We start from the raw sequence: 140,269 nt of genomic DNA, 5'->3' as shown, positions 1-140,269 counted from the left end.
AGAAAGAAAAGAAGGAGGAAAAAGAAAAGAAGAGAGAGAGACAGACAAAAAATGAAACCCCGAAGAAGAAAGAAAAGATGCTGATACAACACACAAACATACAAATGTTCGACGGGCGATCGCCTAAAGGAAGGAAGGGCAGGTGAGAAGGAGCGTTGGGTAAGCCGAGGTCGGCGACAAATGTCGACGGGGTCGGGGCTAACATTTTGGGAAGCTGACAATGACAATTTTCTTTTCTTTTCAATTTTTGTTCGTCTGCTTCTTTCTTTCACGCAGTCGCTATCTCTTTCTCCACTCTCTCCACACGCTGGGGCACTCTCACGCCATGTGTGGCAATGTCCTTTCTCATGTCATTTCATGTCCTTTACATCGCTTCTCGTCCTCATCCTTCTCTCTAACTATTTTGCCATACAAATAATGACATTTCCTGATATTTGTTTCGCCTCTTCTATTCACAACAAATAGCACTTGAACAATGTGGAAGTCGGAGTCGGAATCGGAATCGGAATCGGTATCACATAGAACGGAAGTGTTAACAGTCTTAACAGGGACTGAATTTTCTGTGTAGTTTCAAAACAAATCGATGGGTTAACAGGCATTTGATTTAGATTCCCTTTAGATATAAGAAAAAACAAACATTTAAATTAGACCAAACGAGAGAGAGAGAGAGAGAGAGAGAGAGATAGAGAATCTAAACCGAACCACAAACCCTGAATGGAGTGTAACCTCTGACTCTGGTTGGCTTGGTTTCGGTTTCGGTTTCGGTTTCCCATGGTGAGATCTGCCTCGAAAAATTGTTGCAAAAAAATATCATGAGGTGAAACATTTCAATTTGGTCAATTTGAAACGGTCCACGAGACGAAAACTAAGAGACACATGGTCACCTGGCTCCACAGGAGTTAATTGATGAACTTTTTCAGGCTCGATGAACCTGACGGGGAATTTAGAAAATTTTCTCCGTCTGGGTGGTCCACCTCCTTCAATACTAACATTACCGCCTAGACATTTTGTCTTTTTGCCTTGCAAATTATTTAACAAGACTGTCAGACACGGAAAGAGTGTGAGTGAGAGAGATAGAGAGAGAGATAGAGGACAGAGGCAGGGGCGTGCCTTGCCGTGCACAGCTGGCCGCCTTCGTTTCCCTTACCTCGGCTTGTGTAAATATTTCTTCACACACAACAAAACACAACAAAACACAAAACAACACAACACACAACATAAAAGAAGCAGAAAATGTGCAGGCGGTCATAGTTAACCCCTGCCCCTGCCCCTGCCCCTTACCACTTACTTACCTATTGCACTACAACAAGCAGTGCCTATAGGCATATTGTTTTAACACATTAGCAGCGCAATGCAACAAATAATTTCCATAAGTTGACTCCCAAGACGCATTGAAGACGTTTGGCTAAATGGAGCGACACGGCCCACAACACGGCCCTCTCTACCTAGGCAATAGAGACATATACTCCAACACACCAACACCAACAACTACAACTACAACTACAACTCTCCAAAATGCCCAAGTCACAAAAAGTAAATTTCAATGCCTCTCACACAAAAAAAGAAAGAAAAAAAACCAAAGAGATATGTCACAGGAAGAAAATATTAGTCTTTGTCATTAGGCAAAACAACAGCAACGCCGACGACGAGTACTAGGCGGAGGGCAGTGACAGGGGGAGAGGGGTATGAGCTCAATGGGGCTCGTTGGCCCCCTCTTTGGAGACGCCCCTGATCAGACTGTGGCATATGATCATCCATGATAATGATGACGACAAAAGCGACGACGACGTCGACAACGACAACGATGATAATAATGATGATGATGATGTTTGCCCACCAACAAAGTTAACACTGGAAATGTCCAAGCCGTTGCCTTTTTGCCACATTCACATGATTTAAGCAGCAACACAAAATGTTTCCCATCATAAAATGAAAGAGAAGAAAAAAAAAACTAAAAAGCAACAGCAACAACAACAACAAATGCCTTAACTTGGTCTTCAGCTTCAGTTTTAAAGGCCCATACCCCCGGCTAGTATGCCCTTACCCCCTCTTCGCCCCACTCGCCATACCGCACTCTTCTTAACCACTTACCCAAACCTCCTTCTTTTGACCCCGCCCCCTGCCCACACCAGCAACACCAGCTTCTTGAGGGTCCAAAAGTCCAAAACGAAGAAAAAAAAAGAAGAAGTAACACACAAAAAAAAAAAAAAAACGGAAAAAACCGTCTTTAGACAAAAGCAAACGAAATTAAAAACGGTTCAAATGGTTTGCTTGTGCAAGCAATCCACACTAACCGCCACCACCACCTCCCCCCCCCCCATTCCACACCATTCCTCCCTCAGAGTCTTCTAAAAGTGTGTGTCGGAAATGCCCAAAAACCTAACAAGAGAGGGGAAGTTTTTGTCGATGTGATCAGCTGATCGGCTATAGTTAAATATCTATCATTGATATACGTATATACATACATCTATGTATACATATATATATATGTATGATTGCTGTGGGGGAAATGAGTGTGATTTTTTTTTGTTGTTGTAATAGTTTTTTGAGTGGTTAAGGGCAAAGCCCCAGTCCCATACTCTGTCCCAGTCGCAGTTCCTCTTCTAACCCCACTCCCAACCCCATCGTCCCATCATCCCATCCCCCCCCATCCATCAAATTGAACATTTGTTTTGTATGCTAATCATGTTCCAAGCAATTACTTTTTAATTAACTCACATTGTCTATTGTGCCACAAATGGAAAACTTTCGAATGGGATTCACAGAAGAACGAAAATGAAATCACTAACCAAATAAAATACACAAAAATTATGCATTAAATATATTATTCATAAAATTATATTTCCATATATGTATATACAAATTATTAAATAATTAAAGGGATTTTTGAAAGATGTATCTATTGATTGATTATTATAATTATATGATATGCTCGAAACAGAGAGAGAGAGAGATATCGTAATATTCCATATTAAAGTAGTTTCCTCTATTCATGAAATTCCACACTCAAAAGCTAAATGTCATTTCAATTCATTTATTGATATATAAACAAATGAAATATAAAGAAATACTATAATAAAGATATTAACTAAAATACTTTGTCCATTTTAGTTTACTACATTCTCCTCATTCTCATCCTTAGATATACTTATTTGATATATTAAAATGAGTAATCTTAAAACTTTTCAGCATTCAAATCTAGAGAAATTCCTACATATCAGTAGGTACTAAATAAGTACTATATACTAAGATATAGACTAACAGATTCCCATCTGTTAGTGCAACAATTTATATATATTATGATAATAATTTGCAATTTCTTTTCTTTGATTATTATTATTTGTTATAAGCACATTAGGAATATAATTTTCTTGAACTTTATTGAGTGTTTCATTTAGTTAAGATATCAACTAGTTATAAGAAAAACTAGGCTAATCAAGTGAAATTCTATAAATTATGAAAAATAATCTTTTAATTAGAGCTCGACTTGAGCTTAACTTGTTTATACTGAAAATAGAAGAACCAAAGATTAAAATGCAACTAAAGTAAATACATTTATAAATGCTTAACATTTGATTAAGGAAACTATTTGAAAACCGACAACAAAAAGTTGCTGTAGTAGTATGACTTAACCAAATATTCTTATAAGGTGCGCGCAATAAGTAAGTGGGACAAAGACTTATCACATTATTTTGTCCAAAATATGCAGTTTTTCGTTTTTTCTTTTCCTTTTATATTTTAGTTGTATTGTTCTTCAGCGATGACCAAAAATTTGTGAAAAAGTTTTACAGGGTTATCCAAATACATTAATTTTTAGAAGTTAATGTTGAGTTTTGCGAACGAAATAAGTAAATGGGACAGATTGCTTTGCTTTCATTTGTGATTAGATAAGCACATGAAATTGGTACTTTGAATAACAAATTTTTTTTAAATCTTTTAAATTTAACAAAAAAAACTGATTTTCAGGTTTTATTATATTTGTTGCTATTCGTAACTGTTTTTTTTTTAATGAAAAAACGGCAAGTTTCGCATTCTTATCCGATGGAGAGCGTGGAAGATTTCTGGCACTGTGTGATGTGGAGATCTCAATTAGCAAAATTGCAGAACATGTTGGCGAAAATGAAAACACAGTGAAAAATGACTTAAAGACCGGGAAAATTATGAAAGAAATCCCCGTTCTGATAGCCCAATATCAAATAAAATATCAGCGCATCCCAAAGAGGAAGTAATTTTTCTCTATCGATATCCACTATTTACTTATTTACTTATTTCGCGCACCTTAGTTAAAATATTTTGTTACTCAATCTAAAATCTTTTGTACCTTGGTATTTGCTTACAATTTGGATAATAAATATATTAATGTTTATGTCCACAATGTATATAAATGTATGTACCTACTATAAACATTTACAAACGACCTTGTCTGGTATTGCCCTTTTTGGGAAAGAACGCCAAAAAGACAACAAAAAAAAAACCAAAACCAACAAAAGTACAAAAACAAAAAAAAAAGAGTATCTCGACAAGAACAGCAACAGAATAATGTCTTGGCCACATTCCAAAATGGCAACGAGGCGCCCTTTGCTCAGAGCATTAAGAGTAAAAACAACAACAACAACAACAACAACAACCACATGCTGGATCGCACATATAATTTTTCTGGGAAAAACGCCAGAGTTTCTCGCAATTTTATGATAAATTCATTGAATTTTTCGTTATCTTTGTGCAAAAAGCAAAAAAAAAAACACACAAAACAACAACAAAAACATACAATAAAAAACCAAAATATATAACCGCACACACGACTAACAAGCCTCAACAGCAACAACAACAACAACAACAACTTGTTGCTGGTTATTGACTCAACATAAAATAATAAAAAAAACAAAAACAAAAACCATAAGAAATAATAGCAAAACAAGAAACATTAACAAATTGATGACGAAAATATTGACAACGACGTCATGAATTGTGATAACTCATAAAGCAACGCCAATAATTGGCTTATCAGAATTTGTTATAGTAGAACTCATTGGTACCCTGTAATCAAACGGTGAAGGGTATATTGGCTACAATCAAATGAATGTAAACGAATGAAATAGAAAGTAATTGCCTAGTCAAATGACCAACTTGGGACTTAAATAAGCCCAAAAAGTCAAAAATAATTCAAAGTATTGACTTTTTGGAGATTGGCCATTAATCCATATAGATGATAATTGTTAAGAAATAAAGTGTATAATTTCTAATACAGGGTATTGAGTGAGTCTTTCAAAGTGCCTTTTTGCAACATTTTGGGTGAGCTTATCAGTGACGTCAGAGTCAGAGTCAGAGTCAGAGTCAGCATGGAGCAGTCAGCAGTCAACTGGCAGGAGAGTAGTAGTCAGCCCCCACCAAAACGATAACTGAGCAAATACATAAATAAAAATTCAAGCTATAAATAAATAATAATTAATGTTAGTGAAAGATGCTTAACATTTTCATTGACTCAGTCCTGTCCACCACAAAGTCAGGAGAGTCTGCAGCACTTTTTGGGCTTGGCAACGTCAAAAGACAACAAAATGCAACAAAAGTCCCCCCCAGGGCATTAGTCAATGGTGCAAGGCACAGTGGTTGGGATGATGCTGAAAATGCCATGAAATTGATCTTTAAATTCGGTTTTGAGAATGAAATGAGACTGAATCACTGTGTGCTTGGGCTTCTGATCTTCTGGCTCAGCGTCTAGCTGGGTCTCGTCTCTAGTAGTAGCTCCAGCTTCCTTTGTCTGCTGTTAGGAGGGGCAGCCTTTGGGTGTCAGACTCCGTCATCTTGGCTTTGATTTGTGTTGAGAAAGCAAGTGCTCATGTCCACCATTCACTCCCCATTCCATCCCCATCCATCTCTCTGTCTCTCTCTCAGTCTCTCTCTTCTGTTTCAGTGTTATGAATGACGGCAGACCTACTTAAAGAGGGCGCTGCTGCTGATGATGATGACCGCAGAGCATCATTATGATCCTTCATAATGATGAAACTGTGCTAAGAGATGGATGGCCGCTGAAATTTATCAACAAGACAAAGTGTTTTGGAAGCAGGCGCAAGGATCAGAGCAATGCAAGAAGAGCCAGGTTCCAGGTCCAGTCAAGGGGCACAATTAAAATGTGTGTGTAAGTCCATCTCTCTCTCTCTCTCTCTCTCTCTTTGTGTGTGTGGAGTTTTTGGGCTGCTCCTGCTCCTCCATCTACTACGAGTGTTGAAAAGTAAGGAAGCTTTAACAAATTACCGCCCAGTTGTTGCGCCAGCATAAAAGATGTAAAAATTTGCCAAGCCATCACCAAAGTGAACTTCCCGTTACCACCACCACCCCCTGCCTCCACCCTGTTTTCCAGGCTGAAAAGAATATACACTGAAACAAAAACTACTACTTATAGACGAATAATATTATAAATTAGCATTGTAACTGAGAATTTATATACTGATGATAGCTGATGAAATTTATGAATAGGTTGGAGAAAAGGAAACTTTTCCCCTTCTTTTTATTTTTTTGCAGTGTAGATACCCCCTGCTCCTTGTGGATTTTATGCCTAGCGGCAACTTTGGGCGCACACTGACGACTTCAAGAGACGCAACGGCGGGCATTAAAGGAAGATCTCTCTGGTCTTGCTCTGGTCTGTGCTGGTCTGGTCTGGTCTGGCTTGATCTTGGTCTTGGTCTTGGTCTTGTCTGGCCTGATCGTCCCTACCTTATAAAGCTTTGAGGAGCCATCGGACAAGCAAAAGTTACTCATGTCATGACAGCAAACGAGCAAGCGGCAAACTTATGACTGAGTAATTGCTGGTGATATTTATGCGAGGAAGCGTTCACGTCCCAGAGACTCCCAGAGACTCTCAGATTCAGATTCAGATTCAGACTCCACTCTGACGTTGTGGTTGTGACGCGGCTGCTTCTGCTGCTGCTGCTGCTGGTGCTGCTTATTATCGCTTGCCCCCACAATGCGTTTCCTATGGCATATTGACTGTTCCGAATCCAATGATATATAATCCAAAACGGAAATCACATATTTCTATTGGCAAACAAACAAATTGCTCATATTCTTAGTTCCTTCAGTTCCTTTGCAACTCATAGGAAGTAACGCATAATAAATAGTTGGGTTTTCCCTTATTATTTCAAGAACCTTCATCATAGCTTATTAAGCATTCGTTATTTCTAGCTCAATGTATAAACTAAAACGAATTTAGTCTCTGAATTTTGCAATGAGTGTTTCATAACGTAGAAATTGCTAAATAGAGATTCTCTGAAAAATGACTTTTTATTGCGGTTTATTTTTGCAAAAATTCCAAATGAATATGAAATCTACTTAGAACTGGATGAGTTACAAGGCTTTTTCAGATGTGATCTTGATTCACCAACTCACAAAGTACATAATTATACATTCTACTGTTACCTAAATGGTATTTTTGGATATATTCGAAGAACTGCGATAGGATTGAAGCTGGGATAATTTCGGAACAGCAGAAGTATAGAAGAATTTCATTCGAAAATACTTCTTCTTTAGCCTAAGGAATGTATTCCTAGAAGGCGAAGTATTATTTGCTGATATTAAGTTTTTGTTTGAGATTATTTTTGGAATGTTTGCTTAGAAGTTGTGAGCAAACTAATTCCTGTAATTCCTATATATATTTTTGGTCAAAGTTTCTTGTTAGATGTAGGTGATTGTAAGATTCGTTAAGTTAAACCGATTTCCCACTGGCTGTCAGTTGTTTTCGTTGTTGTTGTTGTGCAGCTTGAAGCGTTGTGGGGCACACACACATACACATCGTCACAGACACACACAATAAGACTCATATACACACAGCAGGCTGAGACTGCCGACTTTAACACCGGCTCCGACTCTGACTCTGACTCCGTCTTCGACTTGGGCTTGGACTCCGAGTCCAACTGAGGCTCCAACTCCTGACTCAGGTGTTTTTCAGTTGTTGCTGCTCGCATAACATCACATACGGCGCAGCAGTGTGTTTGCTGTCTTTTGGAATGTAAATCATTCGCTAAGTACGCTTGATTTAGGCGACCATCGCACTACATTCTTCGAGACGAGAAGAGATGAGAAGCCCCCTGTGTGTGTGTGTGTGTGTGTGTGTGTAAGTGCGTATTTGTGTGTGTGTGTGGACTGCTGACAGATGGCTTTACATGAGCACTTTCGACGACGACGACGACCAAGACGCTGACGAGCTGAGCTGAGCTGAGTTGAGCCAAGTTGAGTTGAGCTGCCGACGAAAGCAATACGCCATACATAACTCATCGCACATAATGAGACTGCAATAATTCACTTGCTCTGCATCGCTCGTGATCCTCGCGGCGGCCGCCGGCCAGTCAGAGCGCATATAAAGACACAAGCCAAGCCAGGCCAGGCCAAGCATAGCAAAGCCAAGCCAAACCGTGGCCCAGAACCCGCCTGGGCACTCCTAAGCTCTTGCTTGCATAGTGGTTCAAGGACTAGCCAAAAATTTGTATACATATGTATAGCCAGTAAAGTAGTTTGACTTGATCTCATGGACAAACTTTGGAATTCTAGTTAATACCAAAGGAAAATCGAATTCAATATGATAAGGAAGAATTTGCAACCACTGTGATGAGTAGGTCGTCTGATAGCTAAACACCAATCCAGCAATACAGCGACCCACCAACTCATCAACCTACCAACTTTTCAGTTTCTTTACTATCCGAGACTCGAAACTCCAACTCGAACTCGATTCACGTTCCGTTCAGGTCCGTCCACATCTGGAAATCTTCATGCACTCCTAGTTTTCTGTAATTAAGTGTAATGAGCGTAATTGCTAATGTGTGTGTGTGTGTGTGTGTGTGTGTGCCAAAAGATCCTCCGAGTTGGAGTTGGGAGACCAAACTAGAGACACAGTCACAGTCAGAGGTGGAAATGGAAATGGAGATGGAGTTGAAGTAGCTCTTTCTGAAGCTAAGACGGAGACAGAGACAAAGACAGAGATAGATACAGATACAGATAGACAGAGAGACAGAGTCAGAGACTCTCAGTCTCAGTCTCAGTCTACTTACTGAAATTAAAATGTATGACAAAGTGCGTGCAATAATTCGTGCAAGTTTAATGAGTCGCCGCAATGTGGCATTTGTCGTCTGTCTAATTGTACTAGATATGGATATTTTAATTGAATGAGAACGATGTCTTATTAGTTGCAGCAATTAGTCTATTTGTGCTGCGTATCTGAAATGGACATGGATCACTAGACGGTTGGTTGTTCGTACAGCCCGCCACACTTGGCCACAAACTTCGCGTCTTCATCATCGTTTTCAACTTGTTAATCAAATATGAGAGACATGGACATGAACTGAACCTGAACAAAATCAATGCCTTTTTTTTTTTCCTTTTTCTTTCATTCTCTTCACTAGGCAAATTGGGGTATATTTACTATAGTTTCCAATAAAAGAGCCCCAAAGGCAAAGGGACGACAAGCATGTTGGAACAATTGAAATTTGTTCATTGGATTGAAATATTTTCACATACGAATGAGAATGATTTTGGATTAAGTAGATTTTTAGCTTATTCTCACTTTGTTGGGAATTTTCTTTTAGTTCATTTGATGGTCGACTTGATGGCTTGTGAATGCATTCACATTCGCAATCCATATTTGGTAGATGTAACCAAACTTGAACATCTTCAGAGAGGTGGAGAGTTTAATGAACTGTGTTGTTGTCCGAGGATTACTATATACAGGGCCCATATCAGTTGACTAGATCTATACCAAATGAATTTACAATTGTTTGACTTCGGCAGATTTGAAAAACAAGAAAGAGCACACACACACACACACTTACACACACACAACAAACGAAATTAAATATTTACGCTTAGCATTCAATTGTGAAATTTTGTGATCCTAGTTGAGAATGAGAAAAAGGAATGGGTGATGAGAATGAAGCTGTAGATGTGAATGAGGTGAATAGGAGGGGGGGCAAAAAAGGGTTATATCAATATTTGACAAGCCACTTGTGTCCATGTCCATGTCCATATCCATGTCCATGTCCCGTGGCCGATCATCTCAAAAGTCGCATCGCGTCGTGTGTGTGCCCATTGAGTGATTGCCTTGCTTATTTGACTGATTGAATGTTTGCACCCTGATTTTCGTATATGATAAGTTCAAGACTAAATATACATACACACATATGTACATATATATAGATGGATATATACCTACATACATACATCTCTATATGTAACCAAGCACGTACTTTTGTCCGCGTACTCGTATATCAGGAGGATATCATTTATTTTTGACACTGAACTGAACACGAATCAGATTCAGGAATCTCTGGCGCCAACTGGCCCATTAATTATATGATTTTTCCTTTTGTTTCACTCACACAAAAACAACATAAAAATGACTACAAAAGACAAAGACAACACACACACACACACACACGCAAAAGAGACAGAGAGAGAGAGAGAGAGAGAGAGTGAGGGGCACAGAGACCCAATTTAGAGGCCTTCTTTTATATACAGAAGTGCATTTCTCACCTGGGTGGTGGGTCAAAATTCATTTTCTCAAATTTTTCAATTTTCCCAATTCTTTTTGTCGATATTTGTTTGTCTTTTTCATTTCATTGCCATTCATTGACAATTAAAAACCTTCGCTTTTGTCTAACAGCTGCCCAGGCTTGACCAATTTCAAAACTGTCCAAAATGTTCATGTGTGTGAGTGTGTCCTTTTGTTGTTCGAGTGTGCGTGTGTGTCCTGAATTAAATGCAATTGTCCTTTTCCAAAGTGGGCGCGACCTTTGATCCTTTATGCTCATGATTCTTTCATAATTTCTGTCACTTTACGTTTCTGGTTTTTCGGTTCGCCGGACAACACAAACAGCACAATTGTGTGATATTTTGCAATTGAAACACCTTTGAACCGTATTACGCGGAAATCTCTTCACACACACACACACTCACACACTCACACACTCAGTCAGTTAGTCAGTCAGTCACGGGGAGTGCAATCGAAGGGACAAAAGGCTCATTGTTAATGTGAGCATAATTTATATGGGCCAAGGCGCCGCTTTGACGACCTCGTTCGACGACTGCAAATACCAAAAAAAAGAACGAAGAAAATAGAAAAATAAAATCAAGGAATCCAACATTCCTCTAGGTACAAATCATATACAATATAGAATAAAACAGGCGCCCGACGGCAAATATCAAAAAAAGACCTAAACTAGAACCCAAAACGGTGGCGAACACAAAAATCAATACTTGTCTATAATATAACCCGAGCAGATGTCGCCAAAGTTAAGCCTCCTAACATGGACTGTTATCTTTTTGCCTTTCCTAACATTCAAAGTTTATCAAAAGCAAGACTTTGACTACTTTCAAGACTAGGGACAAACTCAAATTGCGACGAAACATTGTCTCAAATCAAAAGGGTTCAAGAATTTACCAAATAAGACTTACAATTAGAGGTAAACAAAGTCAAAACTCTCTGATTCCTGAATCTCTGAATTTCTTGACCAATTGATAATATTTGAAATGAGAAATATTCCGAGTCTCAGGACTGACAAATTCTTTTTATTTAAATAACTTCCTGCTGAAGCCGAGTAACCTTAATGTTCTTATTCGATTCTTTAAATGTCTACAATGAGAACTTTTATGGTATACTTGTTTTTTTTTTTACTATTCTCTATGATCAGCTTTTATTTATTTCCCATGGAAATTACCTCCAATGCATTTTCTTTCCTGCCCCTTCTATTTTAAAGGGTGTCAGCATTTATGCAAGTCTTTTTCCTCAACCTCAATTTGCAAAAAAAAAAACCATATATATATATATATATACATATATATCTATTTGTGTCCAGCTGAATTGAACCAATTGCCCAACAAACAGTTGGGCAGCTGCAATTAATTCCGTGAAAGAAGAAACTGCTGAGGCACTTAAGTGTGTGAGTGAAGTGAAGTTGGAAAGATTTCATCAACACCTCTCGACTTATTCCCACATCATCATATAAAAGAATAGAAAAAGCTGATCCAGCATTATGAATCTCGTGAGATTCAAGTATAAACATGAAATCTATTTCGATTCGAATGGAAAATTGCCAAATTCGAATTTGTTACACTCTTGCAGAGGCTTGAAAAGAAGAGCTTATATAGAGTATTCAACATCCAAAGGTTGAAGTTAAAAACGTTAGTTACACTTATCAAAATTAATTCCTATTTATTTTTTACTTTCTTTTGAAATGAGAATTGAATTTAGATGAATCATTTTTGCTTTGATACTTATTTCATTACATTCTAAAGTCTAAGAAGGCTGATCTTATCTATATATTGTGGGTGATCTATCAAATCTCACGATACTTTTCTCAATATATAGAAGGGTATCTAAACAAAATTTAAATAACAAAATTGTTTTCAAAAATTCTAACAGATTGTTGACAAAACTTTATAAACAAATCAAAAAACAAATCAAGTTTTTCCAACAATTCCTTAGACTACTTAGGGGGCGTGTTGAAATCTTTACTTTAGTGTTTCGTGTTGTTGTTGTTGTTGTTGGTATTGTTGATCGCATTTAGGGTCCATAAATGTAACGCCATTATCAGTAAATCTGCAGCGGAAAACATAACTCAAAAATACAAGTTAAATACAAAAAAAAAAACAAAAAACAGAAGAGGAAAAATAATGAAATAAAAACAAAAAAGAAAAAGAAACATAAATGAAATAAGATATTTTAAATTAATTGTCAGAGCCACAAAGACAAAAACAATTTTCTGAAGACCTGCACGTGACCGAAAGCAACTAAAAACAAAAAAAAAAAAAAACTGAAACTGAAACAAAAATTATAAATGTATACAACTAAACAAAATAAAAAATACGAAAAAAGCATTTAGATCATATCTTTGGCCGAGAAGAAGAGTTCCAGGCGCAAAAGTTCATTGAAGAAACCAAAAAGTGAACCACAAAAAGGAAAAAGGTGAAGGGGGAAACGAGTTAACTGACTGGACTGGACTAACTGATACCCTGGAAAACTCAAAAAGGTTTCTAAACTCAATGGAAAGGCTATACATATTATTAGATTAGATGCCTTTTTATTAAATTAAGAAATGGTAAAATGTAAATCTTATAGAAAATAGATCGTACTATATTGTAGCCATTAGATGTGCAAGCGGAGTTGGAACACTTATATATCTACTAACAATTAATGGGTATTTCTGGTAACACACACATGGACACACAGAGAGACGAAGGAGAGAAAAAAATTTCGACATTTCTCATAGAAAGACATAATTTTCAATTTAATAAAGGTCAGGCTAATAAAAACCTATCAAAACTAAAGATAGATGTCGTCTACGTGCACCTGAAGAAATGTAACCCAAAAAAGGGTTGAAAGGGCAAAACTGCAGAGAGAAAGGGAGAGAGAGAAAGAGAGGGGGAGAAAGACAGCACACAAACTGCATGCAAAGCAGAGAAAGAGAATGAATGCACTTCTTGCCTTTATTTGTTGTGTGTGTCGCAGTGAATGGTGAATGGATCAGTTGCATAGTTGCATGTCCACACACAGAGGAGGCTGCTTCTGCTGCTGCTGCTGCTGCAACAATAATAAAAATCCGATAAGCGATCTCTAGTTGGCCCTGTGAGCTTCAACTTTAAAGGAGCTAAAGATATAGAGATGGAGAATCATCTCCCTCGGCATATTAAATTGTTGAATCAGAACACTGAGAGAGTGATATAATGTAAAGAAAGAGAGACAGAGAGAGCGAGAGAGAGCAGAGCAAGAGAGAAACGGAGACAAATCGGAGCACGTACACAGCGTCCGAAATTAATGACAATTGCTGATTGTGTGCGATAAAACGCGACAAACCAAAATGAAAGAGTGAGACACCGAATGAGAGGAAGAGAGAGAGGGAGAGGGGAACAAAAACTCACACAAAGTCTCACAAAGCCGTTGTAGGCTGTATAGAAGGTGCACGTAGATTCCTTCACCTCGATAAGGGGCAACAACAACAACAAAATTGTCGTAAAATGTTGATTCTCCTTCTTTAATTTTTTTTTTTTTTGGTTGCTTATGGAACCCACGATATGACCGCTTAACAATATAAGTTAAAGAATTATTATATGGCTCATAAAATATTTGTACAAGTCTATAAATGCCGCGTAATTTACTTTGCGGGTCTGCAATTAAACTGCATCTCACTCTTTCTCTCTCTCTCTCTATCTCTCTCTCTTAGTCTATCTCGCTTTTCTTCCACCAATTTCAATTCCTATTCTTTATAGCCATCTTTTGTTGATGTTGTTGTTGTTGTTGTACATTGCGTATGAGCTATAACAGAGGGAATGGAATACGAGAGGGGGGCGACTAACTGAATTGTCTCTTGTTGCCCGTGAAATTGATATGGCGCCAGGGGAAAGGCAGGAAGTAAGTGGAAAAAAGAATCCAATGAATCTTTACAAATTTTAACTCTGAAATTCTTTTAACTTAATCTATTTGATTTTGCTTCTATATAAAGTTAGTCCATGTCTCATTAAATTAAATACAAAATGTCTTATGACTTATGGATTTATTTGGAGCATTTGTTCACCTCGAAATTAAATGACTATCAATTTAAATGCTAACTTGAGTTTTTCTTAGAAATGTCATAAAGATATAAAGTTAACAGGAAGCAGCAACTGAAAGTGCACTTGATAGTCGCATAATTTTCAAATGAACGACATCAAGATAAGCAAAGATTCGTTCAGATAAGATTATATTCGATAAGATTTAAATATTTTCCTAGATATAGAAATTACCTCTTACTGTTTCCTTAAGAATGATTTGATGTTTTCGATGAACTATTTGACTTATACGCATCCCATTTGATTCACAATCAAATGAATTCATTGAAAAGACAATTAAATTAAATTCTATAACCAAGTCTAGAGTTATACACTTACCTGTAGAAGTTAGCCATTCATATATTCAGTTAACAGTTTGACTCCTGAAATTCCTTTTTTTTTTCAACCCATATTTCCCAGAAATAAAAGGACACAATTCAAGGTGTAGATGCATGTATATTAGGTGTATTAAGTATACAATTTTCGATTGGATTGTTTGGGCTCTCTTCTAAACTACTATCACAGCATTTGTAATACAGGGCAAAAGATTGTGCATACAAAAAAAAAAAGAGAACTTAAATACTAAATGTTCCATAAATAAATACTATTCATAATACGTCTTGAGGTCTTACAATTACGAAAAAAAAAGGAAAAAAAAACATCAAGAACTGAATGATAAGATGCATACAAAATGATATTTGTGGAAATAAATACTTATGTAATATTGGATTCAGGGTTTCATAGCCTTTGTGTGTGTATGTATATAAAAATCGATAGGGCATTTCGATAATAAATAAATATTGAATAAATAATTAATGGAATGAGCCTCAATTGTCGGAGGCATTAGGTGGATGTGTGTTTTTGTGTGTATTTGTGTATAGGCTCTAGAGGTTTCTATGTCTTGGATATACTTTCTCAATTCGAATTTGTTTTTTTTGTTTTTTGGAATGTCTAAAATAGAATCTAACTAGGATCGAATAATGGTAGACGAAACTTTTTGTGATTTCCACTTTTTTCTTTGTCTGTTCAATAGCTGAAGCAAATCATTTAGATATTCTATATACTCGTATTTAACAAATCTCACATCGAGCGCCAGCTGAGTGGTCTCCAGCATCTGGGGCGGTATACTGGCTCCGTGCTTGGCCACATCAATGGCCAACTTATGCAGTTCCACAATATCGGTCTTGAAATTACCCAGCCGCCTCTCCATTGTCAATTTGGGCATGGTTTTGAGGGGTATTTTCTGTATTATGTTATTTTTTTGCCGCTTTGCTTGGACAGCTAGACGATTTATTTCCATAATGGTTGTATCCACATTACAGAGCATAGAACGGGCACTCGAACGCAAACGTTCCAGATCTGATGAGATGACGCTCTCATAATTGGAGCTTTCCATATCGGCCAAAAGTTGAGCATGCCGAAGATAACTGAAGGCAGCCACATAAAACTCCAGATTACGATGGATATTACGTAGTTGTAACTGCAAAAAGAGAAAGAGAGAGAGAGGGACAACAAACAATCAATTAGTATAAATTGTAACTAAAACTATAAATTCTTAATCTAAAAACAATCATTTTGGTCTGTAAGGTGACTGAACTTGGCCACTTGGGCAAGTTGCCTTCACCTAGAGCTGGTTATCTAAATGAGAGCGAGAGAGCGCAAGCGTGGCTATGCGAGAGCATAGCAAAAATACGAGTGCAATTATGGATGAGGGAGGGAATGGGACAAGACGCGTGCGCCAAGCGAAATTAATCATACGCCTCGTTGTGCCAGAAAGTGAAAATCGAGTGTTGAGACGCGGTGCGTTGCGTTCGCTGCCTAACTGTTATTTTGATATTGTGGTTGTCGTTGTTGTTGCGGCTGTTATTGCCAGTGACGTCGTGATGTCGGCGACGTCGCTGGCTCGCTCGTTTGTTCGTTCGTTCGTTCGTTTGCTCGTTTTGCTCGCTTGCTCGTTTGTTTGTTCGTGTATCTTTGCGTTTCATTCATGCCGGGGAATCCATGCGATACGCTTGACTCTGACTCGTCGATAGCTGATTCATTTCACACGCGTCTCTCCCTCCTACTCCCACAACCACTCGCACTCCCTCTACCTAGACTCTCTATGTATCTATGCCCTTCCATTTCCCTCTCTCTCTCTGTCTACTCTGTCACTCAATTTGCCCACTGTGAGTGTGTGATTATACATATTATCAGATTTTTAAGTATGTGCGAAATATTGTGACGTCAAAAGGCCGCGATTTCTGGCTAATTGCTTGCCATGTGTGTTTTGGTTTTTTTTGGTGTTTGGTGTTCCGAAAGGCTTGTGGCGGGTGTCTGTTTGGGTTCGGGGTATCGGTATCGGTATCATCTACTCTAAAAATAGAGGTCTTCAATCAGTCATTTAGTCAGTCAGTCGGCTAGAGAGTTGCCACTTCGTCATTCAGTTTTGTATTTTGTCTTCGCTTTGCCTCTTCTGCTTCTCCTTCTGCTTCTACTTCCCTTTCGGTTATGGTTGTCAATGTTAACAATTAGTTGTCACCGTTTGACGTATATGAAAATATTTAATAATCATTTCTTTTTTGACTAGATTTCTTGTACAAATATTATTATTCATCTTGGAAAATTTTTACCCCTCACAAAACGAAACCATTTCTAATGACGCCAATGACAGAGATAGACAGAGAGAGAAATTCACACAAGTGAAAGATCAAATGGAGATGAGCAATATCATCATGATGATGCTGATCATGATGATGAAGTTGGTTGCTAAGCAAAGTTTAGTTTAGTTTTAGTTTAAGTTTTTGTTGTTTTTCTGCCTCTTACACGGTGAGTTGGCAATTTACTGCCGTTTTGCTACTAAACAAAGTCTGTCTGGCTTATTATTTATAGATTTAAAACTCTCATAACAAGATCACGCTTTTGTCTATTTTTAAATCGATATATGCAAACATTTATGCCAAATGTGTGCAATATATATATGTATGTATATAGTAGAGAGATTATAATGAAAAGCTTCAACAAAAACGTTAACAAAGCAAACTCATGCGAATCCCACAAAACAAAATAGTAAATAACTAAAAAAAAAAAAGAAAATTCAAAAAGATATTATATATTCCTTATATATATTTATATAAGCATCTGGCAAAAACAAAAAAAAAAAAACCTACTAATTTCTTGTAATATCATTCATTCATAAAAAAATATTTTAATGTGGCACTAAAATTTGATGATTTCAAAAATTATTCAGATATATTCAATATATACTGACAATAACCGGTTTTTCATGCAGTATTTTTTAGATTTTTCCTTTTTCGATCTATGAAAATATATATATATGAGTATATATGCTTGCAATTAACACCTTTGGAGCAAAGAAAAAAGCAGCAAGTGGCACAATAGAAATCAAATATAATATATGTATATATATATATACTGATATGTAGGTATATATACGTAAATGTACGATGAACTGTGCCAATCTATATACATCCTAAACGGCTTTGACTTTGACTCTTATCCTCATATTAGAGCGATAAGTTGAGGAATTTCTAGGAAAAGCAAGAGGAGGAAATGCTAATTCGACTCATGATTTATCCAAGTATCCGGGGAGCCAGCATCATCGAGGCATTACTTTTTGTTATTTCTATTTAATTTGTTGAAAGGAATAAGGTCTTTGGGTCTGGGGCAGCGTGTGGCCAGCTGTTTCAAGAGGCTCTAATAAAACGTGATGGATTTCATTATCAAGGCCGGCGCACGTCTTTAATTAGGCACTTGCGAGATGAGTTTGTTGAGTTGAAAACTCTTTTTGGATAGATCTCATATTCTTTGACAAACGATGAACGAATCTCCATGTATTGGGCCAACCCATGGACTTTTTCAAATACATATATATATATATTGATATGGACTCATATGACTGCCTAAACTTGTGATAATGATTCGTTTTTGCACCTACGCCGAAAATGAACATCAACAACAACAACAAGAACAACAAAAACTACAAAATAAAATAAAGTCAAGTGGATTTGGTTTCACGTGATAACCATAAACTGGCATGTAATTGCCTGATGATTATTAAAAATTTGATTTTTTGACCAAAATGATTGACATGATGAATGACTAGACCAAGTTTTTACTTACTTTCTTATCCTTTTTCGCACGTAGATTGGGCAAAAAGTTTTGATATTGACTTCTAAATAGATCATAAGCTGGACTATTCATTTCCCGATAATCAAAGGCCTTGAGATCATCATTGGCCTTATCGGTGCTTACATTACTAATGTTTCGTCTAAGGTCATCGTCAACCAAGTCATGATATACGAAACGTGTGTGATTTTGCATTAGTTTCAGCAGCTGCGAAAAAAGAGAAATTAAAATTTGAATTTCTATATATGAATTAATTATTGATTATCTGTAACTTACCCATTGTCGCTTCTTGTGCGGTTTAAATGTTTTGATTTTTTCTCTAATTTTCAATTTGTTTAATCTATTAAGACTGCTCCTTGGCGTTCCACATGCTTGACTCCAGTCAAGAAAGGTTGTATTCAAGGCCAAACCGAATTTCTCCTTTAGCGATTTGTCCGAATAGCGTTTCAGTCGCAAAGTATTGTTACTTGTCCCACTTAGAACTGGGTCTATGGTGGGTGCAAGTGTGTCTGTGTTGGTGTTTGTGTTGGTGTTGTGTAGTCTATTGGTTGTGGATGTGGATGTGGATGGAATTGGGGTGGCTGCCACGCCATAGGGTTGGCCATTCTCACGGCTGGCTAACTGTTGCATTTGATGCATGAGAAACAAAGTCAACAGCAAAGAGCCAAAGCTGTAATGTTGTTGCTGATGGACTCTTTCCCTTGTGTTGGCCGTTTTGCAAGCCAGATGCTTCGTCTAGTATAAAAAAGAAAACAGAGAGGGAGAAAGAGAGTTAAATAGAGTGAATTGGGGGATATAAATGAATGGAAAGACCGTAAGTAAATGAGTGTGTTTCATTTGAGTGAGTCTCTGAATGTGAGTGAATGAATGAGTGTGACTACTGGGGGAATCCCGTTAGACACACACACACACACACACATTTAGAGAGAGGAACACACGCACATGCAAAGGCCCACGTATGTGTACGTGTATGTCGACACAATTGCTGCTGGCAATTGTTATTATTGTTGTTATCTGGCTGACATAATTATTTAAAATTAACAAAAAATCCGGAAAAAAAAGTGTTGCTTTTTTTGGTTCGTTTTTTTTTTTTTTGATTTTGGCTGAATCATCAAACGGCTGGTGGGGTAGGCCCAAATCAAAAAAATATATATATATATATAAGGAAAAAAAAAACGCTTACACTACGCTACAAAGTCAACGAACTTCGACCACCGTCTGGGCTATGTGTACATGTTGCCACGCGTTTGTCTTCTTGCAAACTTTTGTGAAATTCGCTACAACTTGATTTGACTCTTCGCTGCGTCTCTCTCTCTCTCTCTCTCTTTCGTCGCCTCATTCTCTTTCCCGGACCTTGTCCAGGCCAAAACACTGCCGCTGCTGCTGCTGCTGACGCATCGTCGCACTGTCGACCCGGCTCCTCTCCACTCTTTACTTATTTTGTTTTTGCTTTTGGCCTTTACCTACACCTGCCACCAAAATAATCAGCCGACCAGCCTACCAGCCTACCCCTTTCCTTTCCTTTCGCTTCTTGAAAACGTGTAAATTAATTTCACATGTTTGTCATTTGTATTGAAATATAACATTTTGATTTATTTTTTATGCCAACTTTTTATGCGAACATTGTAGTTAGTTAGTATATCGATTTGTTTGATAATTTTGTTTTCCCCTTTTTTTTTTTTATAATTTTATTGTTGTTGTGTTTCGGCTGCAATTGCAAGTTGATAACGTGTGTGCTTTCTAGGAATTTGATTGAATGAAATGGGAACAAACTTGATAACTCAACTCAATCCAACTCAACTCAAAAGAGAAGGAAAGTCTCAGAAAATGGTTTTACATAGGGAGTTAATCTTTAGATAAACCCATATTACTATCCTTCAGAGAATTAATGATAATCAATCTGAACTTTAAATAGTTAACGATAATGTTGTTAAAGAACTTTCCAGATTGAAACTTCCATTTAACTTTCTTGTGTTAGTCAATGTGTTAGTTACATATTTGTCTAATAGCTCTAACAAATCGCATTTATTTCATTTCATTTCATCATCATTATGCGTCATGCCAAGACAAAAAAAATGTACAAAAAATTAAGCAAATGAATTACTATAACACTTATTTTTCCCTTCCCTAAACATTGTAACAATAACAACAATAATAACAAATGTCGAAAAAAAAACTAAATATTAAAAATTTAACACTTACCATTTACATATAATTAGCCAATTAGGAAATCCTTTAAAATGTTTATATCACTTTTTGTAAATTGTCTTTTGATTATTTTAATTAGTTTGTTTCGGGAACACACGCACACACATACACAGAGCGAGAGAGAGATAGAGAGACAGAGAGCAAGAGGAAAAGTTCTTTTTGATCGTAATTGTTAAAAATTTATGCAAGTCAGGATTACTCTATATATACATATATATTTTAGTATATAGAGTTGAGATACGCGCGTTAGTTGTATTTAATAAAAAAAATAAAAGCCAAAACGGACAAAAAAAGACGAAAAATTGTAATATTGTTATTTATTTTGTATCTGCAAATTTTTTGTATCGACGCGCTGCGTTTGGCTGCCTGCTTTGATTTGATTTTGATTGCCGGGCGATCCGATCGAATCTGACTTTGGCTTTCTCGTCTTCGTCTTTTCGGTCGTTTTGTTGTCGTTGTCGTTGACGTAGAGTCGTGGTTTTCGGTCGTGTGTGGAGGCGGAGGCCGACACACACACATAGCAAAAATGAAACCCTCAAACAAGGCGGGAGAGTGTCTTGTGTGTGAGTGTGTGTTAGTTGTTATGAGTGTGCAATCTGACCTCACTCTCCAGAACACCCTAACCAACTTTTTTTCCCCTCCCCATGTGGGCAAAATTCTCAAGTGCTCCCTCAAGTAAGGCTAAAGAGAGAGCGAGCGAGCACGAGAGAGAGAGGGAGAGAGAGAGAGGCCAGACAGCTGTTTTTTCTTTGAGAAAACTCACTCAATATGAGAGACAAAAACGTTGAAACAGCTGACCATATGAGAGGGTTCAAAAAGTGAGACATTACCTACTTTAGTTATATTAGTTAGTTAGTCATTATCTTCAACTTTACCTTTTAAGGCCGATCAAAAAAATACACTGAGAGAGTCATCTAATTCTCTTTCTCATGCTCTCTCATGCTGTTTCTCTCAGAGTGTTGAGTTAAATGATTGCGCACTGACCACGACATTGATTTCTGTTTTAAATACGACTCTATTTCATATTGATAGTGACACACACACACACACACACACATGCACTCACGACGGATCGTGCGATCAGCTGTTGACAGCAAACAGCTGAGAGCCAAATGCCTTGCTCTCTCGAATAAACAAATTGTATATATAATTTATTGCATTGCTGTTTTCTTTTTTGCCGGTTTCTCAAATTTTGTTTATGGGCTTTAAACTACTTACTTACTAATTACTTAATACTTACTTGTTATGGTGGTATTAACAAAGTTGTTAAAAGAACATGCCAGTTATTTACTGTAGTCCTACAACCGATGCCATAATAATAATGGCGCACACACACACATACACTTCCCCCCCTCAGCTTCATATCATTTGCCATACTTTAACTCAGTTAGTTGTTGCTTTTCGTTTCGCTCTCCCTGCAAAATTTGAGCTATTTCCGTTCAATTTCACAAGAATTCAGTTATTACTCATACGCCGCGTAGACGCTGCTTGTCTCTGCTTGTCATTGGGGGGTTGGGGTCGTTGTTGAGGTTGGGTTGATTAGCTATACTGCCTCTCTGTTGCCCCTTCTCTCTGTCGCTCTTTCCCGCCACATTCGCCACATTCATTCATAAAATTTTCTGATCTAAAATTTCACTGCGCGCCATGATCAATAAAAAAATTGTTGAGCTTGTGTTACTCATGATGTAGTGAAGCGTAGCGAAGTGAAGTGAGGTGAGGTGAAGTGAGGTGAGGGGAACCATGGAGATGTCTCCGTTGGCCATTGACTGTGAGACACTGGCGGAAGAGGCCGAATTGTGGCCGCGACTCCTCCGTACCCGGCACAAATGCGCGGGCGTAGCGCATGATTGGGCCAATCTATTTATAAACTATTGTCGAAGTTGTGAGCGGGGCAACCAATTGGTACGGGTTGGGTTTTCTCAGGTAATTTGTGTGTGTGTGTGCATTTATGTGTTTGTGTTTGTTTTTTTTTTGGCCGGTCTAAGGTCGTTGCGGAGTTTTATTTTTTTTTTTTTTTGCTTGATTTGGTAAGAATGTGAGGCATATGTGAGTGACAGTCTTTTTGGTGGTTACTTATTTAGACTTTCCTTCAACTGCATGATTACCTACACATATATTTATGCGTATGCGTATGCGTATGCGTGTGTGTGAGTGTGTGTAAATCCCTTGTGGGTAATATGTGACGATGGCGGTGGCGTATGAGTAATATTTGACGTATGACCGGGCTAGTTGATGCATGTTCTCATCATCACGATGATGATGTATATTTATATAATCTAACATTGCTGCCAATGAATAAGTCCCATGCCATGATAAATACAATTTTAATTGAATGAAATGGAAATTCACAATGAATGAAATGGAAATGCACAACACATACATATTATAATCTCATCGGTTTACACATTCGTAAAAGTAGTAGGCACAAGTGCACACGATATGCCATTGAAAAACCTCTAAGCTCATTAGCCATAGAAAAGCGGAAAATGTTGGTATTTAGATGCAACAATTTCCGAATATATATGGTAGAGACTTTCATTGGAAATCGAAAAGGTTTCCATTTATTATAACTCGGCAGCTTTCAAACCAATTCTAGAGTCTGTTAGACAAGGACAAGGAATTGAAAAACTAAAGAAAATGTTTATTTACAATCCAAAAGTATTTACTACAAGTGAATTTAAAAATTAAAGTAGAGAAAAACATTTAACATCAGCAGAAATCATAAAAATTCAATTACCTCTTGTGTAAGCTGAAAATTATTGACATTTACAGCATTTTGAAAATTCCTTAGCAGTTTTATTCGAATGACTCATTTTGGTTTTTCATCTTTTTCGTCTTGTTTAATTGTATTGAGTATCCATGGCTTAATAAATTAGCATTATGCGGTTACAGAAAATGTATTTCGTGTGTTGTCACACATTTTTTAACCTTAAGTCATGCAACGCTGAGCTGGCACAAATGCCGCTAAAGTGATTAAAACAAAAATAATAACAAAAACAATAAAAATTGCTTATCAGTTTGCAGACCTTTCAATTACTTATATTGTCTGCCAAAAAAAAAAAAAAAAAAAAAAAGTGAAAAGAAAATCCAAAAAGTGGAACGATCGTTAACTCAATATGTTAGCTATAAATAGAAAAAAGATTTGTATCGATTGGCAACATTTCTATATAAAGGTCGATTCGACTCTCCTAAAATAAAGATATGAATACTCTACGATCCAAATTAATCCTAAAATTCAACTTACAATCTGACAATTTTAAACCTTCTGTTCAAGCAGCAAATTGTAGGTAAATTCGTAAAATTGCAATATTTATTTAGTTAATTTTATGCAGTCGTGTTTATTTTTTTCTATCACACAAACACACACACACACACACACACACATACTAAAACACACGGTCCGTGGTCATCAGCAGCTATCAGTTGAGCCGGTCAGCGGTCAGTTTCATTGACTTACGGTGGATTGAAGGGCAGAGGATGGACTTTAATGCCCGGCAATTTGGCTCGAACGCTGCGCCAGGGTTTTCATGTTTGCCGACTGCCGAACCGAAAATTTAAAAGTTTCACACATAACAAAGTGCGAAGGATGTGCAGCCGAAAGATCCCGCAAAAGAGCCAAACTTAATTAGCGACCATTGCAAAAATATTTACGGCAAAACAAAATAACACCCATTAAGGCAACAAAAAAAGGAAGGCAACACCAAAAAAAAAAAAACAGAAAAAAACACAAAAAAGAGGAGCGCAAACGCGTGATGATCACTGGGTAACGCCCCTTGACGACGAGACAGAGTGATCCAAAACAGAAAACGCCAAAGGAGGAAAAACAAAAAAAAAACAAAAAATAAACCTCATATTGAGAGCATTTCAAAAGCCGCCACAGGAGCGGGCGCTGGAGCCTCTGTGTGCCATGCCATGCCATGCCATGGGAGGTGCAAACGCCTCTCACCTGGCCTCAATGGCTATCCGAATGTGATGCGATCCGATTCACCATCGCACCCGCACCCGCACCCACACCCGCACCGCCCCGCACCCGCACCACAAACAGCCAAAGCAGTACCATCAGCAACTTCATCTCCAGCACCAGAAGAACCACCTAACCCCCTTCCATCCCATCCTTTGCCCACCTTTCTCATCATACAAATCCGTTCTTGACCATGGCCCGTCATTATAAGCCGTCACCTTGTTGTGTAGACATTGGCCATGGCCACCGCGCAGCTAAAGAAAACAGACAATGGGCAAACGGGACAAATGGACAGCAGCCGCAGTCGCCGCCGCCGCAGCCGCCGCAGCAGCCACAGCAGCAACAACAACGAAGAACTGCAAACTGCTAATCCGGTTCGTCTTTGAGTTCGCGGTGCGCGTTCGGTTCGGGTCTGCGGCGGCAATCGCTGAAGTGAAATCAACTCGTTAACTCGTTACCAAAACTGATCCCATTTAGCGGCGCATCCAGCGGTGGGCATTGGCATTGGCACTGCCATAGTCAGTCAATCCGTCCGATTGGCCAGACAGACACATTGTATGCGCTACACCGAAAAACTAAGCACAAAACTAAAACCGTTGCCAATAATAATCTGAATAAATCCGATGGTGGGGAAAATAGTTTAAAGTGAGATACGTTTTTGGTTGCCATTCGATTGCAGGTGATTGAAATGATCGGAAACTACAAGCACAAAAAGTCGCCGACAGAAAAACATTTCGGCTTTGGCGTCAGCGCATCCGCGTCATCAGCATCATCATCGCCAACACCTTCATCATTATCGGTGGCGGCGTCTCTGGCGTCGTCGTCGTCGTCGTCGTCATCATCGTTGCCCTTAGGGCGTCGGTTGGAAGTTGCCCCAAAAGTTTGGCCAGCCCGGTCTTCAGTTTGGTCTTAGGCCTCTGAGCCTGAGACCCAGGATCATGGCATACCAATTGTTTGAAACTGAAGAGTGAGATAGAGATAGAGAGAGAGAGAAAAAGTAGGTGGTTGTGATGATATACTTTGGGGCCGATGCTGTTGGCTTAGCTGTTGAAAAGCCCACTTATGCGGCTTCCGCTCCCGAGTCTCAAGTCGGCGGCATTCCAAATCGGGAGTCGGGAGTCGGCAATATTGTTGCATTGTTATATGGTCCAAGCACCAAGTTAACAAAAAGAACAACAAGAAAGAAGGATACTCATCGTCGTCGTCGTTGTTGGTGTTGTTGTTGTTATTGCTATTGCTATTGTTGCTGTTGTTAGTAGCGGTGTCGGCCTCCATGTTATTAACTTATTTTCAACCAATAAAACGGCAATGAAGCGAGCTGAAAGTCTGAAGTAGTTGCCCAGCCAGTTCTTGGTCAGTTCCCACAGTTATTATTTTCATAGGCTCAAAGAATGGGTAATAGGATGGCGTCGGAAAGGGTGGGGGGGAGGGGGCGGGGGCCGACTTCGTCCAGATTGCTATTTGATGTGGAAGTAATGCGACGATGGCGCCTCCACAAAGTGTCAAATGACACACACACACAGAGACACAGAAACACAGGATCAGTTAGACAGAGACGGGAGACTACCAGAGGAAAGGATCAGGTACAGGAAGCACTGCAAGTGTTGATGGCGCCCCCAACATGGTTTGACTTGACTTGACTGGACTGGAGTTGGCTTGGTTGGATGGGCCTGATTAATGCGCAGCCATTAATCTCGTACCCAAAGACCACACAAGCAACATTTAGTAAACTCGTTTTAATTGTTCTAATACTAAACTAAATCACTAAAATTAATAATTAAAGTTCAAATTCAAATGAATGCCATATCATTTCATTCTCAACCAAATGAATCATAATCAGGGCTAACTTGTGGCAAATCTTTGCTGTGTCAACGTAATGAAAATACTTTATTTATATCGGTTATAATTACGGTTAACAGTCAGAGTCCGCTCTGCATATTCCAATTCTTTTTCTTCCCCAATATGACTGGAGCTTGAAATCAGTTCGATAATTGAGGACCATGGCATCTCTTTCTAATGGTATCCCGCTGGCTTGTGTGTGTGTGTGTCTTCGTCTTCTTCTTGGTGTTTTTTTTTTTTTTTGCAGCACGTTCAATGATTTGTATATTATTGTCTCATCCTCGTCACATGGGCAAATGGTGGTCCAATCTGTCATTCCACACGGCTTGCTTATATTTTTTTTTTTTTTGGACACAGTTGGCAACGGCAAAAGAAGTGAGGGAGGAGAAAGATTGGAGGGGAAAGGGTATGAGGTTTTTTTATTTCTCACTCGCTGTGTAAAGTTTTTGTTTGCCGGTAGGGTGGTCGACTCCGTGCTTGGACATGGATTCGGACTTGGAGTTGGACTCCGATGCTTATCTCAGTTCAGTTCAGTTCAGTTCAGTTGAGATTTGGTTTTTTGTTTTTTTCTGTTTCTTCCTGGCCGCTGTCATTCAACCTTTGTGTGAGGCATCAACTCTCCATCTCCATCTCCATCCAAGTCCAACTGCAACTCCAACTCCAACTCCAAGACTCATTTTTGCCTCTTTAAAAAATAAAATGCAGAATTATGAATCGGCATGTTTTACATGTGCGGGAGGTCTTGTAAAGGCGAGGATCGCCGCTGTCTCTGGCTTGGCCTCTGTCCCAGCCGATGCTGCCAAAGGAAGAGACACAAGGTGAGCAACGACAGCCGGGCAGGGCACAGAAAAACACATATTGAATTATGTGTACCTGTCGCTCAATGCTCCTCGAACCTGTTCTTGAATTAAATGTTGTGAAATTGTACACTTCAAAAAGACAAAACAAAAAAAAAAAAACAACACACTCACACACACACACAAAAATAAAAATAAAGGGAGAAACAAAAAGGAACTATCATCCTACATAATTATCATCTGGTTTGAGGTTTTTTGTTTTGAAGCAATTACTTACACTTTGTGTGGTCTTGTCCCCTCCGTGTCCGACTCTCCAGTGTCAGTGTCAGTGGCCATGGCCGTGGCCAAAGCCGTGTGGCAGTAGCAGAGCAGTGGAGAGCAGAGACAGAGCAGAGACAGAGCTCCATCTTGTTAGCTCCATTTGTGGGGCGAGATTAATGGCTGCACATTAATCAGGCAACTTTGGGCGCCATCAACACTTGTAGAGCTTCTCCCCCTTCCCCACCCCTCCAATCCATCGATAACCCCAACCATCTTCAATACAGAGCTTAAGATTCAATTCGTGTGCCATTTGACACTTTTGAACACACACCATTCAACTTCTGCTCCTTGTTTTCCTCTTTCTCCTACTGCTTCTCCTCTTTTTCCTTCATTTGACATGAATTCATTTCATTTACACTTCTCTAGAGATAATCTATTTGAAATTGCTTATTTATACCTCTTAACAATTAAAAACTTAACGTTTTACAATATATATTAGACTTTGATTAATTTCATATGGAAGTAGCTTAAGTTCGACACTGAGTTGGCGAGGTTTCCTTGGGGGAAAGAAGAACTTCCCAAATAGATCTTTTTTCGCATCTCATTTCCAAGTTTGATCTTTTATATTCAAAGTAACGACAAAGTCATAATCATTTTGTAGTAACTTGACATTTTTACAAGTTACACTTTTGGATCAATTGAAAAATTCAAAATTTCCTTAAAGTTAATTTGCTGAAACTTAAGCTAAATTTGTTTGGACTTAACTTAAAAATTTTAAGACTCTTGGAAAACATCAAAAGGTATATAAAGGCAGCAGTTGCCTCATTTCCACAATTTTACAATCAAACTCATGTACAGATATATATATATAGATATATACTGTATATATGTACACTCATGCACTCACACTTAGTGAAACACACGTAAAACTGAAGACAAATGAAGCAGCAGCTAAAGCAGAAATATGATAATTGAGTGCTCATTTGTCTTACACGCAAAGAACAGACAAGCAAGCGTGAGGGTGAGGTGAGCAGTGAACAAGGAGCAGCATGTAGTGAAGAGGAAGGGAAACGAATGTTGGCCAGGAAGGGTCGGAAAGGGAAGGGAAGGGGAATGGACGGGAGCGACAATCGTTTCAGTCGGTGGCAGGTATTTGTATCTGAAGAGTGGACTACATGCGTTTCATGCCCACATTGAAATACTTTATGACAGCGCCGGGGGATTTCGTTAAGACTCCCCCTTTCTCTATCTCTGTCTCTCTCTGAGTACCTCTTATTCGTCGTTTGGAAGGGGTATTAACTAAACCCTAGTCCTGCATTAATATATCGAATATCCTGGCAATTGATTTGAGCCTTTGCACCTCACTCACACATTCGCTCCTCTGTCCAGCTTATGCAATGACATTTTCAGATGCATTCCAAAAAAAAAAACACACACTCACACACACACATACAGATACATATGCATAGATACAAATCCAAATACCATGATCTCAATTGTTATTGTACTCTACACAAACTTCTGGCAAGTTTAAATTTATGAGACGAATGTGGCAAACACACATTTTCTTAACGAGTATAGGAATCAAGTATTTACATATATAGATATACATAGATATAATCAAAGTTTAATAAAATCTATTAAAATTGACTCTCTTATTACTAAAGGTCTCAAGCTCTGGTTAAATACAAATGTTTGAAGCCATTTAAAAGAAAAAGACTTTAAGTTTTAGTGCCATTTTTAAGAAAGTTTTCTTTTGTTGATGGAAAAGAAATTTGAAAATTGAAAAGATCAATACAAGATTAATAATAGATCAATTTCGATCGATTAATAGATAGAAATGATAGTAAGATAGATGATTTTGAGATAGTGAACCTTTTGAGGGGCAAAGGGTATTACCACTTCGTTTTGGCCAACAAGTTGCGAGAAAGCCAGAAAGCTTTGAGACTCAAACATTCGCATAATTATAGACATGTCAGCTGTTTGTGGGTCTACAAACGACCACATAGTTTGTTATACTAGTGCTCTTATGTGTAGTTTTGTCAGAGTTGATTTGATTTTCCTTCTTCAATCTCTTCAATTGTTTTGTAATGGCAAAAACAAAAAGCGGACACATGGACAACATGGGCAACTGGCTGCCATGTCGATAACCACTTCGGGTACTCCGATATCACTTGCAGCTCATTCGAATGGCAAATTAATATAATTATCATTGCACGAACCGGAATTACACGAAGCACCAGCAGCAGCAACAACAGCAACAAGAGCAACAACAATAAATTGCACCAAGGAGCGAACAAATAAACAATCAAAGAAACTGCTAAACCCATAATTAACGCCACACAAACGCAAATATTAAGCCAAGAGTCACGTTATCGATAGCTGCAATCTGAGTTGGAGTCAGAGTTTCTTTCAGTTTGAGTTTTAGTAGTAGTCGTAGTTGGAGTTGAAGTTGAAGTTGTATGTTTATATCTTGTATATGAAAGATACGCATTGCATAAACATACACATAACTAGTTACAACTACTAAGCCGACCAACATAATGACAAAGATCATAATGAAGATGATGAAGTGACGGCGCGCCGCCATCCATCTGATCCCCTTTACTGACGCTTCAAGAAGGCCAAAATGAGGCGTTACCATGCCCAGGAGGCCACAAGGTGAGTGATCAGAATTTATAACTAAATTTCATTATGAAACAAACAAATATTTGTTATTTTCATCATCTCTGAGTCGATAATTGTTTCTATTTCTATTATTGTTGTCATTATTCTATTTCATTGGTGTGATAATTGTTTAATTACTTTAAAAACTATTGAACAATAAATGTAATAGAGTGAAAAAATGAAATTAATGTGTTCTTTAATATTAGCATCTCTAGTTAAATATACATATAAATAGCTACTAATATAATATATACAATTAACTTAAGAACTTGAGCTTTCCAAGAGTGTAATTTTATTACAATCTACTAATATTCTGTGTTCGGATGTAAAATGCAATTGAAATTAGTCAGCAAATTCATTGCATTCGTGTTTTATTTATAACAATTTAATATTTGTCTAGATTTCGACCTTATTGAAGTTAATCAAAAACTTTGTTTGAGCGGGGCGAGCGCGACGATTAGTTGGTTTAGGTGAAGCCCTTTACACTAATTCAGCTGGCGCCCATGGGTATGCACACAAAAAAGGTGGAATCTGCAGTTGCAAGCTTTGCTGTTCTTTTTTCGCTTCATTTAGTTGGCAATGTAATTCCCAACTAGTTTTAGCGTTGAAGATATGGTATGGCAATTACAATTGTGGATTCTTTAGCGAAGTCTGCTGATGATAGAACTTGGTGGTTCTTGAAATAGCTATACAGCAGGTGCTCACCTTTTGTGCTGCCTATGATTTAAAATCTTACAAATAAATCAGTAAGATTGACCTGAAGCCCCCCTCAAACAAAGTTTTTGAATAACAATTTAATTTGATTTTTATTTTTTAATGTGAGACTATGCTATTTAGTTAATACATCTAGATATTTTTAAACCCTCATAGCTCTTAGATAGATCTTCTTAATTTTTGGGTTCAGAGCGTCTATTTGCGATCTTAAGAATAACATACAAATTTGACTTTGCATCTCCAAAAATGGGCTTAAATTGATGGATGTTAGCCAAGTTGATTCAACATAAAGTAAATTTTTTTTGTAATTTTTCAATAATTTATAATCGAATTGTGTCGTTAACATTGTTCTTATGGTTTTGCGTTTCAGTTTATAACTGATAGCCCTAATTAAAAGTCAAAAGAGAAAAGGGCTGTATCTTCATATGGAAATTGAAATTCTAATAAATTTTAATAAATTCTGAATTAGGTAGATTTAGGTATATTATTCTGATAAATTTAGAACATAAGTAGATTTAGATATCTGCACATTATTTATTTATATATTTTAAATCAACATCTTAGAAGTCAATTCACACGTCTAAAAGTGATTGAAGTGATTAATTAAAATGAAGAAGGAGTAGAAAATTGACTAGAGCAAAGGGTATCTGCTAGTCGGCAATCTATTTGTGTGTTAGATAAATTCATATTTGAAATTGTTTTGTGAGGTGATTTGATTGCCAATGGCATGTCACATGTCGCTCTCAATTTCGTTTTCAGTTTTAACTTGGTTTTCAATCAAATGCCAACACTTTTCCAAATGTTGATAGACACTTTGATCAATTTGAATGTCGACTTTGCCAACACCTTTTTAGTTTTGAGTTTTGCGTAATGTTTATAGATGGATTTTTGCTAATTGAGTTACCAAATTTTGTTGCCAGCTTTGTTATGGGCAATTAAGTGCAATTAGCCAGAACAGTTCAATTGGAGCAAAAAGTGAAGTGCAGCTGGCAAAGTTTTTCTTTCGTATACTCTTTCTTAACAATTAACAGTGGCTATGGTCAGACATGGTATTCATATTGCAGGGTACATTTGTTCGGTTACAAATAAAGCAAAGCATAAACTGCATATGCGAATTTGGATATTATGTGTATATCTACATATATGTGTTTTCTGTTTTTGTGTAAGAATTCGTGACTTACCCTCGCCTGCGATCCGATAAACCCAAAAGTAAAGTGGGGTGGGGTAGGGTAGGGTAGGGTAAAAATGCAAAAATCAGGCGCAAAGCATATAAGAGAAAAATTTACCCACCAGCAGGATATATTTAAGATTGCCCCAAAAGACCACAAATGTGTTGGACGGTCGAGACTAACATGATGACGATGAGAATGACGATGACGATCACGTTGATGATGATCATTATGGTGATGATGATGATGATGATGATGAGGAGGAGGAGGCAGAGACCAAAAAGATGCAGCAACAACTTTAACGGGCAGCATCCTTGCAGTTGATTAAGCGTCGGCAACAAATTTGCATATTTCATTGAGCAGTTCAATCAAATGGAGGACACCAAAAGACTGAGAGAGTCTCTGAGAAGGAGAAGTAGAAGTAGAAGGAGATGGAGATGGTGGTGGCTAAAAACAAAACGTGGCCAGGAGACGATCAGACACAGTTAAGCCTGCTAAAGGTAAAAGACATTGTCGTCATCGTCATCGTTGTCGTCGTCGTCGTTGCTGGGCAAGATGCAAACTCAGCGATTAAGTCCGAAATAACTCATTCATACGGAGTTAGAGTTGAGCTAACCTGGGAAATGGCAGTTGTGCACTGTCAGAAATTTTCAATTACTTGCACAATTAAAATTTGCAGAAATTTCAGTTAACTTAATTGATATTCGAAATATGCACTTTTCGTATGCACTTTTTGTGTGAAAAAGTTATTTCGTGGTTCATTTAAGAGTGTTTTTGGCTAGGTTTTTCTCCACTGTGGCAGGATATGTGGCAACTCTTTCTCTCTCTCCCTCTCTCGCTCTCTCTCATTCGCAGCGTAGACTAATCTGTGGAATTTCATCGGAGGCACAGAGACAACCAACACACAGAACAATGGGACTGCAAGTGGCAAGAAAAATAAAAAACCGAAAAAGAGGCAAAAAAAAACAAAAACCAGAAGGTGAAGGTGGCCGAGAAGTTGGAGGAGACCCCGGCAAAAGGTTGACTGTTCAAGATGGCGAAGAGATCAGCCATCGTCGGGGTTTTTTTTTTTTTTTTTGGTTTTGGTTTGTTCATCTTCTTCTTGTCGTGGGTTTTGTCTGTGTGGTGCAACAGTCAGGGCCAAGATGGCGTGGATGGCAATGAAATTTGCATAACAACCCACCTGTATAGCCATCCTATTCGCACACTCTATTCCCTATCTCTATCCCACACAGTCTCTCCATCTCACTTTTCCTCTCTCTCTCTCTTTCAGTGTGTGTGTGTGTGTGTGTCTCGTTCTCTAGTCAGTGGAGCGTGCTTAATGCGGGCGGACACTAAGCCACGTGTGAAATTCAATCGCCAAGAGGGCAATCAATGGGCTGTGGCGGGGGGATGTGGGGGGCGGTATGGGGGATGATCGTCTCACTCTCACTTAGCGTGGCTTGAATATCGTCATCGTTATCAACATCGCCTGGACACCTCGTTAAGGCAATGGCAAATGGCCAAACAAGGGGAGGGGTGTGGGCGAAAGTGTAAGGAATGAGGTAGAGGTAACCAGAATGGGATTTCGGTGTGGGGTCTCCGTTACTGCCCCCCCCATACCTCTCAGCAAGGGGGAAAGAAAAGGAGCACAGGCGCGCTCGTTTTGGTTTCGGTTTTCATATTTTGAGGTTCACCGATGTGTTAACAGGCGGCGGCTGTCGCATATTAGGCGGCCACATGACCATCTTGTCCAGTTACCCCGCACTCCCCTCTACGCTCATCAAGCTTTTGCAGCTCCTCATCCTGCCAATCAGTCCGCCATCTCCAGAAAAGCCTCTGACGAGCCAGAGACACAGACTGGGTTGGAAAAAAAAAAAAACTCAGCGATAGCAAGTGTCACGTCAAGCACATAAATTAAATACACAACAACAACAAGAGCAACAAAAAGTAAAGCAACGAAGTCGTAAATACCCTTAACTGGGTACAAGTGTACACAATTAATGACAAAACGTTTGGAATCAATGAAAATTGAGGTAATTTGTGTTCTATGATTTGTTCTGTGATTTTAATCGTATCTATTAAATGTCATAGAGATTATGGTTAAGTCGCAGTTATCTACACAAATGACTAATTGTTTAACTATTTTGCAATAAAATATTGATTAGATACACTTAACATCTCGCCCTCCCCCCCGCCCCCCTTGGAATGTTGATGGCATATTTGTTGTCAAAGTCCTCATGCCCACAAATGTGAAAGTATATATCAATACAAAAACAAAGTGCATCTCCGTGAAGGAGCTGGCCTCAACAAGAACATGAATAAGCAGCCGATCGAAACGAGCACAAGACAAGATAAGCAGATAATTTTCTAGGCAGGCAGCACCGCAGGCAGACGAAAAACCAAGACCAAGGCGACGACGACGACGACGACGAAGATGAACGTAAAAGCGGCTCCAAATTGGACCACAGAGGCTGTTGTGGCTGTTGTGGCTGCTGTGGCTGCTGTGCACCGGGTACCGGGTACCCTTAGCAGCGACATGATGTTTTACTAACCAGCGACAGCAACTGAAACAGGGATAGCGACATTGGATGGAGGATGGAGGTTGGGGACTGCTGAGACAGATCGACAGTGAGACAGAACGGGTGAGGCTGCTAATAATTTGTGTATGCCGCCGACGAACAACCCAAAAAGTCCAACAATGGATGAAGGTGAGGAGAAAAAGACGAAACTTGCCGCTGTGTGAACTGATGCAAGTCCATTGTCGTCCTTAGTTTTCGTGCTAAACGTGTGTGTTGTTGCCAAATTGTGAACAAGATTCATTCATGTTTCAACACATTGAGCAACACGGCGCAAAAGGATCGCTAAAGGAGCTCTCTGGGTACGTACGTGGCCATCAGCCGACCGTCGTCATCAACATCATCATCATCATCATCATCATCATGGTCATCATCATTGTCGGCGTGTGAACAGACGCCGACTAAAAAGACCAATCAAACAAACTTTGGCTTGGCCTCTCTCTCTCTCTCTCACTCTCTCTCTCTCTGTCTCACTCACATTTTATTCAAATATTTCGTTTGTGGCTCTTGTGATGGTCTTTTTTTCTTTTGCCGTCTGCGAAATATTTAGACAACTTTTTGTAAAATATGTTTTTCGATATAAATAAATTTGAGAGAATGAGAGAGAGAAAGAGAGAGAGAGAGAGAGAGAGAGAGAGAGAGAGAGAGAGAGAGAGAGAGACAGATAGATCGAGTTAAAGAAAGAAAGGGCTCAAAAATGTGCCATATGATGAATGAAATGTATCCCGGTCAGACAGTAATTAGGAAATATGAAACTCCGCACAATACGAAAGCAAAAGAGATCTTGATGAGGGATTGCCGGCGACCACAACTCCGCTAGACATATGCAAAATCCACACAGGAGTGGATTAAGCCTTGGCAAGCCCACTTGGGTATAAACGATTAAGTGATATTGACTCAAATCTAATCTGTTTAGACTTTGATTGGAATTTCTGGATTACCAACATCTTGCTATGCCTACTAGACAGATATACAGGAAGAAACCTCCTTTAAAAGATGGATACGGCCCTGGATAAATTGCTGATGAGTCATCCTAAAGACTCTAGCGACACGTTATGTGATAGCTATGATAGAAAGGAATGACAAAAGGCGGTCATAAGGTGAACACTTTTGTTTATCCTAGAGTGAGAAGCCCCAATTTACCTAACGCCACCGCCGCTCTCCACTCGCCCCCCCCCCCCCCCCCCACCCGCTCTCCGTCATTCCCTCTTATCAGGCCCGCAACTAGGCGCTTGGCTGCCAATCTCCACCCTTTTTTTTCTTTTGATTTCAATCTAAACCCAATAGGGAACGCCGTCACTAACCGGAAACACCCGACATTCCAACTGACATTCCAAGCCAGTTAACCATAAAAAAAAAAAAAGAAAACAGATATACGCGAATAGGTACATATATAAAGAGGTAAAAAGAAGTGGCAATGCCTGTGGCTGCCGCTGGTGTTTCTGCTTTCGTTTATTGTATGTTCTGAAGATGTTTCTTATTATGAAATTAGACTGAACACGACCAAGAAGCGGCCAACGACGACGACGACCACGACTGGTACGACACTTGGTCAATGAATGAAACCTAAATGAGAATGAGAAATGAATGATATCATGGGGCATTGTTAGCTCGCTCCGTCTACGTCTCTGCGGGTCGTTGTCGATCCCAAGCAAACGAGATCAAATGCGATAGCGCCACAAAAAAAAAAAAAAAAGAAAATAAAAGAGAAAAAAAAAAAAGAATAACCAAAAACCAAAAGGAAACCTGCGCGTCTAACCACCGCCAAGCAACGAGCCACCAGCCACCAGCCGCCAGTCGGAGTCTTCGTTGTTGTCCTCCAACGTGGGCAACGTGTTGCTCATTTAACTGGCAGCCCAGGCGCGGCCATAATTCAACGCTTTTGATAACTGCGTTAGGCAATCGGCCAGCGAGCCGGCCAGAGGGTTCAGGATCGGCGCGCGTCAGCACTTGGACAAGGGCGAAACTGTGAGGCTGAGGAGTTGGAAGATGCCTCGAACCCTGCCAAGACAATTTGAACAGTGAATACCAAAAATGCTTAGACCCTTTGGCAAATCTATTCAAGTTTAATGAATTGTTTAATCACTTAAAGTGTAAAGTTTAAGTTCGTGTAAGTAAACTACTTCTTCTCATTTGCAAGAACTTGTTGTGAATTATAACCAAATCAAGTAAAGTAAAATCATACCAAAACCAATTTATTTTCCTGACTAACTTCGAGTACATACTACTCAATACGCTATATAAGTTTAGTTGTCACTTTGACATTAAATTGCAGTGCATTTTGCCAATACTTGTTCCACTGTACCCCCACTGCTTGCTTGCTGCTGGCTGCCTGTTGCCTACTGCCTGCTTGTTGCCTCCTTGTGTACCTTTTGTTGTACAATTTGATTTTGGTGTTTGCCTGGCGATTTGTTGTATTTGATTTGCTGCCTCCTCTCAGTTGCCTCTTCGTATACGCTATCCCTATCCCTCTATCCCACCATCCTGCCCTTGGCCCCCCCCTTGCTCAATGATTGTCGTTGTTGTGTTTTTTTTTTTGTTCTTTTTCGAAATTCCAACCATGCCGCGCAGTTTACATTGTTTGCGTTCTTTTTTTTTTTTTTGTCAATTTTTTGTTCCTTTTTTGTTTTGGTTTAGGTTCATTCAAATCCTTTCGGTAAAATTCTTTTGTTTGGTGTCAAGTTTAACAAATATTTGAGCCGGCCTCTTGTTCTGTTTGTCTCTTCATGTTGTCGGTCATTCGGTGGTGGGATGAATGTTGTAGTTGCCCCGATACACGGGGCGTATGGGTAATAATTTGCGAAATTAGTTAATATTGCAATTAGTTAAACAAGTAGACAAATATTACAATTCAGCTCTACGCCATATGCAAACCCAAGCATAGTTTGGGGAAGGGGAGGGCAACAGAAACAAAAAACAAAAAAAACAATTGAAAGAGATTTACTTACAAAGATAGGACTAAAAAATGATTGTTGCTGTTGCTGTTGCAGTTTAAGTTGCAGTTGGAATTGAAGTTAAAGTTGGAGTTGAAGTTCCATTGTCGCCTTATCGCTTAGTAAAAAATTTTTACTCCCCGCTGTGGGCACAGGAAAAAATGCCTGGCAAAAAGAATTGTCTCTGCCCAGTTGGAGTTGGAGTTGCAATTGGAGTTGGAGTTGAAATTGGTGGTGCAACAGCAGGCGGAGCAGGCGGTGGACTGGTGGGAGGCAACGGCAGCGGCGGCAAGGTGAACAAGCAAACCCAACGACAACAATAATACCAAAAAGGAGAATAAAAATCGTAATTGTTTGTTTATTTTATCGCTTGTTATTGTTAATGTTAAATGTTGAAGTATCTTCTACAATAAACCAAAAATGATACAACAATAAGAGAAACGGCAAAACATATTCATATAAGTAGATACATTTTTGTATTGTTCGTGGCCAAGTATTTTCCTCGTCAGTTTCTTCTTTCGATACGCAAAAGTCTTTATACTCTTTGCTAAATTCCATATATCTCAATATGAATTATAACTTGACCCATTTTGTGGCTTAAGTGGAAACTATTTACATTTATTTCCTTAAAAGACAAAGGCTATGATTAGTTTTCAAAGTGATTAGCTGAAAGGTCTTATAGTTTCTTTGGATGATATCTGTTTACCAATTAAGTATAAAATTAGTATTAGTTAATAATCAAGTCAGAGCATTTAATATAAGGTTATATAACTATTTAAATATTCACTTTCAATTTTAGGTCTAGAACATCTTTGAATGAGATAAAAACCAGAGAGAGGGTAAAGAGTGTGAAATGGAGGGCAGAAGAAGATTATCACACACACACACACACACATAGAGAGAGACAGAAGAATCTTATTGTGGTGGCTCTTCTGACACTTCAATGGGGGCTCAGATGAAGTCGATGGAGTTGGAGTTGGAGTTGTGCCTCATGCTGTGGCGCTATGCAGCGATTATGGCAATGGATTAACTTCCTCTTTTTTTTTCTGCTTTTCTGTCACGCTTTGTCTTTTATTTTTCATATTATTGTTGTGGTTACAATGTGGTTACCACCACCCGCTGTCCCTTTATGCATCTCATGTTGTTGTTGTTGTTGTTGTTGCAGCTGCTGCTGATGTTACTGATGGCAATATTGCAGCAAAAAGGGTTAATTATGTTAAAATTAGAATTATTTGCCGTCTATTAGGCGCACAGTTTCGGTCGCTGAGGGTCGTAACGCTTATCGTCTGGATGATGGAGGGTTTCGTATTACCAGCATTTTGAGTCGAGCGAAGCGATAAGAGAGAACACACACACACGGGATAAGGTTTTTGGGGGAAAGCAAGGCCAAGCCTAGAATTATGCTAAGAATTTTATAAGAAATGGAAAGCAATTAGCAATTCAAATGCAATTGATGTTAGAATTAATTAGGTTACGAATTGATTCATTGACACATTCAATTAAGGAATTTGAACTATTTGTCTACCATTCAAGTGTGTGTTTTGTGTCAAAGTCAGAGACTTTTTGAGCATGGGTACCCTGTGTAAGTCCTTAAAATTAAGCCAAACGAACCTTTTTGCCACCACACGGTTTTTCGAATTGAGATTTACTTGATCTCTGGCGATCTCTTGCTCTATCGCTCCCATTGATCTCTCACTCTCTCTCTCTCACCTTGTTACACACTTTTATCGTTGTCTGGTTCCATAAAAGTATCTATACACAAGCATCTCTTCTTACACTTGGCCGCAATTTATCACACGCCACTCGAGAGAACGAGAGATTTTCTCTATTTGATCTAATAAAAACTGTCAAAACGTTTGCAGGATGCTGGGAAAATATTTACACGACTTGAACAAAAAGGTCAACAAGGTAGACACAGAGAGCAGGAAAGACCGAGAGAGAGAGAGGGAGAGCGAGAGGGCAAGTAATAGGGATGAGCCCGAAACAGTTAGAGGACATACAATGGGCTAAAAGGATCAGCAACAGCAGCAGCAGCAGCAGGTCAAAGTAGTAAAAGAACAAAATACTTGGGCGGTATGACACATCAGGAATTTAGACATTAAAAGACAAAAAAGCAACAAAAAAAAAAAAAAGCAAGCGAAAGAGGACACACACACAACCAGCTGATCTGATCCTTCGCCACAGGTTCGGATTCTATTCAAAAAGATGAAAGTGAATTTCGGTCAATTGAACTCCAGACTCCCCTCGCCTTCGCCCTGTGGCTCTATGATTGAGTTGACTGAGCCATAGAGCCGGGCCGGGGCCGAGTCGAGTCGGGTCGAGTCGAGTCGAGTAGAGTCGAATTGATGGCAGCCTCTCTAGTATTTGGTATAGGTTCTGGGTTCTGGTTGTTCATGGTTCTGGTTCTTGTTCTGGTTCTGGGCGGCCCCTCGGCACGTTTAACTATTTTTATGGAGTTCCAAGGAATTAACGCTGGCTGGCTGGCTGACTGACTGACTGACTGGCTCCGACTCCGACTTCAGCGAGTTTGGAAAACGATGTTTCTATTAACTCAGCCCATGGGCATTGTTGCCTCTCGTCTCCTACTCCTACTCTTTACGTTTTGTTACTGTGTTTTTGTTGTTACTCGTTTCTACTTTGCCGACTTTTGCCGCTGGGAAAACTGTAGTTAAAGAAATTTTTTCTCCTCCCCTCCCCCTGCCGCCATTGCCCTTTCTCTTTCTATGATAGCAAAGGATGTTAATAGTTTTTAAAGACATTTCCTGTCTCCTGTCTCCACTACCGTGTCTCACTATCAACAATGCTGCAATTCATTATCCCTGGACTCTTTGACGGCACAATTTCTCAATGTCAATGGCTTTGGCTATGGCTGCTATGGTGACTCGCCCGAATTAAAAAAAAAAGTTGACCCATTGCATAAGCCACAGAGTCAGAGTCACCGTCAAAAATATCATATGGAGAATCCATATGCGAAAGACCGACGGCTGGGCAGAGAGTCCGGGGATTCTCGGTTTTGACCTTGTTGTCGGCTCATTGGCACAAAATCAAAAAGAGCATTCAAAAGAGATTAGCTGAGAAGATTAGCGAACGCAAAATGGAAATGAATTTCGCATTCGTTTTGCCCGTTTGTAGTCATAAAATAAATGTTAAATATATGATTTATTGGGTGTTAGATCGATTTTAAATATTAACGTAATGTCTTCGTCGTATATAAAAAAACAACTGCAAAACTGTTGCCAAAATGACCTCAAATGAGGGTCAGAGGCGGAGAGGTAGAGACGGAGACGGTCTTGCACCAAATGCTAATCATAACTCATACATACATATATTCCCTGTCGAATCTCTTAAATTTTTACAAGTGATTGATGACACCTACCATCTCACTCTTACTCTCGCCCTTTCTCTCTCTCTCTCTCTCTCTTACTCTATCTCGCACTTGAATTTCTGCACACTCATTTGGCAAATATTTTGAAAAAAAAAAGGATGAAGTCATAGCAGGCCTAAAATTTTCAGTCCCAAGGATATACAAAAATTTTTAAATCAATTGCTCACGTGCATTAAATGAAATTTCAAATTTGTTCAATTCCCTATTTTGGTGGCCATTCCGAAAGCTGATAACTAAATCCAATGAGTGACATGAAAAATATCAGTGAGAGCGTAAAACGCTGCCTCAGCCATCATCGTCGACTTAACCAGAATATTGCCGCACTGGAGCATGTGATGGACGATGACTTCTTTAGCAATCCGCACAGACAATGGATTTACCATCGACAGCAACAGCAACAGCAACAGCAACAGCAACAACGACAACGATGTGAGGAATGCGGAGAACAGGACTCAAATGTCGCCCAATTCCGATTCACATTGCCATCTCAATCGCTGGCCGAGGCCAAACATTGGCAATTGCCGCCCTGCAGAATGCCTTTTGCCATGGATGGTCATTCAGTTAGTGAGCACACTTTGCACACTGCCATCGAAGTGAGTTGGTCATAAACTTAAAGTAGATACGATCCATTTTGGACTGAACTTATAGAACTTAATCAATTCATAAAACTTGATCTCTCTCTCTCTCTCTCTTCTATAGAATAATCTAAAGATGAAAAAAGCTATTCAGAGTCTCATAAAATCAGAAGAAAAGTCAATTCACGATCTTAAGGTAGGATCAAAGCAAAGTACTTAAGATGATGATGATGATTATATGCTCTTCTGTTACAGTTGTTATCCAAGTCAGTGACTCAATTAAATAATCCGATATATCATAGTCGTTGTCGTTTGCCATTGGCCGCAGCTCCAACTCCTGCCCCATCGCCCACGCGTTGTCCTGGCAGTCCACGCATTTCCCAGGGCCGTAATTATAGTTGGGGCCTTTAAAATGATGACGATGATCTTCCTCAACGTTTATTTTGTTCTAATTTGGCTAATGTGAAACATGTATATAAAGTAAAATGGCCAGCGCATTACGGACGATGGCCAGAACGCAAGCTTATATGGTTATTTGCGTTTTGACCCGTCCGTGGGCACTGCAACTAGTTCAATTTCTTTTCCTGTGTGCGTTTGTGTGTGTGTGTGTGTTTTTTTTTTTCAATATGCCAAAACTCAAAACTCTGAGCCAGTTCGCACAAAAGTCAGCAGAAGAGTGCAGCAGAAGAGAAGAGACAGTTGGGCAGGGCAGGGCAGAGGCAACGGCAAAAGCAGGCAGACTACCTTGTTATGAATAAGTTAATAATACGGCGGAAGACTACCTTTGTCGTTGGCTCCAGCGCTTATTAAATGATTGAAGACGATGTGGTGGGGATGGAAGGTCGGCAAGGAGAGAAGTTGAAGCTGTTGCGGTTGTGATTGCGGTTGGAGCTGAAGCTGAAGCTATAGCTGGCAGCTCAAGCTGAGGGCCCCCATAAAAAAGGTGGTAACGATTTTCGTTGTTTCCTTTTGTTTTCTTCTGTTTTTGTTGTTGTTGTTGTCGTTCTCCGCCAACTCCTCCTGCTGCTGCTGCTGTTGCTGCTGTTGCTGCGACCGCCACCATCAATAACGACTACGACGACGACGACGACGACGACGATGGCAACAATATTTATGATTTGTTAAGCAACGCCGAACGTGCGAAAGGATAATCACAAGCGCCTGCTGGCACGCCCCCTTCCCATCACAATAAGAGACCGAAAAAGCGCAATGAGAAGCGAAGAGATCGAGCCAAAGACCCTGGACCCAGTCATCATCAACAGGCAAGAGCAAAGTCGTCGTGTGTGAGACATTTCCAAATTGAGTCAATGACTTTTATTTTTATGACTCTTCTCTGCAGTCCATATGGACCTGGACCTGGACCTGGAGCTGGAGCTGATGATGGAGCTGCATTTTGAGCTGAAAATGATTATGAGAGTGAGGGCAGCCGAAAGGCATATCAGAAGCCGGGCCCTGCTGCTGAAAGGAGTTGCGAATTGAGCTATTAGATATATCAATAACAACTATGAGTGACAGAGAGAAAAAAGAGAGAGAGAGAGAGAGAGAGATGGAAATATAGAGATAGAAAGATTCCATTAAGTGTTAAATTTGTCTCTCCTAGAGAAAGAGTTCAAATGCCACCCAGAGTGCCCACCCAATTCGCGCAATCAAATTGAAAGTCTGATCTGATCTTCTCCAATTCCATCATAATTGCATCCACTCGTATTCCTCTTCATCCTCGCTTCGTCCTCGCTTTCGTCCTTGTTTGTCGCTGTCGTCGTCTGTCTGTGTGAGGGCAACGCGGACAATCGACATCAATTATGCACTACAAAATTGTACAAATCATTTTCCTTGACTTCTCTTTTTTTTGTTTCGTACTCTATAAAAGAAATGTCCCTTGGCCTTGGGGTATATTGAATTCCTGAAGAACAGCAAAAGAAACAAATCAAAATCGAACTAAGAGTGTCTTTCCTATGGGCATGGGCTAAAGATATAGGGTATCTGAGAGTCCATACTTTGCAATATAATTTACAATTTTTGTCTTTAGTTTTTGGTATCTGCAGCTGTTGCTGGCAAGGTGGGCAGCTGGCCATGGTAAGGAGGGCGGGGGCCTTGACAAGGGCTCGAGAGCATTTTGACACGGTCGAGGATTAGCAGATGGAAGTGCCTCGGCGAGAGCCACAGAGATGATCATGATGATGATGATGACGATGATTATGACGACGACGACGACGACGTTGACCACGACTACAATGGGTAAAAGAATGAGATGGAGGAGATGGAGATGGAAACGAAGTAGAGGGAAGAGTACCCTGCGCAAATTCTTGGTCTACACATTTAATTTTAATGAGCGCCGCCGTGTCTTATCAATGGCAGGAGAAGGTGGCTGGCTGGCTGGCTGGCTGGCTGACTGGCTGGTGGATGGAGGTAGATTCTGGTGTTGATCTGGTCGATTGCCTGCCATCTGATTGTTAAACTTTTGCTTTGATATCGAGGCAGGAGGCATTAAAATACGTTAACAAGCTGCGTAGCGCCGTCGGCGGCGTTAATGTCGAAATTGGCGCTGTGAAACGAACGTGTTTCTTAATGAAACAAAGCTTGAATTTTAAATGAGCATCATAAAGAACAATGAAAATGCAAGAAACACGGCACAAACAAAGCGAAACACGGCTCGAAGCCGACTAAAATGGCCAACGCAGAAATCTTAAATAAACAATAAAATACAAAAAAAAAAAACAATAACAACAAGAGCCCCCCCTCCCCGACTATCCAAGTCCAACATCCAAGTCCGAGTCCAAATTCAAGACGAAGCCCATGTTCAGTTTTAGGTCCAAGTCCACATCCAAGATCAAATTCTGTGGGCTGTGGTGCCGGATTAAGTAAAAATCTCCAATGGTTATAGATGATTGGATCGCCAAAAAACCAAAATGTACAACAAAGAGACATAGAGAGAGAGAGAGAGAGAGACAGAGAGAGGGAGAAAGAGAGAGAGACAGAGATTTGGGGGCATAACCAATAATATAGAGGCAACAGGCTAAGAAAACGGTTTGAAAGTATAAAGAAAACAAAATAAAATAAAACACAAAACCAAAAATGCGTTATTTTTCACGCGTCGAATAACTAATACTCTGACTCTTTTCCAAATGAATTCCAAATTCTTTCTTTGGGATTTCGATTACTAAAAATGTGCAAATGCCTAAATGAAATATATATAAATACGATTTTGCGTTTAAGATTCTCTAATTTATAAGACAAAAGTCTTGATAAAATTATCAATAAATTGTTATTAATAGATTCATATACTTAAGTATATGTACAAATATATAAGCTAAAACTTATAAAGTTATTAGTTACGACTATTTCAATTTAGATTTAGTAAGTTTTGTCATTTGAAAATCTGTAACTGCAATTTCTTGCACGATTTTCAACGTTTATGTACATTTTTTTCTGGAAAGTGATTTTAAAATTGTATTTAAGACTCGATTACTTATATTTTGGCCAATTTTGGCAATATTCACGTTTCCAGTATAACCAATTCTCAACGGCTTAATGACATTTTGGTATATGCTAAGAGTTGATAAAAAATTTAGTAACACAGTCTGAGAATGAAGATTTTAGGTTGTTAAATTCTTTAAAATATGTAAACCCCTAACTTTTAGAATTTTTAACTTTGCCAATTTCTGACCTATTTTTAATGAAGTAAGTAAGTCGTCTCGCCGACTTAGGTATACCATACACCAGTAAAGCAAATATTTAAAATTTATTAAACAAATGCATTTTCACATGCTTTTTACAAGCATATCTTAGTATCTCGCTCACTCAATCATACGAGCACCCTAGCGCCCCCACCAGCTGACGGCCAACTTCGGCCTTATGGAAAAACGTTTATATGCATAACTCGACTATTTTTTGTCCGATTTTGATCAAATTTGGTATTTGGTATTGCTAGATATTAGTATTAAATTTAAGTGTGCCAAATTTGATTGCATAAGGTAAAAAAATACGGGAGATAATCAAGTTTTTCAAATTACGGGGGCGGAAAAGGGCGTGGCAAAATTTTTACACATACAAAATGTGTGCATTTACTAAGCAAATATACATACCAAATATGGTGTCTCTAGCTGGAATAGTTTTGGAGATAAACGCTTTTTTTAAATTGCGGGGGCGGAAAGGGGCGTGGCAAAAATTTGAAATAAACTTGATCACTCTACATACTACACGAGTCTACATACAAAATTTGGTGGCTCTAGCTCTTATAGTCTCCGAGATCTAGGTGTTCGTACGGACAGACGGACAGACGGACGGACGCACAGACGGACAGACGGACGGACGGACAGACGGACAGACGGACGGACAGACGGACATGGCTAGATCGACTCGGTTGTTGATCCTGATCAAGAATATTCATACTTTGTGGGGTCGGAGATGCTTCATTCTGCCTGTTACATACATTTTGGCGACTTTAATATACCATTTCACCCTATGGGTGTATGGTATAAAAAGATTTGAGTAGATTTTCTATATAGTTTTTCAACGAGAAGCATCAGCAAACTGTAATCCCAAACCGCCAGTTCAATGTTTAAACTAAATAAAGAAATGTACGTTATAATAAATTGTTTATTTATGATATAAATTTCACAAGTTTAGCAAACTATTTTAGTTTCCTCTTATCACGATTTCACACACGAAGAAAAGTCAAACGTTTGATAGGTTTCAGAAAGTCGATTAATAAAACCTTTTATCATCTATGAAAATCAATTAATTTAGCTCTAACCTATTATAATAAATGCTATTTGCTAAATAGATGCAAATAACTTGTTTAGTTAATGTAGTTTAACTAGTTTTACGTAGAACTCGATTTGTTTGCATTTTTAAATTGTCGATGAATTAATTTTGTAACCGAAGCTAACTAATAATAAGTCTTTACTTGTAAATAAATAATAAACTATTTCAAAATTGAATTAAATGAAAAATATTATTGCTCATTCGTTTTTGAATGAATGGGATATACCCATCTGTTGGTTAGAGTATAAAATGATAATCATATGGGAGGGATGGCATGTAAAACTTCGTTTGCGTCGTTGCGGCTTAAAGGATTCACACAAAATGATTTTGCGGTCAAAGATGAAATGAAGCTGAAGATGGACTGAGTGAAATCAAGAGGGGGCGACGAGTTGACGCTATGGTTAAGCTGCTGCTGCTGATGATGATGATGATGATGATGATGATGATGCTCTGGTGTTCTTCTCTCTGGGTTCCGTAAGTTATCCTCTGGTTTCTGCTACTCTGCTCTCCCTGCTCTCTGCTCTCTGGTGTTCTTGTGTTGTGTTGTGTTGTGTTGTGTGGTGCTGGCCATAATTGGTACTCATCTTAATGGCATTAAAATTGCATTATCGCTGTATTTATTGAAACGGTTTGTTTTAACAAGATTAACTCGATGATACCGCCGAAGCAGTCAAGTTAAGTCAGTCGTCAGTCAGACGGGCAGAAGGAGGCATGAGGCAGGGAGCAACAAAAGACCTGGCCACAAAATGATTAACAGCAAAGAGGAGCCGCCGAAAAGAGGAAAGAAAAAAGACGACAACAAAAATCTGCGTGTATACATATATGGACACAGATTCCAAAACCACAGAAACCAAAAAAACCAAAAAAAAAAAAAAAACAGATACCGACACAAAACATAAAGGAAAAAAAAGAAAAAAAAAACAGAAACAAAAAACGGCGTTAAATGTGCGACTCTGATATGGCTTTGTATGTTTCAGTTTCGGTTTTTGTGTGGTCGTAAAAATGTTTATAACATAATTTCATATCATTTAATTTAGATGATTAGCTTTAGATTGAATAATAACAAAAGCTGCCATAACTGATTTGCATTTTGCAGATACAGATACGAATACAGAGAGATATAGATACAGATTTATCATCGGCTAAAAGTTTCATTCTCAAACCGACAGCTGCTGCTGCTGCTGTGGCTGCTGCATTCTGAGAACCTTTTGCCGCTTCCCTTTCGTATTTGATTCCGATACGATTTGGCTCCTAACCTATCGATGAACCGCAACAAATTTCTAGGAAGCATCGCTCATAATTATTATTTATGTATACAAATTAAAAAATACTTTTCCCATGCGTTCAACTCGTTTTCGCTTGCTTTCAAAGTCAAAGTCAACGTGCTGGTATTTATCAGTTTACCTCCATTTCATCACGCTATGAAATGGTAAAAGCAAGCTGAAAGTTAACACTTTCGTTCTTAACACACACAGAGAGAGAGAGAGACACAGAGAAAAATACTAAGAGAAAGATAAAGGAAGAGCCGCTTATCACTTGATTTGACACTGCTCTGAAAGTACTTAAAACAGTTTTTTAAACTACAAAATAGTCGTAAGAAATATTTTATGCTTAAGACGATAAAGATATGCTGTAAATATTTCTGTAGATACTACTAAAATTTAATAATTATCGACGAGAGAAAAGACTATCAGGATTCTTATCCTTTTTTTCCGCTTGAAAACTTAAAAATGATACAAATGTTTAACTAACAGAATCAAATCAAATACCAAAATTTAAATGTCTTTTTGATTGTTATTTCTAGACAGTTGCCCTTAGGCACATTGCCCAATGTCCTTGAAATACATATATTAGAGATCTAAGTTTAGATGTAACATCCTTATTCATTATTAGATTTTCTGCTCTCCTTGATTATAAGATTATAAAAAGTTTTTATTGAAAGTAAAAAACCGATGTTCGCCCAAACAGAACATTATCTTTTCAACACATTAGAAAAGTTTACACTTCTAAGGATATTGACTTAAAAGATTAAATATTCAAACCTGAACACGACTTGGCTCCATCTCTTTCAATACTTTTGATTTGTCTCCATTCTGCCAGATTGATTGGTTTGAAGTTCTCCGCTTCCAAATGAAGACGACATCCTTTTCATCAGCCATAGATAGTCCTGCCCATGTCGAAGTGCAACATTTGAAACACCGCGTTGCTTCTTTCGTTGCTGGTTAGGAGAAACCTAAATTTCACTTACTTTGCCATTCAACTAAATGAATATATACTATACTTATCATCATACTAAGTATATTTCGATCCACCGATTGATCATCCATCCCATTGACGCACGAAACGCGAAACGATTAACGTCCGCGATTTACGATTCCGAATTGCAACTGATGCGATTGATTGCCCAATTAAATTTATTAAATATTAAATGCCCTGGCCAATAAATTAAATGTCAAATGACTTAATTAAGCAATATGTATTAAGGTATACGGGGACGAGCCTACCTTTTTTTTCGGGGGCGTGTTTACAACATAAACCGATAACCCAAAAGATACATATACTTACCCTCAAATGCCCCCATAAACACCCATATTTAACTATCTGTCTATCTAACTATCTAACTAACCATATTCAATGATAAGCTCACTGACAATTGACGACGGCGACGGTCGACCTTGTTGCATCAGCAACTCATAAAAACTACTTTATACGATTGCACCTTTTTGTATTTCCCCCCCCTGCCAGTCATCTTTGTGTTTGTAATTGAAATTGTAATAACTGTAAGTGTCAGTTGTTGTTGTTGTTGTTGTTGTTGTTGTATTACCGCATCATTGGTGGTGGTCGATCGACTGCCATTTCAGATGACTCATCAGGTGGTTGCCCTGTCGAGCAAGCGGCACTATTTCATTTGCAATCTGATTTTGTTTGGCTGTTTGACTGGCCTTTTCCAATTTTAATTCCCATTCCAATTAACAAATGCGAGTCGCGTGCCTTGACGTCATCAACAACAACATTTGTTTAACATGTATTTTTTTTTTTTTGCAAAGGTTGAAATTCCACTGAAGTTGGCATAGGGCTGGCTGACTTACTGGCTGACTGACTTACTGGCTGACTGACTGACTGACTGACTGACTGACTGACTGATTGACTGACTCCTCCACCTACATTCATCGACGTCAAACAGTTTAATAATTTTTAAGAATTTCAGCGGGATTTTTTTCGTTTTCTTTTAAAAGTTTTTTATTTGTTTTGCTTTTGTATTTGTTACACACTTAATGAGACATGTGATGAAATTCATTGGGAAAATTTTTCATGAATGAAAAAGTGTTAGAACATTTGTCACGATCTGTGGTTAAAGGTAAAGGTGATTTTTCTCATTTTGCCTCATCTTGTTGTTGTTGTTGTTGTGGTTGTTATTTTATTTGCTTTAAGTATTTTTCCATATTTTGCGTTAGGTTAGGGATTTTCAGTATCTATTTATAAATCATTTTTTATATATTGTGAAATCATTATCAAGTTTGTGTAATATACAATACAAAGAGTTAATATTAAAACAATGTAAAATGAAAAAAAAACATGTTATAAATTTAAAATGCTTTAATAAACAATATATACACATATTTATAATATAACAAATGAGGATACAAAATATGTAAATATGGCACGTTCTTTGTCAAATGGAATAGGACTGAATTTAAAATTTCTGTCTTCTGATTTTTTAACTTTAGTTCAAGGACTAATGTTGGATTTTTGAAAACTAAAATCAAAAATAAATATATTAAAATATATAAAAAAAAGTATTCTTGACTATTTTTTCTTCTACTCCTTTTTGAAAAGTAAAATCTCTTAAGTTATTTTTATTTCAAGACGACTCCAAAACTCTCCAAGATTGGAGAGGCTTATATATTTGATCTATTCAAATAGTCTAAATAGTATTCATTCCACTAGACTCATTCCCATTCTTATGAACGTTAGGAGATTTAATAAGAACATATATGTACATATATGTACTTATTCTCACTCATTTATTTAGATTTAAATTTATATTTTTCATTGCTTTTTTTCCATATTATTATATTTAGCTTAAAACTAGCTTATTGATTTATTTACAGAGTTTAGACTTAACTTATGTCTGATCAGCTGAGATATTTTATTTACATGTTTAGAAATAAGTTGTTTATAAATTTAGAATTCAATTTATTTCAATTCAATTCAAATCGATTCATTTATATTCAAATAATGCTGCCTAATATTCAAATAATTGATATTCGTTTAATTCATAATTCAAATCAGTTTATAAAATATTCTAAATAAATTAGTATAAAGTTTTGAATCCATTAGAAATGTGAATTGGGTTAAGGAAAATCTAACCGAAAAAGAAAAAGGTTTTTTGTATCCACGACAAGGAAATAACTTTTTGTTCGACATTCGTGAATGTGTTGAGAGGAAAAATTTGCTAGAATATTAAAGTAAGTTTTTGTCATATTCACTTTCTGGCCTCTCAGCTTTTTATTATAGAGTCTTGAGGGCTCGGATAAAGTTTGATTTTCCTTTTTTTTCGCTAGAATTCTGCTATAATTATTGAAATTTGGGTCAAGGCTAATTATATGAATTCCTATCCATATTTTCTCTTACTTAATTCTCAATCTCAAGAAGAAACCTGTTTCATTTCTCACACTTAATATTATGATTTTTTTTAGAGTTGTCATATCATTTTCACATTTTAATTTCGAAAAGAGTTGAAATTTTTTCCTGATGAGTCGAATTGCCATCAAGTCGTTGTTGTTGTTGTTGTTGTTGTTGTAGCCGTCGTCGACGTCTTCGTTGTTGTTGTTGTTGTTGTTGCCGTTGTCGTGGGGCTAATCAATTGAGTTTTTATTTTTATATATCTTGTTGCCAACCAACTTGTTATTTTTACCTCTTCTTCACGCCAATTTGAGGCATTTTCTGTCTCTCTGAATGTGTTTGCTTTGTTTTCGTGTTTTTTTATACCCTTTACAAATGTATGCATTAGTTTTGGTAAGCGATTATAATAGCAATTTTAGTGATTATGAATTTTAAAATATAAACTCCACTTTTAAAGCTATTTTAGATGCCAATACCTACTTAAATGCGTATATATATTATAATAAAGGTTTGGTTTAATTAACATTCTCCTGTTCTCTAAAGAATTCTGCAATTAAAATGAAAAGATGTGAAAATTGTACTTTATTTTTTACAACTGTCTCTTAACTTTTTCAAACAGAAGGGTATTTCAAGATCGGCACATTGAATTTTGGGTGATTTATTCATGTTATATATATGGTTTTTTCTTCTTCATTTTGTAGGTCAAGACTTGGCTTTCGTGACGTCATTGAAGTTGAGGCGCGTGTTTGGAGTCTGGACTTGGGGAACTTGTGGCGTCATCTACTGCCTAAGTATGTATGTGCCACAGACACACTCACTCACACACACACACACACACGCATGGATGACGCATCCACATTAAGTTTACCTTTGCCACACTGAACCATTGCGTAGGTCGTGTGTGTATGTATGTGTGGGGAGTCTAATTGGGTTATTAGGAAATGATTTGATGACGACGACGCCGACGCGACAAATGTTTTTAGTTTGTTTTTGTTTGCTTTTGGTTTATTTTGTTTTTTTTTTTTTTTTGCGCTTTTTTTCATATTTTTGGCATTTGCCATGGTTATAACTGGTTCGAGGGGTAGATACATTTAGAAGTTTTCGTTTTCGTTTTCGTTTAAGTGATTCGTTTTCTATTTTCCACCGAAATGTGATAATATTTTTGATTGATTTCTGTCAAAAATTGATGGCTCAACTTTGGACTGGACACTGGACATTTGCATGTCGTGGGTAACAGATGGTCGACCCAGTTGGTATTCTTGTTCTTTTTTTTTTTTGCTCACCATATCTCTATTTGTTTTTAATTAGGCAAGGTTGTTGCACGGGCGCATTTGTGTGAGTGAGGGCGATGGGTGGTTGGGTGATTGGGTGATTGGGTGGGCGTAATGCCAAATGATTAACACGACTGGCTGCCTGTTTATTGATCTATGCATGTAACATTGTTTGCATACATGGGTAGGTGAAAATCATAACCTACAACTTATTGGGGCTGATTCATACGGCTCGACCTTTGATAAGATGCGAAGTAAGTGTTGACTAATTAATTGATTGATAAGTACCCAAGTGATATATTGTACATATATCTTTACTCAACTAGTTAGTCAACAAGCAACAGCAGTCAAACAAAACAAAACAATTCCACAGTCAGTCCATCTGTCATCTATCTATCCCACCAATGTTACATGTGATTGAAAGTCAACTTAAAATTATGCGTGGACACATCTCTTGGTACGTCCAGCCATCAACTTGTTTTTCGCTGCGGTGGCGGCTACAGTTCAAAAACCTCATCCTCTCGCATTGTGGCAACTAATACCCGCCGCTCCGCCGACTTCTTCTTCTGTATCAAATTTGTTTAATTGTCGGCATTGTCGGCTTCCCAGACATGGATTCGGATTCCTTCCAACATTGTAAGCTCTTTTGCTGCGTTGGCATCTTGTCAACGTTCCAATTCTGTGTTTGCTCTCATTTCATGTTGTTAGTCAAGTTGTTTTTGCACTTGTAAATCGATACATTTTCTCTATCTATCTCTTTTCCTCTTCCACACACACAAACACACACTCTCTCTCTCTCTCTCTTTTCCTCGCATCTTACTTACAACTATTTACGTATCTGTGTGTCCCAGCTGTCTGTCCATCGGTCGATCGGTCCATCTGTTCGTCGGCAGCAGCAGCTAGACGTGATTTCCTTCAGCTTTGATGGTGGCCATTGCATGCCTCTAAAGCTCCAGATTGATCATAATGAGAATTGTTTACAATGTATACATACTATCATGTATTTACTGTACATATATATATACATATATATATATATATATAAACAAACATACCTACATTAATGCAATTGCAAACGAGCGCTGCAAAGATTTCATTACTCCTAACCAATTCAAATATCTTTATAAACACTAACTTACTAAGCCTATCCTGATTTGCCTAGGTTTTATCCTGCTCCCATTCATATGGCGGAACATCCATAAATTGGATGATTAAAATTAAATTTGTTTAAATGAAACACTTAAAAGTTACTATGAAAATAAAAGAAATCGCTTAACGATAGTTGACAGATTTCACACAATTGAGCTTTCTTCCTGAGCGATGGCCTTATGGGGGGGACAAGGACAGGAACAGGAACGAGAGAATGAGAGAGAGCGACCTGTTAGCCAGCTTAGCGGCCACCTCATTAGCCTCAAATTACGGTCCAGCTAGTGGTGCAGCTGGCAGTGATTGGGATGATGTGATGGCAATGCCAATGATGATGCAGACGCCTCTGCAAAGAGAAACATGAAAAGAATAAAATAAAATCACGGCAATAAGAAAACCAACAACAACAACAACAACAACTGTGGGAGCCAGACACAAAATTGTTGGCTCCTTTGGCTGCTGCTGCTGCTGCTGCTGAGGCAAACAGTTTCCCTAGAGAAAAATCGAACGTGCAAGAGTTGCCGCCCAGCAGTCTCCTTCGTGTCTACACCCTCTACTCTGGCCCCTCTGCCCCTCTCTCTCTCTCTCTCTCCCTCTCTCTCTCTGTCTTCCGAGTCTTAAACTCTCTTGTGCTAACTTACTCAAATTTCTGGGTCATATTTTTGCCAATTTGAGTGCTCCACAGTTCGAGAGTGACATTTGAAGCCGCCGCCGCCGCCACCGACTAGAACAGCAACAACAACAACAATAACCACAATGGTGATGATGATGATGATGATGTTCATAATGACGATAGAAAAGAAAAGGCTGGCACGATATGGTCAGGTTGTTTTTACAGTCCACCCCAAAAGACTTGGCGGTTTTTTACGACCCAACAGCGACTCCAACTTCGCCTTCGACTCCGACTGACTAACTGACAGACTGACCAACCGATTAAACGACCGACTGGCTCAACTCTCTATATGTAAATCATCAACTGGATGGTTGTAGGTACATACATAAAATACGTGTACGTGAAGAATCTTGAATTGCAATTTCAATAACAAGACACAAAATACTTTCAAGTGCAAAACTTTTGTGCAAGTCGATGCCGCCAGCACTTGCACTTTGAAGGTAAAACGCAAAAAATTTAACCAACATTTAAAGCACAAATACATATACATATATGTGTATATAAATAAACCGAAATTAAACAAAGCTATAACCTCTTAACATTTGTTTTTTGTCTTTTGTTTTCGTTTTCCTCGGGCAATGGTCTTGCCATATCAAATATCTGTGGTGGGTGATGAATTCATCATAAGGCCAAATGACATGAGATCTTTGAGATTTTGATGGCAAGTGCATATGATGAAATCGAGAATTGGGACAAGCATTTGTTTGGACAAGTTTGTCCAAGTCTTTTTTTATTTACTTAAGTCTGTGAAACTGATGAAAAGCTGAACAAATAGTTGGAAATTAAATTATAAAAGTCGAATCTTCTTTCATATGTTATATGTCTATGAAATCTTCTATTGCTAGAAAATGTTCACATGGTTTTTCTATGGTTTTCTTTAATTTTCAGAATTGTCCAAGTCCAATTGTCCAATTGTAGCAAGTTTATAGGGAAACTAATCTACATTTATATGGGCTCACCCTGCGTATGCGTAATTTTATTTTATGAGAATTACTTGAAAAATATTTTCAATAGCTTGTTTCGATAATGTTGTGAATAATTTCAAAATCAACACAAATCTTTCATTAGTTTTGCCTTTAACTGCAAAAATTAAATGGAATTTATTAACTAATGACGTACGAATCAATTTATTTACCAGGTTCATGTACATAAGCAAATTGAACTTAGTCCTTTGTAATGTCTATATTTATGCATCCAATTAGCATATATACCAGTTATTTATGTGGCCCACTGTGCAGTAAAAATTCCCCTAAATTAAGCATAAAATTTAATCTGAAAAACGTTTAGCGGATGAAATTGTTTTCGGATTGAAAACAAATTGTTTTGTTCCGGTAACATTGAATCAATTTGAGTGGGAATATGTTGTACACACAGACACACACACACACACACGCACACACGCACACACTCACACATGTGTGTGTGTTATACTAATTGCTCATCGAAGAAATACCACCGAAATTGACCCCAAACAAATAAACACTATTTGCGGGCAATTGACTGTGTTTGAGGGGTGACAGAGGATGAATGGGAGCTGTCAGCGACGTCATGAGTTGCTCAGTTCGATGGCGGAAGGAGGTGATGGGGGTTGGGGGGTTGGGGGGTTGGCTGGGGGGTTTCGCTCGTTGTGCGCCTATGCAAATTTTCATATTTATTTTTGGCAACGATTCTCATCATCAGCGCTCATGGGATATTCGGCGTGCCTTTCCTTTTTTTGTTTTGTTGTTTTGTCTGCTGCTGCTGCAAAACGGAAGTGTTTGTGCGATGTGTAAGAGATGCCCAAAAGCCTCAAAGACAAGGCCGAAATCGCAACGTTGGACCCATAACTCGATCAACTCGAGCTCAAGTGAGAGCGAGTAGGACAGAGAATAAATATCACACGCGATGAGTCTTAAACTCTAATTTTGGAACTGAACAAGTTGTTGGGGCTAATATGAACCACGAAATATTTCTCTTGAAGAATTTTTCAGTAATCTTAAAGTAGTTATACGAATTTCCTTAAAGCTTCATTGCCTTACACTCTGATCTAGCTGCATTCCAATACTTATAAAAATGTATTTGTTTAATAAATTTCCATGGAATTGTTTATAATTTGGGCGAGAACTTTCCCTCCCCTCTTTAAATCATTAGTTTTAGTTCTTGAGAAGCCATGACTATCATAGAGATAATGTAAGCAAGTAGTGTTCAATAATATTGTGATCTGTAAACACTAAAAATTTGGAATTTTAGAATTTCCGGAATTCTATGCACTCTGTTTACACTCAGGGATTAGGGTAACTGGCTGTCGGCACTCCAAGCAAGTGGTCGAACAATCTTCTTCTTTGGCTTGAATTTTGCTTCTTCTTTTTTCGCTGTGTTTGCTTGAATTTTTTATGATGTCTGTTTGAGAGTGAAGCCAATGAATGAATATGGTGGGGGCATGGGAAACGGTTGATTCATCGCTAAATTGGGCCTTTGGCCAAATGGTTGTATATAAAGATTAAAAATGCTAGTTAGATGACTAATTTACTAACTGAAATCGCTTGCTGATCCGATCATCTAACTGCCACTCATACGGTGTGTCTCTCGCTTAGCTTGTCAATTGGACAATATGTCAATAATCATTGGCAGCACCACCACCAACACCAACAACAACACCAACCACAACAACCACATTGAAACACCGCACGCGACATTTGTTGACACATTAGAAGGCATCGCTGATGAGGCGCGCGTCATGGAGTTGACGTTGGCACGCGATAAAAACCAAAAAAAAAAAAACACACAAAAACAAAATTGAATTAAATGAAAACCGCTTAGGCGTGAATGCTTATCAATTAGTCATACGAAGAGTCCTTAACGAAAGCTTCAAAGCCATTCAAACGGGCGGAGGGGGGTTAAGGCGTCTCTAATTAGTTAGACTAAATAATTTCGTATATTATTGATATGTATGTATATCAACTTTGGTGTATTCAAAGGAGTCTAGTCCTTTTTTTCTCATGGTCAAATGTTTTTAACGCAGAGAAGGAGACATTGTCGATCCCATTAAGTATATATATTCTTGATCAGCTTCAAGTATATATGTGAATTCTTTCCCCAAATTTAATCTATTAGATCAGATAAATAGACCACAAGTTAAAGTCAATATAACTATACTTAAATATATGAAAAATACATTCTACATGGATTATATTAGTAAGCCTAGCTTTCTCATTACTTAATTTAAAAATACATGTATAAATAGCTGCTTAATAACTTAAATATATGACTAAAATTCCAAAAAGAAAACAAAAAAAAAAAAAACACACATGGTGGGTTTTTAATTGGAAATTTCGAAAACAATTCATAAAACTCTACAAAGATGGGAGAATGGGTGGTTATGGCTTTTGGCCTAAATGTTTATTGGGCATTTGGTATGTATTTTAGAAGGATTTCGCAATATGATTGATGAACGCCTTTGCCTTCAGGCCCACCTAATGCCCGCCCCCTGGTCTATGAAGTGCTGGTTGCCATTTATTGTCTGATAAGCGACAATTTCAATTATGCGTATCGACGTAAGTATCTAAGGCAAGGTGCTTTATTAATAACAATTATAATAATAATAATAATAATATCTAAATATATTGTATTTGTAGATGTATTTAACGCCTAGGCGTTAGCCATGCGATTTGTTGGCATTAGGCAGAATATCAATTGAACTGAATCGCCAAGATAAGCAGTCAGTCGCCTATTCGAAAGGTTGAATGGTAATTACAGCAAATTTCGCAACTGGCAATTGGTTGCCTACGTCACAGGCGGGCGACACCTACGTCACACACACACAAACACACCACACAGTAGAAAGAAGTCACTGGCAGAGTGCTAAATTTAGAACCGAAAATGGAGACGGAGACGGAGACGGAAACGGAGCCGGACATGGAGTCCGTAGTAGTCCGTTTGTAGTGCCGGCAATAAACAAAGAGAGAAACATTTCCCACAGTCCAGCAACACAAAGGTCCCCTTCATCTATGCCATCTACGCAATCTACTGCCCATCATTCTGCAGCTGTGTTGCCACGTACCTCTTCTTCTTTCCACATATGAACTGTATGTTCGGTCGCGTGGATGAATTGACTTTTGGGTGGATGACTCAACCCGCTGAAGTTCTGAATTATTATCCATCCGCAGACAACTATTTTACAAATGAACGTATATCGTTCTTTTTTTCCATTGCTATCATTTTTGTCATTGTTTTCGGCGGAGAGCAGGGGGGGAGGGTGGTGGCATTAACTTTGATTATTCATTCACTGAATGGGCATTAGTCAACGGTTTCCACCACACGCGCCCACCAACGTCTTTCAAGACAATTGTGATTTCCCCTTCCCCGGACAACATTACCAAAATTGAACATCAAAGTTCAATCTCAATAAACGCTGGCGATTGATAAGATTTGTTCAGTGGAAAACTTGGCCAAATTACCAGTAAAATGAGCATTAAATCAAAATTTCTATTGATAATTACTATTCGCACAAAATAAGTGGCTAAGCACCATTCAGTTTCGTTTTTTTGTTTCTTGATAACAGTGGAACCAATCAACGAAAAAAAACGAATGTCAATTTAAACACTCTGCCTATTTGCTAACTAGAATCTTAAGTTGTAATTTTTTAATTTAATAAATGACTTAAACTGTTGTTAATTGATTTGAAAAGAGTTAAGTAATATCTTATATTTTATATTTTACATGACAGAAAACATGAAATGTGTATTGCATATTTTTCTTATTTACGAGTCGCTCTTTAGTTTTGTATTTTCTTGGCTGCCATTTAATTAATTAATTCAAGATATTATTGGTTATTATATTCACAGATAATGAACCGTAAATGTGGTGTGTGCCCCCCCACACCCTTTTGGGCTTGCCAAATGTTCAGCACCTTTATTATTTTTAAAATCTTTAGTTATTTAGGTTTAGTTATAAAAATATCCTAAGATAATCTCCAGCAACTTTGTGCTTGGGATCTTTTGGTCCAACACTGTTTTACGTGACTAATTGATTTTACAAAACTTTTTTCTGAAACCATTAACCATTTTCATTAAAATCGGCTATAAATTAAACAATTTTAATTATATACGAATATAAAATTTGTAAGTATTGGCAAATTGTTAAGATTGTTGTCTATATTTTTCCTTTTTTTAGCAAATGATTTCGCTTAAATGTTGCGATCCGCTTTACATTTTGAATGACTTCTTTGCTACACTGCAGCATGAAGATCTGGAAAACAAAAGTTTTCCATGTCATACCTTATCGCTATCGTTAAAAAATTATATGTAGAGTAACGCGTCATCAACAAAATTGAAGACAAACAATTTTTTGGTGAATGTCTCAGGTATTTTTTGTCTTTTCAAATGCCGTTCGTTCGTTCGATCGTTGACACACCGACAATATAGACGCCAGTAGTTCAATTTTTGGGTTCTTTGCACTTTGATCTATTACCAAAACAACAACAACAACAAAAAAGAAAAACAATATAGCACATAATTATGTATTATTAGCTATTAGCAATGAACACATTCCCTGAATTTGCTCATTTCGCACATCAGTTATTTATTTTCGTAATATTGCGTATACGTAATATTTACTTATTTGGGGCAGCTCCAAGACAATATATACGACAGAATCACGTCATGATTTGATGGTTTATTTAAATTATATAGCTACATTTGTTTGTAAAATCAAATAAGAATTAAATATTAAAATCAAATTGGTTTAGTTAATATGTTTTCATCAGTTTTAGGAAAGGGCATTAAAGCTTCGTTATGGCCAGCAAACCAAACTAGTTCAGGGAATACCGATGGAACATGGAATCGTTAGGATCTATAAATTAAAAAAAAACTATGCGTCAAATGGATTCAAGTTAGTTGAAGTTGATGATCTAATTATTTTGATGGTCGAAAATTTATGATTCGAAATGCCTGACTATCTTGCTCTTTCTCTCTTATCGAAATCGACTTTCATTTTCTTTTAACTGTGTCATAACCAAAACCGTTTGCCCGTTAACCGTTATTTTCGATCTAGATTGTGATTACTTTAACTTGAAACACACATGTTTCCCAGCACGTTCAAGCGATTGTAGAAACAACCAATAAAAATGGACCGTCCAATTCAAAATCCAACTCAAGAGAGTTAAGGACTATTAGTCGTTGAGAAATAAGAGGGAAAGAGAGAGGGAAAGCTATGGCAAATGAAATCCAAACATAATCCTTTTTTCAGTATTTCTTTTGTCAATTACTCGAGCTTCGAGAACTATTTGAGTTTTTTGCAAATATATTTCAAATTTACCGATGATAATTGAATTAAATAATAATCGTTTTGTATTTTTGGTTGTTAGCTGCTTTTATTATTTTGTTATTATTTGTTGTTGTTATTATTATGTGTGTGTGTGTGTGTGTGTGTTGGTCAAATTTAATAGGCCTTATCTCTGGGGATCGGCGTCTATTGTCCAATTTTAGTGGGTCAACCAAGCATCTAACTCTCACAGCTCGTTTTCCCATGGTACAAAATAAAAAATTCCCCCTACAATTTTTGTGTTTTTTTTTTGTCTCTCTTTTTTTCTCATTTGTTTTGACTGCAATTAATTTTCGGTTTCGAAGCCAAAAAACTGTATAGACCACGCCTCTACCATCCTCCAACCTCCCCCCTAACATTGAAATTGTTAAGCGAAGGTATCAAATAGTTTATATATAGAGATACTATATATATAGAAATACATATTGTTTGGACAAGAAAAATCCCCGCATAATATTGATGATGGAGGGTAATCGCGTTTGTAAGGGTGGCGGAGGTTAACTTGGGAGCTTTGTAATTGATAAAAATTTCAAAGTTTAATGAATGATGGGATGGAGTGTGTGGAGTGGGGGGGGGGGTGGAGAGGTTGGTGGGGTTGATATTGGGGTTGGTCTTACACGTGTTGGTAGTACGTCTTTTGGGAGATGGAGTTGGGGGATGGAGGTGGACATGGAGGTGGAGGTGGAGGTGGTTGCAGAGGTGGCGATTGCTGCCCGTGCTTTGGCAATCATAAAAATAAATCAAATAATAATTATAAGCATTATATTCTCTTTCGCTCTTGGAAGTGTTGTTGGCCTCTCTCGTTCGCACTCGGACACTCCATCGATATGGTGCCAATTCTTTTGCACAACGCAACGCATTGACGTCGACCTCAGCACACACACACACACACACACACACACATACAAGCTAAGGGAACTATCGACGCTGAGGTTGACGTCGCCGTTACCGAGGACTGCCTCACACACGCAGTCGGCCAGGCGGCTGCGTCTGCGACGTCGACTGCGACGTTGTCGTCGGGCCGCAGCGACGATTTTGGTATATATATAAAATTATGGGACAACCTAAAATCATGAATCAGTCTCGTTTAGACACACGCCAATGCTAATTGTCTTTGGCTTACGCGTATAGAAATCGGAAAATCAACCTATATATATATATAATATCGTTAAATCTATATACATAAATATATGTTTTGGAATCAGTTATAATCAAGCATTGAGAAAGAAAAAACGCATCGAGAGTGATCTCTTATTGCAGTATTATATCAACAGTATTATTCTAAGTCAACTTTAAATAAATTATTAATTATGATGAACATGTGCCAACAACAACAACAACAACAACAACAACAAAACCACCAACAAACTCAACAACAACAACAACAACAAAGTAAGTAAAATCAGTCCCTTAAAATAAAGATATGTATGTTTATTTATAGACAAGTAAATTTCAGTTGATCGATAGATAGATAGAAGCACTTACTACCTAAGATAGATAATGGTTTTTGTGTGACAATTTTGTGTGAAATTAAATCATATGGCAATATATAGACTCTTAGTCTCTGTTTGTTTGATAATGATAGGCTGAATTCGTAAATGTTTATAAATATTCGATTTCTCAATACCACAATTGACACAGAGAGAAGAATTTCAAGCAAAACGGCAAATGAAACAAAAGGGGGTTCCCTTTTTAACCTTCCATAGTTAAAAGATTGATTACATATGGCAATTAGTAGTCATAAATTCTGATAAAATGAAACTTGTGAGTAAACGAAAGGAAAATCAAAGTTGAAGACATGTTTTAGCATGAAAATTCAAGTAAATTTACTTATAATTGGCCATATTATCAAATCAAATTTCAAGTAGCCATCGATAGGTAATCAACAAAAAGAATTTCTTTCTCTATCTAGAAGTGTGATTATCTTGAAATTATTGGCCATAAATCTGAAGTGATACAGTAGATCACATGAGTTTGCTGTGAACTCACGTGAGTTTGCCTCCAGGAAATCAAATCAATTGGAATCTTCTGCAGCGTTTATCTCCGATTTTAAGTTACTCATAACTTTTGAATTGTGTGTGTGGGTTTTTAGTTTTTATATGGCCAATAAAATGGTTTTGGTCTAGAAAATTGCATAGAAAGTTAATAAAAAGGTCTCAAGTGCCTTATAAATTCTTTATAGCCCGATTAATCATCCAAAACCCTGCACGAATTAGATCTAGAACTTTCTTCGATTACGATTACAAAGACTTGATCGATTTAATTGAGATTTGAAGAGAATATGAAGACAGAAAAAAAATAAAACTTACTAAGGCAGCAGGCAAAACTCGGAGGCACGTGCCTTATCGCAGTCGCTGTTGACTGCTCAGTTGCCGCGCTATCAAGTCGCTGACCTACGTCAACAACAAAGCGCGCAACGCGCCAACCGAGACCGAGACCGAGACCGACACCGAGAGCGTGTGAGCGAGTGAGCAAGCAAGTGGGAGAGAGAGCAGCCAAGGGAGATCGGAACTGCTTAAGTTTTGAATGAATTTTTGTTCGTTGTATATGAATTATTCATACGACGTGTGGCCGGCTTGCCTCTGCCCTTTGACAACCAACAAGCAAACTAAACCACCCACCCAGCCAGCCAGCCAGCCAGCCAGCCAGCCAAGTCAAACGTCATCGATTTGAGAGTTGTCTGGTCAGCGTCTGACTGCTATTGCTTTTAGTTTTTGTCTCGTTTCGTCTTGGTCTCGGTCTCGGTCTCGGCCTCAGTGTTTTTAGTCTCAATTCCGCAAAAACAACAAAAAAACCCACCAAATTCCTATGAGTAATACCAAAATTCTGGTGAAATTCAAGTAAATGGCAAAATAATAAGTGAAAAAAGGAAAAGAGGAGGAGGAGATGAGCAAAAAGTCATGACAAATACTGTATGCCAAACATGGAGAGATCAAATTTTAAGCTATATAGGCTAATAGATGTCCTAATCTTTTGGAGTTGGTTCTATGTTTTCACTTTGTTTTGAGAGTTTTGACTGCAATTGAAATAGTTAAAGACCATAACGATCGCCCACTCCATGGCTCTCTCTCTACATCAATTGAGTGCGATTACGAGTGGTAACGACAACAACCACAACCACGGCGAGTGCCGATCGTGAGTTATTTGCGAGTGCGTGAGTGAGATGCGAGTGCGCGGCGGTTGGTTTAAAATTTTACAGCACAACTAAAGTTAGTTAGTGAACAGACGCCGACAAGAGCGCACAGTTAAACCCACACATACACACACACAAACAGACACACACCAAACGAGCCCATTTACTTAGAGATTGAAACAATTGTGATAAAAATTTGTTATAGCCAAATATGCTAGCCTTTAGTTTAAACGGTAATCAAACAAACTTGAATCTCTGTGTGTGTGACATTTGAAAGACTAAACGATGTTGTGTCTCTTCTCTTTGCCATTGCAGCAACAACAAATATGTGCAGTAGTAGTAGGAAATATACACACAGCAGCCACAGCAATGGCAGCAAGCAATTGCTATTGCTAATCATGGCATTGGCTGCTCTCGTCATGCCACTGGCCCAGGCCAGGCATCTGCACGATCAGGTGGCCCTGGACTATGCCTACGACGAGGATTCCTCAAGCTCATCATCATCATCGTCATCAGCAGTGGATGTGGGCAGCAGATTACCTCAATGGCATGCGGATCCATTTCATGGCCTGGCCGAATCCTTTGCCAGCGAGGGTAGCTACGATAGCTCCTATGATCTGAGTCTGAGTGAGAGCAGCTATGAGGAGATTACCCAGGCGGCTCTTAGGGCAGCGCGTCGTGAATTTCGTCGACAGAGGACACGACATGCGCGTAGCAACAATTTGAGATGGTTTACCAAATCCACCGAGACACCCGAATGGGAGAATCCCTGCGGTGGCTCCTACGAGAAGGATGCCCAATCCGAACAGGAGAGGGATTCCAGCCAACAGGGGCGTGTGATTAAGAAGAAGGTAAGTCCCAACACAAAAAGATTGTCTTGCCTTGGCCAGCAAAGTCTAATCAAAGTGCTTTTGTATTGCAGTATTTGATCCACTTGCGTAATAGTACAATGCGGGAATACCAATTCGTACGCGACAATGCCAAATTGGAGTACTCAAGATATCATCATCGCCAGCATGAGTACGAGTTCCTGCCAAACATGACGCGTCCCACAAGTGAGGTAAGTGGATCGAACGATCGAACCGGCTCCGCCCCAGGGTCTTACTTTTAGACCAGTTTCATTTAGATCTTGTCAGCCCTTGCTAATGTCGCCTCTCTCTCTCTCTCTCGTTCTTTCTATAGGTGAAGCTAAAGAAGTGGTATCGTCACATGCAGACCTTTGTGGGTGGTTTCGCCTATTTGGGTCGCGCCGAATACAAATACCGCAAGGGACATCAACAAAACCTGGGACCCATCACAGTCGAGCTACACGAATTGCTTGTGAGTGCCAGGAACATGCTATGCGAACTGGAGACCACCATCAATGCCTCCTATCCGAACAGTAATGGGGCCAAGTTGACCCAAATCAGCAGGGAGACCATGATGGACAGATTGAAGTTTCACACCAAGCCCGATGGCAGTCAGGAGGCCAGTGAGCGGGATTTGAGAATGAGCAAAGATATGTATTTGCAATATCTGGACAATATATGGAAGAGTTTACGCAAAGCCCTGCGCAAACAGCAGCTCAAGAATAGCATGGAGAGAAGGCATCATCATGCCGCGGCAGCAGCAGCATCAGCAACAGGAGGAGCATCTGCCTCAGTCTCTGCGTTAGTAAATGTTAACACGGACAGTGCAGAGAGCGGCGGTGGGGTCAGCAATCTGAGTGGTTCGTCAGAGTCTTGAACCCAGTCCCAGTTCCAACCAAGTATTTGCCTATTCCCAAATTGCTTCAATCCGTTTGCCTCTCTAGTATTATGATGCCCAGTTCCTATGACCGACACTCCCTCTCTCAGCACGGATTTCCCTTCCCCCCACCAACAAAAAAACACACCCCCGCCAAAGAATACAAATGCAAAACATAAGAATTTTTGTCGAATTGCCATTTATCTAGTATTTATTTTAGTATTCTTTTCATGACTATCAACATATATTTATTTCCATCTATAGTATTTTAGTATTATCATATATTTGTCACATTCCTTAATTTATGAAATTTCATCTACCCCTTTCCCCCTTCCATCCTAACCATCCGTTATACATTGTGCATCTCTCTAATCACATCCCAAATCGCATTCAAGCTTTGCCTTGCCTAAATTATTATCACTAATTATTAGTAATTTATTTTATTTATTATTTACTTATTTATTATTTATTGCCACTCTGTGAGACAAACAAAAATCCAATCGCTAACAAACGAAAACACAAACAAAAACCAACCAAGGAACCAACAAAAACAAAAAACAAAACAAAAAAATGCTTAAATATTTAACTGTGATTTAATTTAAGTAATTTTTTTGACTAGTTCTTAGTGAGAAATCTGATTGTAAACCTTAGTATTATACAAAATGAAGAAAAGCTAAAGTAAATTAATAAAATTCCTAAAAGAAAATGTTTAGGAAAAGACAAAAAAAAAAAAAAAAGAAATGATCTTGTAACCATTTAGAAAAGATTTGAAGTAAGTAAAAACTGACAAAATTCTTCAGTGAAACTGAAATGAATGGAAATGCAATATATACATACTTATATTTGTATATATGTATGTCTATAAGCATTAGCTTTGATTTATCTAGACTCTTGAAAATGTGAGATGACAAACTATTTTAACATTTCAAATGCATTCACAACTGTGTCTAACAGATTAACTAACTTAAAATGTGATCCAAAAATAATGCAACTAAACTCGAGTTGCGATTAGATTGAACAAGAATTTTAATGGCTTAATTTATATAATTGCCATAAACATACATATATACACAATCGAAGCGGAGGTATACTTCCTTCCGATCGAACCTTATCGCCTCAAATCAATTTATTGCCCTTTTATAAATTAATTGGAAATATGAATGCCAAAGATAAAACAAAAAAATTGCCAATTGGCAATTACCTTTTTGAAAAGTCAATAATACATACATATTAAAAATGTGTATGTAGGTAAATTTTGTCGAACAATTTATAAAGCCTATTTCCGTTTCAACTCAACCTGCATAGAGTGGAGGAAGTTGCAGTTGAATGAAGAAGCTTCTTATCGGATGCTAACTGGCACCTTATCAATTGCCGGAAAGCCATTTGATTGTCTTTTTATTCATGCTTCAAGAATGCAATATATATATTCGATGTATGAATGAATCGAGTAAACATATGATCCAGAGGGGATTCCTCGCAAGTGTCCACATCGATCTGTTCACACAAATTTACTCACCTAGGGATTAAAATAGTTGGCCTAGGTCGTAATATTTACTGCTTTCAAGTAGTTTTGTCGAGTGGAAAAAACAAAAAAATAAATATAAGAATGATAAAGTCATTGATAGCTCTCTTGTTTCCAATAAATAAGTTTATCCCTCTCTTTCGTAAGAGAAGACCAAAGAGGTAACCAAAGAGTTCAATTCAAAGCATATGAATAAAACCAACTGCTTAAGTTGATTAAAAATGTCGTTAACTTAGTCGAATAACTGGCATATCAAAACAAGCCAAACAAAGAACATTTTTTAGTTTAGGATCAATATTTTGTATTGTTTTTTGTAGTTTTGGTTTTTTTTTGTATTAATTTCTAGTAGTTAAAATGCTTAAGTCTTTCAAAAATTACCATTCAATTTACAATTATTTATAGTTAACAAAATTACCTAATTGATAAATGATTTGCTACATTATATGGACTGTCTTATACTGCATTCTCTTATATGAAAAGCAGTTTTATATTTAAGGGTAAAATAGTCTTATACTTATTAGTCCTAAGGGTGCGAGTAATAGTCCTAAGGGTGAGAGAACTTATTAAAGCAGTGTGCTCTTCTCTGAGCCTTTTAGTTACCACTTGCCTAAAAGTATGCTACGCAATTTGAGCCAACGATTTCCCTCACTTAGAATGGTTGTTGTCTAAATAACTCGAATGAGCTTTTATCAGTTTAGGCCTTTCCCATGAGTTGGCAGCAATTTTACATTTAGTTGATTTATTTAGATTAGAATTGGCTATAGAATTTAAATACAGACCAATCTGCTTTGGCTCTAGGCTCGATTTTGAAACCTACCTGTTCATACAAGTATTTTAAAAGGATATCTTTAATACTTGGTCACATTTCTTAAATATTTTCCTTATTTAAGAAAACGCTCTTATATTTTCATGTACTTAACTTGGAAATGTATGAAATTTCGTATATTTATCAATGCAATTTGCACTGCTTGCCCTGCAAAACTTAATAAGCAGTGCCCCTCTTTTTATAGCTATACAAGGACGATTTCCCTATTATGGCACCTTTCAATTTGCCCATTTCAATTGCCACCTTTCAATGAAAATCCTTTTCCATTGAAAGGACATTTTTTCCCCTCTTCATGGACCTTCGGCCATGTGAACGACCATCAGCAGCAGCAGCAATAAAAGAAGAACCAGCAAATTGTGTTCAAGGTTCAAGCTTGACTTGAGACTTTTTCACACTTTCCACCAAAGTGTGCATTAGATGATGAATGGAGCAGCGGATGAGTGGTAGTGATATTAGTGGTCGGAATGCTACTTGGTTAATGGTGGCATTTGAAAGGGATTATAGGGATGATGTCTTTGCCCAATCAATCGCATAATGCGATGACAACGAACATTCAAGCACAAAGTGTTCGCAAATCGTCCATTAATAATTTGAATTAACTTTTTGTTGTTGCTTTCGCTCGAAAACTCTTGACTAGAGAAGGCACACACCTAGACACATACACACACCTAGACACCTACACACACACACACACACACAGATACTTTGAGAGGACGCATTAAATTCAATTAACAAGGCATTGTAAATATTGTCACACCTTTCACAAAAGTCAACACAAGACCGCCAAAGCACTCGAAAGTCGAAAGTTTTATATCTATATTCATTTTGTTGTCGTTTGGATACATATATACACATACATGCATATCTATGACTATGTATATGTAGATACACATAGACATTGTGGGCGTTTGGGCATGAATACATATATCCGCATGTCTGTTCAGCTAAAGGTCTAATGAATCAACTGGCAGCAAAAAAAAAACAACACAAAACTCAATATTAGATTCCTCTAGGCATATATATATGTACATAGTATATGGTTAATTTCTATATACATATGTGCGTATGTATAATTATATCCAATTATTATTTTGTAGTTTTCTTAGAAACGTCTAACTACATTACACTTACCAATAATTACTCAATGAAAATTTAGAGCAATTCAAATTGGTAAAAGGATGGAAATTTTAAGTAGGTATATACATAAATGAACTGTTCCATATCCTCCAACTGGACGATTGATCAAGGTATAAAACATTACAGACTCTGCTAGGGATCTAAATAAAGAAAACCATTCCTTTAGTTTAATTCTTAGTAGCATAGCATAAGATGATAATTTAGTCATTTACTTGTCCCACAAAGGCTTGATATTAGAGCAAAAGTTGATGATATCCTTAATATATGTTTACTATACATAAATATATATGTATATATATAGCTATACGTATTTATCAAAGTGTTCGAAGAGAATAGTTGATTGGCTTTCCCTTTCGCTTTAGTTTTAATAAGAGGGATAACTTTTGCTTTTAGCTTGAATAGTCAAGAAGTTTTGGATAAATCGGTTCTGGGCCACTTGCTTATTGTCCCTTTCTTCTTAAAGTTTCCACTCTTTCTGTCTCTGTGTCTGTCTATATGTACATATGTCTGGCTTTCTATCTCTGTCGTGCTCATTGTGATATATGCTTGTTTAAAGTGGATTAGCGCCCAGTTTGAGCCAGCGAGAGTGTTTGGGATAGGTGTAGGAGTAATAATGGCTGGAGATGGCGGGGCAGTTAAAGGAGTGAGCACAGCTGCAGCCAAAGCCCGGGATTGCCTGCCCTACATAATAAACGGGGTCGGTGCGAGTTAAGTTGGGGTTGAGTCGGGTCGGGTCGGATTGGATTGGATTGGGTCAGGTCTCCTGTCTCCTATCTCCTCTCTGTTCCAGTGTTCTCCGGTTTCTTGTCTCCTGTCTGGGCAACGTCAGTACCAAGCCCCAACACCATCTTCTCCACTACTTCCCACGCCCCACGTCTCACTCTTTTGGCATTCTCTATTCCACCATGATTACAATACTGGCGACCGACTGGAGGGCACTAGCGGCGCCATTAACCCTAACGAGGCGACGACATTTTTAATGAATATCGAGTTAATGAATATTTTATAGATATATGCGCTGTGCAATAGTCTCTAACACCTGCCAACTTGCACCTACAGCCGGACCCTTGCCGAATGCAAAAAGCTACTGGTCAGCTTTAAAATCCCTTTGCTGTTATCCTTGCACACACACAAACACACATAGACACACACACACAGGCACGCGCAAGTATGCACACTCAATCTCAATGCAAAAACTAGATAAATAAAAAACTTTGATTGGCAACGCACTATCGACACTCTTAACAAAGCCATCGAAATCGGAAAAAAACACTATATATACTATATAATATATATATATACCTAATATGTATGTATTTGTTATTGCGCTCGTCAAAGTAAAAGAGCAGAGCAAAGTATATAAATTAGCAATGGGAAAGTCGTCACAATGCAAGTTAACGAAATAGTCAAAATGTTGAGTTCTATATAATATGGAAAGAAAAGAGTAAATCGAATCAATTCTCGATTTCTATGTGTCTTAAGGACTGCTCAAGTGAATGTACTCTTTGCGAAAGGGCATGGTAAAAAGTAAAAGCTAGAGCGTAAAAAAAATGCATCCGAGCACGTAGTTTAATTTTGCTTACTTCGTGAATGAGTGCAATTTGAAATGAATAGAAATGAGAAAAGCTTTCCCCCTCGTCTCTCGTTCCACAGACGTCACCCGCCCGCATCCGTGTACCCCAACCCCCGACCCCCCAAACCCCATTGACCCCGCTACGTGTGAAGCGATAGACAAATTGAGCATGGGCGACCAAAAGACGTTGACGATGACGATGACGATATACTGAAATATTTGAGAGCATAGCCAAGTCATAGGGCAATTGAGAAGGTATGAGAAAAGGCAAGAGGATGTGGCGATAGATAGATAGATAGAGGGGGCTGAAGGGACTGGTAGAGCAGTAGGTAAGCAGCAGCAGCCTTGTGCGACCCTGAGGGGCATTTACATGCGAATGTTCCAGGCAAGAGAAAAAAATGCTAAAAGTTTTTTTTTTCACTAAATTATGCACATAGCAAATGCTGCCTGAGCGATATAACAAAAAGGGAAAAACGCACTCACACAACAGAAATCTTTGACCGAACGACTGAAGACTGACTGACCGAGCTCTAACCTCTGCTGCGTGACCCTCATTATATTCTAAGGCATTAGATCAATAGAATGAAATCGAAATCTAATCCAATATCAATTCTGAGATATTTACAAAAATAATTCTCAATTTTCGTTTTCCGCTATGGCAAAGTAAACTACTTTTTATTTTCATTTTCAAATCAATGCAAATAATGAGATTTTAAATGGATTAAATTTACTTGAAATTTCTTTTGTTTAATTCTTTGATGCAAAAGGTATTAAATAATTAATTGGAGCATTGAGTTTCTATTGTACTTGAAAGCAATTTTCAAAACAATTCAAATAGGTAGATTATAAAATATTTGCTGCTTAAGCGGTTTTCATTAAGTACCTGTGCGGTTGGCCATCGCCAGAGTCAAAGTGAGCGTCAGAGCCCAAAGGCGGTTAAGGCGGCAAGGCGAATGGGTGGGGCCGCCCGAACAAAGGTATTAGGGCAATTTAAGCCATTTATGGCATCAATTAGGCATACAATTTACATAGCAAGAGCATTCCATTTGGCCAATTATCCAAGTGCACACACACGTACAAAGAGTGACAGAGAGATAGAGAGAGAGAGAGTGAGAGAGAGAGAGACAGCAATATAATGTCTTTCTTACTTACAAGACACACAACGTCTTACTACCTTACTTACTTACTTACTTACCTGTATACGATTTGGTAAAATAATGCAATAAGGCTTTCGGATTGCTTCTCCTTTTGATTTGCTGCCACGGATTATGAAGCAAGAGAGTCCCCCAAACTGACTGCCCCCCAAAGCGTATTTTGAATGAATGTATTTATATATAGTGTGGGCAGAAAACTTGAATTCCCCCAGGCTATGATGGGCACAGTGCACAGTGGGCCTAAAGAAAACTAAATGAATTATTGATAAACACAAGTGAGCAAAAAACTATAGTGATTTATATTCCCCCAGACTCCCCCATCTAAATCTAAATATGTTAATTGGATTTCAGTAAATATGACTACTCATTTTCGATTTGTTATAGAATTTGCTTCAATTGCGATATTTTTGGCATACTTTCTTCACTTTCTTACTCGCTGCCTCACTCCATAATTTGATGTGTTTTTGTTTGTTTTACTTTTACTTTGACGTCTTCACATTTAACCTTCATTTCTGTGTGTAAAAGGGTATCAAAACTTTTGTCTCAAAGGCGCTTTAGGGGTGAGGTAGTGTTTTCTCAATCGTTCACGTGAATGCGTTTTAGGCTTGAAGCCAGTAGAGATGTAGGGGAAAGGGAGAATGGGACGGGAAAACACCAAAATTGGGTCAACTTTGATGAGAGAGAGAAGTCGAAAAACTTCAACCTCAACTTCAATTTCTTCTCCCTCGGCGTCAATAGACGGAGTTGTTTTTTTTTTTTTTTTGGGCCTCAAGTTGTCTGTATATCTGGACATAAAATAAAAGCAAGGGCAAGCACGCACACGTAGAGCTAAGGCGAAGGGCAAAATCTATAGACACACATACACACACACACGCTCCAAGACAAAGTCACAGACATTGACCAAGACGAAAAGTTGGAGAAGCAAAGGCAAAGACCAGGAGGTGCGCACATTGCATTCTGATTAGGCAAACAAAGTTAATTGGATGCGACAGGATGGCGCGAGATTGAAGGCGAAACCGAAGGCCAACAGCAGCAGCAACATCAGCAGCAGCAACAGCAGCAACAGCAATAGCAGCAGCAACAGCTAGGAGCTGTAGCAACTTCCTTCCTGCTTAACGTTAATATACAATATCTACAATATATACTGTTACACCTCGAATATGTGTGTATGTAAGTCCAAGTCAATATGTATGTATGTAAGTCCATGTGTGTCTGTGTGTGTGTACCAGAGAGCTTGCCTATGAATTTCAATTGAATTTACGAGAAAATTCATTTTGGAAAACAATATTTCTTTTGCTCCACCATGATGCGCGCTCAAATGTATGCTATGAAATATGCTCAAGTTTTTATTTTTACTAACTTGGCTTAGTTGTTCTGGCCGTTGGCCCACAGCATCTTCGAACGGCTTCATAACTGTCACATGGCTTCCTCTGCCACATCACTCATACGCCCGATGGGCAATGAACAGCTGTTAGGCATTTTCAAAAGGACAATAATGAGAGAGTGTGAGACAGATAGAGCGAAAGAGCGAAAGAGTGTGAACATGATGACAGTGGGGCTAATGCCTGGAAACGACAATGGATTGAATCATTATTAATAATATTATGTTTTTTTTTTTTTTTATCATAAAAATGTATGTATGTATTATTTTTCTGTTCGTTTCGTTTCGCTTTCTTTTATGTTTTATTTTATTTTTGTTTTTTTTTCTTTTCTGTTAAGCGAGTAAAGCGATAAATAACACACATAATTGTCCCCCTCGAGCAAACCAGAGCAGAAAATGAAAGGGAAAACCCTTGAAAGAATAAGCACAAGAACAGGAACCAGAAAAATGAAAGGGAGAGAGAGAGCAGAAAAAGCAGAAAACGAACAAGGAAAAACAAAAAAAAAAACACATGCCCAAAGGGACCGACCGCGGGCCAGTTGGCAAATGCTCTACTCACCATGAAAGTTGACCCAGTTTCGTTCGCTCGTTCGTTTGCCCGTCTGGCTCTGTGGTTAACTGCTTAAGGAATAATTCATTATGTATTTTGGTTGCCATTGTCACTTAATTTGAGTGGAGGTTTTCCCAAACCCGACCACCTCCCCCTCACCGCGATGGGCCATCGCACAGCACAGCACCGTGCTAAGCATTTTCGACTTGCCCCGTTTTTGGCGATGCGGGCAATTTGCTTGTGAACTAATTGTCCACGTTTTGGAAATCGATCAACCGTCTAAACGAGTCGGAAATTCAACCCCCAACAAGCATTGACCATCAATGCCAAACCACTGTCCTCCGCCCCACTCCCCCCACCACCCTAATTCCTTACCCCCCATTTAAGACACCGCATCAGCAACTAAACTAAGCCACCAGCTGATTTTCGTGTTTTATATTTGAAGTGAAATTGTTTATTTGCGTTACTTTTATGGGCTTCTTTTTGTCGTTGACAGCAATTTGTTTGCCCACCCCCCATTCCCCATTCCCCAACCCCGCCAAGATAAGGGACGAAAGTGTTTTTCGAAGAAGAATGAAAGACGTGCTGCTTACAGAGCACGGACTGAATATTATTCAGTTTGTATTGCTTTTCTTGGTTGCAAATGGCTTAACCACAAGCAATGGAAATGTCCTGTCAATGCCTCAATACTTGCAAATGCATGAAAAATTAATCATGGAACGGAAATGGGGGGTGGGGATTTAAACCAAAAGCAAAAAATATGGTTGAAAATGTAATATAAAGAGAAATGCTGTCAGTTTAATTTCGATTCGTTAAATGGTAAGCAAAATGAAATTCACATGACCAAATTTGATTTATCTTTGAACGAAAACTTTATTTCAAATTGACTTCAATTTAATTAAGACAGAGTGGAGGGCAGAGAGAGAGTGAAATGCTAGCAAACTTTTAGCCATTTATGTATATATGTATGATTTCACCGGACCACGAGGTGCTGGAGAGGGGGAAAGGAGCGCCAAAAGTCACAGCTGGAGTTTGACTCTATCTCCATCTCCATTTCCATCTGTATGCATCCATGCCCAGCTATAAATCCCGCAATCAGACAAAACTACTTCAAACTAAAAGAAAAAAATAAAGCAGCAACTTTATTTTGTATGTGTATTACCCTACAACAAATTGGGTACATTCATATTGATCACACACAGATCGGGGAATGAGGATTTGGTTAGGCAAATGTTATAAACTGATAAACCAATTTTTGATATTGATTGTTAGATTGTTATAGTTATTTAAGATCTCCCCAATGCGAGTTTATGTAGATAGTTTCAGACTAATTCTGCATATGAAAGGGTATATGGACAATTTTCATTTAGAGCAACCATCCACTGAGATTCGCTTTGCTTTCTTTTAGATGATGACACACACAGGCTTTCTCATGGGAAAAATCAATTACAGCTTTTGGCCAACAAGCAAAAAAGGAAAAAGATCCAAAAAAAAAAAGAAAAAAGAAAGTGGAAAAGTATAACGAACAAAAACGACGAACGAAGAAAATAAACCAAGCAAAATCAAAATAAAAATAGGTGGCAAATTGCTAGGCAGCCTTTGATTTGAACTGAATGGCTTCCGCCACTGGCGCAGCATCAGTTCCTTTTGGCCCTAATATGCCCCTCGCAGCCAACTTAACAAGAGGCCTTGGCTCCTCACTCTCGTAATGTCAATGAACTTTGTAAACAATTTTTAATCACATGCCCGCCTTGGCTTGGTTTACTCTCCCTCTCTTTCTTTCTCTCTCCTACCCACACACACACACACACACACACTATTTCTGCTATTTCTCATGCTCTAACTGAACATCAGCCCATTGACGCCGATTTCAAATTAAATTGAATAAATCTCAGCCTACGCACGCCACGCATTGGCTCCATTTGTAATGAAGTTGTCACAGTGGTACGAGATCAATTCGCAACTGTTACTTGCAGTTACTGGTTCTATGGTTAGTTAATATCTTTGCTGAAATCTCATTCTACCTTTGAGTGGTGATCTATCTGAGAAAGGCACTCTACCATTTTGGTTTCATCTAATGGAGAGTTAATTGTTACTTGTATCACGGTACTTAAGTACATTGTCATTATATTTCCCAAGCCACTAAGCCCACGGTTTTTCACGCCTCTATTGCCCCCCTTCAGCTCACCTCCTTTCGGTGGCCCTCTTACTTTCATCAAACAATGGCCATCGTAATTTCTCAAAGGCAGCCGTCGTTGTCGTCGCAGCTGTGCGGCGTGAAATATGCGCCAAGCTGAAGGGGGTTAAGAGCGGGTTGTTGGCGACTTTAATGCCAAGGGGTGAGACGCACACACACACACTTACACACATACACAACATGCACGCACTTGTTGGTTCGCTCTCTGAACTCTCTGTTAAGTGCTGACTGTTGACGAGCTACCGAAAGATTTTCTTTCTATGCTTTTTTGTTATACACTAAATCGTTTTGCCATGGTCCGTCACCTGCGTGCCAAGCGAGCGTTCATCTTACGGTGTAAAGCGTACGGTTTACGGCGTACAGCGTACGGCTTACGGCTTACTGCTTACTGCTTACGGCAATGGCAACGAGGGTCAATGACCGCGCAATGCGATGTCCTTCCGTCTACTTCGTCTTCCGTTAGATTCCCTACGTTCCATTGCGTTAATTCTACGTGTTGTTGTGTATTTCTGTTTCTCTTTCGTTTTATTTTTGTTGTTATTTTTCTGTTGTTTTTAATTGGCAAAACAAACGTAATTAATGCATTTAGCAACCAGATTGAATAATGAGTAATCGCGCAGCGAGAACTGGCAATTAGTGGCCATCGAGTCAAGTCCAGTCCGCGCAAGAGAAACAGGGAGATATCCATGGGTCGTTATCCTTCCCTTTGCGTTGAAATAGCCAACTGAGTGACTGACTTGACCGACTGCTGGCTGCCAAGGACGTAAAGCTTGTCGTATGAGTGATATAATTGTAATTGGCTGCCATAAGGCAAAGGTAGCCACACCAGCAGCGGCGCAGCAATAAAAAGGGATTCCAGTCAACCACTCAACATGTTATAATAACAATTTATTAATTAATAATTATCAGCCAATGGAATACACTTAAAAAAGTATTAAGTTCTATCTTAAGGCACATTGACCTTGTCATAATAGAGAATTTTGAACTACTGTGCGAAAGAGAATGACAAAAATCCTCTAAAAGGCATCAGCCTAGAAGTATGCAAGCAATTTGTTTGTTTTCAAAGATCAATTATATACGATTTTCCCTTCATTGTGTGATCAATATAATTGGAGTAACACAACACTTTTCAATTGATTTGTCATCGGATCTCCCCTCTGTGTGCCACTGCAGTGGCCTTCTTCCCATACACGGTATACATTATTTTGCAACTTATATTGTTGGAAAGTGCAGTTTACATATAAACACACAAACACAATACACACACATGTACACATATACATACGTCCATGGATACATTTGTAAGTGTCTTTTGCTCTGACAGATTGTGATTATTATGGCTGCCAGCATGTTAGTCAGTCGTACAGTTAGAAAGAGATGAGATAAAGCCGCTTATAACCACATACACATACATAAATACATGGCACATATACTCGCATGTTAGTTAGCCTGGTTTTATTCTGACAAAAAAGTGCACAAAAATACTATGCATGCAATACATTTGACTATAACAATACCAGTCAGAGAGAGAGAGAGAGAGAGAGAGAGAGAGAGGGAGAGGAGCAGAGACACTAACGAATTTTAAGGAGATTCATCATAAAATATCACTCATACGACATGCAGTCGCTGGCAAAGAGCCTCTCTCTAGTTGCACAACTTGTCGTATGAGTGATATTATTGAATTAAAACTGAAACAAAATGCAAAACTAAATCCAATTAAATTAGTTAGCACGTCAAAAATGCTAACTGATTCTGAAATGTTAAAGAAAACTACTACAATCCCAATTCCCATATCCCACAAAAAAAAAAAAGTTCTCTCTCTTGTCCAAGTGCGACAAAAGTTATGCCAAAAAACATTTCCATCACAATACTAAATACATTTCCTTCACGCTTAATCTCTGTAATAACATCGAAGAGTTTAATTTCCCCTTCTCTCCCCTGTGTGTGGTTATGGTGACAAAGCTGATATTCATTTATGTTGAGGAGTAATAACCAAAAATGTTCAAATCAAATGCACAAATCTGTTGCGAGACTAGAAATGCAACTGCTGGCAGTTGTAAGGATGTTTTGTGTCTATTTTAATTATTTTCCCCAGTTGTAATCCTCCATGTTCATCAGCATCACTCAGTGGTTGCCACATTGCGAAACGAAGACGACGAAGGGGGGGGGAATGTGGTGGATGGTTGGTGGATGATGAAAAGTTGGGTCGGAAACCAGAAATAGTGCATAAAACAACTCAAGTTACGAAACATGGCGACTAGAATGAACTGCAGCCAGCAGTAGAAGGAGTAGAAGCCCAACTCCTTTTGCTTATCCTTCCCAGACCCAGGCCCGGCATCATCTTCATAAGGCGACACACACACACACACACACACACACACACACACTATTGATTTACATTCAAAAAACGACGTCAGGCAGACAGACAGGCGGGCAGGCAGGCAGGAGGCTAATCTACGTCGGCTTCTTTAGACTCTCTCGCTCTCCCCTCCCACTCCCATTTCACTCTGAATGTAGAACATGCTGCGTCAAGGCATTTTTGCGGCAAAAGACTAAAAAAAAAAAAAAGAAAAAAGAAAAACCAAAAATGAAAATACTTACGTATAGATGTATGTACATACAAACATATTATATTTGTACGTATAGAGTAAGAGAAACGGGTGACTGAGCGTAACTCAAGCGGCAGCTGCCAAGGGGTAAATCGGCTGATGGGACGGTGGGGATGGGGATGGGGATAGGGATGGGGCCAGGAGCACTTGGGTAGGATGTAGACGACAATAAGCACCAAAAGACAACGACAAAAACAACAACTAACAAGAGCAATAACAAAAGCCAACAACCAGAAGGCAGTCAGATGAACAAGAAGCGTACGATAGTGTTTGTGTGTGTGTGTTTGTGTGTGAGAGAGAGAGGGGAACAAAGGAAAAGAGAAGACTAAAGCGAGATGTGTGTAAAATGTTTGTCAATTGGAAACCAAAAATTACAAAGAAACAAAAATCTCGCACTTTTATTACTATATATCATTTAAATCTTTTTTCTTCCTCTTGGAATCTGTTCTCGACGAGAAACCTTCTCTCAAAAGTCACAATGTCCCATTTATCTAACTAATAAACCAGCTTACAATACAGAACATAACAAATAGAAAGAAGAAGAATGATTATAAGACCTAATTTTTATACGATTTAAATTAAAAATACATTTTACTAGATTACTCAATCCTGGCAATGTTTCAGTTCGTGATATACGCCAAGGTCCTTGCATCAGTCTCTGAAATTACTGGAACGCCCCTCGCTTTACAAATATTGCCACTGACCTACTTACCGAAAAATGGCTGAGTCTATGCGTATTGGTGTGAGTAAGTTGCTTGAGCGGTTGCTTTTGCTGGGCAGAGAGGTGAATGGGGGGGGGGGGGGAATAGAGGGTAGTGGGAAGAGCATAGGAGATGGCGATGGCGGTTGATTCGGTGTGTGTGTGTGTGTGTGTTTGTGTGTGTCTGATGAAAGGGGGAGCGCCCTTCTATTCGCTTTTGTTTGATTTGCCTGGACATATCCATGGCATAAAGCTAAAAAGTTGCGACTGACTTAAAATCGGTATACACGGAATATATATATAATGTGCATATACATATATAGGCAGATACTATCTGTGTGTGTGTGTGTGTGTATGTGTGAGAGAGAGTACATTGCCAAATGAAAGGTGCAAGACACACGGCGGTAACGACAACTGTCACCTGCCAACTGCAACCTGGTGGCTTGGGCATAAATGCTGACAATGACAATGCACTCACACACACACACACACACACTAACACAGACAGCAATACACCTACATATATTACGGAAACGGATGCAGCGATGCTGGCAGAGAAAAATCAAAATGAGAATCACAAAATGCAAAAATGTAAAATGCCGCAAATTGCTTGTACGACGGATGGAAGCAGAAACTGGAGGAAGCAACCAAAGTTCTCGTCAAAATGCATAGTCACTAAGAGGACAGAGAGAGAGAGAGAGAGAGAGAGAGAGGTAGAGAGAGTGCAAAGAAAAAAAGAAAAGAAATGAGTAAAGGAAGGGAAGGAGGGAAGGAACAAAAAATAGTGTGAAGGACAATGCGTGCATAACGCTTATTGAAATAGTTCTCAAGTGAGTTCGACATCGACTCGTTCGTCTCCTCCTCCACTTTACTCACTTCTCTCTTTTCTCATTCCGTTCATTCATTGTCAGCGTTGGCTTCTCTAAGAACCTATGCCACGGGAAATGGGAAAACGCATGACGAGAGACGGAGACGGAGACGAAGACGAAGACGGAGACGGAAACGTAGAACTTGGCATGCATCATTCAATGCCAAGTGAAGTGCATACGGCAAAAAGGAATCTGAATCAGAACTAAACCACAAGAGAAAGCAAAACCGAAAAAATTTAAGAATCACAATCATAGGCTTACAAATTGACATAGAGAATAGCGACAGAGAGATAGAGAGAGAGAGAGAGAGAGAGAAAAGGAGGATAAGTAACATTGGTACACTGAAAGAAATACAAGAGCATGTCAATACGCAGAATCCCTAAGACCGACAAAAGGCTTAACAAAAAACCAAAAGAAGATAAGCACCAGCTTAACAGCTTTAGTCGCAGTTCCTCCAGTACCCTAGGATCAGTTCAAGTTCCATTCGCACTTCCCAGTCTACCCTGCCCATTCCCCACACCCCTCACCCATGACCTGTTTTGCGGGGGCACAACAAACCAGATATTATATATGTATGTGTGTGTGTGTGTATATATAGTCCAACATCTGCATCTGTGACCATCGCCGTGTGGTATTTGTTTTGATTTTATGCGTTGTTACTTGCGCCTGTGAAACGATTGTTGTTGTTGTTGTTGTTGTTGCTCTCGCCTGTTCTTGACTGAGAAAGAAATATGCCAACTGAAATGATAAAGATGCCGCCCAGTCGGCAGTCGGCATTCGGCAATCGGCCGGGGGGATGCAGGGCGGCGCCAGGCAGCAGGTGGGAGGCAGAAGCTTAACCAAGCGGCATTGGTGGGCGGCATTGGTGGGGGGCTGAGGGCGAGACTCGAGCACTAGGAGTGGTTGGAGTAGACAAAGAGTATCACTTGCAGGCAACCGCAATGTCTGATGGGGGGTTGGCGGTTTGGCGGTTTCCCGGGATGAGGCCGTCGAGGCCGCTCCTCTTTCAAAATAGGTATATCGATAACAAATATTGCCTGTTATGCGATTCAAATGAAATGAAAATGCCAATATAGATATAGACTGACTACACACACACACACACACACACATACACCCACTTTGCAATGGTTTTGGTTTCCTTATTAAATACCAATTTAGACAAGTTACAGACGATAATGGCAAAAATATTAAACAATTCAAAAAATCGAAATGGGTTTAGCTAAAAAGTTTCTTAGAAAATTTTACCAGCAAGAATTCGATTTCAATTTCTACCAAAGAAAAGGACATTCATTCAATGTCCCTTATAAGTATCTTTCTCTTAATCCAATACCAATTTTAAGATATTCTTTTCCTAGCTAAGTTCAGCTTCAGTCCGAATTAAAATTAGTTAACTAACTAACTTCATTTTAGTATACTTACTTTTCTGTAAAAAATGTTCGAAAAATATGTTAGAACTATTAAAAACAAATACTTCTAAATTTGCTGTTTAAAAAGTCCGAGCAACGGCCAAAAATTTGTGATAAAGTATTCAGTTTAGTCTCAAGTTATTCAGATAAAATTAAAATAAATATGTTTTTGGTTATAAATTTTATGAAAATTATCTTCTATTTTTAACAGATTGAAAAGCATTGAATCGACTTTTGCATAGCGCATTAGTTTTTAGTAAATTACTTAAAGTACATAAAAAAACCTTTCATCTCTTCTATGAATATTGCACTAAAATAATTTCAAAAGGACAAAACTCAAAACGAAAATAACCAAACCAAACCTCATTTGGCCAAATGTTAGTATCTTGTTGAACGCTGTTAAAATTTCCCTGCTCATTCAATTTGAAATGGTTGAAAGGTTTCCCTTTTTGGGTTCTTTCAATGAGGATAAGAGTCTCAGCCTTGGCCAGTAGCCATTCAGTTGCCAGCGAGCAGTCGAACGGCATGGAAGTGCCTTGAACCATCAGCAACAACAGCAACAGCAACAGCAACGGCAACATCAGCAACATCAGCAACAGCAGCAGCAGCAGTTGCTATTTAGTAGTCAGCAGTTTTATTTTGAAAACGAGAATCAACCGCATTGCCAGGCCAAGTAAGCCAGCTGAAGTAAGCAGAAAGCCGACGCATTGGCCACAAAAGAAATTAAGCGAAAGGAATTGAAAACCAACAACAAAACTATGCAAAAAATTTGGCTAAATTTATAAAAAAAAAAAAAAGGAAAAACATAGTGAACTTTCTTTATTAATTATTTTTTTATTTTTCTCTTTTTGGGTTGTTTTTTTGTTACACTTTTTAGATTGTGAATCGTGACTGAAAAACAAAAAATGCTGAAGAGTTATTTTTTGTTTTTTAAAAAATAACTTGGCCTCGCCATGAAAACTCTATTTTTGAGGGATGTTGAGTGCACTTTGATGTTGTTTGTTTTATTAACTGCGTTAACTTTATTGTCTTTTGTTGTTCTTGTTTTAGTCGACTTAAACGTAACGTTATAACTGCCACGCCTACAACCAACACTGCCCACCCGTCGGGAACATTGCCAATTAAAAGAAAAGAAAAGTGAAAACAAAAAGTAAAGAAAAACAAAAAACAAAAAAAAAAACATAAACGTAGAAAGGAAAAAGCGAAAAGCGCAAAAGTAAAAAACAAAAAAAAAAAAAAAAAAAGTTTCATATTTTTTTGTTGTTGTTTTTTTGTTTGTTTTTCTGTTTGTTGCTCTGGTGCTGGTGATTTTTTGTCTTGTTTTTTTGTTTGTGTGTTTCGGTGAAGTTTCTCAGCTAAAGTGCAAAATAACGTCAACAACAACAACCACAACAAGAACAACAACGTGTTGCTGCACCTCAGCAGCAACAGCAGCAGCCGCAGCAGCAGCATCTGGAGGATAGCAAACGTCGACGTCGACGTCATCATTGCCCTTCGTACGCCTTGTCTCGCCTTTGTGGGGTCTGTGTGTGTTGATCCCTCTCCCACCATCCTCACTCTCTCTCTCTTTCGTTTGCTCTTGCTCTGTGCATTTCTCTGGGTGAGTGTGTGTGTGTGTGTGTGTGGGTAAGTTGACATTTCATTTTCATTTTGAGTGCAGTTTTTTGTCCTTTTCTCAGCGTGAGTGTGAATAGATGGGGGGGTGGGGCGGAGTGAATGGGTGCTGGTTATGGTGCGGTTGCGGGTGCTTTGGTTGCTGTCGGGGTCAGCGTGTTATTACAAGTTATGCGTGCACAACAACAACAACAACAAGAACAACAGCAAAACTGATTCACAAATCCTCTTCCCCACATCCCGACTTTTCACCCTCCATCCAACCCCAATGGGGATTGCAGTTCAGTTCAGAGGCGGCAAAAGTCACGTTTCACTTTTGCCGAAGGACAAACATTCGATTCATGGCAAGAGAAAGAAATATACAACAACAACAACAACAACAATATTAAGGACAACAACTATAAATGACTTTGGCTTTGAGTTTAAGCCAAATAAGAGGACAGAGAGAGGCCTATCTAGAAGAAAGTATAACAATTGTCTTTCCAACTAATTTTTAAGTTAATTCAAAATTACGAAGCATTTTTTCAAGAATCAAAGTTTGATATTCCATGCGAGAACATGCATCGTGGAGTCTTCTTCTCTATATTTAGATTGTTTCAAGGCTAATTATCATAAAAATATATATATATATATACATACATTATATGATCAATTGCAATCAAATTCAACTGATATATAAATTATTTAAATTCTGAAATAAAAACCCTTAACCTTGCATGAATCTGTAATCAAGGCGATTGGAAAGTGATCATTCTCATCTAATTATCGATCAAATTTTGGATAACAATCCTGATTTTCGTGTAGAAAATATTTGATTAAAATTCCAAAGTTTTAATTGAATTTAAAAATATGTAAAAGGCGATTTTGAATCTAGATAAATTTCAATGTTGACCGTTTTTTAACTTTAGTTGAGGAAAATGAATTTAAATATTTATTTATATTGAAACCAAAGTCTAGGCCCAATTATCAATATAGATCGAGAAGATGATTCACAACTGTTAACCGAATTAATGAATGTCTGAATGGCTCTCAACAATGTCCATAATATACATATGCCTAACGTGTCTCTAGCTCAAGTCTATTGTTGTGTTATTTCTATGAAATTACTTTCTAAATATTTCCTTTTCATCGACATGTATTTTTTTTTTTTTTTTTGCTTGTGGGAGGTCTCGAATTCCGGAAAGGAAAAAATGCTAAACGACAATCAGCAGGCGACAGCAGGCATGCCCTGAAGACAAATCGCATTTTATTGACCCTGGCCCTACATTGAGGCCGGACGTAGGGACACGTAAGGACACTGGCCCACAACAACAACCAAAAAAAAAAAAAAAAAAAAACACTTTGCATGCTTATCTTGATTCAAATGGCAAAAGGAGCACGACGAAAATGTCGTTAAGCAATTTCGATAACTGCGTAGCGACAACGTCAACGTTCGTTCGACTGGTCAGGCCAATTTATGGGCCTGACTCCTTTTGCCATTGTTGCTAATGCTTTGCATATAAATGTAAATTTAAATTGAAAATTAATCGACTGGCGCACGCGCGGCTAGCACAAAATACAACTCCAATTTAAGCAACTTCAACTTCAACCTCAACGTCAACCATGACCTCGTCCTCGTTCTCGAACTCTACTTCGAGCTCGACCTTCGATTAACGTTTTCTTTTACATATATTTATATACATTTTTTTTTGGTTGGGTTTTGTTTTGTGTTATGCTCAACACATTTTTTAATTAAAGAACTTAATGGTTAGCGTAATTAAAAGCAAACAGCTTTGAAAATATCCTTAAAACCGACCAAGTGGGCGCAAAGCAAAAGCCGAGCAAAAATTATCAAGATAATAGCCAAAAAACAGAATAAGAAGCAAAAATTACAAAAATTTAATGGTCAGCCACACTCTCACACACACACACACACACACATACACACTCATACAAATATATGTATAAAAAGCCGATTGTAGATTGCAATTGAATAGGCCTTAGTTAGCCATTTAAAAGAAAGTTTTATGCTGATGTATTTAAGATTTTCTATCAGATTGCGATAGTCAAACAAAAAAACGTTGCCTACTTTTCAGGATATCCACCGCAATTCATTCACTTGTTATTTGATTTAGATGGAGCATTTATACTAAATCTAATAATACAAATAATCGGATGACTTTTTTTACATTTTATTTAGAAAACTTACCTTACAGTTGGATCATTTCGTTTGCATTCCATCAAAAATCTGAACCCGTCGGGGTCACCAATAATAATGGGCCAATCGATTTCAATCGGAGGGTGACCATTTGTTGCATAGGCAAACGCAAAGTGATGCTAAAGTAATTGAGTAAATATTAAATTTTCTTCACTTTAAGTCTGTAAACTTCTCCAAAACTTTTAAGCTTTTAACTCAAAAGAAGTTATGTCAATTTATATTTATCAATATATAATGTCATCGATTAAAGTTTACTAGGTTCAAATTTGAAGAAATTATTTACTTTGGCTTTTAATCACATTAGCTTCTCATTTAGCCCATTGTCCTCCTGTTGCCGCTTTTTGGCCGAACGAAGAAATCGACTTAAACTTTGCCTTCAGTTGATTTCCTTTAAGCAAAAACCAAATAAACAACAATCTGAACAATCTGTAGCAAACTTAATTTTCTGTGCCACGAGTGTGTGTCAGTGTGGTTGTGTGTGTGTGAGTGTGTGAGTGTCCCTACATATCCTGGTCATGGTCTTGATCCTGGTCTCGGTCTCTGTTTCTGTCTTTGTTTCGGTTGTCCCAAAGCCTGTTGGTCGCTTGGTTGAAAGACCAACATCGTTTGTGTGTGTGTGTGTGTGTGTGTGTGTGTTTGTAAATTAAAGCCAGAGTTGTTCAATTTTCGTTGTTGTTGTTGTTGTTGCTGCTGTTTAGTTGGGTGGGCAAAGAAGGCGTTGACGGGTTTCAACTGCTGCTTCGAATGGATAAAACTGTTCACACAGTGGGTTGTCTAAGGGCCAGCACACACACACATGTACAGAAAGATGGTGATAGGAAGAGAGCGAAAGAGAGAGAGAGAAAGAGTGAATGAGATGGGGTGATATTCATCTATGTCGCACATCGTTAAGCGCTGCCAGTTTGACTTAATTTGCGTTAAACTTTTTTTGTTAAACATATCATTCGACTGGCAGGCCCAAAAACCAAACGCAACCGGGGGGAAAAAAAAAAAAACGAAAAGAAAATAGAAAAATTTTCCCAGCTAGAGGGGGGCGGAGGCAAAGTGAAACGGGAAATGTAAACAAAGGCATTAATCATGCCCCGACAGGGACTGAGTGAGACAAACTAAGCGAGTGAAAGAGAGAGTTATCCATTAAGGCTAACGTTGCGTCTCGCTCTAACGTCCTTTTCGCCAAAAACAAAAAAAAAAAACGAGCAGATAGGAAGAAGATAAACCGGCAAAGTCATTCACATGTGTTTGTTTAAATGACAAACTGTTGTTTGTTAGCCAAAACGAAAAAAAAACACACACACAGAAAATACAACAAACCTCAAAAAAATTTGCAAAAAAACAAATGGGTAAAAAAGGGTGCATTGGGTAGTGGCGGGGGGGGGGGGGGGGGACAGCCAAAGGGTGCGGTAGTATGAGCTAAGATTTTGGGGCCCTTATTTATTTACCGGATGAAAACTAAACCGCAATAATAGTAAGTGCTCAGCAAACACACAAAACCAAAGACAACGCCTACACCATTCAACCACGACACACACACACACACACACTCAGAGTCACACACAAATTTCCCCATATCTTCTTCCTTCCCTTGGATCAGTCATCCATGTGCTTGTGTGTGTTACAATTTCGACTGGTCTGTGCCGAATTATTATGATAATCGCAAGCATAAATTATGCGGCATATTTACCAATTACAGTGTGACCCCATTAAATGCAACCAACAAGTTTTCCTTCCTGGTTTGAACTCGACATTCCCATTATCCAATCAGAGCTGTTTCCCAATCATTTGATTACGCATATAGATTAATTAATAAACTAAGTGAATAGATCTCAACATACTCAAATCTACTTTAGGTTTTTGGTGTTGAAATTGTAAAGCAATAGACAGCAGATCGGAAAACATAATGAACAATCTTCACTTTAACCACAAGCAGCTGCCATGTGAGAGTTTTCTTGGATTTGGTCTCCACAGCGGTTCCTCAGGTAGCTCAGCAGTAGAGTCTTTTGAAGTGTCCTTCGATGGAGTAAGAGGAAACAGGAAAAGGCACACACTGGAATAGAGGAACAGCTTTTATGTTTGCCTTGGGGAAATTAAGTTTGTGTCATGTTTGTGTCACCTAAACTGGTGAGGTGGTTGGTTGCTTGAGTTCGTCTGAGTTGAGTTGAGGTGCTAAGTTGCTAGTGCCACAGTGCGTATGTGTGATATGCAAAATAATGCCAAATAGTCGAAATAGTCCAAATAGTGTGTGGCACATACATATAATCCAATCAGAGATCGATGTTTTCACTCTTTCTTTGAAAATATTTTTGTTGCTTTTCACACAGACATAAAGCAAAATCCATTAAGGGCTAAAATAAATTTGTTTTTAAAGTCTTTACCTTGGCATGAAACGCGCCTTTGTTTATTCTTTAAAGATTCGATATATATATGTATATATATATAGAGTGAGAGAGCGACTGAAAGACGATTGCCTGCTGGCAGGTTATGAGACGCGTCGAGGCAATTTATCAAAAAAATATATTCTATACGAAACTCTGTCGCCTGTCAACGTTGATTTTAGCGCTTAGCAAGTGGGCGGTGAATTCTGTTCTGTTTGTGGGTGGACAAATAAAACACACCTGTTGCCACCTCTCCCGCCACTTGTCATCACTCTCTCTCTCTCTCTCTCTCTCTCTCCATCTCTCTTGCCACACGTCAATAATGTGACACATGCCATGAGCTTTTGGTTTTTAGATGTTTGTGTTCACGGTTCGAGTTTGAGTTCGTATACGGGTTTGGGGTTTTCTAGGTCCTTGTCGCATAATAAAATACAAATAAAAAAGAATATATATATACATACATATTTCTATTGCCATTTCCTTGCAATATAATTTCATAAAATTATTTTTCATTTGTTTCGTTGGCCGTTTTTCTTTTTATCTATGTGGAAAGCAGCTTTGGCCATAAAATCAAAATGCAATATGCAATTATCCGTCAGGGTCGTTTCAATCATTCAACCGGAATTTGCTCGACTGTGGATCGAGCATTTCAATTGCAAAGATTCTATGAACCAAATGGCGAAGTGCGTTGGCCGGCAAATTATACCACAAATTAATGCAAAACTGAACGTTTAGATAAACAAATCAATCATAGCGAATCAAACAGCAATAAACAGGTGAGTGAATTGTCATAAATTATTAAAATTATATTCAAAACTAATTCCATTAGCAGAAGAATTTGATTAGGTGAAATGCTAATCGAGTGCTTAAAATTTAACAAAAATTCAATGAAATCAACATTTATTTGAGTTTGAATTTGAATTATACAGGATACCAAAAGTGTAAGAGACTGAGATCTCTTTTTTGGGGGGGGGCGAAAATATTAAATGTTTTCGTGGAGGTATTTTCAGGATACTTTTAAATTTGATTTTGCCTTTAAGGCTCGAAATAACTCAGCCATAAATATTGTCTCTGCTTTTGACTTTAAGTCAAAGATGATAATAATGATGCTGATGATGATGATGATGATAATGGCTGTGACAACTGTTGGAGCTTTACTTTCTATCGTTTCCCATTCATTTCCAACTTATTTAGAGCCCGCAATTATTTCCAGCATTTTATTTTTACGCCTACAATTTTCTTCTTTTCGTTGATTTGTTTTTATATGCCGGGTACTCACTCGCAATCAAAGCATCAATTGTTTGTTTGCTTCTTTTTTCTTTGCTGTACGGAGATGTGTGTGCGGGGCGGAGAGGAGAGGAATTGGTTTGTTGCCTCTCATTTTGGTATTTTTCCTTTTACATTTTAGTTTTGGTCTTGTGTTTTATCGCCAACTGTAGAAGTGAACGCTTCCGTTTCCGCTAGTCGCGTCTGCTGCTCGCACACTTCCGTTTTTTGGGCTCCTTCTGTTTGCTCGTTGCTCCTATTTAAATAATATGTCCCTCTGTTCCATTGTTTCGCCTTGTGAGGAGCCTACCACCCACTCTACCACTCCCTCCTCCCCCCCTCCATAGAAAGCAGTATTACACGCAATTTCTTTTCTTTACTTAAACAAATTGAACCTGCCCAAGGACCCAAAGCAAGAAGACCGAGGCAGCAGCAGCAGCAACAGCAAACAACCGAAAGGATAAAGGAAAAAAAACTATGATAACAAGACTCTACAACACGGAAGAGGATCCCGCCTATTGCTCATTCATTTGGGGCGCCAATCTAAGTAGCACCAACGATGTCCTTCTGGCTACTGCAACAAATGAGACATCCGTGTTTGGTAGCGATTTGCGTGATGATTTCTATAGGGTAAGTGCAAGTGCAATGTGTCCTTCAGTCCTTTCTGGTGTGGCTTGTAAAGTCTTGGCACGATTGAAAAGTTTAATAGCGATGCTGGCCTCTCTCTCTATAATCGTACATTAAATACCATTTGGTTCATAAATCATAAATGCTTATACATATATGTATATATAAACTCTTGTATAACCCAATCAATGACTAAAAGCTGCCCGCTGTGAAATGGTTTTTTTACTCCCTAACAGCGCGGGCAGCAGGCGACAGGACGGGGGAGACAATGGACATGAAATAACTCATTTCAGAACACATCACGTTGAAAAAGTTTACCAACATGTAAGGACGACGACGACGACGACGACGACGACGACGACGACGACGTCAACAAGGACGCCAACCAAAAGCTGCTTTGTTTGCAACTTTTCACTGGAATAAAAAGAATAAAGTAGGCAAAACAACAAAAAATCCCCCAAAAAAATAACAGAACAAAAAACCAAATGAGATGCATTGGCAAGGGCACCTGGGAGAGGGAGAAACTATGTATGAAGATATAGTAGAAAACTGACTAAAAATCACGCAAAAGGCAAAAAAACATATTAACAATGGGAGCGAGAGAAATCACAGTTTGAAATAAATAAATGTGTCAAGTTGACTATTGAATTTTTATCAGTAGCATCCGAACTTACATCCGGCCATAGCCATTTCCATAAGCTACAAAACAAATCTGCACATGTTCAGACCACAGCCACCAGAATCAAGGACCTGCCATTCAGTCAGTCAGTCAGTCAGTCGGTTAGGGTGTGAGCCAGTCATTCCACTGACTGACTGAGAGATGGCAATGATTAACGAGTTTTTGGCTACCTATTCTCTATATGTATGGCAAGAGAAAAAAGAATTAAGCTTTTATTTTCTCAGTCTCTCTCTCTTTTTTTGGATTTACAGGATGTGGAGGATCCCCGTACCGAATCCTTACGAGAATATTGTTACGGTCTCCTATTACCCATCATCTGCACAATGGGCATCATCGGTAATGTGCTCAATCTAATTGTACTCACCAGACGCAATATGCGTGGCACTGCCTACATCTACATGAGAGGTGAGTGACATCATAATAATAAATCTTATCGACTTCAAGGGAATATTAGATGGGGGACATTTTTAGTTAGTTGAAAGATCTACAAGTTAAAGAAGCTAAAACCAGTTTCCTGCTCCTTTTCTATTGTATGGAATGACTCCATTCTTTTGTATAGTTTTCGAATTGAATTATATAATTATCATATATATGAGTTTAGCATCTAATCAGTTTTACTCAACTCTATTGTCTGCACATGCCAGCCAAGCCCATCTTTCCCACCAAAATGAAAGTTGATTTCATTAAACGGAGCTACGTAAATTTATGCAAAGCCATTGCCTAAGCTCACGGAGTTCTACTTGTGTCTTCAGCTTCCTTATTAGACGGCCACAGGGACATGAACAAATAGGGCTGGTGGCTGGAAGGATTGCGGAGGGGGACGGACGGATTGGGGTGGGCGGGTATGTTAACTCTATTAGGCACTCGTTTGCTTTATGGCATTTTAATTGATTAATGAGCAGCCCATCCATTCCCTACGCCCAAAAAAAAACAGACTCGCAGTAAATGCAGAACGCGCAAATACTCTTTCAATTTCATTCGAACTGAAAGCAACTGAAAGTACCTACGAATTCAAGTTTGGTATATGCCTCACGCATGAATCTAAATGGTTATGTAGTTCTTATGCCTCATTTATAGAGTATAAGCGGGTAAACAGACCAAAGAGGCTAGTAAAAGGAACTTGTCACAGCATGCTGGCAATTTTTTATCCTCATCTATCAGTCATGTGACTACGGAACAGAATGAAGATACCAAAAAACAGGAAGCCAAACAAAAATAAAACAAAACTGAAACGTAACGTAACGTAACGAAACGAAACGAAACGACGTCGAAACAGTCGAGAAAACCGACAACAACAAGAGAAAAAAAAACCCCGAAAATAAAAAATGCGAAATGTAAAATGCTCGAGGGGCAGCCGCATAATTGATTGCCCTGTGCAAATGCAAAAAGGCGAACTGAAAAGAGTTTTGCCCCAATTCAAATGGCAGTAAATAAAATTGTGAAGAGGCTTCCCAACCCCCTCCCTCGGTCCATTCCTCTCAATGGTAACCGAATATAGGAAATCAGAGAGCGCCCAGCATCTTGTTGTGATGCCACATTTTTATTAAAATAACAAAAATATTTTCCAGCCGGCAGCCTTTTCATATATACTTACTCTTTTTTTTATGATTATTAATTTTATTGCCATTTGGCGGTCATTGCCACCAAAAAGTTCTCTGTTATGCTTAGCTTACTTTCTATATGCGACATCAAGTGGGACGGAATGGAGGGGCTTGGCACCTCATAGTAGGCGTATTCCCACAACAACAAAAACAACAACAAAATTCACACTAACAATAAGATACGCAAAATGCTTTATGATCATCTAGGGAAATCCAAGTTGAATTCCTACAATGGTGACCCGAAAAAAAGTGGGTGGAGGTAAAGATAAAAAGTAAATCAATTAAATTATGTAATTTGCATACCCTACAAAACGAAAAGCTTAAAATTAAGTGTCCTTTTTCAAAGAACGAGCAAACGATAAGTCAAGTCCATTATATAGTAAACTATCCCAATTTAAAATTGGAAAGTTTATTAAAAGCAGCTAAAGCTTATAGCTTATATAATAAATATCAGATTTATGGCAACTTCATTTCAAATTTATTAACCAATTTTAATTATAAAGTTGTATAAATTGTTAACAAAATATACATAAGTATGTATGTATAAAGTATTTCCCCTTTGTCTCACAGGGTATCATAAAGTCGTTCTTTGTTAGAAGAAATTATACAAATTTTAATTATATTAAGGTGATAATCCAAATCTCAGTTAACGTATAGAAGCCATAAATCTATTTGCGCTTGCTTTATCTTAAAGAATAGAAAGAAGAAGAAGACGTTTGTTTGTAATTTGAGCCATTCGAAGAAATTTGCCAATAGCTATAAACAAACACAAGATACACACACCCACACATAGGAAAGCACACACCACACACACACACACACACACACACATGGACACTGTTGGAAGTTGTGCAATCCTTTAAGCCATTTCCTTTAGCCAACAGCTCAAAATGTCTAGTAGAAATTTTCTTGTATGTGTTGACAGCAAACAACAAGAAAGATTTGTATAATTTGGTATGCCCATCAAGGGGCAGGAACAAAAGGGAGATAATATTGTGTGATGAAGGAGGATGGGAAAGAGAAGGGAGAAACAATACTGATGAGCAAATCAAGTGACAGACACTTGACTGACATTTATATTGACGCGATGTGCTTGACTGTGTGTTTGTGCCCAATTAGATGGCCAACATAACATTCATATATCCATGACATACATATGTACATATATATGTATCTAGTTTATATGGCCGAGAGTTTGTGGCAGGAAGCAGAAGCAGACTCATAATGTTGGCTAAGTGGTCGTCGAGGCATGGAATGTCCACAAGAGGCATTAAGAGTTATGTGATAAAAGTAATAATGTAATTATAGAGCCATAAACGATATTATAAATCAATAGTAGCATCTGCAAAAGGAATGAAAACAACACTAAAAATGAAAAATAAACCAAATATCTAAAGATAAAATAGGCAAACAAAAGTAACAGGAACTCATTTTGAGAATGTAGCCTTTGGCATCCTGTGGCGACGGGTCAAGCGGAAATGATGATGCCATAATTACATGTTTGCCATAAAGCCAAAGCCATAAAAACGCACGCGTTGTCGGTTTACATTTTCAATTTATCCCTTTATCCATTATCCTGAATCTGCTTTATTTTCAGCGTATTCCACGGCCGCACTGCTTGCCATTGTCTTTGCCATACCATTTGGCATACGCATGCTGGTTCACAAGGATCGAGGACAATGGGAGGAGTTCGGACCGGCTTTCTATACGGCCCACTTGGAGCTTTATTTGGGCAACGGATGTTTGGGTAAGTGGTAAAGCTTTCAAAGCTCTTAACCTTTGCCTTTCTGTCACAATTCAAAACAAATTCCGTTATCAAAGGCAAGTTCCAATTGTGATCCCTGGTGGCCGTAGATCTCATAAAAGAGCATTATGCATTAACAGGAAAGCGAATACTTTCGTTTTATTAAATGTAAATTCAAAAATGTTATCTACTTTTGATTCTTCATGTATTTTCATAAGAAATCATGTTCAAATTGCTTTCAAATCTAAGTCACATCTGTTTTCTTATTGTGTATGGATGCTAGTGGTGATAGTGTCACGATAGTCAAACGATAGGCAAAATTAATCGATCATTATAGTGATCGCACTTTATGTAAGCAGATCATTACTTTTTTTTAAACATCAGCTGGAATGCAGATCTCCAGCGTATTCTTAGAAAGAGACTTACTAAAAAAGTTTAAAAAAAAAAATATTGGGCAATGCTCGAATTCTCGATTAAAATTCTGCAGCCCTTGCCACGTGGCCAGACTGACAGTTAGTTCGACCCTGGACACAGCTGCAAGTCATCTAGTTTTCACATTTTCTAGACTCAATTAGAATTCTATTTGCTCACAGCTGCAAGTCATCTAGTTTTCACATTTGCTAGACTCAATTAGAATTCGTTTGCAAACGTTTCAACACACATCATTAAAAAAAAAAAAGAAAATAAAATAAAAATAAAAATAAAAATGGCCATAGATCAAAATCCTGTAAACGATACGGATGGAGCCGAGGCATTCCCCATGTCCATGGAGGAGATAATGGCAGACCTCAACAGCCAAGATGTGAGTCTCCAAATAGAGGTTATGAAGAAGATCCGCAAAATCCCCCAGCTGAAGGACAATCTACCCTTTGAAGATGTGGAGAATTTGGTCTCCAAATGCATGGATTTGATTCAAGAGCAGAACACTCCGGAAGTGCAGAGTGAAGCCGCCCGTCTGTTGGCCTACATTACGCTGGGCACTCTTAATCCGAGCAGCGATGTGATTAAGCATGAGGCACTGCCTGTGCTGCTTGTCCTATTGCAATCGTCTGGATTAAAACTGAAGGAACGTGCTGCCTGGGCAATGAGCGTTATTGCCTTGGACTCGCATGCTGCTCGCAATGAGATGATCGAAATCGGCGTGATTGATGTCATTCTGGGACTCCATGGCTATGAAGAAATGCCGGTGATGCTTTATATTGTGACTCTTATGATGAGTCTGTGCAACAATAAACACCCATCGCCCCCGTTTGAGAAGGTGAAACGTTTTCTGCCCATGCTGTCGGAGCTTCTACTAAGTCCCCGTCCTGAAATAGCGGAAGTCTCTTGCCAGACCATACTCCACATTACCGACATTGAGACTGACGAAACGATTCAAACCGTGATGGACTCGGGAGCAGTGCCCCGTCTGGTGAATCTAATGAAACATGACGATCCAGACGTTGTGCTGGCAGCCGTCCACTGTGTGGGAGCTCTAGTCTTGGGTTCGAATGAGCAGATTGAGACGATTCTTGCTTTTGGTGTCCTAGAGATTCTGAAAACTCTGCTGTGCCACCAGGATCGGAAAATTGTTAAAATAGCCTGCCTGGCTGTGGGTAATATCATTACCGGAAGCCAGAAGCGTATTCAGGCTGTTATCGAGGTTGGCATTTTCCAACGTATCCAAATGATGATAGAAGAGAATGACATTGTGGATCAGAAGAACGCCGTCTTTATAGTCTATGCTGTAATAGCCAATGGAACTCCGGGTCAACTTGCTCATCTTGTGACTAACCACAAGATCTTACGCCCGTTCATTCGTCTATTGGATGCGAAGAATACTTTCGTTCTTACCATTGTCCTTAAGGGACTGGAGTATCTATTCGAAAAGGCCAAGAGTTTCACTGGCACACAGAATCTTTGTGTGCAGCTGCTGGAAATGTATGGACTGACGAAATTGAAGGCTCTGCAAGAGGACGAGAATGCAGACATCTCGAAAGTGGCCAAATTACTTTTGCAGAAATATTTCCAGCCGAACGAGGCTACATCTAAGGAAGGAAACCCACCGGACGATAAGAAAGTAGAGGAACTTATCGACTCCATTGCTGGCGAGCTGCGTAAACTTGCATCAAATGAAACTAACTAAAACTAAATGCATGATGTTGTATTTTTTTTCATTTTTTTTTGTATTTTACTATGAATATGAATAATAATGAACCATAATTGGGCAAAGGAAATTAAAAACTAGAAACAGTTGAATTATTTCATGGGGAGATTTGTGGCCATTCTTAAAGTAATCCACTCAACTCTAATGTTCTTAAACTTTATGTTTCATTTGCAGGTGTCGGTGTTATGATGCTTTTGGTACTCACTGTTGAACGCTATGTATCTGTATGCCATCCGGGCTTCACCCGTCCTGTAATGGGTCCTCCAGTGTGAGTAAAGAATGCGGCCAAGAGGACAAAACACGTGGCGTAATGAGTGCACATTCTGTTTGTTTGTTTGTTTTTCTAGGGTCGTGGTATTTCTGACATGTTTTGTGACCTTTATTATATACTTGCCAAGCATTTTCCGCGGTGAACTGATCAAGTGCATGCTGGCCTCGAATGAGCCTGTCTATCTGAGAAGGGACAATACGATATACCAACAGACGCTCTTCTATCGCGTCTATAAGATAATGCTTGAGGTGATCTTCAAGCTGATACCGACATGCATAATTGGTGGCCTGAATTTGAGGATCATGCTGGTGTATCGCAGCACCTGCGAACGACGCCGTCAGATGGTACTGACCCGAGCCCATGCCAACTATGTGAAGGACGATGATCCCCGTAAATTTGCCGAAGAGCGTCGTTTGTTCCTGCTATTGGGCAGCACTTCTATATTGTTTCTGGTGTGCGTCTCACCGATGGCCATATTGCATATGACCATCGCATCGGAGGTCTATCCAAGCTTTCCGTTTCAGGTGTTTCGTGCCAGTGCCAATTTATTGGAATTGATCAACTATTCGTTAACGTTCTACATCTACTGCCTGTTTAGTGAGGATTTCCGGAATACATTGATGCGCACCATTAAATGGCCCTGGCTGAAGAGTAAATTCTGTCATCAAATTGATAACCATCATCATCACCACCATCATCATCATCATCACCATCATCAGCATCATAATCAGCAGGCTGAGGTGAGTGCTAGTCCACCGGTCACAGCGGCCACAGCTGCCACACCAGCACCTACTCCACAGACTTTGTCTCATAATCAGACCCAGACCCACAACCAGACCCAAACCCAGATCCAGATCAAGACCAAAACCGTATCCACCCAAATCCTCCCCCTTCCAGACCACAAAAGGTGTCCCAATGGTGCGATTTAATAAGCTAAATTCAGCGAATCGATGTCATCATCACATTACAAATACAACATTCGGATTGGGACGTTCGAGCAGTATTTAGCCCCCACTTCCACTCCACCACTGACCACCATTCGTCCATTCGTCCTCTCCTGACCCGTCTAACCCATTGGCATTTCCCTGCTAAATTGAGAGCTGCAACCGAAATCTATTCACATTAACGTATATCATCAAGGATCGAAAGGATATACAAATTAAAACCACAAGGCATATTTCTTTGTCAATGTCTATGTAGGTAATTAGTTTTAATGGCATTCATGTGTTCAAGAAACTATTCTTATTAATGTGTATTGTGTGCTAAGTGTGATTGTTCGATTGTCTCATTAAACATAAGTTAAATGGCTGACATAAACTATAGACACGATAGTAAGAGATTCAATTTGATCTGTAATCGTTAAATGTTCGCTCTGAAGAATCATGTTGGATTTTGTGTCCTTTTTTTTGTGTGTGTAACAATTAACGATAAGTTCTTTAGATAGATGGATAACTAGCAGTAGTCGTGTATATTCAGCTTGCGATCATCTATCAGTATATTATATATATACTAAATACTAAATGTATTGCATTTCGATTGATGGCCAAAGCAAATGAGCTTAGCTTAGAAAACTTGAGACAAGAAAATTAGTACGAAATAGAAATGAAATTAAATATCGATGTATACGTATTCCTAAGATACAAGCCATGTTTACTACCAAACACATACACACACACACACACACACACAGATATACACAATTAAGATGGCCAGAAAAAGATGATGATGATGATGATGAATGTCTATGAAGATATGAGCTCGTATACTCTAGTTTTTAGAAGCATTTCCAAATGACAAGAATGATGACAGACAGAAGACATGATTGAATATACATACGTATTATACATACAGACATACAACATACATACATACATATATGAATGATATTTATGTAAACCGATGTATTTATATAGAAGTCAAAATATATTTATATATATATTATATTATCGATTGATGAAATTTTAGCATTTAAATAAGTATGCAAAATGAAAACCAAACCAAGAACCCAAAAAAAAAAAAAACTTCGTCTGACGAATAAATGTCTTAAGTTAAAGATCAAAATATAAACAAAGAAAACATTTTATTGTTAAATTAATTTTAAAAGAATTTAAGAATTTAAGTTAACATTGCATAAGTTCGAGAGAAGAATTTTGAATTTTTCAATCCACCCAATTTGATTCTAACCGAAAAACCAAACGTAGAGAACAAAAATAAACCCAACTAAATGTGTGTACCTAGGAATAAAGTTGAAACCAAAGAAAAACCCAATATATATACATATATACATATACTATACATGAATAATGACACAAATCTGTGTCGCAAAATAAAAAACAGATATACACGTCTATGTGTATATTATATTCTTTAGAATTTAAATCCAATTTATGTTCATACTTGAATTTTGTTTCTTCTTTTTTTTTTGAGAGAGAGAGAGAGCTCAGCTCAAATGAAATGATAGCAAAGGCGGAGAAGAAAAAATGAGTAAAGCAAAAAAAAGAAAGAAATATTGAAGACACCAAGGCGAATAGTGGATATTGATACTTAAACCTACAGATACTATATACAATATATATGTATACATATAGATATATAAACTTCATTCATATAGATGTCAAATTCAATTGTATGCCCAAAACAAACAGAACTCTCGCCACTGACTCAATCATCATTGAGCAGAGGAGAGTCCAAAAAGAAAGTAATAAATGAGAAAGCATAAAATTTAACCAAAAATACTAAACGATCAGCATTAACAAAAACAAAATGAAATATACAATATGCATAAACAATTTTAATTGGTGTCAATGTTCAATAAATAAAGCAAATGAAAAATTAACAAAAATTCTCTGTCGATTTCATTGTGATTCTCAACTAGTTTTGGCCTAAAGAATGCACAGGTTTTTCTTTCTTTCAGTTAATCCGTGTGGAACAGTTTATTTTCACTTGATCATCGTTGAAATTAAATTTATTTAATTCTTATTACAGAAAAACAAAAAAAAAAAAGAAATTATACATACATATAAAATATAATTGGTTTTGCTTTGTTTTTTGTTTGTTTGTCAAAGCCAAATGGAAGAGCGGCCACTGTGAAGATCACATAGCAATAAAAAAGGAATAATACAGCGTGTTCTTATCGAGCTAAACATTACTAAGACTAGTTTCAAATGAGTGGATCACTCTGCTTCTGCTCCTGGACATGCATCTGGTTCATCTCCTCTACCAAGGTCGCCAGACTACCAATCTCTGCTGCACTAGCTCGGCCAATTGCCGTTGACGTCGTCGTTTGCGCTCAAAGATCTGATGACGAATTTTCAATAGAATACTATCTCTTGGAGCTGATGGGTTCTTGGCGTGCTGCAACTGATCAATATCGATCAGATCTAAATCCATATCGTTATCGTTAACACCATGTGGCAATTGAGAAAGCGGTCGCAGTTGTTCTTGATCTTGTTGCAAGGGTAAATCCAATTGGTGATATTGCAATTTCAAGCGTTGACGCTGCAAGTTCAATGGGTAATCAATAAGTATGCCAATCAGTATGACTTAAATGAAAACTTGTACCTTTTTACGTGCCGCATTTTCAGCTAGAAATCGACAAAGCTGCTGCAATTGTTGTTCTGCCATCTTATCCTGTTCGTGATCATCGTGCTCCTCGTTGTCCTTTTCTTGTTCCTGTTCCTGTGACTCGTCTAGCATTTGATATTGTTCTCGTTTTAGATATTCATGTTTCTGTTGCTGTCTCTGTTTGATGGCTGCTTGAACTTTGCATTTTGTACTCGAACTTAAATTTATATCCATATTTAAATTTTTGCGAAATATTTGCTCTTGCTGTAGTTGATGTTGCTGCTGTTGTTGTTGTTGTTGTTGTAGTTGTTGTTGCTGCTGCTGCTGCTGCCGTTGCTGTTTTAGTATCTTGTATATGACACCCATTTGTATGAATTTTCTTTGATCGAACTAAACACTAAGAGAGGCAAGCAAAGACTGTTGGAAATTGGTAAAATTATCTGCCTCTTATATGAATTCTTTGCACCAAAATAGAGAGAGACAGAGTGAGTGAAGGAGAGAGAGAGAGAGAGAGAGAGAGGGGTGAGAGCAATGTCTACAACAAGAGGCAATATGTTGGTCTTCTTGTTGCTGTTGCTATTGTAGTTGTTCTTATATCGTTTTCTTTCCTTTTTTTTTTTGGAAAATTAAAAATAAAACATAACTCTGTGTGTACTTCAACTTCGCTTTATGAGTCTTCATTGCTCAAGTGGAGTTCTATTTTTTGCTCTCATTACAAAGCCTTTGGCCAACACATGTGCCAGCAAACTAAATATAGATCTCTCTCTCTCTCTCTCTCCCTCGCTCCCTCTCTCTCTTTTTCCCTTTGTAGCCCTCTCTCACTCATTCTCGTTGTGTGCAACTGCAACACTTTCGCTTCCATAACTGAAATCCCAGAAAATGTATCAATATTTGTGGGTTACCAAAATAATTTGGCGCCCTTTTTCAGTTGTCCAGTTGTCCTTAGAGAGAAGACCGCATAATATTAAGTAATAACTTTTAGATTTAAAGAAATAGAATAGTCATTTAGATGTTTTAGTGAAAATTCAATCCTTAAGTTAAAGTTTTCTTATGAATAATTCAATGTACTTATCCATCGTCGGCAACTAATAAATATTTCAATTTACCTTTCTGACCCGATAATCCACCAATAATATTGGAATATCTCTAGGCCTTCAATTAAGCGGCTTTAAATGAGTTGGGACTTATTGTTGTTCTTTTGTGCAGTAATCCAATGTCTAATTAAGATTATGTTTAAAAACTATGAAAAAAGTTCATTTATTTAATAAATGAATTTAACGAATTTTAATGCCAACTTTTTAAAACTCGATTCACATGGCTTGTGGGTTATTTTCAATCGATAGTCCTTCAAGTCCAACCAAAAAGATGTTTGAGGGACATTCTAAATGTTGCTGATTTAGGATTTATAGCTCATACGATCTTCTAGATCTATTTATACTGCTTGGGGTAGGAGCTTGTTTGGAACTTCTGTTGCATACATTTTGGAGAGTGAGAGGACGACCGTCGAGATTAATCAATCGATTTTTGATTATTAACAGTTACAATTGCAACTAAACTATATGAAGATGAAGATGCAAAAGTGAATGCTCATAATCTATGCGATTGAACTAATGAACATACAAATACGTATATATATATGTATATAAACATATAGATATTGTTATAAATAGCGTCTGGGAAAAAACACTTTGCAGCAAGCACACACACACACACACTTACATACAGAAAGAATGAGAAGAGACACAGGCACATTCCAACTGAGCGTGTCTGTGTCATGGCATGCACTTGAACTCCTCACACACACACACGCACACGCACACACAGCTCTGTGCCTTCCTAGTCATCATCCCTCACTCTTCTCCTGCGCCTACAACCAACTGCCTGCTGTGTTGCTGCTTGTAATGTAATGTATTTGTATTTGTATTATCACATGCTCTCACATGCCTGTCATGCCTTTTTGTGGATTTATTTGAGCATCAAGATGTGTTTCAAAGTGCACTTCAAGTGCGTTAAAATTTTTCATCTATTTTTGGCTGCTTGGGAATAAAATATTCCTTGCCATCGCATCGATACAGGGCGAGTCAACAAAACGAGAGCGACAGAGACAGCGACAGCGACAGAGAAAAGTAAACGATGAGTAAAGAGAAGGCGGTTAAAGTCAGTTGTATTACCTCCACCCATTCTTACTTTCCTCTCATCCATCTGAGCCTGCCAACATTTTAATATATTTAATGATCAACTTAGGAGTCACACAACTATGTTGCTAGGCCATTAGACTATATAGAAGTACCAAGCACAGTGTTTCTAAAACTTTAAAAATTGTTTAATGAAAATGTTTCTTTGCAATCTTTCGTAACAAAAGGTAAATTAGATAACAATAATAGATCGAGACGATTGTGTAGAGCTCAAGAACTACTAAGTTCGATCATCAACAGACTCCAGAATTGCTAATGGCCTTATCTTAGGCAATATTTAAAATATACATACATATTTCCTATGATGATCTTTTGTTTTTTCTCAAAAATTATTGCAGTTTATTGGCTCTTAGACACAATTACATGAAATTGAAACATTTTTCTTTGTCTTTTGTACCAATGTCAATCAGCAAGGCCGCGTTAAGATCAGTTTTCAGTTCAAGTCTCGGTTTTATACGCGTGTGCGGCAGACTGTTTTCATTCCTAAGTGAGGCGACACACTTGGATTTGATATTCTAAAAAGTAATTTTGGAAAAACTAGAGACTGAGAGTGATAAGGGGAACGACAGAGCGAGAGAGATTGAGAGAGGGGCACAACCCTCAGCGACAATTAGCCATTGTGTGTTTGACTGAGAATGAGTTTCCCACATATTGAGTAAAGTGTTTTGTGGTATGAGGTCAAACAAGTGCGCATACATACTTACATCCATCTGTATGGTCGGGAGGCTAATCGATACATTTGTTTCTATTTTGGGACTTCCGTCTTATAAAACCGAAACCGAAACAAAAGAATTAGGTAAATTGCTCTCTCTATGCAAGTGACCCAGTAATAAGTCAATTCCTGTTGCATCTTCATTTCAATTCTATGGAAGGGCCCAACGCAGTGCTTGGGGCTTTTCACATTTTTGGCGCGAAACAAAGTTGTTTCGCTCTCGGTGGGGGCCTTTCGACTCGTACTTGAACTGGAGACTCTTCCCCCTTCAATTTCTCACGCTTGCCAAAGTTCGTGCCGGGGATTGTGATTGTGTTTTTTGTGTGGGGAGAGATACCCCCAATGTCTCTGACAACTTGTCAGCATCATCATTGTTAATGAGCTCTGACTTGTGCGGAATTGGTTGACGGTTGTTTAAAATTCTGGAAAATTCATCAGTTTCCCCTTCATAATGAAAATGGAATCTCGTTAATTGCACAAGTGTTTTCAAAACTGATATATTTCAAGACAAATTTCTTTTAGACTAAAATCAGCTAGATTTGTACTATCAAATAGAGGAAAAAGTAATCGAGCCCAACTCTCAATTATAATTTGGTGTTTTCTTAAACGAAGACAACTTAAGCAAACATGTGTTTTCTATGTATGTATGTTGGTTTCCCCCTTTGTTTATTTTCCCCCCTGTTACTTCCCACTCCCCTCTCAACCATTTACGAGCGCCAAAGATAGTGTCGCAGTCGATCCAGCTACCCGTCTGAGTCTCAGTCTCATCTCGCGTGCAACATTTGCTAAAGCGTGGGAAACTCCAAGCACACGAGACGAAGACAAAGACAAACCGAAGAAGAAAAGAGAGAGAGAGAGGGACACAATAAGGCCATTTGCCCAGCTTGGAGTGACGAAAGATCACCACCCAACAAGAAAGAAAAAAGTTGATGCTGTAATTTCAACTCTTTCTTGACGTTGCGCTTGATTGCCCACAGAAGCCGAGAGAAGAACCCAAGTGCCAGATATCGGAGGCAGAATTATAACCATCTGCCACTCTTGACACTGACTGAGAAATAAGTACCAACAGTGGATGAGAAATATAAATGTACAAAGAGAAATTCAATTTGTTACAATTCAATGGTTTAAAAAGACTTTATTGCTACACTGTTTAAAATATATTCACTGATAATAGTAATAAAGAGTATCTCCAAATTATGTAGTTCTAGGCGGCTTCCGTAAGCTCAAGCGACGAGAAGTTGGAATCCCTTCCATTTGTCAATCGCTTGGAAGTTGAAAGCGAAATCATCTCGAACTACACGAAGGCACTTGACGAGGTGACGAAATGGCATCACCGCCATTGGCCACGTCACGTACTTATCAATATCGTAAGGTCATGAAACCACTTTTGGAAATAAAACGTCGTGCTGGGATCAACAAGTGTCTGGACGAGCTTAAGCATCTCATAATGGAGCTAATAGAAATGGTATACGATTAATTGATGGCAATTTTAGTGATTACTTTCTCAACTGAGCTTCCACAGGATGCCGATACATTGGCCAAACTGGAGAAGGCTGACATTTTGGAGCTAACTGTTCATCATTTGCATCGACAACAGCAACAACACCTCCAAATGGAACACTTTTGGCGGGGGTCTCAGCAATGTACTTTAGAGGTCTCACATTTTCTTCAAAGTCACAATAAGCAACTAAATGATACATTTTTTGAGGTCTTCAAACAGATTCTACCAGAAGTTGTCTGGCTTAGGACTTGGTTAGAATTCGTAATTATAGTAACAATACCTTTAATAGTAGGCCAGTCTTCATTTGAGTATACCTTATGAGTAAGTTTGATAGTTTTCACCAAGCCTATCATCTCATAGAGTCTATTTTTGAAATATTTAATAGTGTCCAAAGACCAAAAACCTAAGAGTTTGGGGAGCTTTATGAATATTTTAGATAAAGTTGATAAACTACTTGTATTTGTTTTCTAGAATGAGTTCAATGATTTATAATTGAACTTCAGTTTGATCATTTTGATTTTCTCAATGCAATCAAATCGGAGCTAGTTTTTTTGCATCGCAATATCTTTTCCAATGGCCTGACTGGGCAATCCGTACTTTCCATATATAATTAATCAATTTCTTATCTAGTTTCTAGGACTGATTTATTACCGATCCCCATAAGACTTACAGTTTTTTTTCTCTCAGGGTTTTCTTCTTTTTTTTTTTGATGGACTCAATAGTTGTTGTTGTTTTTCTTTTTTGAATTTAATTTACTTTAATAATAATAAACATTTTTTACTTAATGCATTTTAATGCTAAATTAAATATTGCTTATGATTGAATTCTTTTCATCATTTCATTTTTTTAATTTTCATAATAATACATACATATCTATATGTATATATGGAAAAAAATCAAAAGTTTTCGATTATATATGTAGTAGCTTTTTTGTTTAAATAAAATTGAAAATTTGGCTCTTACTAGGCTTCTTTCTATACACTTTGTCGAAGATCAAGAATTACTTTACTTTTGATAAAACAGACCAAGGGAATTGCTTTGAGTTTTGAAACGAATTTTCAAAGTCTAAGAGTTTAGTTTATGCTCTTATTTAAGCAGTATGATCTAAGTTAGAGTAGGAAACTCTAGGATCGTGTCTATGACAAATAACGGAGAATAATTGGTTTCTTTTTTCAACAACTTTTTAATCCTTTTTATGGAATGAATGTCTATGAAAGACTCTTCAGGTTCTCTTATCTGAGGACAACCAAAGTTTCTTTGGATAAAAATCGGATATGGATTTACTTTAAAATGAATTTGATGATTGACACAAATTTTAAAGTGTTTAGAAATATCGGCCCAGCCGAGTTAAGCCTCGATCCATGATTTGTATTAGTTTGCTTAGCTGCTAAAGTTTTTTTTGTTCTTTTTTTGTTTTTTTTTTTGGTATTTACAATACTTTTTTTTTCTTTTTTTCTTTTTAAATGGTTTGTTTTTTCTTTTCAAGTGTAAGAAGCGCAAAAAACTTGATTGTTGCTGCAGTTGTTGTTCTTTTTTTTCTAAAACTGTTGTTGTAGACATTATTGTTGTGGATTTGTATGTATGTGTGTGTATATATATATATATATATATATAGACGATATTTCTTGTCATTTAATTGATATAATGTTGTGTTTCTTGCAGAAGTTTGGGTTTTTTTTCGGTGAGGATAAAAAGGCATGCAAACATTTTCAATTAATTTTATCATTTAATGTGCAATTTGTATATATATATTTTTTTTTTGTTTTTGTTTAAACTTTTAATAAACTAACTTTAGTGAAGAACTTTATTTTTGTTTTCTCTTGTTTTTTTCTATGCAAAAACAATTTGCAAAATTACAGAATAGGTATTAATTTCTTTTATTTAATGTAATTTGTGGGATTTAAAGAAAATAAAGTGTAAAATTTGTTTTGACCAGCCAATTGTTGAAATGAGATGAGCAACGCTTTCAGCATTTAATTGTTTAATAACTATTTAATTAATATTAAGTGCAAAAGCTTATGAGAAAAGAAAGTTAAATGAATGGAAAAAAGTAATTTCAAATTCGAGTGTATATATATATAGGTATAGTATGTAAATAGAATCTAGAAAAATCGGTGATACCTTTACATGTTTCTTTGCTTTTTTTTTAAATTACATATTCATCTTTTTTTTAAAACATTATTTTTTATGCTCCTTGGGTTTTGTTTGTTTAATAAAGCTGAACCACATATAAAATAGAAATTATTTTAGCATGGTGATTAGATTTTTTTTTTGTTTTGTTTTAATATGTCGAGTTGAAGAAGAAAACACAAAAATGGAGTAGAGGAAGATACACATACGAAGAAGAGTGATCCAAAAAGTAATGATAATCGATGTCAACAAAAATCTAAAAAGAAACACACACACACACAATAAAACGAAAAAGAAAAACAAACAGCAACGGCGAAAAAGAAAAACCAAAATAATAAACAATTAACTGCACATAGAATATGCTGATATTTAAAGTTCTCCCATTAGTTATAGTAAACCAAATGGCAGATCCTTTCGATAGCAAAAAGAAGAAAGACAGAGAAGCGTAGAGATACATGGACAAGAAGAGAATAATCTTAGCCCCATTTAAAGTCATTTGAAAATAAAGCAGACAAAGATCTTTGGGGAAAGGAAAGAAGGAATATATAAATACCCTAATTAAAAGTTCATTTAACTAGAGGCTAACTGGAAAGTTGACTATTATTATCTTTCATTCATTAAGCAAATAGAAAAAGTTAACAAATCATTTGAAATAAATATCAATTTAAATAGAAATAAGGTAGGTTAACATGCCCAAAGTTAAAGGACCTATATAGGCTGTCTCTCTCACTTTCCCAAACATAGTTTTCTTTCCTTTAATTGGAATTCAATAGACATATGTAAATAAAAGAGTTTAGAAGGAGTTTAAATTTGATAATACGGACGGACAAAGGGACGTAATAAAGATAAAAAAGGTTTATTATGGCTCTTACATACAATTGTGTCTACTTTAAAATACCCTTTCATCCTAAAGGGTGCATGGTATACAAATTGTAATGGATTATCAGAAAGCATGGAGCGTATTCTCATAGAAAAGTCAAGGTGGATCGTTTAAAGATAGAGAGTGAATGTGATGTGTTTGTGTCTCTGTGTGTGTGTAATGGAGTCTTAAGCGATATAGGAGAATATATATGTTTATAGACGTAATGAATTTTAGTTAAATCTTTTGGTTTTTTTAAGGCATATAGTATATTTGCATTTAGTTTAAGTTTTAGTTTTTTTGGCAACAGTTTAGCAAGCTCTAATTTGCAGTAAAGAAGGCATAAAATAAATTGAATAGAAAAACTGTTATATGTATATATACATATGTATATACATACATAAGAGTATGCATGTATGTATGTATATAGGAGTAGTATATATGTATTTAGGTTTGTTCATCGTATAAGGCATGCAGAAAAATAGTTATCATATCAAATTTGTAATGTATAGAGCATATGGAATATGTATATGTATATATAGGTATACACATACACACATAAATATATATATATATAAATATATTGTATATACATATGTATGTATGTATGCATGTCTTTGGTTATGAGAGGAAGATCAAATGTCCCTTGGAAAACGATTGTCGAAAGCTGCTTTCGATTCTTCTGTTAGCTGATATGAGATATTTTTTGAGATACCCAGATAAATGTTTAATAGCCCGATCTCAAGATATATATATATATATATACTAATGTGTTGTCAACTCATTAACATTCTGGTCACAACTATCTATAAGTATTGCTATAGTTTTTTAAAAGAAATTTTTGTGACGAGTTCCCCGTGTTTCAATTAATTTATAATGAAAAATATAATACTTTTAGTTTAGTTTTCTTTTTCAGGAAGCCCAAAACTCGATTGAAATCAAATGAAAAGTATTTCGAATAGACTAAAAGTCAAAATCATTTATATAGTTAAATGAAATAAGTGATATATATTTAGTAGTACTTTTAATATAAAATTCTGAGAATTTCATAAGCTCTTAGACTTTTTTCTAATAAGTAAGCAGGAATATTGAAAGAGGATTTATGTCGCTCTCTGTGTGTTGTAATTTGTGAGGTGTGATTATCTTAGCTATATAGAATTCTAACCAGACTTGGGGCTATACACTGAACTCGTATTTCTAACCAGACTAATCCTAATACATTGTATTGTAATAATACTGGAGGAAATTTCGAATAGAAACCAAGAGACATGGTCATGACTTGTGACTGCTGATGGATAAAGGGTGGAACTTGGAATGAGAGGGTGCTGGGTGAAAGGGAGGGGGAGTATGTGTGGAAGTAAGCAAAATAACAACTACCACATACCACATACCGCAATAAGCATTTTGGTGACCTTTTTATTGATTTTTGATCTAAGTTTGTACTTAACTATTCCAATATTGGCATAGCTTAGTGTATATGTGTGTGTGGTGTGGTGTGGTGTGTGTGTGTGTGTGTTGAGCATATATCAATCTTAGTTTTAGAATACGATTAGTTAAGTTTTTGCTTTTGGGACTTGCTAGTTTATCAATCAATATTATTTCTAAAGTTTTCTTATTTATTTCTTTTTGTTTTCATTTTCGTTTTATTTTGCATTTGTGAGCAAAGCGCCATCGTTATCGTTATCGTTATCGTTTTATAGTTTTTCGATTATCAACACGTTCGATTATCAACAGTTTTTGGTTTTTTCATTTGCTCGTCACAAAAAGGCAAGAAATAAATAAGGACGAGGGATAGTTAAAATAGGCGAAATTTGTCAAGTTAATTTAATTAGTAACAATCGAGTTGAGAAAGCTTTTAAGCGTAATATGTATATATATATATTTATATATATATATATATATATAATTATCGTATAATAGTAGCATTGTATAGGATTTAATTTAACACTTGATTGCATGGCGTTTAATTTTAAGTTTTACTTCTTTTTTTTAAATTTTTATTTATATCTTCTTTTTTTGTTTGGTTTCTTTGTTTGGTTTTCTTGCAAAAATTCCAACTATAAATTTTGCCCAAGCATTTCAATAAAAATGCCCATTGTCATCATTGAACAAATGCTCGAAATATATGCATACATATACATATATAATCGATTTCTCATATGGATATATATATATATGCATGTATGTATATGGTAAATATATGTATATTAAAAAAAAAAAAAACATTTTCTATAATTTAAATTGGTGTTAAGTTTTTTTTGGGTTTTTTTTTTTGTTTTTTTTTGGTTTTTCGGCATTAACATTTTCTCTGGCGGTTTGTAATTGAATTTCCTTCTATTCAGATTTACTCTACATATATATATGTATATGAATATGTATATAGGTATATAGAATATGTTAGTTATTTAGTTGGAATTTCACTTAAGACAAATGTTCATTTAAGAATTTTGTTCTTGGCGGCGGCTGCATTAGTGTTGGTGGAAAAGGGATACGGAGTATTCTGTGTGTGAGTCTGTGTATGTCTGTGTGTGTGTGTGTGTGTGTATATGTGAAAGTAAACTTAACCTTTTCAATAGATTAAACCACTTTTATGTTCATATATAAATCTCTACATATGTATATAGATAGATCATGGGTTAAGGGTTCATTGCGCGTGAATTCGTTGTCTCTGTCATTCTCTGTCTCTCCCTCTTGCACTCAGCTTCAGCGTATTCGTGTCTCTCTTTCACTTTCACAACACACATATCTCTGACATGGGACAAACGGGAATTTCAACGCAACTACATGGCTTGCGGTTAATCACCACCTAAACTTAACGCCTGGACTATACGTGGATCAGCTTTACTACCCTCACGAAACTCTTCTAGCGTTAGACGATCATCGTGATTCTTATCCATTTGATCAAAGATCTTATCCACACGCTTCTGTGGCGTATTCTCGTCCTCTGTTTGCGGCTGTTGACCCTGTTAAACCAAAAAAAAAAAAAAACAATTAGAGTATATCACACTAAGGATATATTCTATTTCACGTACCACCATCTGATAAATAGCGTCAACTATGTTGTACATCTCCTCGCGTGTTATATAGCCATCATTATCCACATCATAGAGACGGAAGGCCCCTGAAAAGGCAAAAACATATCTTTCAGTATCCAGAGAGAGTATAATAATATTCGATTCATTCAAAATATAGAAAACTTTAGTTCTACGGATATTTGAAGTGAATAGAGAAAGACAGTGGGCATCCTCAGGATTGGTGCCTTTGGTTCTATAATATGAAGTTCATTTACGACTCATTAGTTGGTCAACTTACAGTGCAATTTTTCATCTAAATTGCCACGCGATGTTATGGACAAGGCCCTGATGAATTCTTCAAACTCAATGGCGCCATCCTGCGATCAAAAGAGTAAATGGTTTATTGTTATAATAATTGACTGTAATCATTGTAATCAATATACTTACATTATTCTCGTCAAATACACGAAATACCAACGATGCAAATTTGCTGGGATCACCGTCCGGAAAAAATTGTTTATAAATTTTGATGAAGCCCTGCGGTTTTTTTTTTTTATTTTGGATTGGGGCAGGAGGCGTTGATGGGAGTTGTTAAAGTCACAACGGATTCGCATTTGTTATTTGTCGAGGTGTCAGCCATATGTGGCAGAGGGAGAGAGAGAGAGAGAGAGAGAGAGAGAAGAGAGAGGGGAGAGAGAAATACACGCACATAAAATAGCATTATATTGAGATAACAAACAACAAACAAAACAAGAAGAAGAAAAAGCAGAAAAAAAATACCAGAGATTTTTGCGTTTTGTTTTTCGTTTTTATTATTTTTAAGTGAAACAAACGAGCGGCACCAAAAAAGAAAGTTGTAAAAATTTATGAAGTACAGTTGTGTACAGCTTAAAAGTATGCTATAAATTCCAAATAAAATTCACAAAAAAAAAAACGAACGAAAAGCAAAAACTGAAACCACAATTCCAAGGAGAGGAGGGAAAGCTAAGCCAAACAAAAAAAAAAAAAAAAGAACCACAAAACAAAAAACCGTCTATGAAAATAAAAATAGGAATGTGAATATAAAAAAAAAAAAATTAACAGAAAATATGAACACATGTTTAGGTATATATACATATATAATACATATGTATGTATGTATGATGTTTTTCTTGTTTGGCCAAACTATTTTTTGCGGTTAAGTACATAAATTTGCAAGGTTTTTGGTTTGTTTTTTTCCTTTCTTTTAGATTGGCTTACATTTTGTTTTTTTCTAATAGGATTTTGGGTACTTACTTGTTCAGTCAGCAAACCATTTGGACAGTCTTTGAGAAAACCTTTGTGCCTTTGTGTTTTGTTTAGTTTATTTTTTTTTGGTTTTTCATATACATATATTGTTGTTGATGTTGTTGATGTTGATGTCAGAGTGTCAGAGTCAAAGTTGAAAACAGTTGAAACAGTAGTTCAAAGTTCACAGAGAGAGACAGTGACAGAGTGACAAGTGAAAACCAGCAAAAGGCGAGCGAGAGAGAAGGAAGAAAAAAAAGAAACGATAGATTAGCCCAGGTAAATTTAACGAAAAATCATTTAACAAAACAAAACACAGAAAATAATATATAACAAAAGAGAACAAACACACACACACACACAAACACTCAAAGAAAAATAAAACATCAGAAACCAGAAATATTGAAATGAATTGAAACAGATTAAATGAAAATATTGACACAATTGATAAAAATACACAACCAAATGAATATGTTTTCTCATACCCTTGCGGAGTCGCCTTACTTTAGCTCTAGAACTTTTTATAGCTAATCGAAAGAGTTTAAAAAACTTTTTCTAATAACCTAAAACTAGAAATCAAGATTTAGTTGTTATATATACATATATACTTCGGTTTTAGCTAACTACTTTTTCTTTTGAAAACTGCATAAGTAATCTTTCTTTTCTTTAATGAACTTGGTTATTTCCAAAAACACAATATAACGACAACTAAAATATTATACCAAAGTACACAGTTTTGTCAGTCTCCTATTAGTTGGTATATTGAGGCTTTATCGTATTTATGAGCTAAACATATTCCCTCTTATTTTTGGTAGCAGGTACAAGTTCCTTTTTTAGCGAAATTTAACAAAAAAATATCTAATTGGACGGGGAATCGTATAAGCCGCTTCAACGGGATCAGAAAGGATCCTTTTCTTCACCAAAGATTGTTATAGTCCTTAGTAGGTCTTAATAAATAAATTACAAAAATAAACTATGACTACAATGCAAGGGTATCTGAAAATCGGTTTAGCAAAATCTTATAGCGTTTCCTTTTATTATTAAATAGAATAAAGATAGATTTATGTACATAAATGTATACATATATAGAAAATGCATTTATGAAATGTAAGAAAAGAGACACAGATGGTCTGAAAATATATAAAAGACGTGACTTAAATTTCACGTGGTTGCTAATAAAGAAAGATAAGTATATCATTTAAATACTTTTAAATACATACATACATATGAGTCAAATATTATATTGTATGTACATATGTATCTAGAAAACTCGACATTCATTCATGTTCACTCTCACGATTTATCATTTCTTTTAATTAAAAAATAAGCAAATTTTTAAATGAACAAATTTAAACTTACACACACACACACACACACACATACACACACACACGCACACACAGAAAGATAGATAGATATGAATATATGTAACTAGAATGTGAATGAAATAGACACATTTATATAAGTAAATATTAATTTAAATATACAAACTTTGATTGGATGGAAAAAATAAATAAACCAGAGGGCCGGGGCTAACTTCGACCGCGTCAAAGTTTGTATACCCTTGCAACATTTTTGGTAACCCTTTCCTTACCTATAGCCATCAAAAGTGGAAAAACGTTTAAGCTAAAAAGGCTAATGTTTGCGAAAGAACGGCCTACATAGGAAATAACGGAGCTATTGATCAAAGTCACTGTTTTCCACCGATCATTCCTATGGGAGCTATATGATATAGTTACCCGATCCTTATCAAATTTGGCACAATCATTAATAGATATATTAAACTAACAAATGTTTAATTTGAAAGCAATCGCGTCAAAAGTAACAAAGTTTGTCACCAAAGTCACTGTTTTCGAAAGATCGTTCCTATGGGAGCTATATGATATAGTCACCCGATCTTGATCAAATTTGGCATAGTCGTTTATATGTGTAATTAACTCACCAATATTAAAATTCACGACAATCGCTCAGAAAATAACGAAGTTATTAAGAAAAGTCACTGTTCGTGACTTTGCCATTTGTATGGGAGCTATATGATATAGTGATCCGATCCGGCTGAATCCGAGATATACAACGCCTGCAGTATATACAAGCCTACATGCAAAATTTCAGCTCTGTAGCTCTTACGGTCTAGGAGGAGTTTGCGTTGATCCAGACGGACGGACGGACGGACGGACGGACGGACGGACGGACGGACGGACGGACGGACGGACATGGCTATTTGAACTCGTCTCGTCGTGCTGATCAAGAATATATATACTTTATATGGTCGGAGATGCTTCCTTCTATGCGTTGCACACTTTTGACCAAAATTAATATACCCTTTTTGCAAGGGTATAAAAATACGTATTTACAAAAAAAAAAAGAGAACAAAAAAAAAAAACCAAGAATGCAATATGAATTCAAATTTGTTTGCTTACCACTGACGAATCTCCTTTTCAGTGACTGAAACGAAACGATAAAAAAAATATCAATTAATCTAGGGAGGATTTCGATTGATTAAGACTCAATATTTTATTGGAGTGTCTATGTGTATGTGTGTGTATGTGTGTGTGTGTGTGAATAACGATGTAAATTAGTTGCATACTTTGCAAAATTTAATAATAATTAAAGCCAATACTTGAATTTGCTCCGCCGACTTCAATGTTTATTTGCAACCCCCTGATAAGTTCTGGCCAAATCCCCCATGAGAGCTATTATTATGATCATTATCTATTTGAGGAAATTCCCCATCAACATTTCCCACTGGCCTTTACCATCAACAGTCACAAAGTGTAACTTAGCATTTTCCTTTTAGACAAAGTCTCCATCTTGCTCGCTATCTCTCTTTCTCTATGCCTTACTGAGTTATGGCAGCTTAGTCTTGGCTTAAGTTTCCAGTCCAAAGATTGATGATGTTCACCAAAAAGAGAAGGCTTTTGGTCTTGAATGGTCGCCAACCGAATAACATGGCGTATGAGTAATATGCTATCAAAAATGTGTCTATACACACATCGTTTTGCAGTGTGCAGGGAGTATGGAAGGTTCCCCTGATTTGAATTGAACTGAAGCCAAGTGCATAAAGTGCACATCATTTAATAAATCATTTAATTAATTACCAGGTAGCTGGCAGTAGGCAAAGACGCAGTCAAAGGAGCCTCAACTACTGTCACTGGCACTGGCACTAGCTCGTGCTTTGGCTCTGGCTCTGGCACTGGCACATGCCATTTGCACGTACATAACATAGAGAAATATACTTATATAATTATAGTATACTTTGAGGCGCGTGCATGGCATGCAATGTTCGCAATGTTTGAGTAAGTAGTTGCAAAACCGGATGGTAAAAAGGGTAAGCCCAAGGCGTGGCAGGGTCCACACTTTCGTGTCTCTCTTTTTCTCTCTCGCTTTCAATGTGTGTGTGTGTGTGTGTCACTTTTCGAAATGAAAAACAGCAAAAACGCAAAAACAAGGCAAGAAAAAAAAAAGGAAATGTAGTAAAACGAACTTAGTATGAGATGGAAGAGAAAAATGAAACGATGTTGATGATGATGGTGATATAGAACTAGAATATGGGCAATCTGTGTGCTAAGTTCTCGTAAAGGATATCCTCATAATTTCGCCAAAAGCAGGAGGCATGGCAATTTAGGTCGATTCGCCAAGATTCGCCAGAATCTACTTAAGTGTGTATGGAACTAAAACTTATTTTGACTATAAAGCCATGTGCGTGTGCTGGTTCACCAAGTGCAGGAGGCATCATTCTGGTTGGCAATGCAGCCCAGTTTAGCTTGAAATTGAAAAATCTTTCATTCACCCTGCCTGCCTGCCTGCTGCCAACCAAGTTTGATGCCATCAACAGCATATTCATATAAAAGTATGTGTGTGTGGGTGTGTGTGTGCGAAAGAACCACAACCACAGAGACCTCTCATCCATGGTAAAAGGCGCCGCATCGGTCCCTCAACGCCTTTTAAAAGTCTACGCACGCCAAAAAGCGGCGAGAAACGACTTTTACTGCGGCTACATGAATAATACATATGTAAGGCTGCCTTTTCTCTCTATCTCCCTCTTTGCCATCTTTGCTTTTTCTCTCTCTCTCTCTCTCTGTGTGTTTGTGTGTGTGTGTGTGCATAGCCGGCAGCCGTAAAGCAAATTAGTTCATAGCCCGGCCACACTGAGGGCGCTACTTAAAGGCCACTGCTCTCCAAGAATTATTTCGATTTAAATGTTTATTTGCATTTCTTTCTTGGCCCCCAGCATTTATTTAAGCATTTTTGGTGTTTTTTTTTTTTGGGTTAGACCTTCGGAGTTTGCCTTTTTTTATTTATTTAATTTAATTTTAAACTGATTTAATTTCAACTTTTTCCCCAACACGACAAGGTCCTTACTGGGCTAAGCTGGGTGTGGCCACATGCTAATTAATGAATGGCAGGGGGGAGGGTCCTCCACCACCCCAAGAGAAAGGGGTACAAAAAAAAACAGCAACCAAAGTTGCATGCGGGCGAGTGTACGATGCGTGTGTGTGTGCGTGTATAACTTTTTCGTCCTTGTAATTCGGTTTCGGCTTAATTTTGGTTAACTTATCAAGGTTTTCGTTTTGAGCCAAACTAACAACACATACATCTAAACCACTTTCAACTTACTTCAATTACACACTTTATTCTGTTGCCAACAATTTTACCTTCAAATTAATTAAAACTAAACAAAGGTAAATTAAACTTTTCTAATTTACTTGCAATATTTACGATTTATCTACAATAAACAATCTATAACTCAATGAAAAATTAAAAGTTTATTTATAGTGGGCTTATTTTTTTGATCATTTTTCAGTGAAAACAATTTATTTATCATTGACTTTTTCTATAATCAAAGTTTTAAAATGATTTGCAAATTAAGAAAACTGAATCCCTCCAAAGTATGCAACAGTTTTTGCTTGCACATTGGTGGGTAAAGAGAGTTGAATGCTGCAACTAACGAGCATATACAACTTTGTCGTTGGTTAGAGGTTAGTATCTAGGGTCCTTTACCATAGCCATAAAACACTCACACTGATCATATCTAAAATTAGTTCACACACACGCACACTCACACAAACAACAAACACACACATACAACAGACGGCAGACAAATGGCATGAATATGAAGAAGAGGATGAAGAGAAGCACATATGTATGTATATGGGAGAAAGATTGGGAAGGGGGTCACATTTTCCAAGTGTGCAATTTGTTGTCTTTCTCTCTCTCTCTCTCTCTCTCTCTCTTTGTTTCAGTTTACAGCTGTGATTCACTATTAAAAGCTAAATTTGTTATTCCGATCTGAACCTCCCCCCCCCCCCTTTCCTAACTTCTTCCCCTAGCACTTGCATAATTTGACGTCAATTGACAATTTTCTTTTTAATTTTTGCTCTCTGCCTTTAGAGTGACTATAATAATACAACGAACATTATCAATTTGTCTGTATAAATATGGCAGAAAGTCCTTTGAGAGACGAGTAACTAACCAACTGAATGGACTCTAAATGGCTGTCTGTCTGAATGGCTCAATGAATAAATGGTCTCAATAGTAAGTAACTCTGGGAAAAGAGACGCGTCCAGCTGCGTGTTGTCCTCCTGCAATGCCATTAGCAAATTATTTACAATATGTGCAATGTTCGCTCGAACTTGGACTTGGTCTGGGACACTGATGGCCAGTGCACTGTCTCGTTACTGTGGTAGAAAACCATATTAGTGGTTGGATAAAAATCTAAAGTCTTAAGATCATAATTAAAGATAATCTATCCATCTGATGACTATATTTGTTTCGATGGAAATCATTTTATCTTAAGATGGGCCAATATGGTGAGAATGGTTTTTACTATTCGACCCACTGTGTTCTTATTGTTATGCTTGTTGCTTTTGTTGTTGCCGTTGTGGTTGCTTGTTGTCATCGTTATTGGCTTGTTGCTGTTGTGTGTACGTTTGATTTCCACTAGCCAAATGCCAAACAAAATGTCAGGACAAGCCAAGCTAAGTGCACACGCACACATTGACCAGAACACAAATAGAGTAGAGGGTCATGGATTGTAGAAAACCGACCATGGAGATGAAGATGTGCAGAATGGTGAATGATCAAAAGGGTATCAGAGATAAGGGACACTTCAAAAATAAGATGATACTTTCGAAATCTTTTCAAAGGTAACTTATATATTTTGAGGTCTTTGGATCTGCTTAATCTCAGCTCAGTGCTAAATGGCTTAGAATGACTATTTTTCTAAAGAGTATATAAGCTTCGGCTTAGTTTTGTTCTACCGACTTTGGTCATGATGTGAAGAGCTTTTGAATTTTTTCTTTGTAGTTTTAGTGGCAAGAAAGCAAACAATAAGTTCAATAATATTTTCAACATTGAAGTCAGGTTTAAGTGCCAAGCCAACTGACTGCATGCCAATGCATTTGCATCGTGGTCCCCGATGAGTTCCAGACAAGCCAATTCCTTATAACGTTTTCTCTTAGCCAGCCACCTCTATCTCTCTCTGTCCTTCCCTCGCTTTCTCCCTTATCAATCACCATTTGTCTATGTGTTTGCATAGCGAAATGAATGTGGTTCAAAATGCCATTGCAATATGACATTGCGACAGCAAATAGAGTACACTAAAGATTGGATAGAGCGATGGGATGTGTGGTGGTTAGATGGGTGGCATGTTCTTTTTTCGGAGTGTGTCTAGGGGCAAGCGAGGGCGCTGTCTGCATTTTAGTTTTATAAGCGATTTGCTCCAGCCAGCCACAGTCACAGTTACCATCGACGCGTTGTCGTCGTCGTCGTCGTCGCAGTTGCCGTTGCCACAGCCATTTTCCATGAATGTTTGTCGAAGCGTAAAACAAACAGAAATTGACATGAAAGCCATGGCATATGGCATGATGGCATGCTGGTGGATCTGAAGGGTAGCTAAAAGTAATCAAATGTTGCACACATTTCAACATGTTAGTTCTACTCCATCTCCATCTCTAATGCATGCAAAACCCACACATCGACAAGACGAAAAGGAAAAAGAAAAAAACAAGAAGGAACACCAGAAAACTAAAAATAAAAAACTAACAAAACGTGACAGCAGCTTCTATTTTTAAGCTTTATTTGTATTCAATATACGACCATAAATTAGGCCATAATAGCCATTATGTAGTTATACGGCTATAAGCGAAGGTATCACAAAGTTTGTCGGGTTTGCCGAGTTACAGTTTGAAAAGTTCCTAAACAAATCTTGAAATAGTTTTCAAAATGTTTAACATAAACAAGTTAATAGAAGAAGATCGAACAAATCGACAGCATTGATTCTCTCAATGTTTTTTTTCTTTATGTCCTGATGTCCATCTAAAGCTTTTGCTTCATTAACAAAATTCTTAAAGATTTCTTTTTCCCCCTCTTTCCCCCTGTGCCACTCTGTATTCAAATTGGCAAAGTTCTATCCGCTATTCCATAGTTATTTCTATAATAAACTATAATAACTTTCATTATATGCAGGAAACTTTCTTGCCATTCAGACGAACACTTTGGACCAACATTAAAGTGAAATTGCAATAACCATAGTCTACTTTAGGGGGAGGATGGTGGGATGGTGTGCTCACTTCAGGCAATAAACAATATAAAACGAAACTCGCCCAGCTTAAACTGCAATCGAAACGCAATGAGGCAAGAGTTGGGTTTGGGTAGTTTCGTATTTTTGCTGGCAAAGACAAAACTTTTGCCATGTGCAACTATTAGCAAATATAAAATTGTATGACCCACAATCTAAACGAAATACTCCCCAAAGCGGTCTAAGAAAATTGACATAAAAAATAACCTTATTGCTGGGCATGTGGAAAGTCCCAACACACAAACACAAACACACACACACACACACATACACAAAGCCAGAGCCGAGCATCCTCACAAATAAAGGGTTCAACAAATCCATAGCTTAGGGCTAAATTGGGATACAAAAAAAAAAAAATGGCAATGTCTAGCCAAAATAGAGAAAAACTAAATATAAAGAGCCGACAATTAGGCGTTAACAAAAACTATATAACTACATATTGAGTTTCTGCACAAGGAAAATCTTTAACTCTTTACTTAGTTCCCTTGTGGAAACAAAAGTTAACTCAACTTAACTATTTTTGGGTGTGTATCTTCTAATAGTTTTACTAGTTTGATTAAACTATGTACACTCTAGTGTAGCGCATGCATTTTCGCTTCAAAACTAGTGTTGTTGTGGGCGTAAAGTGTTGGTAAATGCCTCCATTTTATGATAAAGAAACCGAAATTGTTCATATCTTTCATGGGAGCAAATAAATCAATGCATTTTAAATTGCATTCAGTAGTTTTTCCTACATGATGTCATCCATTAGGAAAGAGATGGCTGGCTGGGTAGGCTCTCACATTTTTAGATCCTCTCTTTACGCACTTTGCACTTACATTTAATTTATATCGTATTTTTGTGTGGTTGGTTGTAAGATGCGGCACTGCGGCACGTTTTGGCGTGTGCCAAAATAGCTTTCAAGTGTGTGTAACAATAAGTCCTGCTACATAGTAATTTATGGTCGAGCTTGAATGAGAGTTCAAGGCTCACTCAGAATTCCAGAAGAAGGATGATATATGTATGTATAGAGGATAGGAGAAGTAAGTACTTACAGTATGTGTCCGTTGTAAGACGATCAATGGTGTCCTGCTTCAATTTTGAGTTCTTCTTCCCCATTGTCCTGCCTGTTGTTGTTGCTGCTTGTTGCTCTGCTCTGGTCAGCTCGTGTTTCAGGTAGTATTTAACTGTAGTAGTCGTAGGTTAGACAAGATTAACTAAGGATATTGTTTTGTATGCTGCGGCGGGTGGCGCGTGTCTTATCCCGATTTGCTTCTAATTCGATCTGTGAATGAGAAACAAGTGGCCCCAAAAGAAAGATTATAAGATTGTCATCAAGGTGTAGAGGGGGCCTCAGAGTCGAACAAATGCTATGGACCATCACAGCCGTCACATCATTCATCATACGAAAAAAAAAAAAATAAACCACAAGCAACTACCTGCCATGGTCAGAGAGCTGCTGCCCGAGGCAGCTTCTCTTGATAAATAGGGAAAGGTACTTTGATATTTAAGCACAACGTCAACGCTGCTTTTGTGTGTAGCTGTGTGTGTGTGTGTGTGTGTGTGAGTATAAGCCCAAAAAGAAATGAGAAAAAGAAAAATGAAACACCCAAAGCAAACATGATGGCCGCAACACAGGAAAAAGGAAAACCGCAGCATTGCAGTGGAGGTGACGCCTTGGCCGCATATTGCATCGTGAAACAGTCTATCAGTCAGTCGGTTGCCAAGGGCGTGTTCTTGTTCTACATGCTGGCAACGCATACATACAAATGTATGTACATGTAGGTGGTATACATATTTACTTATGCATATGCATATGAAATTCTCAGGTGTTTCATGTGAAACTATTCAACAATGCCGCCGCCTACAAGCCTTTAATTTGAGTTCGATTGAAATAGTATCCGGCTCATGGTTGCCTACTCTTAAAGGGTGGGGGAAAGCCAAACAGGTGTTTCACAAGCTTATCAAATTATATCAGGTTACCCAGGATGTATATCAGTATAAATAGCAATGAGGAAATGCTATCGACACAGAGACTAAAAGAAAGAAAGGAAAATTAATTTCCACTTGAAGAAAAATTGCTTGCCAACCAAAGCAAGAATTTGAGTTTATTGAAATCTGTTAGCCCAAAAACGTTCAAATAAAAACTTCAGCCCAAGTGTATTTTTGGTATGTAATTTGAATTCATTTTACTAAAAAGGGCATTTCTCTCAGTGCATTTGGGCCTCTTGCCTCGAAGGAGCTACAATCTTCAACTTGGCTGCGGCATTCCTGGGGACTTTTTGTTTTCGTTACCTTTGCGGCTGCTGAATTGACGACAACCGGCAATGTCTACAACTTTCCCCCCCCCCCCCCTCCCCCCACTATTCCCCATCATCATCATCCTCTCATCAGTCTTCTCTATTATACTCATTCTCTCTATAGAGTTACGTAATTAAAATTTTAATAATTTCCTAGGCAAGTTTTTCACAGTGGGAGGCGAAGAAAAGTTTTGCAAATTCGTTGTTGCCACTTGACAAGCAAATTGCGCGAGACTTTAATTGACTTTGATTTGGCAAATGGCGAAAAGCAAAAGCCACAAAGTCTGTATATACACCTATATGATTTATATATATATATATACATACCGTTACTCATGCATGGCATTAAAATGCAATAATCATAATTTATGAAATGGAATCCAAGTCATAATTAAGAGGACAAGACAGAACTAGAGAAGGAAAAGAGAGAGAGAGAGAGAGAGAGGGAAACCAGGAGACAGTAAAGAGAATCATAAATAATATTTATGCGAATGACAAATTAGAGAATGAAAGAAAGAAAACAACAACAACAAGAGCAAAAACCGCAACTTTCATAACGCAATCGTAAAAGATGGCCACAAAAGAAAAGTGAGAGAGTGAGAGAGAGGGGGGAAGATGGAAGAGAACCGGCCAGAACAGGCCTGACTTGGCCAGACCAGGCCCACCCAGTGCGCTGTGATGCTGTGTGCCATCTTTTGGCATTTCATTTCGGTTTCGCCGCTTTTTACGAGTTGCGGACAAATTTTGATGGCCATGAAGCAAGAAATGGCCCAGCCAATGGGCAACTTTTGATGAAATTTCCACAACAATTCGTCGCGCTGCTGTCAACGTGTTAGACCACCACCAGGACGACAACGACAACGACAACGACAGCAACGATGACGATGACGATGACAACAGCAGGCGGAATCGTAGAAGAAGCAGCTGAATGCCAGTAATAATAATTCTCCAAGGATGAGCAACTGTACAGGAAAAGGAAATGGATGAAGAAAAGAAGCGGGGCCAAAAAGATGACAGAGTCAAATTAAACAGAATTTCCATTTTTTTTTTTGGGAAGATTCATTGACACAAAATCTTGCATAAGCACCAATTTCCAAGTCACGTTTTTATCTTGACTTGATTCCCAAATGACACTCCATATAAGCGATATGTATGTACATATTCATTTGATCTTGAATTTAAGCTGGAAGAAAAAAAAAACCAGCAGAAAAAAAGAGAAGAGAAAAATATGTGTATCTCACGCCCACTCTGTCACGCAAGTTGGACGCGAACAAATGATGCGGAAGCCAGACAAGGGGGACACACAGCCTCCGGGGAAGGGATCAACGGAGGCGGATGAGACGAAGAGAAAATGGAGATTGAAGATGGACATGAAGGCAGTACCATGACGCTGACTGCTCTGTGATGCAATTGCTAACGAGCTGTCCATGTCTTTACTACCATCTACCATCTACCAACTCCTAACTCCCAGTTCTCAAGTCAAGTCACTTGCTGCTCGCTGCCCTTTTCGATTCCTCGTCTCTGGTGCACCACGTCCACCATGTCCATGTGTGTGTGTGTGTGTGTGTAAGTCGGAAGTTGTTTGTGCCAAAGGCTCAGGGCTGTGTCCGTATTCGTGTTGCCGTTGCTGTTGCTGTTGCTTCGTGTTCTTATTCGTGTCTGTGTCTGTCAGTGTCGGAAATTGAAATGAAAGGAAAAAAATTGAGCATACTTTAAGGCGCCCGCCAGGCACAACCAATTGCACAGAAAATGTCTGCAGGTAAATAATATGCGGAAAACTTAAAACAAAACTAAACGGCTGAGCACTATTGGACTGGTAAATATTTATACTTAATTATAGAATTAACCCTGAAAATTCAATACTATCTGAAGAAGATTTCTTTAACCTAACCTCCCACTTAAAACAGATCTGAACTGTAAGATCGTTGCAAATTAAACAATTAAAGTGCAGAACATTTTAAATTTCAAAAAAAGAAATTTAAAGTAAATTGTTGCACTTGAAACTCATAAACTTTATGCCCATTCGCTTGGCTTAAGTTTTTATTGTAGAATGCAAATCTCTATTCAAAGTAAAAATTAAAATTTTCTGCACTGGAACTCAAGGACTTCCACAGTCAATACAATAGTGGGGCAAAATCATGCTGAATGAAAGGAAATTCAATTGATTATTGTTAAGGTTTCATGCCTTTAGCAATCACATAAGTCTAGGAAAAATACTCCTTTAAACTTGATCGATTATATCATAATTATGTAAATTTCTATTTAACAACTTTGGACTGTATACGTTTTGGGAGAATTACATAAAATTGCCATGAACGTTTGCCATTTAATTGAATAATTGCCAAACGACTTGTAAACAAGTTTTACTTTCTCAACGAAGCGATTGGCCAAAATGTAATGAAAGAGGGAGAGAGAAAAAACTTTTCTTTTCTAATGCTAATTTTTTTGGCTACTCTGCATTAGCTGGTTGTGTCTGTGTGTGTCTGTGTATTTATGGGGTTAAAGAAGGTTGCTTATGATGAGTTATGAGAGATACCCTGCAAAGATAATAAAGATTTGCTTAAACAAACTACAACAAATATAAATCAGTATCCCTATTATACCTAATATAAATGGCAATGGCAAAGGAAGTGAATGGCAATTTAATGTAATTGACAAATATCCCAAGTTTCTGTCCATATAAACAATATTACTTTGTTTACAAATGCAATTGATTACGGATTTACTTAAAGATAATGCTTTTGCCCCCTCATGCAGTCAAGCCATTGAAAAGTTTTAATTACATTTCGGATTCAATGGGTTCTTTTTGTTTACTTATAAATCATGTCGTCATTTCATTGTAGTTTGCAATTGCATCTTCACCTTCAGTTCACGTCGCAGTTTATTTCACTTTTTTAATGGAATTTTTAAGCAAACAATTATTTACGCCATTTCTGTTGCACAGGACACCTAACCCATACCCAGTGCCCCACCAGCTTTCAACATTCATGTGTCTCGGGCGTCTCGCCAAAGTCACTCAAAGGAACACAAGAAACCCAACCCAAAAGGAAAGAAAAACTAGAGCTATAAAGACTCAAATAATACTCTATAATAGGCCAAAAGAAAATTAGACTAACCCCGTTTTTTAAATTTGATAAAGTCTATATCTTCACTTAGACATAGAAATTAGAAATCTCTCTAATAATTAGCTAAGAGTATCAGCCATTTGTATATGCCTCTCTTGTTCATTGGTGTAAAGAACTTTGAAATATTTGGCAAAAAATGAAATTGTCGGTCTTACGTCTTGTTGCAGAGTTTTCTTTGCGCTTTCCTTTCATTCTGCAGTGTTTTTGTTTTTTTTTATTAAGTTTTTGTTTCTTGCTAACATTTCCAAGCACAAAACTGAAAAGCACACAAATAGAGAGAAATTCCCAAAATATGTGATTCATATGGATGGGATATATGAATGTATTTGTGTTGGCCACATCAAGGTTTTCGTCTTGGACACGTTCATTGAATGTGACTGCTAGCAAGTTTATTTCAATGTTTCTATGTCTCTCTGTCCCACTCGCTCTCTCTTGCTCTCTCTCTCTCTCTTGCTCTTTAGACTCGTTTGATTGATTTATACCATTTACAGTTTCATGTTTTCATTTTTGGAATGAATGACAAGTTGATTGGTTGCATTTTGCTAAAACTCTTTCCATTTGACCAGAAATTGCTCTGACTATAATCTATAAACTTATTGAGAATGAACCTTAAAAGCTATCTGCATTAATATAACTTTTTTTTTCTTTGTTTAATATATTTAACAATTACTTGTTTGAATTGTTTGCTCTTTTAATTATCTACCCTCTAAACTGATCGACAAAATGATGGAATGATTAAGGATTGACTATAGCGCACACCAAGAGCGAAGCTCATTTGTCTTGTTTAGAAACTTTGTTGACTTTTGGCTAATCTTTGTATAAAAATTACTTTTGATAACTTTAATGTTTATATCTTCATCTTCATCTATATTTTTCCCTTAAGGCTTGACTTTTATTTAACTAAAAGGTTTTAGCATCACTTTTATGTCACAATTTAACCAGGTATAAAGACAACCCCCAAAAGAAGTCAATTTTCATTACAAAACTCATTTTTATTCACTCAACACCACCCTCCCCTCACCCTGGATTGTATACATCGCACGTTCCGCCCTTCCCCTCCTCAGCCATCACCCACATTGGAAGCAGCAGCAGGAGCAGCAGGGAAATGATAAAAACAAAAACAAAAAGAAAAGAAATGTTTATTTTGCTAAAGCAACACCGTATCCTTGTAACCATTATTTACCATAGATAAGTCAGACCACCTCCACCCCCTCCCCCGCAACCATCTCTTGTCCTCATCTCAGTCATATATGTAGGTTTATTTAGGCACCCAAAAAACTTTTGGCCCCAACTTACGTACACATATATGTATGTCTGGCTATTAACTTTTTCTCAGAGAAAGAGAGAAAGAGTGGGTGAGAAAAGCAGATGGAGACCAGAGACTATTGCCTAGGTTAAGTCACAGAGAAAGAGAGGGAGAGGGAGAGAGAGAGAGAGGAGTATACAGGTGTGTGGGGTTTGGTGTAGCGGCTGTAAATTATGCAAATTACTGGCAGGCAAAAGGAGAGCTAGAAATTAGTAATAAAAGTTACTTTTGGTCCAAACACTAACACATACTCTCACACACACACACACATACACCTACAAAAAGTCTCACACGTGAGCAGAAATTTACATAACCTCTTTCATTTCTTTTACTTCTTTTACCCTCCTCCTCCCCGTTCCACCAAAAATCTTTTCCACCTTTCTCTGTCTGACTGTATCTTCAACATTTTCTTTATTCCTCATCGCGTTCTCTTTCGACCTCTCCTGGCTGTGTCTTGTTTTTTTTTTTCTTTTTTGATTTGATTATATTCTGAAAACACCAACAAGATGAAATCGCTGACGTCTGCGGCTTTTGGGATGAGACGCAACAGAGATGAGAAGGAAGTTGGCTAAAAGCAGAGAGCAGATAGAAAATGTGGCAGCAGCCAGGCCAAAAAAAAATTGAATATTTTATCAAGAGTTACCCTTTTATGTCCTGTTTGGGCAGTCTATAACTTTTAGCATCTCGACCTCACCTCCTCAACCCCATGGCAGTGGCCCATACACTACATTGAATCTTGAGTCCAAACCAAAATCCAAACACACACACCACATCTCTCTCTACCTTTAACCCCCTTCTCAACCCCCCTTCAGCAAATGTAGATTTTGACTAAGTAAGTCGTTAAGTTGTCAGACTTGACTCTATTTTTTTATTATATATATGTATATGTATATCGAGAGAGCGGGTTTTATGTATGCCAGGGTGTGTGTGTGAGTGTGTGTGTGTGTGGGAGCAGGTGTATGGCTTTATCAATCGAAGCGGCGTTTTTTGGCTCCTTTCACTTTTTATCAGATTTCAGATTCAATTTCTGCATCAAGCAACAATCGAAATCCCAAAAAAAAATTCAACATTTAATTCTATGAAATTGCTGTAAATAATATTTTGTTGGCTTACATTTTTTTTTTTTGGTTTGATTTGTTTTATTCTTCTTCTTTTTTTTTTTTTGGTTCTCTTGTTGCACACACACACACACACACACTTTACAAAATCCGTTGCATTGTTTTTGTCTCTTAATTGTTTTAATTTATGTTTTTGTTTTTTTGCCAATTTAATGCTCTTTGCAAATTTATCGCTTAAATTGTTTCCTTTTTATTCTGTTGTTTTTACATTGTTAGGAAAAAAAAAGAAAATGATCCAAAAAAAAAAAAACAAAAAAACAACACTCGACTGGACTGTCGGTTTTTGCGTACGTATGTGTCTATGTGTGTATGTGTGTGTGTTTGTGTGCATATGTATGAGTGTGGCAACAAAAAATTATTCTGTTCCGTACGTGGCACGGTCTGAAAATCAACTGAAAAGCTTCATCTGACAATCAACAGTAGGTCGAATGTCCTTGTTGATACGACAAGGAAGCTCCCGAACAAACACTCACACACACACACACACACACACATCAAGTGAAGTTTCGTCCCGTTCCGCTTCCATCTACTTCGTGGCAAGCTTCCTGCCTGGAGCGAGCTTTTAACCATCAAGAATAACAACAACACCCACAAGCGACCAACCACCCACCCACTCACACACACACACATACACTCCGAATTTCAAAAATTACTGGAGAAACTAAGCAAAAGCCTCTTAGAAGAAAAGTTAATACTAATTAGATTTCAAAATTTGTTTGCAATTGTCATAATAAACAAGGAAAATTAATCATAACTTGCGACACTTTGCCGGCAATCAAGTTCATGAAGATCTAACTTAAGAGTATGTTCAGTCAAAAAGCTATACAAAGTGAACAATTTAGAATGTGACTAGTTTACTTCAGATAATTCCCACACTAATGGCCATAAAAATTTAGATTTGAGGTTATTTCATTTCCACTCTTTGAGACTCTCTCCGCCTATCTCAATTCAATGAGAACTTCAAAACAATTTTCGAAGCAGTTGAGTTTTAAAAAATCCATTAAGGTATTTGGAAATTCTTTGAAAATGCCTTCAGAAAAATGGCGTGAAAGTCGTGAAGTGAAAGTGAAGAACCAATTTGAATTTACTTTGATCCTCGAGAGGAACTACAACATAGTATGTGAGAAGATTACAGATATGTTATATAAAGGATATCTTTGGTCCGAGATGTACTTACATATAATAAATAATTGATGGGGAATTAAGTTTTAAGTAAATCCTTTTTCATATCCAAGAGATGATTCAAACCGAATGATAATAATTTTTAATGGATGATGTCGATTGGGTTGATTTTTGTTTTGTTTGTTTGTTTTTTGAAGTAAACTAAAAGTAATTTGACATTTGAGACAATGATATGCAAAAGTGGAAAACATTTGTTTTCCTACTTAACTGAAAGAGCATATATATATATGTATTTCCGCAAGAGAATGTTTCCTTCCTTTCGTCCGTTTATATTCGGAAACATTCAACTCACTTAATAAATCAAACCGGTTTTCTGGTTATAAGCAACCCTGAGAGATTGTGGCATGATTTATTTGCATTCAACAATTTATCTAGTTTAAGCAGAAGTCACTTTCAGTTTTAATGGCGCTTTGGATAAGTAAATTAGCAATTTGGCTAAGCAATTTAGGCTGCGTCTCAGTTGTATGTATGGTTTAGTATACTCGTATTCAAATTTCTACTAAAATTCTTTTAGTAAGTCTTGAGGTGACTGTAAAGAAAGTCGGAACAGGTAAGGATCTCACCTTTTGGGAATTTAATGCTCTTAATATAAATATTAAGATATTAAAATATTAACTAAAATCACTAATATCAAGTAAAGTTCTTAAGAAATATCGAATGACAACAATTTCGATTCTAATCTAAAGAAATTTGGCTAAATTTGACTTTTAATTTTAAAAGTTTGTTCACTTTGTTTGATTGCTTTATTTGGATAAAGGATTTGGCGACCTGAAAACTTTTCAAATCAGTTGAATTAATCGATGTATTGAGATTTTTGAAAGTAAGTAATTTCTGTTTGGTATTTGCTAAAAACATAATTTTTCATTTTAATGTTCATTAATTTTTGTTGTGAACCAACCCGACCGACCATGTGGCGTATACGTCATATAATGTAGAAATATATGTATTTGTGTCCTTGTGTGTGTGTGTGTGTTTGTTGTGCCTTTTGTCTGACAAGAAAAGGCCGAGGCTTAAAAATATAAAAATATACAGGACAAAAGACTTAGAACCCAAGTAATTCGACATTACGAGCATTAACTCCCACGCCAGGCGACCCTTCGTTTAAAGGTAGGAAAGCAAAGGGAGAGCGTATTGGGTAAGCGAAGCAATGTTGTGCTTCCTCTTTTCCTCTTCCGCTTTGTCCCCATCTCTATCTCTCTCTCTCTCTATCTCTCTCACTTTCTGTCATACTAGCTCGCTTTCACACCCTCTCTCTTTGAGTTCATTATTCACCACACACACAAGGGAGATAAACACCAAGATTGAGAGAAATACAGAGAGAGAGAGAGACACACAAGGGAAGAAGCTTTTTGATTACGTCAAAAAGCTGCATTGAGTCTTAGCTTTTGACCGTTAGAACAGCTGGGTGAAATTGTTTTTGGCGCCAGAAACTGGAAACCCAAAAATTAATCTGTCTGACTGATAATGAAAACCCAAAAGTTGTTAACCCAAAAAAGTATGCTATGTTTGCGACTCGAAGCTGAAACCGGAAATGTATTTAGGTTTTATTTAAGCAATTTACTAATACACTTTCACTTCATTATATCTATATAAAATTAGCTTCTATAGTGACTTTAATTTGAACAGAACAATAATATTTTTATCCTTTATCCTTCTTTCGCCTTTCGTAGTATAGATGCATAGCATGGAGGAATCGTATTAAGTACATATATATTCTTGATCAACCATCAATACAAACTCCACATTAAGAAATACAGTTTTAGTTTTTAGCATATAGACTATTTATTTCTTTTTTTTCTAACGCCATCGGCCAAACTAACTAACAGTTTCATGATGCTGTCTATTAGGCTTTAATTGAGATTCAAAAGGAAAATTATTCGATGGAAGACTATAAAACTAGTTAAATAAAAAGCAACTCCAAAAATCTAATGCCAACTACCAACTAGCTTAACATTTACTTCTTCATGGCACAAAAAAAAAAACCAAAAAAAACTATTCAAATTTATGCAAGTCATCTTCAACGTCTTCTTCGTAATCTTATCACAAAGGGGGAAAACATTAAAAGGAAATAATGTTTTTTTTTTTAGCAACTCGTTTTGAAGGAAACTTTAACTAGACACTTTTCTCATTAGCGTTCGTTCCTCTGACCGAAAGATCCTAGGACACAGGCGCAACCAAAAACATAACATTGCTTCACTTCGTTCATCCCAGCATCCCCCCCATCCTCCTAATAACCCATTGGCAACTTAGCTCTACTTGACGCTTAATGCAAAACTTATTATGCGCATTTGCGAGGCTTACGAGGCTGAACACTACCAACACTACCACTCATCCAGCATCAGCCCTTGCTCCCACACACACACACACACCCACCCACACATACACACATCGACAAAAGCCATAGCCGGAGGCAACGTGAAATTTTCGGGCCCTTGCACGGACTTGAGCCTGCGCCTGGGTCTGGGCTTGGGCCTAAGACTGAAACTGAGACTGAGACTGGGCCATGTGCAGCATGCGACGCTGCAACGTGCAATGTGCGCACTAATTACGACAAGGTCGGTGCACTAATTAACAATGGCTTTGAGGCAGTTAAACGATATGGCTTAGCACCCACAACTCAAAACCAACAGCAACCATCTCAATTTCAATCCCAGTTTCCAGTTGCAGGCAGCATGCAATATTTGCAGCTGCTTTAAAAGTCAAGATTTATTTATTGAATTAGAAAATCTCCCAAAACAACTTGTATGGCATTAACGAATAGTTGAATATATGCAAGGATGTTTGCGGGGAAAAACTATTTATAGAACCCGCAAAGTGATGGTCAAACTTGCCAACTATCCAGAAGAAAATGCAAAACAAATTCGCTTAAATCAGGTAGTAGAATACACTTTTCCTCATTCAATTCAATGCATTTTATAGATGTTTACTAAAGTTTATATATAAAATATGGTAAGATAACTGAGAACAATATGCTAGACAGTCCTTATACACAAAACTTAGTACAATGCATATTTATTCTATAATTAACTATAAAGTACATGACAATATATGTATGACAAGAAAAGATGCCAAAGAATGCAAAATATATAGATGGATGTAATTAAAAGATATATTTTTGTGAGTGGGAGTGTAAATAAACGAACTGACAATGTCCAGAAACAACTTCCTAATGTGGTCAAAGAAAATATATAAATCGAAGTGCAAATGTGGAAAACCGAAAATTTATGCTCCATCACGTCTGCAAAGAAAACGAAGGAATAGTTGGTTAGAGTTATTGAGAGAGGGGAAGAAGATAGATCAATGTTTGACTTGAGCATTAGGGCAATGTGATAAAGAAATTCAATTTAACACACAAGCCCCCCGCCCCCCACTTGCCCTTGCCCATCAAGACTTTTACTAGCTCCTCCTCCCCCCAACTAACAGCCGTTTCAATCATCCATCTACACTTTTAAAAGACTTATGTGGCAGAGCAATGTTGGCAATTAATCCTTGCCAGAAGCTTTTTACAACCCCACACACACACACACACAGATAAACACAGACACAAACACAGTTGTGAGACTTTTGTGCTTGAAATTCTGTATTTAAATTCAAATTAAAAAACAATTAAAGATGTGGCATAGACAAAGAACGAAAGAGACGACGGCAGAGACACAATGAAGCTGCTCATTTTGGCTTAGCAAAATTAACTGCACATTAAAAATTACGCGCCGCCCCCAAAAAAAAAAAAATAATTAAGCGCATAATTATTTAATTTGATAGGCGTATAAGTATATGTGTGTGAGTGTGCGTGTGTGTTTGCTTGTGTGGCAGCAGCTGGAGACGGAGGCCATTGATGCAAACATAAATATTGTGAACTGCTTGCCATATGAAAATTAATAGACGCACTTCAAAGTAGCTCAAGAGGCACTAGGGAGTAGGCGGGGGGGGGGGTAGAAAAGGAGCCTTTGCGAACACGAACGATGACGAAGAGAGGGGACGACTTAGGGGGCCAGGGGTGTCTGGCCGGAAAGTGGCGTGTGACTTGGCCCTGCCCAGGGGCGACATGCTACCAGACACTTGGCAAATGCCGGCGCCAGCATGAAGCACACAGACTGACAGACAGACAGACATACACACACACTTACTCACACTCACTCACTCACACGCACATACAGAAGAAGCATGCAAGGAAGGCAATCAGACAGAGATGGGACGAGAAAGAAAAACATAGAAAGTAGCAAAGGAAGGGAGCACGCGAATGGCAAGACATACAGAAAACATGGCGTATGCGTAATATTTAAAGGAGAAGGGCAAATTAACAACAACCATTGCGACAGATTTGGCAGCCTGTCAAAGTGCCAACTGTTTGGAGTTGAAATCACTTCGAACAATGGACAAAAGAAAACGTAACGAAATCAACCATAATTCAAATGAAATCAAATTTAAATCAAGCGTTAATTAGGATGAATTTTCTTAGTGTGAAGAAAATTCAAAGGAAAAAAGAAAAGCAATAACAAAAAAACTGCAAATATTTTATTCGACATCAATTAAGACATCAGCAATAAGAAAAAATAAACGGAAAATTAAAAACACACACACACATTTTGGCACTTTGCTAAAAAATTGTTTAGTGTGCCCAAAAGTATGCTATGAAATATGTTGGGAATTCTAAACCAAAGCCAAGTTAAAGTTTTTAGTTAGTTCGAGGTTTGTTTGCCGAATTCTGTTCCTCTCTCTCTCCCTCTGTGCGCAAAAATAAAAACGCTGCGAATTTTCGCATAAATTTTCACGCACGTGCTGGAAAAGAGATCGTTGAGTAGAGCCAAATCCACGAACTATCCATGAAATCAATTTTTAGCCAAAAAGGATGGCTAGTCCGCCTTGTGAGATGCGGCCAATGTGGTGACTGGTTGCCCCCGGGCAGTGTTGTTATTACACATGCTTATTGGCAGAAAAGTATGGCGGGCGGTTGCCCCCCCAAACTAAGCGAAAATAAAACGAAAACTACATACATCCAAAAATAAACAAAAAGAGAAAAACTTAACCCCAAAAGCCGACCTCTATGAGATGAGGTCGGTCGACGGTCTTTAGGTCTAGTTGTTGTCCTATCGCCAGTTCCTCTGCCTCACTGTCTGTCTGTTGTTCTTGCCTATTGTTGTCATTAATTTTATGCCTCATATAAACGGTAGGAGTAGAGCCTAAAAAGTCACCAAGCATTGCCCTGTAAACAAAAGCCTCCACAGTTATTCCATTGACGGTCTTCTTTTTTTTTTTCTTTTTTTGGACTAACACAAAAATTGCTGCTGTTGTGGCAAAACAAAAACAAAAAAAAAAAACAACACACAAACACAGAGATTTACAGAGAGCGAAAAGGGAGCAAAAATTACAACAACAGCAAAAAGAATTAGAATTGATGATCAACCCACAGATTTGTCACATTCAATGTTCAGAAAATAAACTTCTACTTGGAATCTACAACAAAAGAAGAATATCTATTAAGATTAGTAGTAAGTAACGTTTTCTGATCACTAGGTATATGTATATACGAACAACTCAGAATTATCAAAAGGCAATGACTAAGACTTTATGAAAGGAAAAAAAAGGATTCTACTTAAGAGACAATTCCAAAAGTTTGTGGAAAAAATGCTCCAAATTTTTTAGATGTTTAGCTTTTTTGAACACTTTACCAACTAATTAGCAAGCTAATCAAGTTTTGCAAGAGTTTTTAAAAAAATTTCGTTTAAGTTTATCTTGGATCATTTTTGAAACATTTTGTCGCCTGTCAACTATCAGGCAAAGTGTTCCCTCTGTGTGTGTATGTGTGTGTGTGTGTGTGTGCGCGCTTCTGTGGTCGATGTCGTTGCCATTGACATCGTCTTGGTCCTGGTCGACGTCATATTGTGTTTGGCAAATCGTTTGCGATAAAGCCAACTACATAATGTCTCTGTAGGCCAAAAGAAATGAGCAAATCCAGAATGAAGAAGGCAGGGGTATAGCTGATTGGGTGGGTTCTACGCCAGTAAATGGGATGAATGGGGTGCGGTGAGGGTAGAGAAGATGGGAGGGAGGGGATGTAGGGAAGTTGAGTCACATAAAAATGTTAAAGCAGCGCTACACTGGCGTCATGCTCAAAGTTTCTTCACTCTCTCTCTCTCTACTCAGTAACTCACTCCATTACGTATGGGCCGTGTGGGCCTCGGGATAATGCGAGTTATCCTTGATTGCCTGCCACGATATGGAGGATATGAGGCGGCAGCAAACAAGCCGCTTAAATTTTTCTCATCTCTCTGTCATGATTTTACTTTTCGACTGTTTCCCTTTTTGGCGCTATCGTGATTTGGCGCTTTTCTCAGTTTCTTTGTACTTTATGCTCATCATCATTCGACCAACAAGAGCAAAAAAAAATGAAAGAAAGCGAAAACCAAAAAAAAAACACAAAAAGAACAAAATATCGGCTACAATTGCTTCTGTGAATATATATATATTGCCTTTCGATATTTTCTTTTCATTTTCGACTATAGCTAATTGATTTGAAAACTGTCGAAATAAGTGAAAAAGTAACATGAGAAGCAAACTACAAGACACTCCAAGACTCTGTGGCGCTAGATGGGAGAGAGAGAGATGGGAGAAGAGTTGAGTTAGCAACTAACTAAACAACAATTTTTAATTGCAAACAGCCAAAGCAGTGGCATGGTCTCATAGTCTCTTAGACTCGTCGCCAGTGTCTCTAGAGGCAAATGAGCTTTTTTTTTTCTCTCCGAGAAATATGAACGAGGTCAATGATTGTTTACACTACCCTCGAATGCTGTTTACTTCAAGCAAAGCGACTACCGAGATGATGATGGCGGAGGTGAAGGCGGAGCAGTACCAAAAGGGGGCATGGGCATATGGCACAGGGAGGGGGCAATGCAAGGCAGGTAGAGTGAGAGCGTGAGAGAGATTCTCCAGAAGCCAAGAGGATGGGTAGTCTCGAACGACACAGTGGAATCGATTGAAATACCTTGGAATACATTGTCAATTAGTATAGAAAATCGATACTCAATAATCTAAACCCTTTCGAGTAACTCTTATCTCTATTCCGGTTTTCGTTTTTCTGTAGAGCAAGTATGATCAAGAATTTGAAAAAGTAAATTAAATTGATTTAAGTGAGCAATCTAAATAGTTTTTATAGTTTTCAAGAGTCTCTTTGTCTCATATAGATGAACAACTAGTTTCATGTTTTTCTATTAATTCAAGAACTTAACGATGTTATTTCTAAAAACTAAGAAGCCCAACCCGATTTCATTAAAGTCCAATTGTAGCCATTCAGTCTCATCTTAAATATGACTCACTAACAAAACAATAGTGACGATTTAAAGCCAGATAAGTTGGATAAATGTGTAAATATTGCTTGACTAACTAAAAGCAAAATCTACAATATTTATTTATTTGTATAAGTATGTGTGTATGAGCTAGCCGAAGGCTTAGTCATTTCATTTGAAAGTTTCTTTCCTCCTTCTCCTACTTCCACTCTTCCATCTCTCGAACATACATACATATGTAAGTAAGCAGTTTGCAATAGTTCAATACAAATCGTGAAAACTTTGATTTTACTTTTTCTCTTCTTATTTTTTTTTTTGCAAAGTTTTTTGTAATTTAACATCCATTGTAAGATATCAAGGGTGATGAGAGGGGGCAAATGGGGGGTAAAAGGGAACAACGATGTTGGCGATGTTAGACTATGTTGATAACGATGGCGATGACGATGACGATGACGATGGCGACTTGGCGCACATGCTGCTAACTGACTGAAGGCACATTATGCCTGCAAGCTTGGCGAGTGTGTGTACTTAGGGGTACTCAAACACTTACATACATATGTATGTATATGTATGCGATACATACATACATATATGTATACATAGATTCTCATTCTGGCATCATTTGCATGGCACGTTCTCTTCAGCATTTTCTTCCACAACCCCCGACTACTGATGGAAATTGAAATGGTAATGGGTTATGGTTGATATGCCAGCTATAGGTTATAATCAGTCTAATTGGATTCATCCGGATCGGATGACTATCATCTATTATCTCTTATATTTAGATCAGAAACAAAACATAATCATACTTAAATCTATTTTTGTTTCATCTCGCTTAGAACTCTTTAGACATTATGTTTAAATTTCTAATTTAAAAAGGGAAACTAATCAATTTTTGAATTTTTCGAATCATATTGTCTGATATGGGCAAGCTTTGTTATTGCCTTCTTTCTAAAACACAACAAAATTCATAAACGTTTACGAAATTGTTGTTGTTAGCTTTGTACATTTTTTAATTCAATACCCAATCCCATCGATTGCCGATTATGCATAAGATTTCAATGTATAAACGAGCCTTAGAATTGGAGCGTGATCTATATGAATCGTGGCTACTACTGACAGTTTGCTTCTTTCTGCAATGGAATCAATGGCATCTTATCACTATATTCAATTGTCCAGATACGGATACGGATGCGGAGGCAGAGCATTGTTTATATCGACTATCGAATGTGGCCTTTACCTGGTCGAGTGTTTTCTTCAATATTGGCCTCCTTGTGGCCATCCTACAAATTTGGCCCACATGTTTTAAGCGTTATGGCCATCGAAAGAGATTAATTTTACTACCCATTAAGCTGGTCATTCTTTTATATATGACCGAATGGATTGAGTTGGAAATGTGGCAACCATTTTTGGGCATTATAGAGCATATGCTGCATTCAGTGGGCCATGCAAAAAGGGCGGAAACATTGTATTATTATTGGCCAAGTCTTGCCACTTGGCTAATGCAAGATGCTTACCATGTTGTGCGTTTTGTGGCATCATTCTCATTATTTTTAACAGCCATTGATGCGGCAGGTATGCCCCAAGTTTTCACCCCATCACCCCTTCTTATTGTCATACTTTTTGTTGTTGTTGTTTTTTTTTTTTTTGTGTTATTAGGTCCAAACTGGCGAAGCGCCATTGATTTTTTGCTACTTGGACGTTTGCCGGAAACTCAGGAGGTTCAACGTTTGATTCGTCGTGCCCAGCAATTGCGTTACCAGGCCCAACAGATGGGACATCCCATGGAACTATCCGCACAGGAGTTACTCTGTGACGTCTTCATACAATGTTTCCATTAGTTTTTGGCCAACAAACCCCCAACACCCCATCCACACCCCCGCAACCCGTTCAATCGGAATACCAACTAAAACATATATAAACCAATCATGTTGAAAACGAGGTGTTTATGGCACATTTTTTGGCCCATTTCGTTCATTTGGAACATCTGGCACGGCCGCTTATTGTATTCTCCACGTAATTGTATATACTTTTTTTTCAATTTTTCTTTTCTGGATTCTGTATTTTTTTTTTTTTTTTCTTCATTTTTTTCATTTTTCGTTTTCTTGTCGTTTTTGGCATCGTTTGCCCCGTAACCTTCAAACAGAGAACGCGATTCAACACAAAATTACACGAAAAAAACACACACATTTTTTCCAAATTATATTTAAATATGTATATATTTATATAGACCAAACTACTTCAAAGTCAAAAAACCACTAAAATTTACAATAAAAATTAAAATAAAAAAAAAAACAGCGAACTGTGGAAAGTTTACAATTCCAAAGTGATTCGTATAACAATTGTAAACAATTGTAAATGGGGGAAAAAAGAACTTTAGAGTCCAAAGTTTGGACCAAATATTTATAATTGACCAGAGAGAGTAGCTAAGAAATATATTGGAATATTTAAAGCTCAGTTGGGATAGTGTATAATAATTCTATCAGAAAGAAGAATGGAAAAGTTTTCTTTCCTCCTAGAATTTTTAACTTTGAATTTGATTTTCTCGGCTCCTAAAGAAAGTTAATGAAGAAATTTTGTTTTTTTGTCAGTAATTTGTTGGTTATTGTATTCAGACAATGACCCGTAATTATTGTCATGTCAGCTTTCGACGTTTTTTTTACAGGTGCGTTTGAACGAAAATCGGCTCCCAAATGCTGGTCATTAGCTTAGCCCGGTCTTTCCAAAATCTTTAATATTATAGTTAGACATGTGTATTCTTTATAGAAGTTGCAGATCTAGGTAATCTAAGATAAACTGCATACCAAAAATTTTCATATTAACCCCAGTATTTGTTTTGGGGCCCATCGAAATTTCGGGTTTTTGTATGTAATTCTTGAGGTCTCTTGGTTTGACGCCGTTTTACGATACCAATTTAAACTAAAGTTCATTTTTCTTAATCTAAGTATGAAAGTAAATTGAATTTCCCGTCAAATGATACATGTTTCATAAAAATCCGACAAAAATTAGATCGATTTAATACAATAACCAACAAATTACTGAAAAAATTTCTTCATTAACTTTCTTAGGAGCCGAAAAAATCAAATTCAAAGATAAAAAAAAAAGGGGCTAACCTGGTGACCACCACTGTTGTTTGATGGGTAATAGGTTGATTGAAAAGAGTTGCAAAGTCATGAAGCTAGTAAACAGGACAACAAAATAATATTTATTTTGTTCTTGCTTGGAGTTTTTTTTACAGTTGTTTACTTATTTGAGTATATTTATTTCGAATCTGAACTCAGTTTTTTCATCATTATTTTGGGTTGGATAGAGAAAATATTTCCTACATTCCTACTGAAACGACAACTTTTGTTTTAAATTTTTCGACTTTGATCGTATTTTGAAGTCTAATTTTAGACTAATTTTTCTAATGCTTCTTATGCAGTATCGGAAAAAGGAAAGGATCAAACGATTTCCAGGTGATTGTTGTGACACAGATTTTATAGATGAAAGCACAACATTAAAAAAAAAGACACCAATTACTATTTTCGATTTTCTTGCTACATTATTGACATATGAATTGTTAATCTATGCTTTATTCGGTTACTGTCCAAACATTTTGAAGCAAATTAATATTGTATGGCAATTTGAAGTGGTTGAATTGCAGAAACCACAGAACTATGAATGGTTAAAATGGTCTGTATGTATATAGATATGACTAAAACCGACACCAAACCGCTCTCCACAGGCTGCCAGGGCTGTCATTATGTCTGGCCATTAGATGGGTCATAATGCTCTGACACCACGCACAGAGCGTGGTTTTGGCCAAAACAAACAGGCAAACAACATACATACATACCTGCTGGGCATTTGCGGTTTAAAGCCCACACACCCACACACACACACACGCACACACAGAGAGAGAAAGAGAGGGTAATACTAAATATAACTCCTTCTATTTAATCAGAGAGCGGTTAATTTAATTATTATTCTCTCGTTGCACACATTGACAAACACTAAAATCATCTGCATTAAGATAATTTAAATTAAAAGGCACAGTTGTATATATACATATGTATATATATATATTTTTATAGATTTTTTCGTAGACACTTTGTGCGAAGCTTAAAACCGTTTAACGCATTAGCGCGCACATTTTAATTAGAAAACCAAAAACAGCAAAAAAAAAAACACCAAAAGAAAAAAGGGTACAAACAAAGTCAACGGATTACAAGGTGAGCGCGAATAATATTTAATTTAAATAACAAAAAAGAAAACAAGAAATTAAATAAAAACAACAAGTAAAAGGAAACCGAAAACAACACCGTAAAACCGTAAACCAAATTTTTTTGTGTGCCCAGACAGTGCCGTACCCCAAACATGCAACTTGTGCGAATGCCAATCGAATGGGAATGGGAATGGAAATGGGTATGGGTATGGTAATGGTCCCGGGTCTATGGGGGTCTCTCGCTGTCGCCGACGTCGTCGTCGTCGTCGTCGCGATACTGTGTCTGCTGCCGCCGACAGAGGCGGAACTACAATAAGAAAATTGTTTTTCAAGAATTAGAGAATTTACTTTACATTTGCCGCCACCGACGACGCTGACAGCGATGCCGATGCCCATCGTTGGCGTTGTTGCCGCCTGCTAATGCAGGCAGGTGGCGTCTTCTCCCCACCCCTCCCCTCCCCTCACCACCATCATCACACTTTTTTTACGCTCCTTTCAACAATATCAGCATCTATAGGTGTATATGAGTATGTAGTTTCCCTCATTGGTTGATCGATGTGTACGAGCTTTGCCTAAATATAGTATAATATAATAAAATCCCCAACTCTCTCTTGCCCTCTCTCTCTCTCTCTCACACTCTCTCTCTGGTTTGGTCTGTGCCTTCCTCTCTAAAACAATAAACAATCAAATAAAAAGAAATTCAAACAAAAACAAAAGGGAAAGAGATAGAAGAAGTTAGATACAAATAAAGATACAGATTCAGAGATATGGATAGAGCTAGCCAAGCGAATTATGTGCTGTAGATATTTGCATGCCTCAACTGAATTCAATTCGACGATGACGAATCACCGAGACGCTACAAATGCAAATACAATACATTAACATTAACAATACATATATCTATATATATATATATATATTCATATATATAGCAAGTTCTATACTGCATAAACATCGATACACACACACAATCCACAACAATCTAAATAATTTTCGTATATTAGGTTTACCGATAGCCAAACTAAACAGAATTTGCATCAAGTTCATTTGTACAATTTCCTGCCCCTCACCAAATCACCCCCCACATCCTCAAAATTGGATCAAAAA

General features: G+C 37.7%; 9 protein-coding genes and 1 long non-coding RNA gene across 16 annotated transcripts; 7 read left to right on the top strand and 3 right to left on the bottom strand.

The window, feature by feature from the left end:
• Window positions 1-15,020: 15,020 nt before the first annotated feature.
• On the bottom strand, window positions 15,021-20,963 carry LOC6641111. Its single transcript, XM_023175296.2, has 4 exons — window positions 20,896-20,963; window positions 18,970-19,428; window positions 18,688-18,900; window positions 15,021-16,045 (listed from the first exon to the last, which is right to left on the bottom strand). Exons 1-4 carry the CDS (start codon window positions 20,896-20,898, stop codon window positions 15,533-15,535), a joined length of 1,188 nt encoding a protein of 395 aa, XP_023031064.1. The 5' UTR covers window positions 20,899-20,963; the 3' UTR covers window positions 15,021-15,532.
• Window positions 20,964-41,316: 20,353 nt separating this feature from the next.
• Window positions 41,317-42,335, top strand: LOC6641123. Its single transcript, XM_023175328.2, has 3 exons — window positions 41,317-41,778; window positions 41,885-41,956; window positions 42,016-42,335. Exons 1-3 carry the CDS (start codon window positions 41,428-41,430, stop codon window positions 42,169-42,171), a joined length of 579 nt encoding a protein of 192 aa, XP_023031096.1. The 5' UTR covers window positions 41,317-41,427; the 3' UTR covers window positions 42,172-42,335.
• Window positions 42,336-57,460: 15,125 nt separating this feature from the next.
• Window positions 57,461-58,897, top strand: LOC111518489. Its single transcript, XR_002723978.2, has 3 exons — window positions 57,461-57,632; window positions 57,687-57,773; window positions 57,855-58,897. It is a non-coding gene; the product is annotated as an uncharacterized LOC111518489 (long non-coding RNA).
• A 4,987-nt stretch (window positions 58,898-63,884) lies between these two features.
• Window positions 63,885-65,833, top strand: LOC6641122. Its single transcript, XM_002064095.3, has 4 exons — window positions 63,885-63,906; window positions 63,989-64,524; window positions 64,596-64,733; window positions 64,856-65,833. Exons 1-4 carry the CDS (start codon window positions 63,885-63,887, stop codon window positions 65,396-65,398), a joined length of 1,239 nt encoding a protein of 412 aa, XP_002064131.2. The 3' UTR covers window positions 65,399-65,833.
• A 16,088-nt stretch (window positions 65,834-81,921) lies between these two features.
• On the top strand, window positions 81,922-97,908 carry LOC6641147 (probable G-protein coupled receptor B0563.6). 4 transcript variants are annotated; one of them, XM_023175335.2, is made up of 7 exons: window positions 81,922-82,012; window positions 88,065-88,284; window positions 89,179-89,404; window positions 90,332-90,485; window positions 93,279-93,428; window positions 95,746-95,839; window positions 95,919-96,829. In XM_023175335.2, exons 3-7 carry the CDS (start codon window positions 89,252-89,254, stop codon window positions 96,769-96,771), a joined length of 1,404 nt encoding a protein of 467 aa, XP_023031103.1. In that variant the 5' UTR covers window positions 81,922-82,012; window positions 88,065-88,284; window positions 89,179-89,251; the 3' UTR covers window positions 96,772-96,829. The 4 variants fall into 4 exon arrangements, with proteins under 4 accessions (XP_023031103.1, XP_046867273.1, XP_015034081.1 ...); XM_047011317.1 differs by lacking the exon at window positions 81,922-82,012 and adding an exon at window positions 82,764-82,846; XM_015178595.3 differs by lacking the exons at window positions 81,922-82,012; window positions 88,065-88,284 and having other exon boundaries at window positions 88,783-89,404; window positions 95,919-96,526; window positions 96,720-97,908.
• On the top strand, window positions 93,982-95,636 carry LOC26529034 (importin subunit alpha). Its single transcript, XM_015178626.3, has one exon. The coding sequence runs from the start codon at window positions 94,132-94,134 to the stop codon at window positions 95,548-95,550; it is 1,419 nt and encodes a 472-aa protein (XP_015034112.1). The 5' UTR covers window positions 93,982-94,131; the 3' UTR covers window positions 95,551-95,636.
• A 908-nt stretch (window positions 97,909-98,816) lies between the features above and the next one.
• On the bottom strand, window positions 98,817-99,959 carry LOC6641146 (transcription factor SPT20 homolog). Its single transcript, XM_023175340.2, has 2 exons — window positions 99,404-99,959; window positions 98,817-99,340 (listed from the first exon to the last, which is right to left on the bottom strand). The coding sequence occupies exons 1-2, from the start codon at window positions 99,770-99,772 to the stop codon at window positions 99,059-99,061; spliced, it is 651 nt and encodes a 216-aa protein (XP_023031108.2). The 5' UTR covers window positions 99,773-99,959; the 3' UTR covers window positions 98,817-99,058.
• Window positions 99,960-103,637: 3,678 nt separating this feature from the next.
• LOC6641112 (enhancer of split mgamma protein) lies at window positions 103,638-104,070 on the top strand. Its single transcript, XM_023175357.2, has 3 exons — window positions 103,638-103,778; window positions 103,836-103,945; window positions 104,034-104,070. The coding sequence occupies exons 1-3, from the start codon at window positions 103,638-103,640 to the stop codon at window positions 104,068-104,070; spliced, it is 288 nt and encodes a 95-aa protein (XP_023031125.1).
• Window positions 104,071-106,083: 2,013 nt separating this feature from the next.
• Window positions 106,084-139,334, bottom strand: LOC6641087 (frequenin-1). 4 transcript variants are annotated; one of them, XM_047011271.1, is made up of 9 exons: window positions 127,668-127,795; window positions 119,697-119,926; window positions 113,504-113,528; window positions 111,093-111,141; window positions 110,265-110,354; window positions 110,116-110,194; window positions 109,836-109,924; window positions 109,610-109,766; window positions 106,084-106,200 (listed from the first exon to the last, which is right to left on the bottom strand). In XM_047011271.1, the coding sequence occupies exons 2-9, from the start codon at window positions 119,758-119,760 to the stop codon at window positions 106,190-106,192; spliced, it is 564 nt and encodes a 187-aa protein (XP_046867227.1). In that variant the 5' UTR covers window positions 119,761-119,926; window positions 127,668-127,795; the 3' UTR covers window positions 106,084-106,189. The 4 variants fall into 4 exon arrangements, with proteins under 4 accessions (XP_046867227.1, XP_046867226.1, XP_023031076.1 ...); XM_047011270.1 differs by lacking the exons at window positions 106,084-106,200; window positions 127,668-127,795 and adding an exon at window positions 139,308-139,334 and having other exon boundaries at window positions 109,370-109,766; XM_023175308.2 differs by lacking the exons at window positions 106,084-106,200; window positions 127,668-127,795 and adding an exon at window positions 138,794-138,808 and having other exon boundaries at window positions 109,370-109,766.
• Window positions 135,972-137,024, top strand: LOC6641086 (the record flags this gene model as incomplete). Its single annotated transcript, XM_002064090.4, has 2 exons — window positions 135,972-136,530; window positions 136,615-137,024. Coding segments are annotated over 2 exons (741 nt in total), but the record flags the coding sequence as incomplete, so codon positions are not given.
• Window positions 139,335-140,269: the final 935 nt, after the last annotated feature.

The sequence above is a fragment of the Drosophila willistoni genome (assembly GCF_018902025.1).
Source record: "Drosophila willistoni isolate 14030-0811.24 chromosome XL unlocalized genomic scaffold, UCI_dwil_1.1 Seg141, whole genome shotgun sequence".
Taxonomy (NCBI): Eukaryota; Metazoa; Arthropoda; class Insecta; order Diptera; family Drosophilidae; genus Drosophila; species Drosophila willistoni.
This window is presented reverse-complemented; position numbering and strand designations above follow the sequence as displayed.

Excerpts from the sequence above, each read along its gene's own strand:
- LOC6641111 (XM_023175296.2), bottom strand. Across the intron at positions 18,901-18,969 it reads CGCACAAGAAGCGACAATGG|CTGCTGAAACTAATGCAAAA; the intron begins GTAAGTTACAGA and ends CTTTTTTCGCAG. Across the intron at positions 16,046-18,687 it reads GTGCGAAAAAGGATAAGAAA|TTACAACTACGTAATATCCA; the intron begins GTAAGTAAAAAC and ends CTCTTTTTGCAG.
- LOC6641123 (XM_023175328.2), top strand. The coding sequence starts at position 41,428 with ATGAGTGACATGAAAAATATCAGTGAGAGCGTAAAACGCTGCCTCAGC. Across the intron at positions 41,779-41,884 it reads CTTTGCACACTGCCATCGAA|AATAATCTAAAGATGAAAAA; the intron begins GTGAGTTGGTCA and ends TCTCTTCTATAG. Across the intron at positions 41,957-42,015 it reads AGTCAATTCACGATCTTAAG|TTGTTATCCAAGTCAGTGAC; the intron begins GTAGGATCAAAG and ends CTTCTGTTACAG.
- LOC6641122 (XM_002064095.3), top strand. The coding sequence starts at position 63,885 with ATGCTAGCCTTTAGTTTAAACG. Across the intron at positions 64,525-64,595 it reads GGCGTGTGATTAAGAAGAAG|TATTTGATCCACTTGCGTAA; the intron begins GTAAGTCCCAAC and ends TTTGTATTGCAG. Across the intron at positions 64,734-64,855 it reads TGACGCGTCCCACAAGTGAG|GTGAAGCTAAAGAAGTGGTA; the intron begins GTAAGTGGATCG and ends TTCTTTCTATAG.
- LOC6641147 (XM_023175335.2), top strand. The coding sequence starts at position 89,252 with ATGATAACAAGACTCTACAACACGGAAGAGGATCCCGCCTATTGCTCA. Across the intron at positions 90,486-93,278 it reads TGCCTACATCTACATGAGAG|CGTATTCCACGGCCGCACTG; the intron begins GTGAGTGACATC and ends CTTTATTTTCAG. Across the intron at positions 93,429-95,745 it reads TTTGGGCAACGGATGTTTGG|GTGTCGGTGTTATGATGCTT; the intron begins GTAAGTGGTAAA and ends TTTCATTTGCAG.
- LOC26529034 (XM_015178626.3), top strand. The coding sequence starts at position 94,132 with ATGGCCATAGATCAAAATCCTGTAAACGATACGGATGGAGCCGAGGCA.
- LOC6641146 (XM_023175340.2), bottom strand. The coding sequence starts at position 99,772 with ATGGGTGTCATATACAAGATACTAAAACAGCAACGGCAGCAGCAGCAG. Across the intron at positions 99,341-99,403 it reads AAAATGCGGCACGTAAAAAG|CGTCAACGCTTGAAATTGCA; the intron begins GTACAAGTTTTC and ends TTGAACTTGCAG.
- LOC6641112 (XM_023175357.2), top strand. The coding sequence starts at position 103,638 with ATGGCATCACCGCCATTGGCCACGTCACGTACTTATCAATATCGTAAG. Across the intron at positions 103,779-103,835 it reads TAATGGAGCTAATAGAAATG|GATGCCGATACATTGGCCAA; the intron begins GTATACGATTAA and ends GAGCTTCCACAG. Across the intron at positions 103,946-104,033 it reads ATGGAACACTTTTGGCGGGG|ATTCTACCAGAAGTTGTCTG; the intron begins GTCTCAGCAATG and ends GTCTTCAAACAG.
- LOC6641087 (XM_047011270.1), bottom strand. The coding sequence starts at position 119,760 with ATGGGGAAGAAGAACTCAAAATTGAAGCAGGACACCATTGATCGTCTT. Across the intron at positions 110,195-110,264 it reads GTGTATTTGACGAGAATAAT|GATGGCGCCATTGAGTTTGA; the intron begins GTAAGTATATTG and ends TTTTGATCGCAG. Across the intron at positions 109,767-109,835 it reads ACGCTATTTATCAGATGGTG|GGTCAACAGCCGCAAACAGA; the intron begins GTACGTGAAATA and ends TTGGTTTAACAG.